General features: G+C 44.5%; 1 long non-coding RNA gene across 2 annotated transcripts; it reads right to left on the reverse strand.

The window, feature by feature from the left end:
- Positions 1-12,562: 12,562 nt before the first annotated feature.
- On the reverse strand, positions 12,563-52,401 carry LOC109280307 (uncharacterized). 2 transcript variants are annotated; one of them, XR_009461718.1, is made up of 3 exons: positions 52,323-52,401; positions 23,641-23,870; positions 12,563-12,930 (listed from the first exon to the last, which is right to left on the reverse strand). It is a non-coding gene; the product is annotated as an uncharacterized LOC109280307 (long non-coding RNA). The 2 variants fall into 2 exon arrangements; XR_002086587.2 differs by lacking the exon at positions 52,323-52,401 and adding an exon at positions 31,119-31,238.
- Between the last annotated feature and the right edge of the window lie 91,778 nt (positions 52,402-144,179).

A 144,179-nucleotide genomic window follows, 5' to 3' on the forward strand; every position in this document is an offset into this window, starting at 1 on the left:
CATTTTTTATCTCATAAGAAACAAAACACCAAGACACTTCATGATGATTGCATTTACTTTGAATAAATACCCTTTGTTCCTTCAGTCGGTGGCTAATTGCCAATTTGTTTCATGAATAAAACCTGACACTGGAAAATAGAATCCAGCTATTAAATATGGAAGCTTTCAAAAGAATCAGGATAGTATTAAGCTTAAGGCAGAGTTATTCTGCCAGCAAAATTCAATGTGCTAAGCAAAATCCCATCTTCTGTATCTTCTCATCTGAATTTAACTTTTTTTCCATTGGATTAACTCCCTAAAGAGCAAGTGTATTCCAAACATTTAAGGGCTCTAACAAAAAGCCATCACTGATCCCTGAGCTAGAATAATATCCCAAATGGACCCTTGTTGGTAACATGATAACAAAATCAGTTCTTCAGTCAAAGAGAAGAGTCTTTTTGCTTCTCTGTTCTTTTCCTTTTGTGGATTGACATGAAGATCAGAGTCATCAGCATGAATAAGATTTAAAATTCCGATGAAAACAATAAGAGATACTGAACACTTTCTGGCCCTCCCAAATTCGTATTCAGCCTTTCCTTTTGTTAGAGCTGTAATCACACTCCCATCAGTATTCAAGGGATTTGCACAAACAAGGTCTCTTCTGTCAAAAATCGCAGCAAGTTAATGCAGTCACAGACTGCTCAGATGTGTAGATTATTGCCTCGGAAAAAAGATGCAACCCAGTATTTTGATGTATGTCAGCTTTCTATAGAGATCAGACAGTCTTAAAGGATTTGAGGACTGGCTTGCCCACTGTAGGATAACATATTGTACCTGTACACAATTGAATCGGGAAAGCATAAAAAGTGAAACAAAAAGAAAGGATCTAGCTTGGAGCCACAGTTATAAAAAAAATGCAGAGATGAACCAAAAAAAAGACTTTAGCTTAAAGAGCAAATGCCATATTGGTTTAATACATCACAGGTCTCTCAGGAAACTATTTCCTGCATGTATGGGGATGGAGTTAAACAATCTAATAAAAACCTTGCATCTTTACTTTCCAGGTGTTTGTAGCCCACTTACCGTTCATGTCAGTTGCCCATCCTCTTTGGTGCCCATCCATAGAACATAAAAGTCTTATCAGAACTCCCAGCTATCTGAGCTAATTTGTTAGCTCAAGTGGTAAAGATGATGCTATCGCTTCTCATGATCTCTGCTTTAGACTCTAATTAGGCCCAAAAAGGCAACTCCCACATCATTACAGGCCAAATTCTGCTCAACATTTTCATTTAAAAATTGCATTGTTGGCTTCAGTGGGAAAAGTCAAGTAAAATGAACAGAATTTAGCCCTAAATCTAGCACTGCCTTGATATCTGTGGCTTTAGAAATCTAGTTGTTCCAGAGGGATACAAACATGCTGATAACTGGTCTTGCAGTTTAATTCTTTCACAAATACATTTCATGTCCATCATGAATCCCTTTCATACCAACTTTGGTAAACTTATATATGCTTGTGTTTGAATTTTCATACCCTATATATTAGACAAATTATTACTGACAGTCAGGAAATAAACAACTGAGTTTAACAAAATGTTTCTGAAAGACATGCCATGGAGAGAAATAACTGACCTGTTTCAGAACTCTTTGCGCATCCTCTCCAGCAGGGACGCTATGAAAATCAAACAATGGAATAAGGAGTTAGAATCAATACATCAGAATGGACTGATGGATTGACTATATTCTGCAGAATTTATACTGCTTTTGCCTTCTCCAAATTTGATTTCTAATAGGTGCAGCATATCTCCCAGGCACCTTACAAAGTTTAAATAATCCTTAACACTCCTTTGAGTCAGGGAAGTTTTAGTTAGATGTAGGTAAACAGTGAGAAAGAAAGCCTGCAAATGTGTGCTTGGCTTAACCACAGTCTCTGCTCTCTTTTGCTATTACTCTCCACAAATATGAATATATCATTAAGCTTTATTGTCACAAATGCTTGCACAGAGAGAATTCCCAAGCCATCTGAGCATCAAAACCAAAAACATTCACCCACGTGCACACACACACACACACACACACTGTATAAAATTACACAGGTCATGCCTCTACCACCTTGGAACAGAAATAATATCACCTCACTGAAACCCATCACAGCTTACCTACCCAAACAAAATAGCACACAAATACTGTGTTTACAATCTACCCATTAATAGAAGATATTTACTGAGTAACACATGTAGGAAATCAAGATTTGCCCATGGCAAATCTGTAAGCAGAAAAAGGCAGTTATTTGCTGGATAAATCATTGATTGTGCATTATTTGCTAAACTCTAGTATTATTATAGCCATTTGCAAATGAGGAAATTGAGGTATACATTGCGTAGAGTTAATATAAAGGATTCTGCCAAGTCAATTTAGGCTCAATATTTAATTTTATAAAGGAAGCTCTTATTCAATCTAACTTAACCAGGAAAGAATGAGATCCCCCTACAGGCAGTGTTTGCAATCCAAATATTTCAGCATTCTGTTAATACAGGAGAAACAGGAACATTAGAAATTGATTATAAATAAATTGAAATTGACTACCTCATTTCCTTACTCTAAACTGACTGAAATGTCAACAGATTTAGACTGCAAGCTCTTCAGTGCAGCGACCAACTTTGAGACATACATCTATAAAGTACCTAGCATGGTGAGGCTGCGTTACTTCATCAGGGCATCTGTGCCATAATGCAAATTTAAATAATGCTAATATAAAATACATCACAAATGAGAAAATAATAAATAAATGCTTCCAATTCTGTTAGTTGTAATAATTTATGTCTTGCTAACTAGTGAGACAGGTACAAAGAGCTGTATTTTAAAAAGTCATAAAAAATTAACCTGATTTTGTCCCTACAAAGAATTTCTTAAAAATTACAGTGTGACACCACATCCTGCAAAGATGTACATGCTTATATTTTTTGCATCAGTCAGTGATAAGGCTAATGGGACACAACCCAGGAGTCCTGGCTCACTGTCCCAATTGTAGACTAGACAACTCTAAGGACTTGGCCCTCTTCTGTAAATATGATTCCACGCTGGTCAAGTGTCTGAAAAACCATTAATGCAAAAGGTTGGTGGGTCCTTCTTCTCCTTTTCATCCTCTTTGCTCTAAGTCACTTAGTCTTAAAGCTAAGAGGAAAGCATGTTATAAAAGTAAGCACATTACTGGCTTTTCATGAACTCAAGCAGAGTTGAATAGGATCACATAGCTTAGGGGCTTCATATGTAGAACAGGATCTAACTCTATCTTTACTTCCTTCTACTAATCTAGAAGCCTGTATCCTCATCCTCACTGCCTTAGTTTAGCTACAAAACTTTTAGCAACTTTCAGTCTTAATTAGGGAAACAAAATAAGTGTCATTCGATGCACTTTCCATTTGGTTCATTTTCATGAATAAGACATTAGAAGTAGGTGATAGACTCTTTCAGAAAGCATCTCTGCTTTTTTCCCCCCCTTTCAAGTTCCTTGCTGGCATGCCCCACTATTAACCTCCTTCCACATTGAGAATTAGCTATTTATTCCCGCTCTTTGTTCCATTTCTCAAAGGGTTCTTCCTCTTACAATCTTTACTCAGGAATCCTCAGTTGCCTTTTGTAAATGAACATATCAAAAGCCTTTTGAAAGACAAAATAAATTATATTCACTGGCTGCAATACAGAAAAAGCTCCTGCTTTGACCATTAACAGAACTTTGCAAGTCTTCTTGTTGACTGGGGGCTTGTTGGTTCTTGCTGACTGAACATTTAATGTACTTTCCTGACTGAACCGTGGTGCAGGTTAGCAGCACTAGGCTAGGATCTGCATTAAGATGAAGGTATTTTGATTCAGAATTAGAGTCTGACTATGTCCTTTTCTTGGTACTTTCTGTCAAAAGACATGCTAGACAAAAAGAAGGCATGAAAAAACAACTTCTATAATTCATAATTTAATAGTATTAATACCATAGGAGGCACAAAAGTGAGTATTTTAATCTCTAAGAACTGAAAATACCGAGTTATACACAGCTCTAATGAACAGGCCTCCATTAAAAATATGTGGGGACCTCATGACTAAAACAGAAAGCAACCAAATTGAATTGTGGAGGGCAATTCCTCACTTAGCCATACAGGGTATGAGGAGGATGTAAAATAGAATGAAAATAGAGCATCCAAGGCAAAAATATTAACAATGAAGTAGAACTCTGCTATAGTGGGCAGTGAAATAGGAGTGGTTCAAAATCAGTAGTGGGTACAGGGGATGAGTGAGTTTAGACTCGTATCTTATTCACCAGTTTAAGGCATCACAAACCGACCAGATGGTTTACACACCTGTGATCAAGCATTCTAAGAATAGGAATATAACAAGTCAGAGTAATTTCAGTGGTTACTGAAGAAATTGCACATTGCCTACCTGCATCCAACTTGAACCACCAGTATCCTGGTCTATGAAATCTATCAGTAACATCAGGGTCTGACTCAGGAAAAAATGGACACAGAGGAAAATATATTCTGAGCAAATTCTAAATGTCTTAGAAGTATCAGACCTCACTGATAAAAAAGGATCACCACATGATTATTTGTACTGTTGGTTCTATACATGCTCACTGTGCTTTTCTGTCAAAAAGGCAACCAACTGCTTGCAATCTAGATAAATAGGTACAGGTACAGGTGATATCCCTTAGGAGTCATATCCCAGATATTAAAATGCAGCCACTTCTAGAGTAATATAGAAGTGAAGTTTTACAGAACACAGCAATCCTGCATGGCAATTTAGAACAAAAAATGGAAAATACTTTTCCAACTGAGGTTACAATAGAAATTTTGATGAGAGCCTAATAAAACAGACTGAGATGTGACAGAACAATGTGATAATACATCATTAACACCCTGCATTTGCAAAAAGCTTTCTGGAATTTGTTGATGATTAGATTAGGTCAGCACCTTAGCTTTCTGCCTCCTCTGGAAGATGAAAACCTGAAGTACTCCTAGCACTAGCAGACCAAGAGATTGGTTCAGGTTTGACTCAGTGGGAAAAGCGCTACCCACTGAATTGCCAAGACCGCTCTCTGCAGCACATAAATCTTCACAGAGGTCTCCCATCCAAATACTGACTCAACTGACTGCATTTAGTCTGTGAAATCAGATGAGATTGGAGTCCAAAGAGGTAGAATTGCTTTAATGTGCTTTAATAACCACCAGACTTACTGTGGCATAATGCAGCTTCATAGTAAAGTAATGGACTTGAACATAACTTTCAGATTTAATAATCAGACAAAAGCCCCATTGAAGATTTGTTATATTCATATGTATATTTATCCATTATCTTACACAGCTTGAACCTATAAAACTAGAAACATAAAGCTGTTTATATTAAAAAGTACTGCCATAATGTGATAACAAAGAAATACAAGAAAAAGTCACTTTCCGCTAACACTGAACGAGGAGTTTTCTTAGAAAAAGGGACCATCCCTAAAGTTTACCCAACTCCTGCTGCATATTCAAAGCTACAGTGCACCCATCTTCACAACTACCTCGGAAAGAAGGAAATATATTATGTTTCAGCAGTGAAACAAGAAAAATACTGGTGTCATATCCCCACAGTCAAACTAGTTCCAGGGAAAGTTGAGAAACTGCCCAGGTTCCCACCATACAAGTTAAATGACATCACACAGGTACAAACAATATCTGAGGAAAGGAATAAAAATGAATTTGATTCACATGGTAACAGTAGACTTGGCTTACAAAGAGGGCAGAGAGGAACATTTCAAAACAATGGGCGAGAGCTCTGGAGTTTCTTTTTTAACAACAAAAAGTATCCCACCCCCATAAAGTTTCCCTCAAGTAACAAGTATTATAAGCAAGATATGTTCTTCCTTTTTCATTCACCAGTTATCTCCACAGAAAAATATGTTGGAGTAATGTGAAATACAATGCAATTCAGGCAGCATTGCAAAATCCAGGTTAACAGAGACCTAAGCCTTTATTTTGTTGAAAAGCCTTTCAAATGGAATAATAAACAAACAAACATAATCACGGGGGAAAAAACAAAATTTGAGCATTGAATATATTTTTTCATCAAACCAGCATGAAGTATTTGATGCAGGGAGAATAGTATGAGTTTGAAAAATCAGACCTTCTGGCAAAATATCCCCTGACTGCATGGTCTCAATTTTTTGTTACCCTTTTGCAAAGGGAACAAAAGCACTCCATGACCAGTCTTTTGACCTAGTCGGAAGGAAACCAGATAGGACTCAGAAAGCAGAAAGAGCATAGATAAGCCATACACCAGTAGTAGACTGGACATTGGGAAAGTTACTTAGACAAGATGCAGAGTAGAGCACTGAAAAAACTGAGACTTGATATACATGCTAGCACCTTCCTCACCACAACCCAACTTGGAGGGGAGCAAGAGGAAGGGCAAGGGGAAGAGAAATTTAGAATCAGTCATCCCATATGGAAAGGAAAAAGGGACCCAAAGCAGGTGAGGACCAAAAGATGCATGACTATGCAGCTGAACTGACAGAAGACAAAGGGAAACTCAGGGATTTTTTTCTGCTCCACTGTGACAATCAGTAGCAAGGGCTGAAAGAGGCTAAAATGCACTCTGAGAGTTTAAAAACCTTTCACCCAAATGCAGTAAAGTAGCACTACTGCCCAAAGTCTACCCTGTGATGTCACAACTATCAGCACAAAACCCAGCGACATGGTATCACACAGGCACAAGCGGAGCTAAAGCCTGGCACCCCTTCCCAGAAGGCACTGGAGACTTGAGCACAACAGGGCAGAGCTCTCGGGTGAACCATCTAATGACTCAGATAAGTCCTGATAAGTAAATATCTTCATATGAGGAATGAATTGATGCATATATCTGCACAAACAATGAAGCATATATATCCTGAGTGGGATGAGACCAAAGTAGGGCAGATCAAAACTCTAGCTTAATGAAGAAAAGCTGTTCTGCCCAGTGTCCAGATTATATTGCTAGACTATGACTTAGACCTGGGTTCTCCCAACCATGCTGTTAGTTTGCCTGTTTGTCAAAGAAAATTGGATGCTCCTTGCTTTTTCTCCTGTAAACACAGAATTACAACCTGTATAAAACCCTATAAATCTGAATAAAGCCCACAAAGTCCTGCACTGGGACCCTGATTGTGGAGGCGTGGACCCCCAGAAAGTCCGGGTCCCCACCAGCCTTTGACAGAACAGCACAGAACATCCCGACTGTGAGAGGGGAATTAATGAGAACTGAAAATCCCAGAAGTGCATTCTTTTGAAACCGATTCTTAGTGGAACCAGTAACTACTGAGCTCACTGAATTCCCTCCCTTATTCTTTAAAGCCTAATACAGAAGCAATTACTAATAAACAGAATAGAGCAAGGTTGGATTTCTGTGGTGGTAAAATCCTGTTTTCCCATTGCCTACAAGAGGAGTAAATGGAAAATTCTCTCTGGAACTAGTTGCATAAATCTGACAGCAGGGTTCACCCATGTGGGGGCTGTACTATGTCTGCCAACAGGTGGGAGAGGGAGAGGTAGGGCACACTTCCAAATAGAGAAGAGACAGTAGTGTGCAATCACCCAAAAATCAAGCACACATAGGGAGTGGCTTTGATATATACAGTATGGATTCCCTATTTTTTTTACATCCTACAGTCACCCTATGGAACCAAATTTGCAGCTAGGTCTTCAGCTCTCAACTCTTCTCATCTTAATGATGGAGAAGGGGAGAGGAAGGGAGATACATTGCCCCCTGCATTGGCCAATCAACTCAATTTAGCTCTCACATTTGGGGATGCGTGTGTGTGAGGGCTAGAGGGTCAGACGGAGGCCATAAAAAAATTGTCCTATTCCTGTTCTTGTACACATTTATGTCAGACACTAAAACTATCAATTCAGGAGCATTAGGAATCACATTAGTTGACAATTAATTTAGAATGAGAGAGATCTTATTTGAAGGTATCAGCATAAGGGGGCAGGAGAAAAGTTGACCTTTCTTCCTGAACCCAGAGAGCAGGGGACTTACCACAGCTTCATTCTGCTGAGTAATAGAAGCTGATTGGTGACTGAAAAGTATCAAAGGCCTAGTGAGGACATTTTCAAATTCCAGGTCAAGCCTCTAGTCAATGGGTGGGAAGTGCCAGTATGATCAAGAAGGAGGATCCAGGAGTTCCAGGTTTGGTAGCCCTTCTAAACCTGGAGTGACAGAGGATGTGCAAGGGGGACGGATTGCCTTCCAATTCTGTGCAGACGGCACATGATAAAGGCACGTGTTCCCAGTCTCCAGGGGCCATTATTATTATTTCTTGGGTTTCACAGGTAGTTTTTAATGACTCCACTCTGGCATCAGGGACACTTGACCTTATTTGTAAGGTTTCACAGGACATGGAAAGACCTAAACTGGATTTTCCTACCTGAGGCAGGTGGCTGTATGTATCCAGGGACCATTAGGTTTCAAAAGAAATTTCATCTCCACCACATATTGCTCTCACTTGATGCTGACAAAATAGTTCTCTCTCTTGCTTCTGGGGTAGGGGAGGTTGGGTTGCCAATGCTACTGACTTGCCTCTCTGGACAGCAGCCACAATAAAACTAATTAGACAAAAGTCCACTGGCAACTTCACAGCACTGCACATGTCTGAAGTGAAGAAATGGGTTCACCCAGAATGAGTGACTAATGGAGGAATACTAATAAGAGAACCTGTAAAATAGGGCAGAAGCAGTAGCAGCACCAAACAGCAGAGAGGGGAATCATGGCAAAAGAGAGAGCTGGACAGAAAGGGAAAGGAGACATTCAGTGAAGCTGAATCAGAACACAGAAGGATTAGGAAATGCAACAGAAGTGTTTTCTCCTAATAGAGAAACAGTAAACAACACTTACCTCCTGACTAGCGCCTTGTCCCTTGGACCATTTCAGTCCTGTTGCAAGGTCCCATCCACCCCCACCCCAGTACATGAAGAGCCTTGCCAGACAATACACAAGCCTATGGAGGTGCATCTGAAAGGACTTTGGGGTTTAACAAAACTCATTTATTTATGGCCTATTGGACATGCTCGCTGACATTCACTTTATTGTGATTAATGAAGTTGCTAATATGTGACACACCATTTGAGGGGTTGCTCTTGGTTAAAAGCAATAAGCAAATAAAAGTGAAGCTTGGTTTACAAGACAGTCTTCAATTCACAACCCTACCAAACCAGAGCAAAGCAGCAGCTCAGTGGGCCAATGAGCATAGATGTTGCAGCAGAAGTAAACACACACACAAAACTAGTAAATAGCCAAAGTGCAAGCAAGGCATTCCCTGTAGTTAAAAGGAATCATAAAAGACTTCTCATAAAAGGCAATAATGAGGAACAGTACCCGAGTTTGGAGAAAAGAAACGATCATTTAGTAGCTTACTGCTGGACCAGGTATGTCAAACAGATGGGGACTCAACGCTTCACACGTGGCATGTAGATCTGTAATGGGCAGGTCCTATTAATCCCATGAGCACCATTCCCTTCTTACGCTTTGGCAACAGTCATGCAGCTTGTCCTGTCAACAAAGCAACAAATGAGCCTCTTCCTTCTCTGGCTCTTAAAACTGCCCTCTGACTCCAAGTCGCCCCAAAGCCTGGTGGGTGGTCAGAAAATTCCATTCTTCTGAGAAAGCTTTGTGAAATGAAACTACCATCGATACCCAGGCAAGAAGAAAAAGAAAAAGAAAAATCTTCTTTCAAAAAGTTAAAGCTTGAGCCCGAGGAAGATGGAATGAAAATATCTGCAGAGCCTGAACTAGTGTCAGGAGACTACAAAGAGAAGGTGGAAACAGACACAGGCTCTGAAAAAATAGAATCAAATAAAACTCTAATATAGACTTTTCCCTATAATAAATAAGAGAGATGGGCTGTTCCAAAATAACAAAGAAAGGGGCTAAAAGACTGCTGAGACCTGCTGCTACGTGCTTCATCAGTACGCTGCAAAGCCATGATGAAATATGAATACTGTCTAACCTAACGTCATCAGAACTTCTCTGATTATGCCAGGTGTTGGAAATGTGCATCTGTTCTTTGTGCAGCATTGATGGTGCACCCTTTAAAGGAAATTCTAGGAATCCACAGGACAGAAGCAGATTAGTATGGAGATCAGTGTTTGAATTTGTTAGTCCAGCGCTGCATATCTAATTCACACTGTCATCTTGGTTGCAATGTTCTTTAGCTCTATTGCTGTGAGCCTAGAAATTGAACATTCATTTAGTGCTAACAGCACCAACATTTCCAGCAAGTAGTTCCAAAGACAAATGTGCACTTTGCACTGAAATACTCACCTCTTAGAAGAAACATTCCTCCTTTTACCAGTTTATTCTTATTTGTATTTAATAGGAAAAAAAGCCAGATTTTAGTTGTAATCTTTCAAACAACTTGCACAGTGGATCATGGGCGACTGGTGCCTTCTTACTCAGGGAGGGGAGGGGGGAACATGCCCCCCACCACCCACCAGTCAGCAACCAGGGTCAGCAACCCACGACCGATCTCACTCACCAGCTTCCGGAAGTGGCCACGATGCTCCCACTCCCCAGCTGTCATGGGGGGCACTGGCACTCCCGCCAGCCCCCCCCCGCCCATCACCTAAGCAGGAGCACAGCCTGTCAGGGGGTGTACCAGCACTCTCAGGGGGTGCACACGCACCCCCGTGCACCCCCTACGCGTCATTACTGCAGTGGATGTATCTACATGTGTGCTTTACTGCAGAGTTGACTAATTAGCTCTGCAGTAAAGTATCACTAATTACATGTGCACTGGTATTAGGGTGCAGTAAATTAATTAACTCCACTGTAAGATAGTACTGTCAGGGACAGTACTATCTTGTGGCACAGTTACTATGCCAAAATATATGGGTAGATGGTGATGGGACATGAGGGTGCTAAAGTGCGGGGGGCTGTCTGCCACATGGCTCTGTACTTTAGCACTCTTGTGCCCCAGCTAGCCCATCCATTGCCCAATGCCACCACCTGGAGCCCAGGGCTGACCCCAAGCCCACTGGCAACCCAGGGCTGCTCCGCCCTGGCTCAAACTGCTGCTGTCCCAAACACCTGCAGATGCTGCTCCCAGCTGCAGTTGACTCGAGTGCAGGCAGCTCCAGTGTTTATCATGTCATATTAACTGCATATGTAGAGGCACCCTGAGAAAGGTAAATGCTTGGATATGTAATGGGATACTGATCAGTTTAATAAAAATGTACATTTCTATTACATTAATAGAGCATAAGTTTTACAATTTATAACACCAGAGGGTCATGTTAATACTACAAAATGTTAAATGTGGCTCATTTGAATAGACTGTCCATCTAGAAAGCTTTTATACAAAGACCACTTTTCAATTTATTCTTATATCTTAACTAGGCCCAACCCCCTGGTATAGGAACAATCTAAGAGTAGACATGTCATCAGAAGGGGTCTCAGCAGCGTTTGCTTTTACATCCAAGCTGAGGGGCTTGGGGATTTAGGGGAGGGGGGAGAGTTTTGCACTTTATCTTTAGTCGACATGTAATTCATATTTAATCAAACAGGATTTACCCATATTGTAGAAAGAGAGAATTTTGCCTTATGTTAATTGTACAGCCTCCTAAATGTAGCATCTCCTGAAGGTTTGAAGGACCTCCCCATCGTGCTATGATAACACCAACTACTGGTTTCCAGCATGATTTCCATGACTATTTTAAGGAATTTACTCTTGAGATCTGATTGAAAAATATTAACAATTTTGCAAACTTTACACAATACTGTCTTCCTCTGGTGTTGCTCAAATTTGGGGGAAAATATCATTCAAGTTTTGAATTTAAAAATCATTTTACTTGTTCTACCACCAAAAAAAAAGTGAATAATTTTTGCAAAAATGTTGCCTTTCTGGTCAAAATATAAATATTTAAGAAAGCATTGGTCAAAATTAGATCTCAAAATGCTTCCCCCAAGCTTTATATACATTTAAAAAGTTTTCATAAAAAGTTATAATTTCTGATCAGCTGCCTTTATATTCAACCAACTTATACAAAGGAAAATATAGCATTGCCCCTAGAATCCTGCGTATTACATGTGTATGTAGCACTGCAATCTAGGGAAGCTGTATAGGGGAAGATGAAATAGGCTTTCATGTAACATAGAATTCACCTCTGGAAGGTTTTTACCATAAAGCATCCCTAAGGCCAAAGCCTAGTAGGAAAAATATTAGGAGTAATTTTATATATATGGTTAGAAAAGAAATTTCACAGCTCTATTAGTGCTTCTCAATTTACCTTCAATTGCTCATCCTCTACATGGGCTGCTCAGGTAGCTCAATGGTGACAACTGCCTGACAGAGTAACTGCTGGAAATCTCCATTAAATAAATGATATGTGTCTCAATAGCTACAGTAAGACAAATTCATACTTAACCCAATCCAAAACCCATTAACATCACTGGAATTGACTTCATCATGCTTTGGATTAGGCTCCTAAGCAGCCTTTGTAACAAGTATGATTCACACTTTTATAGGGAAATTTCATTCTTGTTTAATATAAACTAGAGATGGCAAAAATAGCAACTGCATACATATACCAATGGATTTTTTTTAATGTTTGGCGTAATAAAGCTGTTTAGATAAGGATTAACTTTCTTTGCTCAGTGATATCTATTATAGATTCAACTCCCCTTGACATGGAAACTGCATATACTTGGATAAATAGTTTGAAAAGTCCCCTAGTCCTAATGTCACTCTGCCATCTTTTGAAGTGCTATTTTATAACTTTCTAAAGCAATACATCTGTATGAGTCACCACAGATATCCTCATTACCCCCAGAGGCAGAGTACAGTAAGGGCCTACTCTTTTTTAGAAGAAGCATTGCAGTAACAGTGTGACACATTTGCCCTGTTAAGCCTTCTCTCCGCAGGGATGCCAATCGAATGTGCTCCAAAGTGCACTGCAAAAAAAAATAAATAAAGTTAAAAAAAAAAATACTGTTCAGCTATACAAACTATAAGGGTAACAGAGACCAATGATTAAGGCTAAGGACAGACGTTACACATAAACTGGTTTAAGTGATCAAAAACGGATTTAAACCTGTAACAGAACAAATTCAGAGCACATAAACTGCTTTCAAAATGGCTGAAACTGGTTTAAGATAAACTGGACTGAATGTAGTATCAGACTTAACTGATTTAGGTCAAACCAGTTTACAGAATTTCTGTCCCAGACCCCTTCCTGGTTTAAGTTAATTGACAGTCCCCCAGCATCCCAGCATGCTCTGCAGCCCTGGGCTGGGCTGCCCAGGGGAGCAGGGTTGACCCCACCTCTCTCCTCCCTAGCCTCAGGGCTGGAGGGGCACAGCACTGGACCCTGCTGTGGGGCAGGGGGGAAAGCCGGCTCTTGGTAGGGGGGTTTCCCCCAGCAATACAGAGCCTCCCCGGTGGGTGTTCTCAGTTGTGTGTGCTGTGAGCAAACCCTCCACTCTAGATTGTGCTTGTACAGGACAGTCTGGCCAGGGCTCAGACAGGAACTGAACTAGACACTAGAGGACCTCTGGAAGTCCCTGCTAGCCCTGCTTCTCTGCAAGTCCCCCCTTCCTCCCCCACTTCACCTCAGACCTAGGGCCAAGGTCTGGCCATGCCCTCACCCTTTGGTTGCAGCAGGAGTCTGGCCCATGCTCCCCTCCAAAAGCCTGGCCAGGGCTGCTTCCCCCCTCCCCTTCCAGGCACATCCCACTGGGGTCCCTGCAGGCCAGGGTGGGGGTTTAAAGCCCTCCCCAGTCATACTCAGACCACATGCACCCCCCTCAGCTCAGCTCCCCTCTAGACTTCAGGCCACTGGAGAACGGAAGGGAGAGTTCTTTCTAGTGTCCCCTGACTTCTAGCCTGAGCCACTTCAGGCATGTGGCTGCATTTCTTGAATCAAAAGTAAATGTCTATTCACTTGCTTCTTAGTTCAATCTATACAGACTAGACCAGGGGCAGGCAATTATTTTGGGTGGAGGGCCGCATACTGAGTTTTGGCAAGCCATCGAGGGCAACATGACAGGCAGCCAGGGGCAGATAAATATTAATTTTCTAAATTTTTTAGGGGCCCTGCGGGCCAGATAGAATAGGCTGGTGGGCCATATCTGGCCTGAGGGCCGCATTTTGCCCACCCCTGGACTAAACTAACCTCCAAAGACTGAATTGAAAAATGTACAGACCTTTTTTGTCTGTACTTATCCTATGTTTCACACCTGAAGTTCACATTTGACTACATATAAAATTTACAAAAGATATATTGCTGTGGTACTTAACAAAGTCAATGAAACCTGTTTCCCCACTCTTTTAAGTTTTCCCACAAATACTATAAATGAATATAAAAAAATCAGTTTTACAGCAAGAGGTAAAAATGGTGAGAAACATGGTGTCCAAGTCAATATCCCCTTACTGTCCACACACCCTTGACTCCACTGTTCAACTGCAGTGAAACTGAAGCAGGCCCAGAAAGCAGAAGCTGACCCAAGGACTCTTAACCCCGTAAAGCTATTTTTAATTTCTAGCATTCTAAGAAACTGATGAATCTAGATTTACTATTGAAAATTAAGTGCAAAATGGAAACATTAAAAATTACTTTTCACTGTTCATGTTTTGTTTTGTTTTTTAACTTTTCTTTTATTTGCCTATGATAGTCATTTGTAGTGAGGTGTGAGCTGGCTGTGCCTTTTAACAATGTTTTTCTCTGGTTGCTTGTGTGCATCTTTTCTGCATCTCAGGAAAGCAACGTATCTACAGATAAATACTAACATACTATAAATTTAATCATTCATCGATTGTGCAGGATGAAATAAAATCTTCTAAGGAATACAAATAGGTGTGTATGTGCATGTGTTGTGAAAAAATGATAAAATTATCTGGGAAATTCAAAACTTACTTCCCCTTTGTAAGTCATTCAAGGGCCAATCCTATGTTCAGTCAGCATAGTAGTAATTTGCAATGATTGATATTAATATATTTCAACCTATAACATTGCTTTGACTCTTCCCTGCTGACTTTCAAGTGCCTTTGACCCTACATGTGACAGGGCAATTTGTGTTTCCTAAATTCATAGCCAACTTTTAGAACATGAAATTACCAAACAAGAAACAAGAGCAAATAATCAAGGACCAATTTTGCTCTCTAACTCTGTATCCAGACGTGCAGGCACGTGTGATTTGTGGTGCTGCAAACCTCTTTGCAGTGACACGAACTGCACGAGTTGCACATTAATCAGTGCATGATGCTGCTAATTAGAAGCGCCAGGACAACATTTCCTACAGGGATTTCCTAGCAGCAAAAAAAAAACATCCAGAAAAAAAGTGGTGCAACCCATACGAAAGTGGCAAGTGCTGGGACAAATGCAGAGACAAGGGAGCAGGCAGCCCAGGGCTCTCCAATCTCCACATGCTGTGAAGCCCCCATGCTGAGGCACCCTGGGCCCCAGCCAGGCTGCTCCCCTGTCTCTGCGTGTCTCAGCATGGGGGCTTCACTGTGGAGCCCCTGCACTGAGGCACCACAGAGCAGCTGGCTGGGGCCCAGGGTGCCTCAGTGCGGGGAGGTCCACCAACATGTGGAGATGGTGGAGCAGACAGCCCAGGTTCATGTTAGTTGTCTACGCCCTGATTTCCACATGCCACTTCCCAACTGGACAGGGCACAGGGTGCCTCAGTGCAGGGGATGACTAGCCCCACACTGAGGCACCCTGTGCTGCAGCCTCCCACCCCCTGCAGCATGTGGAGCAGCAGAACAATGTGTCCAGCTGCAAAGCACACAGGCAGGGGCGTGCACTGCAGCATAAAGTAGCAGCACAAATTTGTGCCGCTACTATTTGTGGGCATGATCCTGCTCGTGTGGACCCAGCCTAAGAGTTCAGAGGAATGAGTTTGAGCCTTGCTCTAGACTCATGTCAAAGGTTGTCATCCCAGTTGTAAATGAGTATCAGAAATTGGCAGGCCTAGACTGTGCTAGTCATGGCTGCTAGGTTTGGATAGACCTCTGATGCTGACCTTCCCTTTTTTTAAACCTCAGATAGAGTATTGATTTCATGCAAAAGTTCCAGAAGGTCTGGGTGGGAATAGCATGTAGACCAGTTCACCCAGCCATATGCATGGCATTCCCCACAAGGCACTAAGCATATTGACACTGATCCTGAAAAGCAGTTAACCTGGCTCCCACGTTTATAGGTTCTGAGCCAGCAAACTCAAGCCTCTAAATTAGGGAGACCACCATGAAATGCCCCTGCCCACAACCCCGTTTTTTCTTTGATATATGCATGTAATAGAAACATTTATACTAGAGCTGTGTTATAATGCTGATACTGACTTCTTTTGCTAGTCACAAGATTAACTGTCCCTTGAAAGATATATTGAACCTGGCATTGCTTTAGCCAATATTTACCTCACAGGTCAATAAATCTCAGTGTTGAACTCAATAGAATTCAATATCTGCTTAATATAGTTAGAATAAGAATTACTGAGCAGACACATGAATACGATGGTGGTGTCTGACAACACCAAAGTCTGTCAATGTTTCCATTATAAATTTATATTTACAGGGACTTAAAACTCACTGGCAAACCTTGTCCCAAGCTAAAAAAAAAGTTGCCATCCAAAGTCACAACCAGGGATTAAGACTATTTTAAAAAAACTAATTTTTGAAAACACAAAAAATATTCATTTAAATGTTAAGAAATAAATTAATTACATTTAGCAGGTTGGAAGCTTTATGGTATTTTATTACATTTTTACCCAAAAAATAAACAGACAACTTCTAATTAGAACTCCCACTGAATGGAAGAAAGATGAAACCATTAGTGCAAATGGCATACTACATCGCTAGTTGGAACAAACTCAGAGCTAACATTAAGGGAAACTCATTACCATCTGAAAGCTACTTGGCGATCTTCATGGAATGAATTGAGGATCTCATCCCAGGGTGAAGTATGGCATAGTGGAGAGAAACAAACTGGACCAAGTGCTTGCAAACCACAAAAACTCTATACGATGGTCCTCACTGATTGGCCTGGTGGATAAGGCTTCACTAGAATCTTTTGTTACAACATGGAGCTCACCACTCCCACCAGCAGGAGCCAGTGCAGGCAGCTCACCTCTGGTGAGTTGGGCTGGCAGAATAGTGGGACTCAACCTGCTAAACCACCCTGTGATCTCTGTGGCTCAGCCACTACCAGCAGGTACCCAGGCCATTGGTACCTGGGGGGTTGCAAGGCTTCTTTGGCCCACAGCTACAGGATCTTGGAGTACTGTGGGAGACAAAAGGGGACTCGGCATCCAAGCTGGTCCAAAGAGGTGGGCATTCAAGCACAAGTGGCACAAGTAGTCCACTTTAAGGGCCTGGAGCTGGCAGCTGCCAGGTGCCTGATGAGGGCAGCCATTTTGGATCTGGGGCTGCCCCTATCAAAAGGGCAGTTCTGCTGCTGGAGGCCAGGCAACAACATTGCCTGGCTGGAGGGCTGTTGGTATCATCTGGAGGTAAGGGAGGAGCTGTATGGGGATGGACAGGAGGCTCCTGGTTCTAGGTATGAGCTAAACCTGCCCCATGCAGGGAGTGGGTGCCCTGGTGGGTCTCACAGTGGCACAGGAGCCCCCAGGAACTGGCAGGCCAGTTACCACCCCGGTGAAAGGTGGGTCAGGGTGACTTAACCCCTAGCCCCCACAACCGGGTGGGTTACCCCTTGTTTGGAGGGCCTGGAGGGTGGACCCCTGGAGAGAGAGAAAAGGCCATAGACTCAGGCCTGTTTGAATTTCCCCTGACTGGCCCATGCTGGGGCCAGGACCAGCAGGGTCAAAGGGCCAGGGGCCCACTGCAAGGGACACCCAAAAGCTGCACGCCTGGGGTTCTGGCTGGCCTGGAGGTGGGCTAGGGCTAGTAGACCAAGGTCCTGGGGGGACCACACCCAAAGGGGAAGCGGTTCAGGGAGCTATGTTGCCCGGTATGAAGGTGGATGAGACCGCCTGAGGAGAGGAATCCAGACAGGGTTCAATTAGAAGGATTCTGGGGCCCGGAGTGGGGGCCAGTGATAATGAAAACATCTAGATGCCTTCTGCGAGGCTTGGGCTGCAGTGTAGGGGAGGAATGGAGCTGCAGATAGCGCCCCCTAGCAATCATTCTAGCAATGGGGCAGGAAATGGGCAGCTTCCTGCTTAATTACATCAGTGAACTAATTAATTAACAACAAGGCGTGGCGGGCAAGAAGGTGGGCGGTAAGCCCAGAAACAGGTGGGCGGGCCGCAGGGAAAGCGGCCCCAAGAAGGCCCCCTGTTACAGGTGGTCTTTCATCATCATCATTAGCAGCCATCAGTCTCAGGAGACCATGGGGATCGCACCTTTGGTAGGTTACTGGGCACCACCACAGTTTCTTAAGTTGCTGAGAAGTCCAATGCACATCAGGCAAATCCTCCGGAAAGTTGCACATACAAACTTGGTTGAGATTGCACTGGCATGCTGAGTACTGTTTTGTCTTGCATGCCTTTTCTCTAGCTCATCATTGACCCTCTCCATCTTGAAGCAATATAGACCCTGCTTCACAGTGGTTTTCCACTTGCAATGGTCTGAAGCAATTGATTCCCAGTGTTGGCCATCAATGTGCAGCTCACACAGGTTTTTCTTACAGACACCAACAAAAGAGTCTGGGCCATCCAAGTTGATGTTTGCCAGTGGCCGGATCACCATATAGTATGTCCTTGCAGATTTGCCCATCACTCATATGGTTTACATGACCTAAACAATGAAAGTGTCTCTGTCTCAGGAGCAAAAACATACTGGGTATATTGGCCTCTTCCATAACAGCAAAGTTAGAGATGTTATCATGTCATGTTATGCCCAAGATACAGTGAAGACATCAAAGTTGGAAACTGTTCAGTTTTCTTTCTTCCTTGGCATAACGAGTCCATGTTTCATTGCCATACAATAGAGAGCTAAATAAGCAAGTGCTGTAGATAGACACCTTTTTCGACAGAGCAGGTGCTCTGTTTTTCCAAACTCTTTTGAAGTTTAGCCATGGTGTTGCTTGCTTTTCCAATGTGAGCATTAATTTAAGCTTCCAAGCCAAGATTTTGCAAGATGGTGGAGCCCAGGTAAGTGAATTTTTCAACCACCTCCAGGTATCCAGTTTGAAAAAAACAGAGGGTTTTTCCATCTATTGACTCCTCTGTGAAATCCTATGAAATACGACCTTTCATTTCTACCCAGGAGAACTTTTACAATCTTTTCCCTGTTGCCTGATGAAGGGCGTTTGCGCCCAAAAGCTTGCGATTAAAGACATTTTTTTGCAAAAATTTTGTTGATCTAATAAAAGATATCACCTCTGTCCACAAGCCCTGATTGCTTCAACCACTTCCAGGCTTTCATAATTTATTCTAACTTTGGGAAGTCAGTCAACTTGTTGACCTATGACTACTGTCTTTAGGCTAATGGTCCGAATGAAATCCTCACAAGCACAAGAAAGTCTATCCATGAGACATTGCAGTCCTGCTTCTGAATGACTAACAATTGCTGCGTCATTGGCAAAAAGTATTTCATGGACAAGAACTTCTTGGGTTTTTGTTTTCACTTTGAGACTAACAAGGTTAAACAGTTTCCCATTGGATTTTGTCTGAATGTATACTCCTTCTGAACAGCCACTGAATGCATATTTGAGTAGGACAGTGAAGAAAATCCCAAAAAAGCATCAGAGCTAGGACACAGCCCTGTTTGACATCACTCTTGATTTCAAATTCTTCCAAATATGACCCACATTGCACCATTCCACACATACCGAACTGAAAAGACTTAATGATGCTCAGGAGCTTAGGAGGCCAGCCAGTCTTCTTCAGGATTCAAAACAAAACATCTCTGTTGACAAGATCAAAAGCGTTGGTGAGATCGATAAATGCTATGTACAAAGATTTCCTTTGTTCATGGCACTTTTCTTGTAGGTGTCTCAAGGAGAATATCATCTCCATTGTGGATCTACCACATCTGAAACCACACTGAGACTCAGGGCAGGCTCTGTCTACAAGGGTCTGCGGTCTTAGCAAGACGACTTTGATGAACAGCTTCTCCCAATGATGTAGAGTGGGAGAAGGATATACCCCGATAGTTATTGCAGTCGCTTGTATCACCTTTGTTTTTGTACAGTGACAATGCTTGCATCCTTCATGCCTTGAGGAACTTCACCTTGCTTCCAACACATACATATTAATTCATGCAGATGGAAGAGGAGGACACATTTCCTGCACTTAATAACTTCAGCCAGTATGCAATCCGAACCTGGGGCTTTACCACAAGCAAGCTGATCAATGGCTTATTCTACTTGGTCTATGGTAGGTTCATGGTAAAGCACTGTCAGGGTTGAGAGGTCTCTCCCCAAACACCCCATGCACCTGGGGGTTACACTAGACAATAAGCTGAATATAAAATCAACAGTGTGCCCTTATTGCCAGGCTAACAGCATATTGGGCTGCATTGGTAGGAATATTCCCAGCAGATGAAGGGAAGCAATTATTCCCCTCTATTCAACACTGGTAAGGACACACCTGGAATACCGTGTTCAGTTTTGGGCCTCCCACTACAGAATGGATGTGGACAAATTTGAGAGAGTCCAATGGAGAGCAATAAAAATGGTGAGTGGGCTGGGGGGCATGACTTCTGAGGAGAGGCTGAGTGAATTGGGCTTATTTAGTTTAGAGAAGAGAAGACTGAGAGGGGATTTAATAGCAGCCTTCAACTACCTGAAGGGGGTTCCAAAGAGGATGGAGCTGGACTGTTCTCAGTGGTGACAGATGACAGAACAAGGAACAATTGTCTCAAATTGCAGCATAGGAAGTTTAGGTTAGATATTAGGAAGAACCTTCTCACTAGGAGGGTAGTAAAGCAGTGGGACAGGTTATCCAGAGAGATTGCGGACTCTCCATCTTTGGAGGTTTTTAAGACCCAGCTAGACAACCCCTTGGCTGGGGTGATCTACTTGGGAATGGTCCTGCTTTGAGCAGGGGGTTGGACTAGCTAACCTCCTGAGTTCCCTTCTAAACCTCATTTTCTATGATTTTATGAGTCAGTTGGGTGACAATGTCCATGAAGGTGGCCTGGTGCATAAAGAATGTCTGGACCCACTGTTTTTTTTTTCCCCCCAGGTGTCCAGGAAGATCTGTTTTCACCACTCACTGCTAGCAGTGCAAGCCCAGAACCACTACTTGATGGTCTAGAAGGTGGAGCAACTTGGCATCCATGGAGTCCTGGGTAGCCTCATCCTCATCAGCTATGTGAAAGTCAGTGGTTCAGTCCAAGACACTTGGCAGGCACAGGGTATGGTGGGTAGCCCCATGTGGGATGTCTGTCTGCTGGCTTGGGGCACACACCACATGCCATGGTGACCAGTTGCCGCATCATGTCCAAATGGGTGCACATAATGTCTCAAAGCCCCCAGTGAGAATTATGCAGGGTGACAAGCAGGACATGCCACAGCTCCTGAATCTCCCTGTTTGGACACAGGTGGCTGGACACCATGGCAGGATACAGGCAGGCTCAGATGCAGAGGCATGTGCAATTCACATTGGAGGGTAGTTCCTCTGGGGCTTTTCTTGAAGTTTAGGGCTAGGCATAGGGGAAGGTCTATGGTGACATGTCAAGTGGGCAGGGCATATTTGCCCAAGCCTGGCAGCCAATCAGGGGTAGCCCATGTGCTCCACTGTGCTCAGCAGTCTCCTGCAGCGCAGGGAGCCCACAGGGCATGCTGGGAAGTGTGCAGGAGTAACCCCAACCTGCTGGCTTCAGCCAGGTCAGGTAGCCTGTGTGCTCCCCACACCCCCAAGGTTAGCTTGCTATTAATCTAACCTAGGCCTCTTACAGAAAAATCTCATTAGTTGGATTGATTTTTCCTTGGGCATTTTGACCATCTGTACTAAGCCTACGGTGGGTGCACAGGTTGAAGACTGGCTCAAGCCATAAAATACAAATCTCAAAAGCTAAAAAGGATGTTTTTGGTTTAATCTAAATAGGCGTTTGCAGATCTTGATCTCTGCTAGGAACACCCGCAAATTTCAGGCTTACACCATGAAGTTTATTTGGATCAGTTCGCAATGCTTTAGCAAGCCAACCCTTTTTCAGGGACTGTAATTTCTGTGCTCAGGGCAGTTTTCCTTTTTAACAGTTATGTGATCAAGAGTGTGACAAATAACTGCTGAGGTTCTTGGCTAGTGAGAACTGAACCATGCCTAACCGGTACTTGCCCAGACATGCAGCTGAATCCTATTGGCATAATTTTTTAACTGTTCATATTAAGTCCTCTTGCAGTAAGAAATTAATCGCAGAGGTCTCAGAGCAGTGGGTAATAGGTGAGTCTATATGATGTATGCATTATCTGCAAGTATTTTCATCTCATACATCAGGTACATTATAAAAATATTCTGGGAGTGGCATTTATCCTTTTGTCCACTAATAAGGTTCATAGCAGACTTGAGCTGTATTGTTTGGATCCATGCACAAGCTTCCAGAAAATAATTCAGGGTGCATAGCTCCACAGTTGTAGCCAGATCTAGTCACTGTTATTCAGCACAAACTTTAATAGAAAGTTCTGAAATTACCACTAGCTTTTCACTCTCTTGATATTAATAAACAAATGCTTATAACTATTGTAGAACTCCACTACCCTCACTGTGACACAGGAAAGACTTCATTTATGCAGACTTCCTGTCATGTCTTGGTTCATTTATATCATTCAGTTCTTTGCTCAACTCTTACTCAGAGCTCTACTACATATTCCACTACTGCTTCCCTCTCTGTCAACCACATGTAGAGTGATTTAGCTAGTAACCTGAAAATAAGGGACAAGTGGACAGTTAGTTTCCAGGAACAAGAGAAGTTTCAGTATGGGGCTATTATTTAGGTAGATATAAGGTGGTAAGAAAAAGTGAATTCTGGTTACCACTACATCTTCAGGGAAGACTGTCAGAGATAGACATAGGAGTCTGACAAAAGGCTGATGTTGTTTGTTAGAGGACTCTTTACATTTAGTATCCAGTCCGCTCTTCACTTTTTTTACCAGAAAGGGACATTTCTATGCTGTTTATTATGGTTAAACATAAAAACTCTGAATAGATTTTTCTAGTCAGTTAACCATATTCTTGAGGGAAAACATAAGGTGGAATAATTATTAAAGAGCATTCTCAGTAATACTCACATCTTTATTATGTCAGCCCTATGCCAAAAAAAGATTTATAGTAAAAGCCACTTACATTTTTTTCTTCACAGAACCAAGCCATCTGCCTCAAATACACGATCAGCCTCTCTGTTAGATGAATTCACATATATTTTAAAGCCCCGGAGTAACTATTTGAATGGAAATTGGACACTGCTTGTCGTTTGCAAAGCTTTCTTAACCAGAGAGGCTTCACATTTGTTCAATTAAATGTGTGTATGTGCAATACACTTTATGAAATTTATCCTGAAACAGTGAGGACTGGAATAATATTTGAGGCAGATGGTACAGCTGCCACACTGAGAGAGCCATCTTGGCAATATATGAAGGGATTGAGGGGACTGGGAAGCAGGAATCAAAATATCACACTATTAAGAATATCGTCTGTATAAATCAGCAATGAGCAAATGTTTCCAGTTTCCTTCCCCTATTCCACAAATATTGAACTCACTTAGGTTTATCCAAAGAGAATTTGTGAACTGAATCCAAGAAGCCTCGAATATATGCAGGATTTGCTGTTTTGGGGATTCTCTTCCCCCCTACTTTAAAAACCGAAAGGATCTGCAACATCTTTTTCACATCCTTGCTACAACAACTGCATGCAAAGGGAGCACAGGAAAGTGGTTCAGAGGCTGAGAGTACCGAAGAGAAGGGAAAGCTGCTCCATCTTTTGCATGCATCCTGCAAGACAAAATAGTCATGATGTGACACAGATATTGGCACCTTTACCAATCCTCAGGTTGCACCTTCAAGGCTTGCAATTAAATCCTGGCAAATGGATGGATATAGGAAATTAACAACCTTCCCACAAAACCTTCACCCGTTTCTGAGTCTTTTTGGAGTACAAAAGTATTCAAGTAAATAGATAATTGTTTTTTTCTGCCTTATTAGAATTGGAAATGCCAGATTATGAAAGGAAAGGACATTTGAGGCATTGTTGCCCATTAGAACTAGATAGGAATTCACCTGACCCTTTCCTGGAACAGCTGTCTGGGCAGCATCCAGCCTGGCATTACAGTATTTCAGATGAGCAATATGTCCTAAATTCACCAATAAATAGTGTCTCCCTGCTGTCCCCATTTAAAAATAGAGAACATATGGAAATGGACTGGAGTTCTGGTCAGCCTGCAAGTTAAAAATTCACTCCTGGCTCAATGCAGGTTGGATGGTAGGGAAGCTTTTTTTGTGAAAAAGAGCCCCTGGCAGATTAAGAATGAAGAACCTTACTGCATACAGTACTCTGGTCTCCTGTCTGAATATTGGCTGACCAGAAGCTGAGAGTAAATCCATGATCCCCCACTGAGATACTGATTAGGCTTCAACAGCCACAGAAGCTACAAGATTGGAAACAACTAAGCAAAAACACAGGATCCTGAGAATGCTTTGGAAAGGTCTTTAAAAACTGTATCAACTTGCCTCCACTCCTCTGCTTTTTTTCCCTTTCCTCTCCTTTGTCAGTGCCTCTGTCTCCCTTTTTCAACCTATTTTTTCCTTCCACACAAATACCTAAAAGAATTCTAAGGCAGTCATTACTGGCATGCGTCTTCGCTATCATCCAAGTGGCCATTTTGTCAGCCTCTACACACCCTTGTCACCCTTACGCACCCAGAGGAATTCTGTTCCTGGACAAATTGCCCTGTCCATTGTGTGCAATGTAGTTAGTCATGCAGAGTAAAAATATGTAGTAGCAGCCATGCACCTCCTGGGACATGCACCAGCCTTAAATACCTGCAAATGGAGTCAATCAAAATCCACGACTACTGGATTTGGACTGAGAAACAAAAAAGGGTTAGGTTGGTGTGTCCTTCTTCCCACTTTTCCCCCATAACTCCATGGCTAGGGTTCTCCTCGGGAAAACTGGAGGCCCTGGGCTGTAGGCCAGAGGGAGTTTGAGCCTGAATGTCCCTGACTTCCCAGAACAACACTAACCACCACACCTCAGGTCAGCCATTATCCAATGCCTTCTCTGATGCTCCTTTGGAAGCTGTCCTAATCACTCACTTATCTGGAGGAAAAGATGGGAAAGCATTCACTCACTCGGTTGCCAGGCTACATGATTATATAGTCATCTATGCACATGAGGCTACACTTCCAGAAACAGAATTACTTTGAATGCCTATGTGCCAAAAATGCCCTGAAGATAATCTGCATTTTCTTTAATGCTTTGCAAATTATGACTGTAAAATGCACTAAGTTGTGGGTTTAGTGGCACATTACTTATCGAAAAGGGTTTTTTTTCAGTCCTTGCTCTTTTAGCAAGTTCTTCACACACACACACACACACCCCCCAACCTCTCCTTTCCTGCTGGTAATACTATGTAAGATATGCCTCAGGGCACAAGTTTCTAATAATGTTCTACTCTTGCTTCCCAAGCATTTATAACAATTGCAGCAGCAATTTTCAAATAATAAAAAGTAAATTCATAGGACTCAACCTTTTCTTTATTTGCAGGGAACTTTGGCCATGCTGAAGTTATTGCAAACTATATCACTGCTAGGAAATGTCTTTAGTTTTTAACTATTGTCTTCTTATAACTCAGAAGTATGCACTGCCGTAAACACCACAATGCACTACAATGCTAGACAAGCTATGAAAAGTAAGCATCTTCCCTTACTCATTTATGTCCAGGCTTCATTTTATCTCCATTTTAAGGGCCAGTATCTGGCAGATAATCTCTAATAAAACCGAACGCATAAGTCAGCTAACTCTGCTTAGTTATTTTTCTACTATAGTAAATATGTTCACCTGCCCCAGCATGTAAATACTCATGATAAAAAGGCAAAAGGCTCAGAAAACTCAGAGAACAAACTCATAGAGTATCTAGAGCAAGGATGGCATGCCACGCCACAACTGGCACAGGCAACCTCTGGGTATGGCAGGCGGTAGAGCAACAGATAGGGCACAAAGCAGAAAACAGAACAGTAGATCAGGCAGGGGAAGAGGATCAGAGTGTCTCTTGGGGAGGGTGGCACTAATTTATGGAGCACCTACCAGAAAGGTTTGGCTGGCACTGCTGACTGCCTGATGTAAGAGGGGTTTGTTCCTCATGGAAGCATCCAGGGAATGAAACCTTGGAACTGGCCTCAGATTTGGGGGCCATCTGGGCATCAGCAAAAAGACCTGCCCCCTTGTACATTTACAAGACTTGTCCTCCTAACTCTCAGTCCATGGTAGCAGAGGTCCTGTTAGGTCCTCAGGCATACAAGCACTGTACTTTCTGTGGGACAGGAACAGGACATGATGAGAAGGAATAAACCTTATGTTTATCTAGGATGATATTCACCAGTTCACCAACAGAGCACTATACAAAGCAACCACAGTATGCTTCTGTCCTGGCAACCCCTCCTTGTCCTTCCCCTTCCCACCCGACAAATACCCCAGGTATATGCCAGCCACATCTATGGTTCTGCAAAATCTTTGTGGTGGAATTAATAGCCTCTCTTGTGGCCACACAGATCCCACCCTACCCATTACTATTCATTTCCACTTGGCACAGGCGGTGCTTTCTGACAGGGCAGGAAGCAGCAGATCAGGACAAGAGGTGGTACAGCTGGGGCAGGGCACCAGCCTCAAAGGGGCTCTGGCCATCCTCAAAGGAGACACAGTGAGGCAACCCCTGGGATTGTCCCAGGCTGGGATATAGGGACCCAGGAACAACAGAAAGCCCTTGAACCAGTGCAAGGATAGAACTGGTCTCTTGGCATAACTCCATTCCACATTTTCCTGGCTAGGATTCCTCTTTGCACTGCTTTATCCCTTGTCTGGGCAGACTTTCCTCTCTGATGCATGGCACAGAGGAATCATGAGTATTTGGGAATGAACTGCACATTCTTCTCCCTCCCTGCCACCAATTATCTTCAATCCATTCTGAGTTACCACAGTGACAAAATGCACCTTCCATCTATTATTTTTCCTGTCAAGAATTAATTAATGGAAATCAAGGTTCAGCTCCTTCAAATAGCACTGGAATGAGATTGTCACCACAGAATCATTGATATTACCGACAGGACGGGGACGAGGGAGGAAGGTGGCGGGGGAGGGAGCGGGGAATCTCAGATCCTCTCTCTTCTTCCTCCAGGAGCTCATACAGAATTGTTCCCTACTGCTGCTCAACAGTTTTTCTGAGCTATTGGGTGAATCCCCAGATCCCAGTCTATCACAACTGTCTATCACAGTTGCTCTGTCACTCACAACAAACAGGCTTAAAAAGACCCCCAAGGCTTCCTCCTGCATTGGCAACTGGTCCACTGGTACAGAAGCACCACAATGGGTCCTCTAAAGCCCCTTTCCCTACAGCCTATACTACAGATGACATGCCTACGACATCTCTATGCCTCAGTGATCACTAGGTGCAGCTCATGTGCCTCAGTTGCATGTGCATCCTAAACACAAAGGTTGAAGCCTGGATTTGGCCTTATATTTTGCTGAGAAATTAAGAAAAGTCTGTTCATGCCCAGTCTTTTTAGATCTCAGGTGTTGTGACTGCCAGTTCCTACTGCAACATGGTTTAAGTAAGTACATGCAGCAGGCACAGCCAGGTTAGCTTTACTCACTGTCCATCAGATGAATAGGCTAGCCAACAGAGGGAATAGGTATAAGGTTGCATTGATCCAAAGTTTATCAGAATTATCCATCTTTTATATACAGGATATATCATCAGCCCAGTCATTAGCTGACGAATATTTAGCTGCATAGATGCATTCCCTGATCACAAGATTAGTTAGTAAGCAGAATAGTGATCACATACCAAGCATAGCCCACTGATCATGTAGCCCACTGAGGTGGAACATTAGATGGGGGCCTCAAGATCTGGGTTCCATTCCTGGCTCTGTTACCCAGCCAGTAATCTACTTTGCTAGTTTACACCTCAACCATAAGATCTATGGATGATCATTCCAAAAAACTTCCATTATACTGCATTTGTTCTCAGTTCCACTCAAGCCTCTTAACTTGCAAGCAACAGAGGACCTGATGTGCTGCTATCCAGGGCCCCTTTTAATCAGGAAAGTGTACCTTAACTTGATTCAGATTCACTCCTTTTGAAGTTCTGCCTCCCCTGTACAGTATCAATGCTTTAAAATAAATTCCCCTGTTGAAGTATTCCTTCCATTTTCTCATTACATGAACAGACTTCTCTGATTAAAAGATTTCTTTTTACTAAAAATATGCTGAGTTTTTTAAATGAAGGACCTTCTAGGGTCAAATCTAGCCACTATGGGTGCATCCAGAATAGTGCAGATGTGTGGTATGTGATGCTGCAGACCCACCTGTAATGCCACATACCACACACGCTGTACATGTAGGTGTTCCCCGCACTGCTGCTTTGCAGTGCAGGGTGGGGGAGGTTGACCCCAGGAGATCCCAGGGTCAAAAAAACCCACACGTAAAAAATGTGGGCTGGCGCATGTGGCAGCAGCAGTGCCACCCAAAACCAGAGCCTGGCTGGACAGAGCCAAGCTCTGCCTGCTGGCCAAGCTCCCTGCTGCAGGAGTACAGCAGCTGCAATTCCCAGATGCCCCAAAGACCCCAGGTAAGACTTCTGAAGACAGCACAGTTGCTGGCCCCAGCCTCCCTCACCCCACCTGGGGTAACATGCCACACACCAAAACGTGCATGGCACAGGCGTTCTGTGGGGACACGTAGCAGCAGCACAAGCCACTACTACTTGTCCCTGGGGAAACGCATGATTCCACTCATGGGGATGCACCTTATGTGGGCTTATAAAAGTAGAAAGCAATCAGCAGCATCTAAATAGTAGACCTCTCCCCTGAATCACGGGAATAATGAGAGTCTGTAAACTGCTCACAGGTGTTGTGACTATCAGTTCCTACTGCAACATGGTTTGAGTAAGTACATGCAGAAGGCACAGCCAGGTTAGCTTTACTCACTGTCCATCAGGTGAATAGGCTAGCCAACAGAGGGAATAGGTATAAGGTTCCATAGATCCAAAGTTTATCAGAATTATCCTTCTTTTATATACAGAATATATCATCAGCCCAGTCATTAGCTGATGAATATTTAGCTGCATAGATGCATTCCCTGATCACAAGATTAGTTAGTAAGCAGAATAGTGATCACATACCAAGCATATTCCTATGATTAGGAAAAATCTGGCACCTACACTAGCTGTATTTTCAAAATCCTAGTATATTATAAATGTACCTTGTTGGTGTCGTTCTGCTAACCTGTCTGGTACTAAGAGACTAGATGGACATGGCTTATCATCACTACTCTCAGCCTCCCTAATTCTTCCCAGCTGTTTTTCAGGCCTTCCTAGTTAATTCTAACAGCTGCTTCTGCTTTACAGATGCAGCCACCATCAATCTCTCATACTGTCTCTTCAGGGGGGCTTTCCTCATTTAACCCTACTCTTCCAACAAGGCCTACAATACACTCCTTGAAGAACGTTCCTCATTCTATGAATAAGGTTTTCATTTTAGCAGGTCTGAGTTTAACCTAACTTGTTCTTTATCCATACAAAGAGTCTGCCAGAAGGCAATATAAGCCAAAGGTAGACAGTGAAGTGTGACAGCAAAGGGTAGCAGCTCAAATACTACCTTGAGCAAAGCTATAAAAGTGCACATACTCCATTACATCAAAATGCCCACAGTCAAACTTTCCAAGATGAATGCCAAAGTCCATCTTAGGCACCAGTCTGAAGTTTTCAGAGAGCTCAGTATATTCTTTTGGCCAAAATAGATATAAAGGCATGTTACAAAACTTATTACTTCGTTAAAATCTGACCATGTTCAAGAGTGACTCATAGTTTTTCAGTATACCGGAAACTTTGTTCTGACCAGCAGTAACAGGAGAGCAAAAGTGATGATGCTTGACCCCAAGAGGTTTGCATCTGACCCTCATTTCTCACCTCTTTTCTCACTAATCCTGATTTTAATTATCTACAAATTTGTACTTACTCAAAGGCTAACATTCAATTTATCTATGGAAATTCAAATTGCCCCATGTAAAAAACAGGTTTGTCAAACCTTAATGAGATCATTATTATTCATGCTAAATATGGTTGGAAATGCATTAATAGCAAAATGCTTCCCTTCATTTCCACAGAACTGGGGACAGAGGTGAAACCCTCACTGTCTATGGGTAATAGCTTTGCAGTTTGTGCCTGGGTTGTCACACAAACAAAAGGCCCCACTTCAGAATCCTACTGCTTAAGAGTACAATGCATACAACATAACCTGGCTAGTTACCTAGAAGAAACAGGCTATGTAACAGTAAAACAAAACCTTTACCAGTCTCAATCTTTGCTTCAGACCCTTCACGAGCTGAAAACACTGTAAAGACAGCACTCTTAGCCCCAAAGGAAGAAAAAATTTAAATGTTCCTCACATCTCCCTCTTCTGAAGTGGGGTGGCTTAGAGCCAGACCATCTTAACCTCATCATTAAAAGGTTGGGGTTGAGCAAAGATTGGATATATTTAATATAAATGGTAGGAATTTTTTTTAAAGCATCTATTTTTTCCCCCTGGAAGATTCCCGAGTACCAAACAGCTGCATTAATGAAGGCACTTGGGGCCCCAAAGATACAGATTTACACTTAGTGGGACTTTCACAAGCAGCTAGGGTAGGCACCCATCCCCATTTAAAACAACAGAACTCCAATCACTCCGAATCTTTAGAAAATTTCATCCCATATCTTCTATCATTGACAGCACTGAGCACTTAACTTGGATATACAAGGATGATCAGTGCTTTGGGAAATTCTGTTTGATTCAGTGGGCAGAACCTCTCTTTCTTCAAGTCAGTACCAAACCAACATGGAGGTGGCATCTTATAAATCAGGCATAAAATAGAGGTCACGACTACTTGAGACTATTAAGAATCTCAATGCGACCTCCAGAAGAAACTAGGCGTTACCTCTGGTGTACTGGCCACATTCCATCATAGCTCATTGCATTTTGACTACCTACCTTTTCTCTGCATTTTCAGCTATAGACGGCACTCTGATTCACTTCCTATCCTCTCAGGCTACCGGACAGTGTCAGTGCTACCGGCAGCAGCCCCCATGTTCCGCTCCTGAGCCAGCTGCATTGCACTGAAGGAATGAGCTTGATGAAACAATTCCTGCCTCTATGTACATTCCTTTGTGAAGAATACAGAAGCTTAGTTAAGCTGTTTGCAAACTACTATGTTGAAAGTTGAGCTTGGGAAGTACTGATTATTACTACTGTGTGAGCAGAACTGAAGGATAGAGGAGAGGCCACTACAAGAACAGTAGTGTAACAGGGTGGGGGAGCAGGGCACCTGCCCCAGGTGCCAACTTAGAGGGGAAGCCAGTATGGCCCCTTCCCCTCAAGAGTCTTTACCATGTCAGGGGCAGCCCTGTGCCACCTGGCTGTAGGAGCCTGGCAGGCACAGCCCCATGTCCAGTAGTGTATCTGAAGGGGGAGAGGAGTGGAATGACACCCCTGCCAAGAGGCACAATGCTGTACCGGGGGGGGGATGACACAAATAGGGCATTAGAAGTGGACCCAGGGAGCTCATGCTTACCACCTGTCCTTCAACAGCACCAGGCCAAACCCATACTGCTACAGTGTGAGGAGAGCCGGGCAGGTAAGACTCCTCTCCCCTCCCTGCCCCCAGCCACTCTCAACTAGTTAGCATGAGTCCCCTTCCTCCCCACCTCCACCTCTACCCTGAGCACTGAAACAGCTCAGCTGTGCCTCAGGCCAAGAACGTTGACAAGAAATAAGGCCTTTGATGGTGTTATTTGGGCAGCTTGGTCAGGGTGGACAGACATGATGAGAGACACTCAGGCTCCATTGTTTGGTGCAGAAGAGAAAAATTATCTTATGGAGGTCCTGCTGCAAAATGACGGCCAACACATTTGCCTTCAGGGAGAATTTGAACTGCTGGGGACTTGTGATAAAATCTATAGAGTCTACAGTTTGAGCTAAATATCCAGGTTATTTTAGGTAGGGGCCATAACAGTCTTCTTATCTGCAGACTGGGTACAAAGAAGTAACAAGTAACCCACCTTGATCAGTGGGTGTCTGCCTGTCAGCAATAGATCTCATGGCAATTTAAAATGGGCAATAAAGTAATTTCGCTGGTCAGAGCTCTGAATACAGCAAATAAAGCACCTGGATGCTGTGATGATGGCTATATTAACAAAGGATACAACCCTACAAGAAAGAGTACTGATGACACTGGAATCCAAAATGCCAGCCTTTCCCCCTAAGGAAAATCTGCAGATTGAATCAATCTTTGTCACAAGTGCAACTGTATCCACACTCTAACTTCATTTCTCCGAAGTACCCCTGGAAAGCAGTGTTTTTCAGAGGCACAACTGCAGCATCAGAAAATGCTAACTGACCTATAATTCTTGGATGCTGTTTTCAAGGACTCACAGGGGATCTGGAGACATGCACAGAAACCCAGTTACCTGGCATTAGCTCTGTCATCTTGAGTGATGAAAACCCATTGATTTGGGGTTTTAGAAAAAATCTGACACATTCAGGAAGTTTGACACTTCTGAAATCATCCTGATGAGTTTTGATGGCACCTGTCATGAAAACCTGCAGTGCCAGGCTTTCCCATTTCTGGGAGCACACTGCCACCTACTGACGTGTCATCCTTAAAAAATAAATAAATAAATAAATAAATAAATAAATAATCAGTGCCTCTGAAATCAATGCTGCCTATTTGCTCTGCATCTACGGCAGGCAATTCCATGAGTATTTTGTATCATGGCCAATTTCTAAGTTGTTTATTCCATTCATTTTCCTTCTTAATTGTTTTACCAGTCACCTACCTTTACACCAAAATGCTAACAAGTCTCCCATTTGTTTCAGTTTCTAAATTGTATTCCATTTAGCAAATGGAGCCCTAAATGGATACAGAACACATTAATTATACTGTAGATGCTAATACAGTGCAAGAGAATACATAACCATCTGCAGTACCGATTTGTTTATGGATTCATTCCAAATAACGTGTCAAATCTTAAACTCCTTACTCAGTTCTCACATGTTTCCTAACAAATCTGGGACTATTCAACAACAACAAAAAAAAAAATAATAATAATATTCATGATGACTTATACCAGATAAAACCTGGGCACTTACCTTGCTGGTGTACATAACTTCCATTGATGTCAAAGGACGTACTCTTGAAAAAGGGCCAGCTCCAGCTGATATTGGCAAACAAGGATTTATTCCCAAGAACATTTATGGAAATGCCAAATGATGCTAATGCAAATAAATCCTGGTAAGAGGATTCAGAACATTCAACTGTTCCAACTGAGTAAGATTTAGCAAGTGGTATAAGACTAACGCACATGAACCTCCTTGTTGTTGCCAGGCAAAGATGGATCTTGCCAATATGGAGCTGCACTCATAAATGAAAATAAATCGTTTAAGACAACTCTGGATAGGGGAGTAAAAAGAAGGGATCTATATACAGTCTCCAAGCTAACAACAATCAAGCCAACTAGCATAAGCAGCAGAAAAGCAGGACTAAATGGCATTCATTCCCACTCTGGTAGCTTTTAATATCTACATTTGACAGAAGATTTATCCCTCTGTCATGTGACAACAGTAAAAATACAGGGATAGTCACTCCCTTCCAACAATGCACAAGGAGCTGTACTACAATAAGATAGCTGTGTTGTTCCTAATGCTCCTGCTTCTCTCATCCCGATTTCCTGGAGGGTTTTGCTTACAATCTTCCTCCTGATTCTTTTCTGTCTGGATTTTTGTGGCAAGTTTAAAGCAGCAATAATCACAACCTCCACTGCTCCACCAAATTCACAGAATCACAAAACAGTATACAAATGAAATACAGCAATCACCAAGTCTTCATTAGTACTTGCACTTTGAGAAGAAAGTTTAATCAGCCCCATAACACTACTCAAAAAGGACCGTGAAGAACTGACTTCTCAGTTCCATGACAGAAGCATTTTTTTTTTTTAAAAAATTAAGGTTTTCACTCCCATTAAAACAAAACATTCCGTTCCAGCTAAAAGAAGACATTCCATTTTTGGACATTTTCAGTAAAAGCAAAGGGCTAGGGTCACAAGGGACCTTGTGGACAAGAAAGCAGGTATGGCAGCAGGGCCCAGGCTGGTTGTGGCAGCTGGACCGGCAGTAGCAGTGACTGCCATTCATGTACCACCTCTTAAATGCACATATGGGGCTGGTGTTCCAGTTTCTCACCATTCATTACACTCTTGGGTGGAGGTATTGGTCTTCCCCATCCCAGATAAATACTGAAATGTTGAATTGTCAGGAAAGCAAGCAACATTTATTCCTCCCCCAGAGGGCACTTCAGCCCTCTTGTGAATCCACAGCCATATGTTAAAACCATTTGTTTCAGAGCCATTAAACAAACGTGCTAACATTTGCCTTCATTTTTCACTTGGCTGCAGGCATATTGCCAAATGAGACCTTGCCTTGTGAATAGTTTCAGGTCAATCAAAATCAGAGGTGTAAATGGGCACTTCTGTGCCCTGAGCAGTGGCAGTGCATGTAGCAGTGACAGTAGCTGCTCAGCAGCTACTATTTTTCATCCTTTCCCCTTCTCCCCTGCAACTCAGCACCCAGGGCTATACTCACCCCCTGCCCTCCACCCCCACCCCTATTACAGTATTGCTTGAAACCACATTTTTTCATAAAGAAACAAAAATTAAAAAAGAACAAATAATTTGCCCACCCCTATCCCTTCTACACAAGTGATCAGCAAGACAGTTGGTGAGAATAAAGAGAAGTGTCCTACCTGCAACCCTTCCATTAATGGTCACTAATTGCTTTGTTTAGTAGCCATTAATGGTCACTAACTGTTTCCCTTCCATCTTTATAACTGGTAGAGCCATGGCTTACAGGTAAATATGGCAAAGATCAAAAAAAAAGGTATGCACTTATTCTATATGCTGAACAAAAACTACAGTATACAAAGGATTATCTTCCTGCTCAATATTTTAGGATGAATGTGGAAAACCTGTCTCCATACATAAAACTGGTACCTTGGCATCTTTTCTTTAAAAAAAAAAAAAAAAAAAGAGCAAGTTTACAGTGTTCGGTTGCACATATTCAAGAGATTATGTACTACCACCTGTGGGTGTATTAAAAAGGCATAATAAAAAAAAAATCATGCTGGAGAACAGTCACTTTGCATGGGCAATAGCCCTGACTCATACCAGTTTTATTTTGATTTATATCAGCTCACCAAACCATTGCTGTGAGTGCTGATTTTGCTAAAGGTAAAATACACAAACAAATAAAATCACCACTTACTATAGACAATAAACAGCCTCTGCAACCTGAAATAATGATTGCATTCGACCACCACCATAAACAACCATGATAGAATGCCTCAGTCAGATACCAGCATCTGAACTAGGTCTGTCTGTCACAGATATGATGAGGCAAATGAATCCTACAGCTGGCCTTAGCTGTTGTCTTAGAACTAGCCCAGAGTAAGCTGAATCTTCCCAAAGTGATGTGGAACCAAAGGCCATTGGAGGCCCCAGGCCTCCCACCTTAAAACAGGAGTGGTTCTTTGGCAATACTACAGTTCCTGCACTAATCCCTTTATCCTCCACTAGAGCTGTGAAACAATGGGGTAAGTCCCCTTTTTGTCCATTAGCTCAGTGACTGGAGGCACTCATCCAACATGAGTAAGATAATGGTTCAAGTTTCATAAGGATATGAATCCTTATATTATATCACGCAATAAAATACCCCTACCAGTAGGATAGGCCTCTGTTCTTCCTGGGATGCTTTTCCTCATTGTATAGGGCCTTCAATCTTCAATAAGCCAAAATAAGGATGACTGTCCCCCAACCCATCCACATGTTGCAATGAGGTCTGACACTGTAGACCCCTCAGAGACAAGCATCCTGAAGAATTTCATCTCACCTCACTTAAAGCAAAGGGAGAGTACCCAACACATTTCTGTTGATCACAACTGCAGAAATAGGACAGAAAAGCTGACAAGTCCCAGATCATCAAGGTTTTACTATTACTAACAGTTGCAAGAGTTAAAAAAACAAAAAACCATAAGTCAGACTTTACGCATCACAATATCATATTTGGGGTACTCTCCACCTACCCTCTAGTTTCTAAGCCTTTCATATCATGTTCTGAAGCTTTGTCTCCACAACCAAGGGAGCTAGGAAGCCACCTTTTAAATGGAAGGTGCGAAGGCCACCTAATCATGTGCATCCAGGGGCTTCAGTTTCATAAGAACAACATCAAGAAGTGTGAGAGAAATTCATGAGAGCTGATACACTGCTTTACCCTTACTTCCACCTGGAACTACAAGGCTGCCCATGCAGATCTTGGATCATTGGTGGCACATGTACTAAGCAAGATGGTCCAACTGCTAAGCAGAGATCTACACTGATCTTCCAGCTATGCTCCCCACAAGAAGCACAAGAGATCCCCAGCATAGTCAAAGACACATCCAGATGGAAGACTTGCAAACACTGAGCCACATCATTGTTTAAGACAATTCATTTATTTTTATGTGGCTTTTGAATCACTCAGGAAATCAAAAGAAGCCCCAGCCTAATTAAGCTATTGAATTAGATTGGAGACTGCTTTGAATTAGATTGAAGACTGCTTTTGAGTATCATCATGGTGTAAAGTGACCAAGGAGCTGTGATCAACCTCCCTGGGCATTGTCTCTTTTGATCTTTGCACATCATAAATATGAAGGAAACACAGGCACAAATGGGTCCCAATAAACCCCATTGACTAAATACAGATAAGTAAGCAAATCCTAACTACATAAGAACTGCTGCTCTCTGTTTCTTCTGGTGACTTATAAAGCATAGAGCATAATGAACACCAGCAGCAGACTCATAAACTATTTAACAGAATACTGCCCTATTGCTGGATACCACATTGAGCAAATAAATTATATATCACAGTCTATTTTCTGTATTTTTAAGAGGGATTTTTGTCACGTGGCATTTGACACTTAAGCACATTTGATTACCAATTTTATCCTCATGAATATTTAAAATGTCCGGATCAATTCTTCTTCTTCAACCTAACAGAAAAATTGAGAGAGCTTAAGTGCAAATGCTTTCTCCCTGACGGATTACAAAGGAGAAAACTCTGAAGCCTGCGGTAAGGCTGACAAAATTTTAATCCTGTTTGCAACATGTGCCATTCAGTGCCAATTCACCAATTTAATACTACTCTGCTGCCATCTAGGGGATATGTATCTGACTGTGCATTTTTCATAGAACTGTAGAAAATGAGGGCTGGAAGGGACCTCAGGAGGTCATCTAATCCAACCCCCTGCTCAAAGCAGGACCAGCCCCAACTAGTTCATCCCAGCCAAGGCTTTCTCTAGCTGGGTCTTAAAAACCTGCAAGGATAAAGATTCCACAACCTCCTGGGTGACCTGCTCCAGTGCTTTACTAACCTCCTTGTGAAAATGTTTTTTCCTAATATCCAACTTAAACTTCCTTTCCCAAAACTTGAGATCATTGCTCCTTGTTCTGTCATCTGCCGCTGCTGAGAACAGTCCAGGCTCCGTCCTCTTTCGAACCCCTGTTCAGGTAGTTGAAGGCTGCTATTAAATTCCCTTTCAGTCTTCTCTTCTTTAGGCTAAATAAGCCCAGTTCCCTCAGCCTCTCGTCAGAAGTCATGTCCCCCAGCCCCCTAACCATTTTCCTTCCACTGGACTCTCTCCAATTTTTCTACATCCTTTCTTAAGTGCGGGGAGGAAAGCCAAAACTGAACACAGTACTCCAGATTTGGCCTCACTAGTGCCAAAGAGAGGGGAAGAATCACTTCTCTTGGTATTCTGGCAATGCTCCTACTAATGCAGCCCAGTATACTATTAGCCTTCTTTGCAACAAGGGCACACTGTTGGTTCATATTCAGCTTATAGCCCCCAGGTCCTTTTCTGCAGAGCTGCTGCTGAGCCAGTTGGTCCCCGGCCTGTACTAGTGCGTGGGATTGTTCTGTCATAAGAGCAGGACCTCACACATGTCCTCACTGAACCTTGTGAGGTTTCTTTTGGTCCAATACTCCAATTTGTCAAGGTCTCCCCAAATCCTAACCCTACCCTCCAGCATACCTACTACTCCCCACAGTTTGGTGTCACCTGCAGACTTATTCAGGGTGAACTCCATCCTATCTTCCAGGTCATTGATGAAGATAGTTAACAAAACCGGCCCCAGGACTGACCCCTGGGGTACTCCACTCACTATCAGCTGCCAACTAGACACTGAGCCTTTATCACTACCCATTGAGCCTGACAATACAGCCAGCTTTCTATCCACCTTACAGTCCATTCATCCAACCTGTACTTGCTTGCAAGAATGTTGTGGGAGACTATATCAAAATATTTGCTGCAGTGAACGTCTATCATATTCACTGTTCTCCCCACATCCACAGAGCCAGTCATCTCATCCTAGAAGGCAATCAGGTTGGTCAGGCATGACTTGCCCCTGGTGAATCCATGCTGACTGCTCCTGATCACCTTCTCTTCTAAGTGCTTAGAAACAGATTCTTTGAGGAATGCTCCATGATTGTTCCAGGGACTGAGGTGGGGCTGACCAGTCTGTAGGTCCCTAGATCCTCCTTCCTCCTTTTATTAAAGATGGGAACTATGTTACCTTTTTCCAATCATTAGGGACCTTTCCCAGTATCCATGAATTTTCAAAAGATAATGACCAACAGCTCTGCAGTCACATTGGCCAGCTCCCTCAGGTGCATTGTATCTGGCCCCATGGACTTGTACATGTCCAGCTTTTCCAACTAATTCCTAACCTGTTCTTCTGCCACTCTTGTCTGCTTACCTCCTCCCCAAACTGTGCTGCCAGGTGCAGTAGTCTGGGAGCCAACTTTGCTTGTGAAGACTGAGATGAAAAAGGTATTGAGTACTTCAGCCTTTTCAGCATCATCTGCTACTAGATTGCCTCCACCATTCACTAAGGGACCCACAGTTTCCCTGAACTTCCTCTTGTTGCTGACACACTTGTAGAAACCCTTCTTATTACCTTCATGTCCCTTGCTAGTGAAACTCCAACTGCACTTCACACTTCCTGATTTTACTCTTATACTCCTCCCTAATGGTTTGTCCAAATTTCCACTTCCAGTAACATGACATTCTATTCATGGTTGCCATAATCCAACAGATTCTGTATCACTGAAATGCTTTCCTGAATCTTCTGCTTATGCTACTGTCTGTGGATAGGCATCTGACCCATTTCTGACCTGCCCACAAAACTTTGGATCTCTTTGACTGACAGGCAGTTAAAAATAAAACAAAACCATGAGCCGGCAAACAATCTCAGTCCATGCAGCATAACCAAAATGCTCACAGTTTCACATTGATTCAGACAATGATTCCAGTCCCATTACACAACTGCAGAAGGAAACTCACTAAAAATGATGAAGAGCCAATCTAGAAGCAACAATTGCTACTTTGCACACAATGCAACCAACCTATCAGTTCCTGCCTCAGAAAATTGAGCGACTGACAACACCTAGTTTTTAGAAGAACCGGTTATTACTGAAAACAAAATTCATGCTTCCAGTTACAATAAGTATGAAAATAATATAACGATAATCAAATTTCAGGCTTCACTAAACATAGTGATCACCCACTTGAAATATGAAATGCCCTTCTCATGCACAGGTCTATAAGGCATACTGGCTGCATCTACATGAGACATTTACTGCACAGTAGACTAATTAGTCTACACTAGTAGACTACACATGCACCCCTATTAGGCTGGGGTAAACTAACTGACTCCACAGCAGGATAGTACTTGTAAATACTTGTAGAAACCCTTCTTGTTACCTTTCACATCCCTCGCTAGCTGCAACTCCAACTAAATACAAATACTATCCTGCTGCAGAGTAAAAAAACTCCACAGCAGCATAGGTGTAGACACTGCCCCAGCTGGCTGGGGCACAAGGGTGCTTCAGTGCAAGGGGCTGCCTGCCAGGGAGCCCTGCACCAGAGTACCCTCATGCCCCAGCCAGCCCCTCAGCAACAATATAAGCCCAACTGAAGCAGCCCCAGGCTGGCAAGCTGACTCCCCAGGCCCCCTGCCAACCAGGGCAGCTCTGCCCCGGCTCAGTGTGCTGAGATCCCGGGCACACATACAGACACACATCCAGGAGAAATAAACTCAAATGTGATAAGAACTGGAGCTTATTGCTGCACATTAAAAGGCACATGTAGATGCGCCCACTATGTTTTAAGATATTTCTTTTGGTTCTTTGCTTGAACGTAAGTCTGATCCACTGTAGAAAGTCCCATGTGTTTTTACAGGTTCTCTACTCAGTGAAAGAAACAGGGGGGGGAATCCCTACTCTCTTAATTTTGAATAAATTGGATATTGATCTTATGCCTAAAATCAAAAACAGACATACTGGGAAAACAGTCACTCATAAGTACCAACTTCCTTACCTTGCATCTTTTTACTTCAGCCTTTTTTCCCCTTAAAAAAAATCATTTTTCCTAGTCAGTAAAGCAGTGAGCACTTTGAGATCTAGACAAATACAGCTGACTCCATCTTGATCTTTTTACTCCCAGATCACCATTAAATCTGCTCCAGCACAGAGTCTATTTCCCCCTAAAAGCAGCTACCAAGAGCTTTGCCCTGAAGGAATACAGCAAGGTCATGCCATTTTCACAGTCTTGCTAATGCTATCCATTTTTAGTTTGCCTTTCAAGTATCTCTTTTGCTCCAAGTGCTATTCCTTCTTATGCTGATGAAAAATTTCTGTCCCTTTCCAAAAGGAAATCAGATATCTTTCATTCTGTAGATGAGAATTGGGGGAGGGACTTACTAAATCAGCGGTAAAGTAATTGTGTTGAAATCACCCTTAACCAACCAGTACCATACAGGGTCCCTCACATACTTGTCTCCACCCTACTTACAATGGTACATAATAGTTTGCACATCAGCTTTCATGCATCTTCATCTGTACTGTAGGCACAACAACATAAAGCATAAAGAAGCTGCATCAATTTGAGGGAAGAAAAAGGGAAAACATAATCTAATGAGAAAATTTGCTCCAAGTCTTTCCTGTGCCCTCAGAACAGCTAGGAAAGAAACAACATGATAGTTGTGTCCTTTTATCTGTCATGTTACCTAGAAAAATGCCCTATCAACATTTTCATTTGAGATCTCCCATGGTGTGTCTCAACCCAGCACAAAGAGGAAGAGAAAGAGGTAATCAAAATCAAAAAAGGTAAGAGTTTACAACACACACAATCATGTTAAAGTTATTAACTGACCTTTAAAAAAAAAAAGGAGAAATTTGGACTAATACATATTTATAAGGCAATTTTTAGCAGCTTAGACAATGCAACTGGTGAGACCTGTGTTATTATCTCCCTAAAGCACTTCTTAAAAATCTCCCTCTAAACTCTCAGCCTTACCAAACTCAGGTCCAATACAGCCCTGGGAGGCAGGTATGATGCTATGCCTATATTGCAAAGGGCAAAGTGAGGCAAGAAGAATAGGAAAGTTGGCCAAATCTAAAAGGGAAATAGTCACCACAGTGAAGATTAAAATTTAGGAGGTGCTGATCTCCAATTCTGTGCTTTATTCCTAAGCTACAGCTGTCTCCCTCAACATAAATGATCCATATTTCATTTTGCTAAAATACTGAAATGACAACTACCAGATCACACCTAGATCAGACCACAGAGCTATCGATAAATGAATATTTTAAAATAGTATTTTTAGCTATAGTAGCAACTTTTATCCAGAAAGCAACTCCCCTGTGAAGCAGGAAAATATGTGCTGAATGTGCTGAGAAGAGAGAGGGAACTGTCTATAATAGTTTTATAAATATTTACACTACATCAGTACTATATTTACCTCAGATTACCTCTTGGATATTTTCCTGCCTGATTTCATGCAGTTGAATCAAAAGAGGATGCAAAGAGAAAACCACCTTTAGGTCTGTGCCAATTGCTTGTAAAATGCTAATGAATTAGAGCTGTAGTATTTTATCTCATGCAGCACAGATGTAAATGATTGCACAAAGGGAAATGCTGCAAGAAGTTAGAACTCCTCTATCTAGAACATCTACGGACAGAAGTTACATGTAAACCAGTATAAGTGATTGGACACTTAAACCTGTAATAGAACAGAAGTTCAGGCACATAAACTGCTTTCAGAATGACAACCTGGTTTAAGATAAACTTGGATGGATGTAGTATCAGACTTATCTGACTTAGGTTAAACTAGGCTATGGAACATCTGTCCCAGATCCCCTCCAGCTCAGGTTATGTCCCAGTCCCCCAGCATCCTTGGAAGCACTGGGACCTCCCCCACCTCACAGGGCCCACAGGCTAGCCTCTGCCTTGCTGCCTGCTCCAGCTGGGCTGGGGCCAGCCCTGCCCCACTGCTGTCAGAGCTGAGGCACCAATGCATCTGCTCCCCAGCCCAGTCTTGCCTGTCCTTTCAGCCCTGCAGAGCAGTTGGGGGTGGGGGGAGGGACAGGGGCATTTGGGGGAACAGAGACCTCCCAGGTCAGGCCCCAAGCCCTAGTTTGCAAGGTCCCTCCCCCACCAGGACAGGCTGGCACAAGTCACTGACCCACTGAGGGGAGGGGGAAAGGAGTCCCCCCTCCTGGAGCTGGCCCAGAGCTGGGCATCTTCCCATGTGGTGGGAGCCCCAGCCTCTGGGATATTTCCCTCAGCTAGCCTGGGATCCCTCCAGACCTGGTCTTCTCAGCTGCAGAAAGGACGATTCCCCCAGAAGTAGCTGGGCTGGTGCAAGTCACTAACATGCAGGGGGGAGGAGGGCAATGAAGCCCACCACCCTGGTCTCAGCCCCCAAAGCTGGGGTCTTCCCAGTGGGGGGGGGGAGCACCCTAGGTGGGTTTACCCTGTCCCCGCCCACCTGCACTTCACAGTTTCATAGTAGTTTGGGGTCAGAAGGGACCTAAATAGACCATCTAGTCTGACCCCCAGCCACTGGCCAGAGCACACGCTGAGATCACATGACCCCAGACAGGTGTTCATCCAACCTCTTTTTGAATTTACCCAAGGTAGGAGCGAGGACCACTTCCCTAGGAAGTTGTTTCCAGATCCTGGCTACCCTGACAGTGAAATAGTGCCTCCTAATCTCTAACCTGAACCTATTCTCCAGCAGCTTCTGGCCACTGTTCCTCATCACCCCAGGTGCTGCTGGGGGGAATAGGGCCCTTCCTATTTGCTGCTGATCTCCCCTAACATGTTTGTAGGCAGCCACCAAATCTCCCCTCAGCCTCTGCTTGCTGAGGCTGAACAGGTTCAGGTCCCTCAGCCTCTCCTCGTAGGGCCTGTCCTGTTGCCCTCCAACCAAGCAGGTGGCCCTCCTCTGAACCCTCTCAAGGCAGGCCACATTCTTCTTAAAGTGTGGTGCCCAGAACTGGACGCAGTACTCCAGTTGAGGCCGGACCAATGTCGCATAGAGGGGGAGTATCACCTCTCTGGACCGGCTTGACATGCATCATGGGATGCATGACAAGGTGCTGTTGGCTTTGCTGGCTGCGGTCTGGCATTAGCAGCTCATGTTCATCTTGGAGTCAATAATGACTCCGAGATCCCTTTCCGCCTCTGTGCTCTCAAGGGGGGAGCTTGTATGTATGCTGTGGATTCCTTCTCCCAAGGTGCAGCACCCTGCACTTATCCACATTGAAGCCCATCCTATTACCATCTGCCCACTTTTGTAGTCTGTCTAAATCTAATTGCAGCCTCTCTCTCCATCATCCAGGGATTTAGTTACCTGGTCATAAAAGGCCATCAGGTTGGTCTGGCAGGACCTGCCCTTGATGAACCCATGTTTATTTCCCCTGGGCATGATCTCCCCTGCTGGCCCCTCACAGATGTGATCCTTGATAATTTTTTCAAGGATCTTCCCCAAGACCAAAGTGAGGCTTATGGGCCTATATAGTTTCCTGGGTCCTCCTTTCTCCCTTTCTTATAAATGGGGACCACATCAGCTAGTTTCCAATCTCCGGGCACCTGGCCCGTGGACCACAATTGCTCGTACAGCCAGGCCAAGGGCACAGCAATGACCCCCACCAGCTCTCTCAACACCCGTGGGTGGAGGGCATCAGGGCCTGCAGATTTAAAAACATCCAGCTTTTCCAGAAGATCCCTAACTACTTTTGCGCAGACTCGAGGCCTGGCAGTGCTATCCCCAAGATTGCCCCTACCTGTGGTGGTAGAGCTGTCCTGGTCCCTGTCCAAGAAAACAGAGGCAAAGAATTTGTTAAAAATTTCAGCTTTCACATCTGGCATAGCCACAAGCCACCACTAGCTGCATAGAAAGAAGGATCGGGCCCTGTTGCCTGGCACAAGCCTCCAGAGTTGCCCAGTACATCTTGCCAGCTGCTGCTGGTACCAGGTTCCAGTGGGACACACCAGGCAGCACAAGGGACTTGCTCTGGGCAGCAGGAACAGAATCACTCCATAGAGGACAGAATCAGGCCCCGTCACCCAGCGCAAGTCCCCCAGGCCTCCCGGCATGTCCCCTGTAGTCCAGCACCAGCAGCAGCCGGCAAGATGAGCCATGAAGCCCCAGGACAGCAGCGGTCTGATCCTTCTTTCTACAGAGCTGGCCCAGCCGGGCAGGGGCAGGGATAGGGGAAATCCCCTTGGGGTCAAGACCTGACCCCTGGGAAGACTCCAACCCTGGAGTCCGAAACTGGGGTGTGGGGCTTTGTTCCCCCTCTCTGCTGCAGGTCAGTGAATGGCTCTGGCCTGGCCCATGGTGGAGGAATCACCCCCTTGCAGCTGGGTAGACCAGGGCTCTAGGGGATCCCCAGAATGGGGCTCCTCCCATATGGGCAGACGTCAGGCGCAGGGGCCAGCCCCTGGAAGAGGGAACGGCTTTCCCCATCTTCGGGGGAAAGCGACTTGTGTGGCCCAGTCCGGGGGGTAAAGGAATTACCCTCAGCTCCCCCCACCCTGCAGCTAGGAAGACCAGAGCTCAGGGGATCCCAAGCAGGAGAGGCATGGGGCTCCCCCGATAGCCAGGCATCCGGCTCAGGGAGCCACCCCTGGGAGGGGGGCTCTTCCCCCCTCCTCCCCACCAGGGGACAGCAGGGGATGGAGGCATATGCTAGGCAGCTATTTTTAAAAAAATGGCCTCTGCTTAGTTGGGCTGGGCAACAGCCGACAGGCTGAGAGGTGGGCTCTGGCATCCCCCACCTTCTGGTCTGGGTCAGTGCAGGGCTCCACCTGCCTTTCTCAAGTGAAAATTGAATGAGAGTTCAGTTCTTTATCAATTCAATCTGAGAAGATTGAATCAATTCCACCTCAGGCTTCTGGACTGCCTGTACTTAGCCCTGATGTCTGTTCACAGTTTACTAGTTACGAGAGCAGCTACTGCAGAGGAGGTTCAGAAACCTGAACTCTGGTCTGGGCAGATAAATTTGCCAATGTCTTATTAAAACTGAACTACTTGTAATTAGTAAAGACTCCAGTGAACTGGTTACTCTAATGTGCCTCACTGACTTCTGCTGCAGTAAAGCAGAATTCCCAGCTGGATATCACAAGCCATATACTGCAAATGCCCAGGGGAGATTCTGCCTTAGCTCAAGTGATTAGGTTTACATTTTGAAAGCAGGAGCATCTGAGTTCTGAACTGGCAATTGGTGTGAACTTCCACAGGACTGTGGAATGCAGCACAGTGACAAACATGAATCTGAGGTTAACTGGGTTATTATTCATTTTAAAATCTACTATACATCCAAGCTTCCATTTTAGGTAGTTTTGAACATGGGGGAAGGGACCTCACAGGTCATCTGGTCCACTCACCTCCTGCTGGCTACAAAAGCCCAACTCTCGGGATCATCCTAAATTCTAGTTTATTGGATGGGATGTGAAGCTACCAATAAAATCATAAATGAAAACTTTGAGTTATGAGGGGTACTGGTCACCTTAACACATACACATGCACTCACTCATTCAAACCCATGTTATTTAAACCCATGTAGTATAGTATATAGTATCTGCTGCAGTGATTGTGAGAACACCGGTGTCAGTATATCTACCTGTCCAAGGCCCTGGAGTCTGCTGTCGATGGTTAACTTGCTTCAAGGAGATGTCTTCTTCAGAAGCGAATCACCTGCTTGTCCTTCTCTCTCAGTAGGTTGGGTGCGGGATGAGAGGGCACCACTGAGGGTCACGCTTCACTGCCTTTTATCCCTTTCTGACAGATCTGTGCGATTACCCCAGCATTATCTTGGCTGCCCAATCTGGAGGTCGCTGTCCCACATGGGTCTTGAGTAGCACATGACAGCTATTAGTCACAGTCACTGGGGGTTTTGCCCAATGGTGCAGTTTCAGGAGTCCACCCTTGATTTAATTGATTCAATGGCTGCAGGTTGCAGGTGGCTTGCTTAGCTTAAAATGGCTTGTAGAGTTTTGTAATGGTAAGTTCCTCCGGCTAAGCTACTGTCAATTAACAGTCAGAAGTTCTTGCTTTGTCATTTAATTACCTACTGATCATCATATACACTCACATTCACTCAAGGGACCAGCCCAGTATAGCATATTTTATCACTTTACAATTACAATTTCAATGCAGTTTTTAACAATGGTCCAGGATGTAACTTCATTCTACAGGGAGTACATTCCTTCAGGGTTTTCTTTAGTGACACTGAGTTTAATTGATGCGTAGATGCAGTTTTTAGGTTTCTCCTATAGGAAGCCACTTCAGCTTTCTCGCTTGTTCTGAGCCTTGCCATACCCATGCAATTAGTGTGCTAGGTCTCTGCCAATACTCAGAAGGAAAAAGAAATGTACTAAATGGGGGGTACTGGCAAGAAGGGGCTTCTTGTTACACTGCTGATGACCCAGAAGATCCACCCCCTCCGGCCCTTCATACATGCCACACACAGACATCTGAACTTCTCTCATGTGCAACAGAGATTAAAGGTCTTGTATCAACATGCAGGATTTTGCTAATTACACAATAAGTAAGTTGTACTAAGTAGACAAAACATTATCAAAACAAAGTTCCTGCATGCCAAATTAAACTTTGTTCTTTTGTTAAACAAACCTAACTTACAGCTAGTTACACATTATGAACTTGTCACAGTTTACCAATAAGTGTTCTGTTAGAAGTTTAATAGAATTAACACTTTAGTAATGAGACTTGACTATAGCAGTCTCCTTAAGAAAGTCATAACAGAGATTTCATTCCCACAATGCTATTCACTTCTTTTGAAGGACAAACTGATTGGTGTGTATTAATCAAACTTCTTTGGTGTTCATTTATTTATCTTTTACAGATGTGCAACTCACCTTTAATAAAGAGAATCAAGCTTTCTGAAAGATGAGTCACTTTAAAAGCAACTCACAGAGCAAGCACTGACTCACAATGGGATATATAATAAAATGTACCACTAGAGGTCATGCTTAGCCTGTTTGCTGTTCTCTCACAAGGTTTAAGACATGTAGAAGTCTAATAGAGACAGAAAAGATCCATTTGCCAATGCCAGATACAGTATACTTCCACAGAGAGGCTGCCCCACATATGACACAGATGATGCACTTAACCTGGATCAAAAAACCACAGTCTCAAACTAATGAATGGAAAAAAAAAATTTAGTGGCACACAAGTCTCCATCTCAGGTCTAAACATTCCTACAAATGCCAAATGAAAAGGACCTAAAGCTCCCCTGAAAATGAATGACTAACTCTTCTAGTTGGCTTTGAAGATATCAACTGTGATTTTGTTTCCCTGACATCGTACATTCATAACAACTGTTATGAGTTTTTAATTTCTTACTGAACTAGAAACTAGTTTACCACTGATCTTAAAACAGTGATATTCTTCTATAGACGGAGTGCTAGAACAAATTAAGTGCCTGACCCTGAATCTGTAGGGCTAGAATCTGAGCAGGGGTGGATTTAGAGGAGATGCAATGGCACAGCTGCACCCCCTTTTTCAATTGCACTGCACCGTGGAAGCCTCCAGGGACTTCTCAAAGTCCCTAAAGCATGTAAAAATCCTTATCCCTTTCCCCCTTCTTGCTCAAAGGCACACCTCTTCTCTACCCCTTCCCCGCTTCCCTGCCTGATCTTCCTCACTCTCCTAGGGATGGGGAAGCACTAGTGCCATTCCTGCCCACTAGCCCAAAAATGCTGAGGATGGGGCAACAGCAGCAGGGATGAACAAAGAGTTCCCCTTCTCTATGTTGCTCCAGGCTGGGGTGGGGAATTAGGGTGCAGCCACACTGTTGCCACTGTCCCTCCCCAGCTGAGTCCACCCCTACTCAGCCCTGGTGGTTCTGGAGCTTCCCCACCAACAAGCAGTGGAGAAAGCAGCAGTGGCAAGCAGAGGAGTTGGGTGGAGGGGCAGGAGGAAGCAGAGGAAGAGGAAGGAAGGTGCTGTGCCTCTGAGAACAAAGGGGAAGGGAGGGGGATTTTCACCTGCTTTAGGGATTTAAAGTCTGCCCACAGTGGTGGGAGCAGGCGATGTAGTCACTCTTGCAGCGCAAGTTGCTGCTCACACACTGGCTTTGGGAAATTCTGGATCTGCCCCTGAATCTGAGCATAGTACATATATCCAACTTGGGCTGTAGCCTGTGTGGCATATAGAGCACTCTTAATTTCCATAATTTTGGCACAAAGTAGACACATGTAGAAAGCATCCATAAAACTAACACCTACTTAAATGGCAAAACCAGAAACAAACTGAGCTGGCACATGGCATGAGTTAGGCTGCACTTCCCGAGGGTTGAATTGGGCAAAACAGAAATCAGTCAGTCCAGGACTGTACGCAAGCTGCACTACCTTTAGAGATGTATGTTCCCTTCCTTTGCACCTGTAAGCGGTGGCAGGAAACCTCTGCCAGCCCTTTCTGACAAGTAGCAATATTAGTGACTTTAGGAAACGTTAAGGTCTGCAAATCCATGGGCCCCATGTAAAAAGGTGCAACTAGAAGTGCTCTTTAAATGCTCATCCCCACTCTTCACAGATGCAGAGCTGAGATGCAGTCTGAGTTTAAATTACAGCAAGTGGAAGAAATGCAATACAAACGTTGTCACATTTGCTTGAAAACATACGGGACTGTTGCCAAATGCTGTTTCCTTCTCATGTCGGGGTTCTCCCTGACTGCAGAACGTAAAAGCCTAGGCCATGTTGGGTGGGTATTTAGCATTAACTGATACAAAACGTAGACAGGACAGCTGTAGATTATTTAATTAACAAAGTGCTCATGGATTCTCTCTGTTAAGTATATCTTTTGTTGAGTGTATATATATATATATATATATATATATATATATATATATATATATATATATATATAGTTTTGTAACAGCTTGCACTATAAATTGCTGAACTTTGTGGTGACTGTGCTTTTATAAGTTGTTAGACATCACACATGCAGTTCCTCACCATGTTTAGCATTTTCTGCAATGCTATTTGAAGAGAACCTTGTTCATTTTAAATCTACCTGATGGAGAATCGTGTACTTTAGTTTGTTTACTGCTGCTCTTTATAGGATTTTAGTTTCTTTCCAGCAGTCAAACCATATGCTTAAAAAATGCTAGAGTATTCCACAATAATAGTTCAAAATCCTTTATTTTACAATAACAATTTAAAAACTACAGTTTTCACCTAACAAAATAACAACTATTGCACTGTTGCAGCTATTATTATTGGGGGGGAAAAGGCACGTTATCCATAAAGTATTGCACCAGTACTGAGGCTGTTTCCTCTATTATTATATACGGAATTGAAATATTATAAAAAGAGGAATTCTGAAGGAAAAAAAAGGGAGTCAGGGTTCTGTTTCTTTAAGATGTGGAAAGAGAGTATGTTCCTTTAGTTAGGCCTATTGCTCTGAAAAGGAACATGAAAATGTAGACTGAAAAGTCTGTGACCATCTCTGGGTAAACATTGAAACGTATACAGACAGGGGTAAAACAAAAGAATTGAAAAAGGACAATGTATATAAAAGAGTTGCTGTCAAATATACAATAGTCCTTGTATATGGTACAGTAATGACTGCCCCAGACAGAGTATTTGCCTGGTCTGACAAGATAAGAATCAGAGACATTATCAGGAGGAACTCCATAAAGTGGCAGAGATTTGAACAGATAGCAGAGGGACTGATTGAACAGACAAACAACTCCAAGCAAACCTCCCTGACCAAGCTACCTTTATAAAGCACTTGCTGGAGCAGCTTTTTTTATATTGTGGGGCTGATACCATAGGCAGGATCTTAAACCAGCCCCTAGATTTTGCTGCAATGGCTACCAAATGGCATACCAGTAAGGATTCAACCCCCAATCATCTACATAGAATTTTGCATACCTTCATTCAATATCATTGGAAATATAATGGCGTATTTGACTAAAATTTGTTCCCCAATTACCTAAGGGAAGCTTTCAGAAACCATTTCTCTTGCTCTTCAGTTGTTGAACAAACACCACAACAAGGCTCTAGGCAGCTGGAGGTGCTGTCTTCCAAATGAGATGTAGAGTCAAAGTCCCAACAAGAGTGGTTAATTTTCCCACGACCCAAAGGCATTTTTAGCCCCTATTTGTACCTCGACCACTATATCATAGAATTGCATTCTGTTGATGTAGTGTCTAGCCAATGCCCTGGAAACAGTAAAATCTTTTCTATAGACTTTAACAGGTTTAGGATCCCGTTTTTAGACTCCCATTGAGGTTTTAATTGGATACAATATAAGTAAAAGGTATCTGAGAGAGTAATTGAGAAGCCACCCCCCTCATTGCATTCACCCTTTAATACCCTGGTCAGAAATCAAAATGTAATCAGCTAGGAAGAGCTCTCCATAAAGCTGGATTTTGCAGCATCTTCTCTTAAAAGTGGCTATGTATAGTCAGTAGGATACAAATTTCGGAGCCCTAGCTTACAGCACATGTAAATGCTTACCTTTCTTTTTGAAGCCTGGTTTCTCCTGACGTATGTCATTTTTAGGTGGGAGAAAATTCTGGAAACTGTATAGCATTGCCTTTGTGGCAAGTTCCATGATAATGAGCTGTTATGCATTAAAATACTGACCATTTTGAGGATATTTTGACTGCATCAACTTCCTTTCTCAGCCAAGATAAATTTTGGTCATAGTGTGTTCAAAGTGCTGAGTTACAGAATCTCTAAGACTTCAAAGCAAAACCCCACATCTAAACAGGTCCTGGCTATACTGAACAAGACTTCTAGAGAAGAAGAGAAGATGCTAAATAACATCTTGGAGTCCATCAGTGCCTTGGAACATAATGCAGAGAGATTACTCTAGGGTCCCTTCTGCACATGCAGGTAAAGGTGCACTGGGATCTAATGCACTTCACATAGTCATGCCCCTGCTATGCCACACACCCATTAGATCCCATTGCACCTTACTGCTGGTATGGGGGGGATCCCAGCAACACCCCACAGGTGAATCCCCAGCTGTTGTTGGACTCACAGCCCTAGCTGGGCAAGGTGTACCCCTGTAGCTGGAAACCCTCAGCCGACGGGGCTCCCAGCTGCAGGGGAGAACCTGCTACAGTGAAAATTAAAGTGGAATAGCAACCAGCTATGAAGTTAGTACACTTTTCAAGGTCTAACTTTATAGCTGGTTGGAGCTTTGTATCATGGCATTTGTGCTTTGCACATGTAGCTGGTCTCAAGCTAACTGCGCAATTAATTAGTTAATTGTTAGGTCTGTGTGAAGCTTCAGGTGGTGATTCAATTCGGAGGGCATCCGGCCCGATTAAGTGGCTGAATCTCTGAATCCAAATCAAATCAGGGGACCAATTTAAAGGCCCAAATCAATTCAAAGCTCTCCGAATCTTCAGAAGAGATTTAGAGAGTTTTGATGATTCATACAGTCCCCAGTGGCTGCAGCAGGAAGCTGCAGCAGGACTTGGAGCTGGTAAGTACTAGGGGCAGTTGAGGGGCGCTGGGGAAGGAGGGCAGGGACCATGGGGGGACCCCTGCCCACTCCCCCAGCCCCCCTCCACCCCAGCTCCCAGCCCTTTGGAGAAAAGCCCTGGTGCTCACCGGTGATCCCTGCTGCCCCCCCACTGTCCCATGCTGCATGGGGAGCTGTGCCACGAGCCCCCGCAATGCCCCCCTCACTCTCCCAGCCCCCCCATGGGTGCCCTACCTGGACCAGCTCTGGCCCTTTAAAGGGGGGGGAAAAAAAGGAGAAAAGCCCCAGGACTCACCACTCCTGTAGTGACCTCAGGGCTTTGGAGGGGCTCATGCAGAGCCCACCACGTGGTGCGGGGCAGTGGAGATTGCACCCCCACTGGCAAAAATGGTGAGTGCAGGGGTTTTTCTTGGGTTTTTCTTCTTAAAGGGCCAGAGTTGTGGCAGGTGGGGCAGCCAGGGTGGGGCTGGGGGGTCAGGGGGCTCATGCAGAGCCCCCCACACAGTGTGGGGCAGTAGGGATCACCTCCCCCACCCCCACCAGCAGCACCCAGTGAACCGGGGCTTTTTTTTTCCAAAGAGCTGGGAGCTGGGGTGGGCAAGGCAGCCATTGCCCTGCTGCGGGGGGATGGGCCTGGCCGATTCAGAGATTCAGCAGCAGCCGAATCTCCAAATCAGATTTGGCCGAATTGATTCGGAACAGTGATTCGAATCACCGAATCGAATCATTGTCGTCCAAATTGGCCAAATCCAAATCTGAAGCAAATACTAGCTGCTTCGTACAGGCATATTAATTGCACAATACCTGTAATGTGTAGAGGGGCTTAACTAGGAGATTCCTTTTTTTTATATTGATATTCTCACTGGGTGCATCTATATGAGATGCTTACTGCAGAGTTGCCAAAATAGCTCCGCAGTAAAATGTCACCGTCTACACAAATGATGCTATTAGGCTGCAGTAAACTAATCAACTCCACTGTAGGATAGTACGGCCCAACACAGGTACTATTCTACGGCAGAGTTATTTACTTCACAGCAACACACATTTAGATGGTGAGCAGGGCGTGAGGCTGCTACAGTGCGGGGCTGCCTGCCAGCTGATCCCGCACTGGAACACATTCATGCCCCAGCTTGCCCCTCTGCAGCAGGTTGAGTCAGGCTGGAGCAGCCCCATACTGGCAAGTTGACCCCTGGGCCTGCTGCCAGCTGGGACTTCACTGCCCCGACTCAACATGCTGTGGTCCCAGGCATGTAGAGGTTGAGCCCGTAAGCAATAAACTGGGGTGAATTGTGCCAGAGTTTATTGTGTCTAATTAATTTCACATGTATAGACATGCCCACTGTGTTATATATTAATACAACCATACCTTCCCATGTTTTCTGGAATTTTTCTGTCACCAAAACAAAGAGAGAACAGGAAAGAGCAGAAATAGGGAAGGAAAAAGGATAAGGGATAAGAGATGAGGGAAGAGCTGACAGGCAGAAGCCAAGATTCACATTTCAGCTGTTAGTACTTAACTGAAGCCACCAGTGATGGTTCCTCCACCTTGGCTCAGTCTGGTCAGCTCATGTCTCTGGATGAAGATGTAAGAGTTTGTGTTTTGTTCCTTCATATCTGTATTGGTTTTCCATTTTAAGAGCCTGTTCTACTTTTGATGATTGACGTTGTATAAATGTCTATGATTTGTCATCATTAAATCTTTTGAACAGCAACAAAGATTCCACAATGGATTTGGAGCAAGCAGAACTTATTTTTCTTCATGTCTACCCTCTCTGCCCAATTTACTTCTCTAGATACATACAAAGGTATAAAAAATGTTCTCTCCCCGCTAGAGTGGTTCTTCTTCTAAGCAACTTCTTACAGATGAAAGTTGATAAGCCATTATGGTCATTTTGTAAAGGTGAAGAAACCTAACCTCCATGTTCATTTTAGCCTTAAGGAACTTCCTGCAATAATCTCCTACAGTTTTACCCATGTACCTGGCTGTTTGTATATTTTTTATACATCTGTGAACCAGTCTCAGTCATTTTTTCTCCAGATTAAATCTTAGTTTTTCCAACCATTTCTTACAAGTCCAACTGACCATTTTCAATTAAGGACTGGTACTGCACTAATAAAAGCATGCAGGGGAAGATGGTGTAGACTTGTTTTAGGTGAGAAAAATAAAGTGACCACATGATGCCAGTATTGGCTGGAAAATGAGAGCTGTTCTGCCTCATGTCCCATACAAAGACCTGGTATCTACTGATTCAGTTCACAAACTGTTACAAAATACATGAAGAGCCCAATTCTAATTTGCCTTACAGTGCCTACACTAGGAGAAATAGTTAAAGATGCAAAGAATGACTCTTTGTACAGCAAGAACTGAGGCTATTTAACCCACCTTCAAGTTGAGCTTGAACAAATGGCATTTAGGAAAGCCTCAAATGACCTTGGAAATCCATACCTGGGTCTCCATTTGCTTATGTAAAAGAATGTGGGGAGGGGATAAAGCAGCTGATTTCATGGCACTGTTGAGCCCCAGCTCAAGTCTGGGATCGTGTCCGGTATGCAAAGGCCAATAAAGATACCAGGGGTGAAAGTACAAAGAAAGTTTATTGCTAGCAATAAAAGGTGCGAGCGGAATAATTTCACGTAACAAGCACACTAGATTACTATTTCTAAGCATCTTTTATACAGGAGTTTTTGAACCTCCATAAGCATCCTTGTTTGCTGATTGGTTATAAAGGAGTGACGCAAGAAGTTCTTTACTGAGCATGTCTCTATACCTGTGTTTTAGCCATGTATCTCATTTACATACATGTGTGTTTCATTAGCATACTTTTTCCCCACCTAGGGGCGTGATTTTTAGTATTTTAATGAACCCTATAACCCAGTACTCTATTTCTTATTTTGTTTTCAAGCCTCCTTTATCTAAGACTGTCTCCTCCTTATCATTGCAGATGGGCATTTGTCACATAACATTCTCTTCTGCTTCGTCTTTGCATAGTGGTTTCTAGGTCACTCCTTACAGCACCAGCACTCATGTCCCTAACTCTGGAGTTTGTGAGGAGGCTGCCAATGAACAATGTGTCTCATAATCATCTTCTGGAGAAACCTGAGAAGCTGCTGCAGTGTAGTTAGCTTGCAGAGCTTCTGTGCAGATCATCTCAAGGCACAGGAAAAACCCTACCTCAGGGAGGCTTTGTATACTATTAGCTGATCTCACAGCAGGAATCTGCAGGCCAGGTAAACTGAGCCTCTGTTTTGTCACGTGAGGTTAGAAAATATCCTGGAAGGGAGTGAGCATAGCAGGCAGTAGAGTTATAGGAGATCAGCCCCTCAAATATAAATATACATATACACATATACATACATACATATATACACACATACACTGTATGGTGTAGATTTTTTTTTAAGCTATTAATTGCTTTACGTATTTCAAACTAATTCCTCTGCAAGTGCAGTGCAAGTATCAGGTTGCATTGGCTGCACCATCCACATCACATACGAGGAATAATCTCTCCAGAGATTGGGTTATTCAGAACTCTAAACAGGACAATGTTTTCACTCGCAGCCTTAAGTCTTTGGTGTTTCATCAAAAATAAATGAAAAGACAAGCATAGCACTAGGATAAAAACCTCTCTTAAGTACTTGGGGAGGCTGGTGTGACATGCTGAGGCTAAGGTGTTCAATGAGTTGACATTCTTTCTTCAGTTCAATTCATGCTACTACCAGCCTCTTCAGAAAAGGATAGTTCCTGGCTTGCACCAATAGCCAGAGTAAATAGCTTTTGTGTCGGGCAAGGGAATCCCCAGCTCTGGGCGACTATACCACAGGCCTTCAGTCTACCCCCACACATTCACCTGGTATGAAGTCCCCTATTCACTTGCTCTTCAGATAGTTCTGCTTACCACACAGTGAACCCCCTGTAGTTCCTTTCTGTGACCCCAACATGCCTGGGAAAATCCCCCACCCTCCTCATAGATGCTTCTCAAAGATTTATGTAAGAAACATCAACAGGTGCCTGGAACCCCTACCAACACTGCCAACCAACTTCTTTAGCTTGCTAACGACATCCAACCTAGTAAACTTTCAACAGCATATTTGGCTTGCTGTTATGAACCCTTCTATTCCCTGGGAGTCTGTATCTATAGGAGGATAATTCCACCCAGGACAAAATTGGGCTATGAAATCTGGCACTGAATCAATCTTTGCATGAGCATGTCTCAGATGGGTTTCATTCCTATGCCCTCACCCAGAATTGTTCTTGTCAGTCGTGAGAAATGGTGGCAGTTCTCCATTCTGAAGTTTTGTGGGGTTATTGGGGAAAGAAAAGTTTTGAGATGTAAATCTGAAGAACAGTCCCCTTTCTGCCAGAATTGCTCAGGAAAAACTAAAAGTTTTGTATACTGCAGCACTGATTTAATTTATTAAGAGTCAGGGGATTTATGTTTTGTTTGTTTTTAAACTAATCGGTGTGAAGTTAAGTTGGCTAGGTTAGTAGTGTAGCTGGGGGAGTGGAGGGAGGAGAAGGGAGACAGCACTAGGAACCAACTTAGCAGGGGTGTTAGTATGGCCCTCTCCCCCTAGGAGTCTTTCCCATTATAGGTGCATCTCTGCACCTGCCCAACAATAGGAGCCGGGCAGGCAGAGGCCCTGCACTCAGCAGTATATCCGAGAACCCGGAGGGGGTGGGTTTGATGCAACGATGCCCTCTCTCCCTGGAAGTCTTTGCCATGTGAAGCACAGCCCTGCACCAGGCAAGGAGTTGCGAGGGGAGAACAGGGCTCCAGGAGGAGCCTCAAGGAGCCTGCACCTTTGGGAGCAGCTCAAGCCTGCACTGCTACAGGAACAGCTAGAGCAATAGCAGCTACCCCCAGAGAAGAGCACTGTCACATAAGACTCCACTTCTCTCTCCTTCTCCCCTGCTCCCAAGATCCTTTCAGGGGTGCCATGGGAAACATGATTCACAAGATAAACCCAGAGAGTTCAAATAGGAATCCATAGCGTGAAAAACATTCAGACCTGCTGTGATGTTTCTGAGTTCTTTGCAACAAAGGAATTGCTCTATTATTTTTCTGTAGTTAAAAATCAAGTGAAAGCTAAGAGCTGACATTTTCACAGGGATGCCTCAAGTTTAAAAAGGTTGAAGAATACCCATGTCTTTCAAATACAAATGTTCTTACATAGAGAGCCATTAATCTTCCTCTCTCACACAGGCAGCAATCAATTTGCTTGTCATAAGCATAGAAAACCCATTCCATTATCTCTACTATACAGCATCTCCCACACACACGCTAGCCAGATCACAAGTTCAATGCCTGCTGCTAGCGATACCTCCTCTTCCCCCAGAAAGTGTTTTACCTTGTGTGAAAGACTACCATGGTCTTTAAAAAACAAAAAGATTGTTTTACTGTGAAAGTAAAGTAGGAGGTTCTCACCGATCAGCAAGAAATCTTCCTTAATATGGACCTACACAGAAACCATGTGTAGGTGTAGACCACCATCTGTAAATGTCTCATCTTGAAACTGGTTTGTATTTTTGCATAATATGCTCAAAACGTGTTACAGCTAGTAAGTTATCTGCACCTCTGACCTTTCCCTGGTCTCATCAGGCAGAACCTCCCTCTCAGTATCAAACTTCTAACTGTTGCCTGAACTCATAATCGCATGATTCTCCCACTCTCAAACAGGCCCTGGGTTGCAATCTGCTGATATTAACCACAAGCTACTTCAGGCTCTGAAATTCTGTTCCAGCTGTAATCAGTGAACAAACAGCCTCCATAAAAGCAAAGCACTCTTTATCTACTGCAAAATCATTTTAAAGTAAATAATCTTAAAGATAGCAACGCACACTATACAAATGGCTGGCATCCCTGTCAGAGCTCGGTATTTTTTGGAGAGCACCTGGTAATGCACCCTCCCTGCAAAGGGATCAAAACATTCAGCTGTTGACAGCCCTTTTGATACCTAGAGTGTCTCAGCCTGTGTCACTTAAACCCAGAGCCTGTTGTTCTAACGTTGGCTTCAAATGTTCCTATATGAGAAGCTGTTAAGCACCGTCTCATGCATACCCGATAATGATTTTAAGCATTATGGGTGTTTTTACACGTGCTTCAGGGTGGGGAGGTGATTGTTTTTAAGTAGAGCGACTCTCAGGAGCCACTCTAATTAAAAGGCCCACAGCGTCTAATGTATTCAGTGTCCCGCATTTCAAAATGGCCACGGGGGCACTTTAACTAAAGCTCGATTAACGATCTTTAGTTAAAGCAACCCCACTACTGTTTTGAAATGTGGGGATGCTGAATACATGAGATGCTGCAGTGCAGCATGCCAGAGCGTTCTAATTAGAACACTCCAGCAGACTCGATTAATCAAGCCTTCTCCTACGTATTCTAATCAGAACGTGTCGGAGCATATGTATAGGTGCCCTATAGCCATATAATAAGACATTGCATTACCCCAATAATTTTCCTTCACAGACCAGGTCACAAACAGGATTCATAAACTACTGCACTGCCTTAAAGGCAAGGGCTTTTTGCAACATCTTTTCTGCTATATTAGTTTAGAAAGAAGTGAAACTGGCTTTCACCAACACTCTAACCCTACTACTTAGCATTATTCATAACATAAAAAGGAGCTTCCTTTAGAAGTTTTTGCTAATGATTGTATGTTATAGGTATACAGTTATGTGTACAATTAGACAGTCATGTAGACTGCACCACGGCAAGCTGAATAGGAAAAATCATTGTCATCCCTTGACAAGTTCCATGTCTAGATAGTTGTAGATAGTCTAGATCCATGACCGCTTGTACATGTGACGTGGGTTTAGTTTGGTTTAGTTGTCCCTAAATTGAAATGGTGGACCGAGCAGTCCCTGAGCTGCGTGGGGCCCGGTGCTTCCCTCTGCGGTGGCAGTGTCTCCTAGACCCACCCAGACCGGGTCAGGGCAAGCAGGTGCCGCCTGCGGGGGTGCCACTGCCGTGAAGGGAAGGACCGGTGTCTCCCACAACTCAGGGACCACTTGGCCTGCTAGCAGCTTGCCCTGCCCCCCCTTCTCTATTATGGGAGAGGCAGGTAAGCTCTAGCACCCCAAGCACCATCCCTGCCTTCCTGCCTCCTGGGACTGCCTGGGAACGGCTGGCTTGCTCCTGGGGAAGAGAGGCAAGGTGGCAGGGAGGTAGTTAAGTCCACTGGTAATGGGAGAAGGTAGTGGGAATGGTGCACGGGGTACTGGAAGCCTGCCAAGCCCAAGTTTACCTGACCACATTGGCTTCCAGCACCTTGCACTGTGTTAGGTAGCAAACTAAAATACCTCAAATGGGTTTTACCTTGCTATGTAACATCATTTAAAGTAAAATACACTGCCAAGCGTGTAAATAGCAACACCATTAAAGTGGTGGAAAGGGGCAATTAAGCCGCTTTAGAAGCCGGTTTTGTTGCATGTACAACATGGCTCCAAATCTCCTTAGCTCTTTTTCATCTCTTATGTAATGCTAATTTTTCTTGCAACCCACAGTATAAATAAATAACCTCACCAAATCAAATTTTATACATTGGCAAACTACCCATAGACCAAAAAATAGTCATTTCTATAAAAAGGGATAACTTGGTAATTTCTAAAAACACCAGTAACAGTCATTTACCAGATCTTGTAAGCAACTGAAATGGTGGATCATATCCTTTTACTGGCCTATCACAAAACCAATATAATTAGAATTGGTCAGAATTTCCAAACATTTTAATGTCATAAAGTGGTTTGTTTGGGGGGTTTTTTAATAAAATTAAGCACTTGGTATAACATTTTTGTTGACTGTTTATGTTTTCATTTCCTCCTCATTTCTCTTCCTGCCCTCTCACCTCCCCACTCCAGTTGACTAGGAATGGGGACAAAAGGAGGAAAAAGAGAAGGTACATTTACATAGGCTTTTCTTTTTTTGAAGAAAAAGTTTTCATACTTTTACCAAAATGAACATTTTTACCACCTTCTTAAAACTATTTAAAAATCCCCCACAGTGAAGTTACTTGATAGAAAAGACTTATGAGCCAATCCAATTATACATTTTCTAACATCTTTTCCAGTCTACTTTTAAAAACCTCTCATTGGGGAATGAGTGACTGGTGCCTCCTGAATCTGGGGGGCGCCTGCAGGAGCCACCAACCCTGCCAGGGGGGCACCAGCCCTACCAACAGCATCAGTGTCAGTCATCGGGGGGGAGGGCACTGGCCCCTTCAAGAGGGGCATGTGAACCCCCGTGCACCCCTTACCAGTCACCTATGCATTTGGGGCTATGACAAGCAAAGGAGACAAAGGACTCAAACATGCAGTGATTCTGAATCAGCTGTGACTGAATGTGGCTTATAAAAATATGCAGCTACCTGCCCAGCTGGCCTCTAGTTGCCCTGAATTGTGTTTGTTGAACAAAGTCACATAAATATTGCATAATGCTCCTAGGACTGTTTTCTTTTTCAGAGTAGCCTGCTACATTTATGGGTTAAATACAGTATTTCCCTGCAGAATTTAATACCCACTCACAATCAGTCGTGTAAGCTACATATTCTTAGAGAATTTCCAAGAGAATGTTTTAAACCTCTTGTTCTTCTTTTCTGGGATTGGCAGGCCATGCCCATCAACATGAGGGCCAGTATGTGAAAAGTGGAAAATTCCAGGTTTTAGATCCATTTTGCAAGCAGAGTAAGAAGGTTCAAGAAGGTAGGAAGGTACCAAGAGCCAGTTGATTCCAGTGTCCTTGAGACTGAATACCCACTTTCTGGGAATTGAGCATGGCACAAACACAGAGGCCAGCTGAGCAGTGGTACAGTACAGAGTGGACTGCACTGCTAATTTCCCCTCACTTGGAGGTAGCTCCCTTCCACAGCAGCTCTACCAGGCACAGGATATCCCATGCAGATGGGGTGATGGTACATGACATCACTGCTGTCTACAGAATCAGCCCCAGGAAGATGGGCGATACATAGTAAGTCTCTCCCTGGCAGGTCTTACCAATTCACAACCAACTTATGTCAAGTCCCAGCTAGGAGAGGATCATACAACAAGGCTCAGGAGCTGTTCCACAAGGTTCTTTGGGCATAGAGGGGGAGGATTGACCAGGAAGTGCTCCAGAAGAACAAACCTTCCAGATGACCTCTAGAGATCCACAGTTTCCAAGAGCCCACTTCTGGAGAAGAAGCAATCCCTACCACCCACTTCCACCACCACTATGCTAGCTAGTCATGAAAGGAAGACTAAAGGCAGAGATTTTTGTTGGTGTAAACCTACTGAAGATGTGAGAGTTATACCAGTAGAGAAAATTTGTCTTTACAGAGTTTAAAACTTCCCTAGCCATTGCATCAGAATACCCTATTTATGAAGACTCTCGTCCTAGAATAGCAATTCTCCTGGCCACTCCATCAAGAAAGCTCAGTGCTCATTGGCTTATTACTTATGATTCTTCTACACAGCATTAGTTCTATTAGCTTTTCCTTCCTAACCATTACTTAAAAATAAACAGTGTACTGTACTGGACTTAAAAAACTATGAGCAGGGCCTGCCTCCAAGGCATATTGATATGTGAATCAGAGGTTTTCTGGGAGCCACTGGAGACATCAATTTGTTCAGTCTCTAAAAATTCAGCAGGATATTATTCTGCTCACTACAGCACATAAAACATTTTGGCACTTGATTTACAATGTTGTTCGTGTTGGCTTTTATAGTATTACTAGCAAATTGCCCGTCAAGTATGACAGGGCAGGGGGAGAGGGGGCTGCATGCAGTGCTCCACATCTGGCCATGTGCCACCCCACCCTGCACCTCCTCACCGCAAGGTAGTGGGTGGCCCCTGCTCCCCCCCCCCCAGCTGTCTATCTGTGCAGAGCAGTCTGATTGGTTGTTTCAGTAAGCATTGTGATTGGCTGCCAAACCAATCCAATCAGAGTGCTCCAAGAGTGTTATACAGACTAAGCCTGAGAGAGAACAAACAATTCACACTCATCCACACACGCACACACCCTCATGATTTCTTTATCCAAAGAGAAAAGAACATGCTCTGAATTAGGCTTAATTCCATGTTTTTCGCTGAGGTTTCTAACAAGTACAAAATCTCCATGCAAGGGATTATGTACAATTTATTACTCCTTCCTTAATGTTTAACACCTGAATTGAAGCACTGCACAATGGAAGCTGCCTCTGAAGTAGGGAAAGGAGTGACCGCCACATTTGAAAGGGCAGTGAGGCAAGAAGGGGGAATGATTGTAACACACGCACACACAACACGCCAGATTGCTACTTTCTGCTTTTTATCCAACCCCTTGCAAGATAAGAACATGCAAATTACCTTTAAAATAAAATCTGCCCCTCCTCCACCCCCCTTTCCACTGCCATTCTCCCACTACAGACTTACCAGTGAAACCCAACTGCTCTCCACAGTGTTGGGCTGTGCTCCTGGCCACCTGCATGCTGTGCTGCGGTTGCGTACATGCATGTGGCATTTAATCGGCCACATCAGACTAAAAAAACCGATTGCTGATACACTCAATTTTCCCTCGTATCAGTGCCAACCTGATATTGGACCAATGTATCCATGCACCTCTATTTTGTGTGTAAATTTCAGTTCCTAGCCTAGGTGACACCTGTTTTCACCCTAAGTGACTTAAGAAATTAAATATGGTATATATGCTCACCTGTGTGCCTTAGAAAAATTTTCCTTTGTCAAGCTGAATGACTACGGCAAAATAATCACTTACACTGGAATAGAACTCATCTTTTCTGTGCAGTATCTATAATGGTAGATACATGGCAGAAACTCTGAGGTGCTACCATAGGACAAGCAGCAAATAAGCAGTACTAATAGGCAAAATCCATCATGTAGTAAAGGGCTCCTTTTACAGATGAGGAACTAGCAAAGCCATGCAGCAAGTCTGTAGCAGAACCAGGAATTGACCCACACTATATTTGGTACTGATCCAGTGCCTTTGTACATAGCAGCCTACACTGATCCAAAGCATGGTGGCATGGCAGTCTGGGCAGATCACAGCAGGGTATGATTGGTCAAGCCAATTGAGCTCACCAGTTTTACCTTTGCTGCTGACTTTGGCCATGGGCCATTGTCTCTGCTGCAACCAGGCTACCAGATAATACCCAGAAGCCACTCAGGCTTGTTAGTAGTGGAAGACAAACTAATAAATTAGCATTTATCTGTCTTCCAGTGGTTCTTCCAGGCTTCACCTTCTGATTGCCGCTTATCTTTCAGAGGCTTTGCAAAGCCTGCAGGCTTGTGCAACAAAGCAAATGATCAAGCAAGCAAACAAACAGAGAAAAGAACCTGGCTCCAGGCTCTCCTGGTGGCTGCTTAACCCCTGGTAACTCCAGGCTCCAGGCAGCCTGCTCCGTGACCAGGTACAGCCCCTTGAGGCTGTTTTCAGGGTCTTTTATCCTTTCCACTCTGGGCTCACGTGGCTAGCCCTCTCTCACTCCACATGTGTGTCAACTCCCTTGCTGAGGGACTCACTATGTCCCATGACCTGGTTCCCCAGCCTCCGGTGAGTTCTCCCAGGTCTGGGATGGGTGTGCAGAGTTGCTTCTGCAGTGTGGGGCTGTTCAGACTCCCCCAAACCTCTAGTAACAGTGCAGGGCCCTGTTACAGTCAGTTTTAAAATAGTTTGCAAAAAAGGGGGAAAATGCTAAATTTGTAGCATGTTTTATTTGTGGTTGACTCATGGGAAGTTCCCTGTGCAATCCCTGAATGCTAAAGGAAATTATAACTTCTTAAAAGTTAGGTTTACATCATCCATAGCCTAGAAATTCCCAAAATTTTACTTTTTAGTCAGATTATTCTAGGCCATTCAGGGGTTCTGCAACCAAATTGCATCTACAAACAAGACGGATATAAAACAGCCCATGTTTATAGGTGACCATAGGAGTCAGTATGTACAGATGCATGACATGCATGACATGCTTGCTATGGAGAAATGTACTAATTTGCTATGGAGAAGGATGTTAATCTGTAGTAAATTTGTTTTATAGAAAGAAGTGGATGTTCCAGCGGCTGTCCTTAACCAGCTCTAGGCAATAGGCATTATTACAATGTGTGGCCACTAGATGGCAGAGAAGTCAGTTTGCACTGAGCAAAAGATTACAGTCTGGGAGTGAAAAAGAACAAAACCCTGCCTGACAAACCTCTGAAGAGTTTTTGTGTTCCTTTGAGAATAAAACCTTTTATTCCTCTTATCAGCCAAATAATCAGTTTTTTCCTAAACGAATATTCCCCAAAAGGTCATTGAGCTGCTATAAAGAATGTGCACATACATCTGCCTGTGTTTACCCTGTTCAGGACAACGTCTTAATGAAGCAGCTTTCATTACTGCTAGTGGGAAGCACTCCTGGGAGAAGTCCAGCCATGTTAACCTTCATAATATTTAGATGTGACCCAGTGACTGTGTCTATGCAGTAGTTTTTTCCACAATGCATCAGTGTAGAAAGCACATTTGTGCCACCAGTACACCCTCACTGTCAATGGATACCAGTGTGCCCTGAGCAGCTACCCCAAAATGCCTCAGCAGGGAACAGAGTGGCCAGAGAATATGCACCACAGCATCATGAAAGACGGTTTACTCCAGGTTTGTCACAAGAAAATACCTATATGACAGTCACAGCCATTCAGGCATGATCATTATATAGATGCAAACCATTTTTATGGTGGCTGGCCATGTGATCCACAGAGGAGAATGAAGATGAATTAGGCAGGAAGATCTTCAGTGAGACAGGTCCAGTCCTGTGCTAAGTGAAGACATGATGAGTACTTCTGTATCCTAATCTGACAGTTAAGGACATGGTCATAACAAGCCTTCTCTGCCTATTGGCACGAGAAACCTTCATACCATTAGTAACTAATCTTTCTAAAATGCTAATAGTTAGTGCCTGTTGGAACATGAGCTCCCCAAGGAGTAGCTTTTCTACTAGAAATGGGACACTCCTCCCTGGCTGAAAACAGACACATTTCCAGACCATTTTGCCAGGCTATAAGAGGAGCCCATTCCAGATGGTGCAAAGCCAAGGAATTAAGCAGGGATGCACCCTGTGAGATGAAGGCCAAGTCAGTCCTCATCCTGTTTGCAATCCCACCCCAGCTTCACCAATTTTCGGACAGTGGGAGATGGAGTATGAGACTGGTCAAAACTGAAATCCCCATGTAGAGGACTGAAGCTAGATGCTCTGTACAGATGAACAAGTCTCAAAATCTGATGGATCACATTAAATCCTGCCACTGCATCTTCTATATACAGTAATGCTGGACACTCGCTTCAAAGGATATGCTTTTCCCAAGGTAAAGACCCTAGAGCTTCTACAACTGCTCCATTTGTGTTTACAAAATACAACTTGCCTGAGTCAATAAACAAGTAAGCTGAACTACAGCCCTTCGGGTAACTTGTACATTGAAGTTACTTGGACTAATGGACAAAAGGCTGAGGACTCAGCACTGCTTGCCTGATAGCATCAGGAATTTTGTATCCCTCTGTTTAGAATGACCATTTCATTCCTGATCTGCTCTTGAGTCTGGGCTTACTATTACCAGTGACAACCGGTGAATAAACCTCTCCAGCCAGCGAGTGGAGCTCTTTGTATTTAATTAAAAGTTGTATCTAGAAGCAATAAGTTATATTAATTTATAAAAGACACTGTAAGTTTACAATGCGAACTGCCACCTCTGGGATCTTGTTATTTATACAGTCACATGAAAAGGATAAGGAACTTTGCAAATCCTTTTTTGTATAACCAAAAGAAATCTCATGAGGTTCAATAAGAAGTCCAAAGTCCTGCACTTAAGACAGAACAATCCCATGCACTGGGAACCAACTGGCTAAGTAGCAGCTGTGCAGAAAAGGACCTGAGGGGTTACAGTGGACAGTAAGCTGAATATGAGCCAGCAGTGTGCCCTTGTTGCAAGGAAGGCTAACAGCATACTGGGCTGCATTAGTTGGAGCGTTGACAGCAGATCAAGGAAAGTGGTTCTTCCCCTCTGTTTGGCACTGGTGATGCCACATCTGGAGTACTGTGTCCAGTTTTGAGCCCCCCACTACAGAAAGGATGTGGACAAATTGGAGAGAGCCCAATGGAGGGAAATGAAAATGGTGAGGGGGCTGGGGGACATGACTTCTGAGGAGAGGCTGAGGGAACTGGGCTTATTTACCCAGGAGAAGACCAAGAAGGGATTTAATAGCAGCCTGAAGGGGGAGTCCAAAGAGGATGGAACGAGACTGTTTTCAGTGGTGGCAGATGACAGAACAAGGGGCAATGGTCTCAAGTTGCAGCAAGGGAAGTTAAGGTTTGATATTAGGAAGAACTCTCTCACTAGGAGGGTAGTAAAACACTGGAACAGGTCACCCAGAGAGGTTGTGGAATCTCCATCCTTGGAGACTTATGACCCAAGTGAACAAAGCCTTGGCTGACATGATGTAGTTGGGGATGGTCCTGATTTGAGTCAGGGTTTGGATTGGATAGCCTCCTGAGTTCCCTTCCAACCTTCATTTTCTGTGATTCTATAAAAAGTGCTAAGTGTTTGCAGTGTGACAAAAGATGGCAATGCAGATTGTTTCTTCTCCTCATCACAGCAATTTGAATAAAAATGACTGATTAGTCACCTTAGCACAGCCTGCACAAAGTTGATATAAACTTTGAAAGAGTGAAAAAAAATTACATTTGGGAACATACCGGCTGACATAAAATTCGTTACTGTCAAAGTAACTATTAATATTTCCATCAAGATGACCGTTTTGCTGATGCCTGTGAAGTTTTGGCTTAAAATTTGAGTAAAGCAGTCCTAAATTCCACTTTTTAAAAGTGAATGAAACATTCAGGAGTTCAAGTCTCATTGAAAGTCAAAAGGACATAGGCTTCTAAATGAGTTAAAGCAAACAGTTTCAAGAGCATTTAAGTTCAATATTTTCAGAAGTGGTCATTAAATCACATACCCAACTCCAGATGCCTCAAAAGTACTGATTATCTATTGCTCCCACTCCTTGATTAACTCTCCTGGAAAACAAGCCTTGAAGCATTTGAATTTAGGCAATCCAGAGCAGCAGCTACTTAATGATTTATATAATAAACCTATTTGGTTTCCTGACCCACTTAATTGTCAATTGTTTCTCCAGAAGGTTAGCAGTAGGCCTGTGCAAAGCAGCAAGTATTCAATTAGGATTTGGATTTGGCCAATTCGGAGGGACAGTGATTTGATTCGGTGATTCGAATCACTGTCCTGATTCAATTCGAATCACCGAATCAAATCACTGTCCCTCCGAATTGGCCAAATCCAAATCCTAATTGAATCCGAAGATTTGGCGCTGCTTCAGAGATTCAGCCATAGACTAAACAGGCAGCAGTTCTCGACACTGGACACAGCTGCCTCCAGTTGGTAAGACTGGAGCAATCTGGAGCAAAGCCCTGGCCAGGGAGGAGGTTGTGTGGCTCACGCTAGCATGCGCTGCTAGTCCAGGAGCTGCTCATGTGTCGGCTTGTCCGGTGGCTCTCGCTGATGCTCCTGCCACTAGTCCAGGAGGGAATGGGGTGGGAGCATGTGTCCCAGGATCTGTGCGGGGCAGGCAGGGACGGGACTGTACCAGGCAAGAGGTGGGAGCTGCTGTGAGCGGGGACTATGCCCCCACATCGCTAGCCCAGCCAGCATGGTGCTGGCGTAAGACTGAGCCCCTGTGCCGCCGCCAGACAAGCGATGCGAAGCGGTGGTAGCTGGCCCTGCCTCCCCACGCTTCATGGACAAGCAGGAGCTTCACCCTGGCTGGGCAAATGGCAGTAGGGCATTGGGGGGGAGCCATGTGCCACCCAAAAAACTCGCTGCAGCCTCCCATAGCCCCCACTCTGCCTCCTGTTCTAATCTGATCTGGAGGCACACACTCTCCCCGCTCCCTGCCCCACCACATGTTCTGCCACTGCTCGCCCAGCCAGGGCAAGGCTGCTGCTCGTCTGAGAGGTGCAGGGAAGCCTGAACGGCTCCCACCACTGCGTGCCACTTGTCTGGAGGCAGTGCAGTGGCTCAGTCTTGCACTGGCCCCACATCAGCTGGGCAAGCAGCGGTGGGGGCATAGCCCCCTTTCCCAGCACTTTCTGCCTTCCACCCAGCCCCAGCCCTGCCTGCCCTGCACAGATCCTGGGCCACACACCCCCACCCCATGCCCTTCCAGACCAGGGGCGGGAGCTGCTGACAAGCTGCCACACAAGCAGCTCCCAGGCAGATGGTGTGCAGCAGCATGAGCCACCCCACCCCCTTCCTAGGCAGCACTTGCCCCAGCGCAGATCCCTGCCCCCATCCCAATTCCTCCCTCACTGTGGGGCCATTGATCTGCCCTTCCCCCCTGGCTGGACAGCTTGTCCCAGCCCCAGACCCAATCCCTCCCTAGCTGTGGGAGTGTTAATATGCCCCCCACACCCCTTCCCCCCCCACTCAGCCCACCACAACAGACTTACCAGCTGGAGGCAGCTGTGTCCAGCATCCTCGAGGACTGCTGCCTGTTTAGTCTATGGCCAAATCTCCGAATCGGTGCTAAATTGATTCAGAGGTTTCTAATTCAACGCTTTTAATTGGTCTCCTGATTCAGAGATTAGGCCACCAAATCGGGACAAATCTCCTCCAAATCAAAGCAGCTACCAAAACTTCATGCAGCCCTAGTTAGTAGGTTTTCCATACATACACACAGACAGCCTGAACTTTCCCTTATTAGGAAGAGGTTGTGGAGAATCCACACAGTTATTTCTACATTATATGCAGACTAGAAACAGAAAGTCTAAAGCATCACTAAGGCAGAAGTTAAACATTTCTCATCTTATGAAGAGCTGAAAGCTGAAATGGTAAGAAAGACTACTCCTAACTCTGCAGCATTTCCTCCTAGCACCATTGTTCCATTTTTACACATGCATGTCCAATTCATGATATCTATGTCATGTGTGATAAGTTACAAGACAGATATGGAGGGTTCCAAATCAGTGGTTCTTTCCTATCTCTCCCTTCCAGTTTTGTTTTGTTGTTTTTTTATAATCTGGGTGCTTTTCTGCAAATCCAAGTAAACTCCAAAGGGCTGTATGATATCACCTCAGAAATCCAGATACGCACTGCAGAGAATGCATTTAAATCAAATTTCAAGTAATCAAAAGAGACGATGATATTAACTAAAGAGTTAGAACCTCTGTACTATCAACTCCCAACTTTTGAAGGGACTTATTGTAAGACTTTAGGAGCATGATATAAACTTTTGACCCCTCTCTCAAAAGGATATTTATGAGACTTAGCTAATCGACATCTGTCAATGTGCTTTGATACCCACTGTGGAAGTTAATACACAAGTGATTTATTATTAATGAACTAATCATGTCATACTCTTCCACACTTCCTGTTCATCAGGTCCTGGACAGTAGAGGTCAGTAGAGGAGATATTTCCAACCCTTCTCAGGAGAGTTTTTAAGTTCTTCTTGGGTGACAGAAGTATTTCTGCAGAAATGACAATTTTGGCCTTATCTGGCCACAGAAAGCAGTGTATAGCCATGACCAAACACAAGTGCACAGCTGCAAACTACTTCAGAAGTGGCTGATTGGGTGAAAATCTGAACCCTCATTGCACAAGGGGTCAGATGAAGACATTTCAAAACAAATCGTATTCTGTATCTTCTGTCTGTGCTGTCTCCCAGCTTTGAGCTGTTTTCAGAGGTGGGGGGGAAAGGGAACAGGGAGTTCAGTCAGGGGGGTTTTCAGGCTGGAGCACCAGCTGGGGAACCCCTAGAATAAGCTCTCTCTCCTCACTTTTCCCCCTCCCGTTCTGAAACAGGGACAGGTTGGGAAAGAGAAGGGGCCATTGCTAGGGGAAACTGTCTGCATCTCTCATTATTCTCTTTGGCACCAGAAATTTTTCCCAAGGTTTTAATGAGAACACAAGTGGACAATGTAAGACTGAAAGGAACCTCCTGGGTCCTCTGCAGTCACTGCTAAACAAAACCAAAAGAAAAATGAAAAAGGCTGTGGGGACTTGTGCAGTCACATGATCCTCCTTGCTACAAATGCTGAAGGAAACAAAACCCCCAATTAATATGAAGTTGAGAAAATAGTGCCTTTTAAGATTTCTTCTCTGGCCACAACTGGATAATGTAGCAGAAGCAAGAAAAATATCCAAGACATTTCTCATGAAATCTGACGGGTCAAGCCCACAGCTTCAATATGACCTCACAACAAGCAGTGTCATCAGTAGGGACCTAGTGAAATTACAGTTTTGCATTTTTTCCATAAACTGTGATTTCAGCCAGACTCTGAATGTTTGGTGGGCTCCCTGAAGCAAAAAAAAAGAAACTTGCCAAAAAATAAAATGCTGGCTCCCCTGGGGACCTAGCAATCCTCATCGCCACTGCAGCCTGGCTATGGCTACACATCCTGCTGGGGGAGGAAGTGAGGGAGGATGGTTGCTGGCACGGCAAGATGGCTGCCACTCCCACCCCTCACTGATGGTTACCTGTCTGTCATACAGCCCCACCCCTCTCCACCCATTGGACAGCCCTTGAAGTCAATCAATGGCAAGGAACAGGGCCACTGGGGCCTCTTGGCCAATCAGAGGCATGTGGGGGATCTCACTCCACCCACAATAATGGCTGCCAGGCCCATGATCTGCACACAAAATCAGCTGGCAGCCACTTTGAGTTCAGCAGACACAGTCATCCACCACCAGTCATCGTTCCTGAGGTCAGACAAGCAGCGGCTGTGACCATCTGCAGCTGATTTTGTACCGTTATCCTGAGAGCAGCTCCTTCAGCTGTTGGGGCTGGCTCACCAATATTTTGACAAAAAGCAAAGACATGAAACATTACATGACAGAACAAGACAATTCAGGAACATTAGGCAGTGAAGAAACAAAACCACAGCCTTCTTCACAGGTCAACTAAAAAGGCAGAAACTAATATGGAAAAGCTTTTGACTAGAGAAATCAGGAAAGATGCCATGCCCCTACCCCAGTGACAGTGCAAGTTCCTTTGTCGTATAAACAGAGAAAAACTGTCAACTGTGACCTTAGGTTGGCAATTAGACCTGTACAGATTGAGAGCTTGGGGCACATAAAAACGTCACACTTACACTCATCATGAAGGGAGAGGTCTCGTTTTAAAAGCATTTTTACAATCACTTTGCACAAAATTAGGTCAGGGGGAACTAGTCTCACATTCTTGAGAGCTAAAAAACAGCAACGCAGAAACATGCACCCACTCAGAATAAGAGTTACATATAAGCTACCACCGTCTTGCACCCTCTGCTGAGCTATGTAAGATAATTCTAGGCCACTGCTGAGGATCAGGGACAAGACGTCCCATGTGTACCACTGAAATGATCCCACAGGCGTCATAGTATCATAGTACTTAGGGTCGGAAGGGACCTAAACAGATCATCAGGTCCGACCCCCTGCCCCAGGCAGGAACAGGTACTGGGATCATATCACCCCAGCCAAATATCTGTCCAGTCTCCTCTTGAAGACCCCCAAGGTAGGAGAGAGTACCACCTCACTCGGGAGCCCATCCCAGAGCCTGGCAGCCCTAACTGTAAAGTAATGTCTCCTGATGTCCAGCCTGAACCTTCTCTCTAACAATTTGTGGCCATTATTCCTAGTAACCCCGGGTGGTGCCTGGGGGAACAGAGCCTCTCCTAATTCCTGCTGGCCCCCCCTGGTGAGTTTCTAAACAGCCACCAGATCCCCTCTCAGCCTTCTCTTGTGGAGGCTGAATAGGTTCAGGCCTTTTAGCCTCTTCTCGTAGGGCCTGCCCCATTGCCCCTTGACCATGCGAATGGCCCTCCTCTGGACCCTCTCAATGCTAGCCACATCGTTCTTGAAGTGCAACACCCAGAACTGGACGCAGTACTCCAACTGTGGCCTGACCAATGCTGCATAGAGGGAAAGGATCACCTCCCTGGACCTGCTTGCGATGCATCTGTAGATGCTTGACAGGGTGCAGTTAGCCTTACTGATAGCTTCCTTGCATTGGCGGCTCATGTTCATCCTGGAGTCAGCAATGACTCCAAGATCCCTTTCTGCCACCGTGTTGACAAGAGGGGTGTTCCCCAGCCTATAGGTGTGCTGCTGGGTCCTTCTCCCTAGATGCAGCACCTTGCGCTTGTCTGCGTTGAATTCCGTCCTATTCTCACCTGCCCACCTCTGCAACCTGTCTCGATCTAGCTGGATTCTGTCCCTCCCCTCCAGCATGCCCACCTCACCCCACTTCATGTCATCCGCGAATTTGGACAGCATGCATTCCACACCCACATCCAGATCGCTGATAAAGATGTTGAATAGTACAGGCCCCAGGACCAAGCCCTGGGGGACTCCACTGCCCACACCCCTCCAGGTCAAAAACAACCTGTCCACCACCACTCTTTGGGTGCAACCGTCTAGCCAATTTGTGACCCATCTGACTGTGTAGGCATCAATACCACAGTCACCTAGTTTTTTAAGAGAATGTGGTGGGAAACCGTGTCAAAGGCCTTCTTAAAGTCCAGGAAAACGACATCCACCCCAACACCCTCATTGAGGGACTTTGTGACCTGATCATAAAAAGAAAACAGGTTAGTCAGACAGGACCTGCCCTCAATGAACCCATGTTGGTTGTCTCTGAGCATTACCTCCCCTGCTGGGCCCTTGCAGATGTGCTCCTTGATAATTTTCTCAAAGGTATTCCCAAGGACCGAGGTAAGACTGACTGGCCTATAATTGTCAAGGTCATCCTTTCTCCCCTATTTGTAAATGGGGACCACATTGGCCCCTTTTCCAATCCTCTGGTACCTAGCCAGTGCCCCATGAGCGCTCATAGAGCCATGCCAGGTGCCCCGCTATGACCCCTGCCAATTTCCTCAATTGCCCTTCATTAGCCCCTGCCAATTCCCTTCATTAGCCTCCTACAGTTTACTTAGAGTTCAAAGTTCTTTTGAGTTTCAGAAAATGAAAGATCTTATCCGGTTTGTTAAGGGAACTCTTAAATTGGTTTTCCACTGTGTATTTCACATTGGGGTCACTCCACCAACTTCAATGGGGTCACAACAGAAAAAAAAAATGAAGCAGGACACCCATGATCTTTATAACAGGCTCCTTAACTGTTCCTAGTTAGATTTGTTCAGTATAATTTCCCCTGGTGCAGGATTAATCCGAGGCCACTGAAATCCTCCTAGCGAGGCTGTGAAAGCTGTGATACCACTGCTACTTCTGCAGGACCTAAGGGCACAGATCACATCTGCATTTCTTCTATCCTCTTCCTGTGCATGCTGAATTAGTCAAGCTCCAGAGTGCATTGAATCAAGCTCTTGTAACTTCCCACTACCTGTTATTTGGAGATGTAAAAATATTACCCAATTAATTGAGTTTCCTTGGCAAATGCACACACACATTATTGCGTGACAGCCAGCATTCAAGTTAGTAGATTATTAGCACTGACTATATCTTGGCATTCAAAGTATGTCACCTGATTAGTAGTTACTGTAAAGTTACTGGCAGCAATTATGGGCAGCAGTTACTGGAATGCCTACGAAGTGATTACATAACCCTTGCCACTTGCCACGCTTGTTGGGCTTGTTCTACAATATATTGAATCTCCATAAAAAGCTAAATCCAGCTCTCCTTCACAAAGCCTACAATGTATTATGCTTCAAAAACAAATCAGCAAGATTGCATCTTTATCACTGTTTCTGGTGGTTCTGATCCATTCATCAACAATGGGGAAAATGAAGTGCATTATAAAAAACAGCATTTTAGGAAAGCCTGCATTTGGAGTAACTGACAACTGGGATTATAACCCAGCATGGATTGGAATTACATTAGTACTGTAAAATGGGGATAATACTTCCCTACCTCACAGGCATGTTGGGAGGTTAAAATCCACTAGTGACTGTGAGGTGCTGTGGTGTCAGAAACCATAATCAGAGGAGAAAGACTAGCTACGGAACTTTAAATGAAGGGCTTCTTCTGCAAATGAGATCAGACCTCCCACAAGTATTAGCTGCTGGTTAATCAGATATTGGGGACTGCCAAGATATCTAGTTTCTGTGAAAGAACAGCCTTATCCAAGCACTTTTGATCTAAGCATTGCCTGCCGAATTCCCTTCCTCTTCTCACTCTCACGCACCTTCCTCCACTCTTGCCAGCTCTTTGCCTCACCTCCCCATTCTCTGTTTCTCCCCCGGTCTGGTTCCACCTTCCCCCAGCCCTGGTTCCACCTACAAGGTCTTGCCCTTTCACATCAGGAAGAGTTTCTACTGTGTTAGGGATAGAAGGGAAAAATAGAAAAGAAGTAGTTAAATACAGAGAGAGAGAGAGACTTAGAGACAAGGCCACATGTGCCTCCCACCTCCTACGTAATCTGTAAACCAGGTTTTTAAGCCCTTGGCACCCGCAGCTAGTGCCTAATGATCCTACATGCTCAGCTTTCCTTAAGTTCCCTCCAAAAATGGCCAATTTCTAGAAGCATTCAGCAGCTCCTACTACACTACCTATTGCTAGATTTTTTTAAAGAGCTGAGCATCTATCACATCCATACTGTGCACTAAGGCTGGACGCACAGCTAGGACACTAGCTTAAGACTTGACAGACTCTGATTCATTTCCTAAATAACAATGGGCAAGCCATCAGTAAATGGTGGCCGAAGTAACGATAAATATAACAAAAATAGTGATGTGTTCCTATCCTACAGGGATGGAGCAGGATAAGTACATAAAACAGACAGATGTGTTGGGCTGTTAGGAAAAAATACTGGCCAATTATTTAAATCTGTAAATTGATATTTTATGAAAATCTGACCTCACAGCTAGTGTTCAGGACTTAAAAACTGAGCCACTTTCATCTCAAGAATTGCTTAGAATACCCCACCTCTGTTCTCATTAGGCACTGGGAAGGACAACAGGGTACCAGGCCAAACATTCATCACTATCCATGCCCACAGATACAGACAGCAATTGGAAGCGGGGTGGGAATGAACAGTCTATCTAGTGAGCCACCATCAGGGAGGGCCTGTCACATGCAAGTGGCCTCCAGGGCAGCAAGCACACCTACAGGAGGGCAACTTTCACTTCAGCCAAGGGGCATGAGGCAAAGTGAACAGAGTGCAGGCCCAGCCAGCTGGGCAGAGCTTTTGCCAAGATCCAGGCAGATTCGGCTGAGTTGACGAGGCAGATCAGCTCAAGGGTGTATAACCAAACCTAAGAAGGGATGAGGCTTCTGTAAGTAAAGCTCAATGCCCCTGCTGCTAGGCCAGGTTATGGACCAAGAGCTCCTGCAGCAGCTTTGGAAATGGGAGCTGCCTGCGCTGGGGTCTCAGGCATCAGAAGGGGTTCCACCCAGCCTAGCCAAGGTTGCAGTAGAAGGGCAGATGGGTGTCCCAGCTGAGACAATCACAATCCATGAAAAAAAGTTCCTGATCAAGGTTGAAGTTCCCCACCTGATTCAGGAAAGCAAAGGTCAGCCATTGTGACATTCACCAGCAAAAAGCAGGTGCTGAAAGGCTTGCAGGCAGAAAACAACTGACCCTCCTTCATTGGTGGGCAGCTAAAAGACTGCCCACTGGAGCCAGTGGTGCTTGTTCCAGAAGTCCACAAGTTGCTTCTAGAGCTTTTCAAGCAGGGTCATTGGTGGGTCCCATATGGCACATCTGTTCCACAGAGTAGCAGCTGCCATGTGTTTCATGACCACACCCAGCCATGGTAGGAGAGGCTGGGCAGGTGCTGGTGCCAATGCCACCACTGTAGTTGTGCCTCAGCCTCCTTGAAAAAGCCTTCCCAGTTCTTTGCTAGTAAGGCTGGAGGGCCTAGGAAAATGCACAGGACTTCAAAGTCAGTGCAGCACCAGGATAGACCTGGGGACTGAGCATTGGTTCAGGTGTCCAGCAGAAACATCACCTTGGAAAAGGAGAGGCAAGAGGTTCCTATGTTGTTATGCTCTATCAAAAAAGAATTTCATCCTGAATTGCTGAGCACTGGGAATGGCATTTTGGGCTATTTCTGCTCAGCTGCAGGCTACGACTAGGAAGCTTCTGGCTGCCAATTACTGCTGGGCAGTCACCTCCCTATATGTGTAATGGCTAGGGCTGGGTCCATCTAGGGATCAGGCTTGAAAGCAAGCAAATAGCTGCACCCACACAGGAGATCCACAAAAACAAATGACATATAAGTTTCACAACAGGACTCCAATTTATCATCATCTTGGCAGGAGAACATGATGCCAAAACAGTGGGAGACTAAGAGCAATTGTAAGATTAGATCCCTAACCTGTAAACAGAAATGAATACAAACAAACAAGAAGAACCAACCCATAAGATTTTGGAATCCCAAGTGCAATGTGGTTTGCGTTACTTCTACATTTAGTTTGTGTTACTGAACCTCCCTTTCTCAGCGCAGACAAAAAACACAAACACTTGACAGACACTCATGCCATTACTTGGAGCTGCAATGCAGATTTCTCTCGTTTACATCCATCTTATACCAGTGTAACTTGGTAAATTTCATCCAAAAAAGGCTGTTATAACCTTTGAAAATAAATTTGGCTTGAGGATTGTTGGGGTTCCCCCTCCTCCCCCATATGTGTCACTTTCGCTATTATTATAATTTGTTATTTATATTTTCCATAGTAGCTGGAGCCCTCATCAAGAACCATGATGTCAGGACATGGCTAGTCCTTCCTCTTCCCTTCCTTGCAAATTAAGAATATAGGCCGAGATGGGAGATTGGCTAGCCATTTTGGGTGTGCAACTAGACAACTTAATAGGGTCTGCTTTTCAAAAGTACTGTCCATGCACCCTCTGAAAAATCACAGCTCTCAAAAAGGTCTCCAACTGATCATCCAAAAATTACTAGTTGTTCTTGAAAATCCTTGAGTGTTGCAAAGTCAAATTATGGCCTGGAATGTTGCATTTCATGTCTAGGTTTGCTTATTTAACCTAACAAAGAAAAGTGAAAATTTGAGTGAAGGACCAAGTAGTAATTATTGTGCCACATTCCCACAAAATTAGTCAGCAAGTTTCTGCCCTGACAACACAAAAGGGGAAAGATGTTGCAACAATCCAAATGTTGGAACACTTTGAGCTCATGTCATGTGTAATGCCTTCTACATGCGTAAGCCACCACCGCAAGCAGTTTGCAAGCATCCGTTAGAATACCTGATGCAACAATTGAGAATAGGGCTGTCCAGCTTTAAGCTTTAAGGGCTGAATGCCCTGCAAGTCCTCCGGCAGGGGCCACATACTCACAAGCCACATCAGGGCAAATTGTGGGCTCCCCAGGCTGCACACTACATAGGAGGCGTTTCTCCACCCCTACCCACTGCACAGGGGCCCTCCCCCCCTCCCACCACTACACCATCTGCTAGGCAAACCCTCCCACCCCCCCACACTGCACCATACACCTGTACCCCCTCCAACCCGCACTGTGTACCCACACTATCACTCCCCAAAAGACACCTCACTGTGTCGGTGATGTCCCAAACTCACTCTCCGCTAATCTCCCCCAGTCACACGCCTGAGGCTGGGCCAGGTAATGAAAGCCAAAGGAGGTAGGGGGAGCCTGGAGACTTAAGCTGTGAAGGGAGCAATGGCTGGACAGGAGCCCTGGGGCTAGAACATAACCCTTCACAAGCTGCATGCAATAGGTGTCCATTTAGACAGCCTAGAATTTTTTTGCTCAGTTTCTGCTAAACTACAGGGACAAGATAGAGAACTAGTAAGGCCAGCCACCCACAAGTAAAACAACAGCATCAATTCAGCCAGCCCTCCATTAACCATTATTCAGTTGACTGATTGGGGTAGAAAGAGAAGAGGGTGAATCTACACTCCCCTATTAGTGGAAGTACTGGACCTTATTAAATATTTGATATAGCAACTATATGCAGATGCACTGAAGTAGTAATGCCAATAGCACTTGCTGTGAGCATGAACTAACCCAATGCAAGGAAGAGAAAGAAATAAACCTGCTCCACAGCTAGTGGCACTGCAACAGTTTCCTCAACCAAGAACAACCTTGTTTTTCCTGGCTGCTCACTAGCAAACAACAACCACATATGCCAAAAATTGGCAATGGCCATACACATACACCTGCTTTCAGATATATTTGCAAATTGGTTTTAACTTTTCAGTGTTTCCAGCATGATGTCATAGTTTCTGGTCAAGCAAGAAAGTGATAAAGTAGAAATGTGTTTCAGGAAGGAGAGCATAAGTGGAAACCCCATTTTACCATTTCAGGCACCAAAATTCTTCTTATCCCATAACAAACATTGCATACCAGAATCATAGAAGCTTAGAGAGAGAAGGGTTAATACAGACTATGCAATCTACTATTTTCCATTTGCAATTAAACAAAACCTAAACAAACTTCCTAATAACTGCAGCCAAGGGTTACTTGACAAATTTATTTTAAACAGAAAAAATCTGTTAGAAAAGTTGATGCCGAGTCCTAAAAACATATAGTAGCTGAAATCTGCAAGGCTAAGGAATTTAGATGCCCAATTCCTATTAATTTCAATGACTTCTCAATAGCTAAATCTTTTACCTACCTTTGAAACGTCAGCCAGCATACTAATGTATTGATCACATAGCACAGTCTTCAATACAAGTGATCTGAAACACAGACCTTTTGGCCTGATTTCACATTGCTTTGCACCTTATGAATCACTTGTCCCAAAAGGCTGTATAATGCTATATATTTCATGTCCAGTAGTTTTATATCCACTTTGCACAGTATATACATGGCTACAAAAAGCATAAGATGAAGAATTCCTTGAGACTTCACTGTAAAGTTAACTTGACTTTAACACAAGTATTGGCCCTATCTCAAGTCCAGTCCATAAATAAATGCCCTTTGTCCAAGTGTAATGGTGCTTTTTACCTAAAGAAGTCCGTCTTTAGGTACATAAGGAACAGGAGGAAGATAAATGGGAGTGGGGGGCCATTCCTCAACAACTCAGGACAGCTGGTTCCAAGCACTCAGGAGAAAACTGAACTCCTTAACAGCTACTTCGCCATGGTATTTCACTGGGCCAAGGGGAAAGTCATGCCTGGTAGGGTGCAGAATGAGCAGGGTAGGAATGACTGCCTTCCTACTATTGCTGTAGAATTGGTATGTAATCAATTTTAAAAAAATTAGACATATATAAGTCAGCAGGACCAGATGAGCTTCATCTGAGAGTGCTGAAGGAGCTGGCCAAAGTCATTACGGAGTCCCTGGCAAAACACTTCCAAAACTCATGGCGCTCTGGAGAAATCCCTGAGGACTGGAAGAGGGCCAATGTTGTGCCCATCCACAAGAAGGGCAGGAGGGAGGACTCGGGTAACTATAGGCCAATTAGCCTAATTTCCATCCCAGGGAAAATCCTGGAAAATTTAATCAAAGAGTCTATCTGCATTAAGCTTACAAAAGGTAGGATCCTGAATGACAGCCAGCATGGCTTTGTCACGGGCAGGTCTTGCCTTACCAATCTCATCTCCTTTTATGACCAGGTAACTCACCACCTGGACAGGAGAGAGGAGGTCAACATTGTATACTTTGACTTCCAAAAAGTCTTTGATCTGGTATCCCACGATGTCCTCGCAAGAAAATTGGAGGATTGTGGGCTTGACTCCATGACAATCAGGTGGGTGGGAAACTGGCTGCAGGATAGGACCCAGAGAGTCCTAATAAATGGATCTGAATCATCTGGGTGAGAAATGGCCAGCAGTGTCCCACAGGGGTCAGTGTTTGGTCCCGTACTTTTCAACATCTTTGTTAATGATTTGGATATAGGGGTGAAGAGGAGTTCACTGGCCAAGTTCACGGATGACACCAAGTTATGAGGGAGTATGGTCACACTTGAAGATAGGTATGGAAACACCTGTGCCTATCCCATGACGTGCATCTCAATTTTTCCATGGGATCTCTTACAGTCTCAGTTATCTTATGAGCAGACAGCATGCTCCTAGCTTTGTATAACTGGGACCAGGGTAAGGGCAAACACTCTTACCAGCCATGAGCTGTTCTTCTATATAACTTGGGAAGGAGATCTTAAATTACTGTGTGTGTTGTCCTTAATCCAGCCCTGGTGCTGTCTTCTGGGGCTCCACCTCCCCTATACCCCACCTTATGCCAACTTTTGAGATCTTAAATAGATGTTCAATGGCATGCAGACTGTGCTTTTCTATAGTGCATAGATAAAGCTAAACAAATACAAACCTCAAAAGATCACTCCGGGGCTTAGTCCCTTCTTACAGTCCTCTGGCCTGGAGTGTCACAGGGCACTAAGGTGCCTGTTCCTTTAAGGGTGGAAACTGCTAGGGAGAGAGCCCTAGCAGTCAGTCAGGAACCCCTCAGCTGCTGGTTACCAGAGCAGCAGGAATGAGAGCATTAGCCCACACCTGCAGGTGGTCAGCTGACCGGAAGAGGCAACTAACTTGGCTGCTAGTTCTCTGCCAGCAGCCAAGTGGGGGAAGGAGTTCTCCTAGAGCAAGCTAAGGGATGAGGCTTGATGGCCCATCTCCTGCTGCTGGTAAGGTTAAGGGATTTCAGGAGCTCACCAGATCCTGGCCTACAAGGCATGTTGTGTCAGGAGAAGGGTGATTCATTTAAAGGGACAAAGCACACCCTGAGCTGCTTGCATTATGTTATAGCCCAAGGGCTTGTATTTTGATTTCTGATGATAAACCAGAGGATTGGGTTGAGGCTATTGGGGAAGGAGGAGGCCTCATTGGGGGTCCCACTACAGTCCCAGTTGTGGGCGCAGTATCCGGGGTGCACAGACCCCAGCACCAGTTATGGGCACAGTATCCGGGGTGCACAGACCCCAGGACCACTGTGGGCACAGAGAGAAAGGGCTGCAGAGATCCCAGTGCTGAGGGGCGCAGAGAGAGAGAGCCGGGGCTGCAGAGAGCCCAGTAACAACCAGAGGCCAAGTGAAACTAAGGCTTCAGAGGGACACTGTGAATGCCATCTGCAAGGTTTAGGGCATGGTAAAGGGATGGTTTAGAGCCACGCATCTAGCCCATAATGCTGAGGGTGTCCCGAAACATCCATTTTGGAGCGGGACCCAAAAGGGGTTCTAGAACCCACAGGGTTCAGTGGGGTCCATCAGGACCGTGTCCAAACGGACTTGAGGGCAGCCTCCCTATTCATAATTAGTACCAACAAGACATGGCAGGAAAGACAAGGTGCCCATTGGGCCGAATTGGCACAATCAAGGGGCCCTAGGGGTCTCGTGGCCATCCCTGGGAATCCCAGATGTGACACAGAGTTAGACAACCCATGTCTTGTCTTGCTAGACCCTTCTGACTTTGGTTCACAGGGGACCATGGGATGGCTCCTGGCAGCATTTGTGCAGCATTTAGGGCAGGTCCAAATACAATACAGAAGAGAATGGGTAAGAGGCATGCAGTACCAGGGTCAACCTCTTACCCAGAAGTTTAACAGTTTCCAGTGGTGAGCTGGACTATCTTGGAAGTCAAGCAAAGGTGGGTACAGATTAACATAAGAGTAAGAGTAGGGTACGGACAATCATAACACTGAGTAATGTTCAGTATACACACAGCCTCTATGTAAACTATAGTCTAACACATTAAACAGTGATAGTCCATGAATGCCTTTCCACAACTCCCCTTGCATGCACACGACGTACAGACAAATTCTCTCAAAATTTGCTTAGAAAGAACTCACAGAGCAGCTCAACACTAAGAATAATAGGACTATAACCTCAAAGTGCTCCACAAAAGTAAGTGCTGTGCCAGACCTTTCCAAAGGTTATTACAACTGTGGTTACTCTCAAGTTAAGCTAACACAAGGAGTAACTTGCATGCAGATAACTCAAATTAGCTATGCAGTGAGGCTGTTCTTGAAGGGTAAAACTTTTACATGGGACTTTTTTTTTAAAGACACTTCATTCCCACCTGCTGCATTACAAATGTCAAAATCACTTTTTGAGGTGGTGTATCTTTTGCATCCCATAGCTAAATCACCACCAACAAGAAAAGAGTACCAGTTTCAGATAAGAAACTAACATCTTTAGGAGAAAAGATGTTTCCCTTCTCCCCTCCTCTGCACATTTTCCTTTCAGTTTGGTGTGGAATTTTAACAAGGCATTGACATGCAAATCCTGACACATCATTGTCTGGTCTACCTTCCCACTCGAACATCTACTATAGACCTAATGCAACATGCTTTACTGGAATGGAAGTCAGGAGACCTTGGATGTAATCCAGGCTCTGCTACTGGCATGCTATGTAACATAAGATGGGTAACTTCACCTCTCTTTTCCTTCCAATCATTTGTCTACAAGAGGGGCAGGCAAATATTTTGGGCAGAGGGCTGCTTACTGAGTTTCGGCAAGTCATTGAGGGCCGCATGACAGGCAGCCCAGGGCAGATAAATGTTAATTTTCCAAATTTTTTAGGGGTCCCACAGCCCGTATGGAATGGCCTGGTGGGCTGCATCTGGCCCCCAGGCTGCATTTTGCCCACCCGGGTCTACAACATCTACCTACTAGCTTTCAGATGTCAGTAACAGTTTCTCACTGGTCTTGTTTTCCTTATGACAAAAGCTACAGTCTTAACCCGGGCTAATGTAAGGTGCTTCTTTGATTAGAAAGACAAAGATTTTGTAGAAATGAACACATAAGTTGTTATGTGGCCAGACTCCTTCATCAGTGTGAGCTCAACCTACTAACTCATGTGACAAATACAAGCTATTTTACCATGCATTTGTTAATTTAAATTAACTAGCAACAACAAAGCGTGCAAATCTAAATAGTCTTTTTTTCAGGAGGAAAAAGAAAAAAGATTTTGTCAATAATAATAATTGACAAAAAAAAGAATAATTGCTAGTAGTAATACTTATCTCTATTACTGCCACCCTTTACAGGTAAACAATAGTGGCTCTTCAAATTAATTAACACACACACCTTATATAATTGTACTGAAATAACCAATTATCTTTCCAACTATAGTTTGGAGAAACAAGGAAATTAAAGAAACTGCAGTCACATTGGCTTGTGCAACTCACAAAGCAGGAGAAAAATTACACAAAAGCAACTTATTATGATTGCTGGTGTCTGTCAAAGAGGAAGAGTTGATTTTACTGGTGTGGGAATTTTAAGATGCAAGTACTATTGGCCTAATTCTGCACTCTTGAAGTTAAGGGGACTGTCAGCATGCAAGCTCCTTTGTGACTGGTGCTAGATGCCAAAACCATGCACAAGTAACATCTCCATTTCTTTCCTCTCATCAGCACCTTCAGATAAGAGAGTCTGGAGCAAGGAAAATTTTAGCACCAGCTCAAAAGAAACAAAAAGGCTATCTTCTCCAGCTCAGGAAGGTGCAAACAAAACCCTCCAATGCTTACAACTCTTCAGAGACTTTTTGACCAGATCCCAACAAGCTGATCTCTCCAGAAGTTCCTGCACAAAGCCAGCTGTTTCTTCCATTTATTAGCCCCAGGTGCACCCTCACCTTCCTAAACAAGTCCAGCTGGGACGCACAAGCTCCATCAAAGGGGAGCTCTCCTCTCTGAGTTCAGCCACAGAAGGGGCAATCTTCTGACAGAGAACTTCTCTGTTATTTACTAATAAGCAGTATACCAGTGTGACAGGGGGCAAATTCAAGGCCAGATCCCAAAGCCACCCACCCACCTGCCTAGGGCAGTCTGCCCTGACTTTCCTGCCACAGCTTGATTGTTAACTTGATTTATCAAGTGGGAGGCTGCCCATTCCTTGCCCCGATGCCAGGGAGCACTATCTGCAGCTCCAGACCTCCCTTACACTGCAGCCCGTGCCTCACAGATGGCATCCTGATTATGATTGCTCCCCAGTCTCAGACCAGAGCAAACTCAGTCCATAGTGGGGCTCCATTCATTCTCACATTCATTCTGTGCCCCCTCTCACAGGAGGCCTCTTGCGTTCTGTCCCCCTCTCACAGGGGCCTCTGGCATACCTCCCATTACTGGGCCACACTCCACCATCCTTGTTCCTCTTGAGCAGCCCCTCTTGGGCCATCAGACTTTGCTACCTGCATACTGGCCCTACTATGCAGTCCTTCAGTTCCCGTGAGTTCCCCTACTCTACGTGGTTTTGCCTTGTCCCCAGCCCTGGGCTGATTCTGCCCCAAGCCCCTCACTGGGCACCTGCTCTCATGCTCACACTTCTGGGGCTGGCCCATGTACTTCAAGCCACTTTCACAGCCCTACTTAGTACACCCCTGGTGCAGTCCTTCAAATCACTCTTGCAGTCCTACTCTGCACCCCAACACACCCAGTCTTTCAGGCATACCTTATTGCATCCTACTCTGAGCAGGTCTTCACCCTATGCTCCACAAGCTACCCACTCTGGGGCCTCTGGGATCTTGCATCCCTGCTGGGCTCAGATTTCTCACTACCAATGCACCTGGCACCCCTTGCTCCCCCTGCTCGCACTATTACCCACCAAATGGTAGGGGCCAGGGTTAATGCGCCTCTACCCGCCTTCCACCAAGGAGGTTCACAGTCCTGGCACTTCTTGGGGGCTCCCCCACCACCAAGAGCCCCACCAGGACTCCGTACCCTGGCAGGGTGCAGTTTTGTCATGCCCAGGACCAGGAGCCTCCAAGCCATCCCCCTAGCTCCTACCCTTACCTCCAGGATGTTGCATGCCACAAGGGAGCTGGATGGTGCTGCTCCCTCGGCTGCAAGCAGCTAACTCCTGGCCCTGCCTGGCTGGCCTGTATTTGAAAATGGCCACCCTCGTCAGGCACCTGCCAGCTGCCTGCGTCAGCTGAGCACTCTTGAAAAACAATGTCCCACGCTTCAAGGTTATGATCTCACTTCATATAAGTTACTTAATGTCTTTTCCTTGACTTCAGACAGCATTGGATCCAACCCTCCAGCTTGGATACTGAACCACAGAAGCCAGTGGGAGCTTTGTAATTAAGTTCAATAGACACAGAATCTGGTCCTAAGATAAAGTATTGCTACTATTAAATCATAGAATCATAGAAAATTAGGATTAGAAGGGACCTCAGGAGGTCATCTAGTCTAACCCCCTACTCAAAGCAGGGCCATCCCCAGCAAGATCATCCCAGCCAAAGCTTTTTGTAACCAGGTCTTAAAGATCTCCAAGGATGGAGATTCCACAATCTCTTTGGGTAACCTGAGAAGTACTATTATGCATCATATCAGCCATGAGTGAAAACAAACTTATCAGTGACTCAGGTTCTACAAGTGTCTACTAACAAGAAATAATTCAATGTTATCCACACCTAGAAAACAATGGAATGTAAAATAAGGAGAGCACCCTTCTGACCCCAAACTCTGGAGTACTGTTGACAATTCTCATAATTTTCTCAAGAGTCTAATGACACATGCTTTTCTTCAAGTTTCTGCAAACATGATTATGTGAGTCCCTTAACTTCCACTGAAAGTTTCTAGGCCTCAGAGAAATGCTTAAAAAATGTGAACCTATGACTCTAAAAATCAAAGGGTTACTATAAAAGAAACACTTTTTCAAAAAGACACAAGAAGAAACAATTGCCTCTCTCCCCAAAATGATGAGCCACTCTTGAGTTTTATTATGGCTTGACTCATGATTTTTCAGTGCTTGAGGTTGACCCTACCAGGAATGGAAATAATAGGTTTGAAAGGTAACTCCTCCTCTCCTTTTATTCCCATTCATCAGTGACTATGAGGCCAAATGAAGTCTTTCTACCCAGTCTGTTTTTATGGTCTAGTAGTCACCAGCTGTTCAACCACAACCCCTTGGCTTATGTCTAGGGAACCCAGGATTCCACGCCTCACCTAGCACTGGTTAGTTTTCAATTCCATATGCATTCAGTGCATTATAGCCACTTGGAGGATATGCACTTGGCACTGGAAAATCCTGGGCAACTGGGACATGGGCAACTGGGAATATCCTTTGGGCAACTGGGACATGAAAATAAAGAGGCATTTAAGTACCTGTTGCAGTGCCTGGAATACGCACTTAGTTGCTGTATAGTAACTGCAGTGAGCTTCCCCAGCCTCTTCAGGACACTGAAGGCACAGGAGACTCTCCCAGGCTATCCCACAGGGGTATGACCACTACTGCTTGCATCAGTGTCCAGTGTTGGAGCATTTCAGGTATAGGTGGAGTCAGGCAGGGAAAGAAACAAGCCGGAGTACATTGTGATACAGACCTTCTAGAGCAGCGAAGCAGCCAGCCAAGAAGCACACTATATTGTCATTTAGATCAGCCATTGAGCTGCAGGATTGGGCTCTATGATGGGTTCTAGGTCTCTTGGGTCCATTATTAGTTATTATTAGGCTTGGCAGAATTCAATTTGTTTTATTAATTTTGACGGCTAAAGTTGATGGGGCTTTTTAAGCATTTATTACAATTTTTATCAATTTAAATTTTCAGGATTGCACAAAATTAGGGGTGTGAGAGGCAGACAATTTAGTAATGATGGTATACTCTTAAAAGCTTTATAAAAATCACACATCAAAATAGAAAAAGTAAATATCCATAAATCAATAAAGCATACCTGCTTTAGATCATTCTGTTCATTTGTTAATACATTTGTACCAGGCTAGAGCCTTCACTCTCACAGAGCAGAGTGCAAGGACCTGGCTACGGGCTGCAGGCTGGGGCTGTCAGTGGTGCTCACTGTAAGATAGGCCCTCAAGGGGTCTCCTGGCTGTCAAATGCTGCTGAATTCCCTGAGCCCCACACTGCCGCAGGAGGTAGAAGCCTTCCAGCCCAGGGCAGGAAGCAGCTCCCCACTCCCCATGCTCCCTTAGGAGCAAGCCCCGCCTGGCGGACATCAGCATAAGGACAGCTCACACCCCTCCAGGCATGTGGAGGCAATGGCTGGGCCCTGGGGACACCCCCACATGCCCTGCCGCAAGCACATAGGGACTAGGCCAGGCTTAGCAGGAGTTTGATGCCCTGCCACTAGCATCCAAGGGCCAGGTCAGGCCAGATTAGGCTTGATAGGAGTTTGGCGCCTAGTCCCCAACTGGCACCAGGCTCCTGGCTGCCAACAGTCCTGCCCCTTGGTGGCTGGACCTCACAGCAGTGTCCCCATCTCTGACTCCCAGCACAACTGTCCCAGCACAACCTCCAGCTCTTGTAGCAGCTGCCCAAGCTGCTGCCAGAGAAGCAGTGTGCAAGCCCCAACCCTGCCTGAAGTGGCTGGTGTGTGCGTCTGTGGGTGCGTGCGCATGTGCATATGACTGCACAACACCCCTATCCCAGATTTCCATACCCCTGTCCTGGATTTTTTTTTCTTCTGTCCCTTTCTATACATTTAGATTATTACTAATGGAAATATTTTTCTGCCGATCTGTGAATGTGATGTGAACTCAACATTTATCGATTTTTAGCAATAAAAAAATTGAATCCTGCCAAGCCTAGTTGTGATCCATGCTCAGACCAGTAAGTAATATCCCTATTCCTAATTCTAACTACTGAATAAGCTATAAAAAAACCAAGTAAACCTCATCTTTCAAACCTCATCCATTCCATTAGGGAGCTGAGGGGGGGGAGGGAGTGTCCCTTCCTTCCAAGTGAGTGAACCATCTGTTGTGTGAAAAATAAAATACTCCAAAATGGCTCGGCCATACGCTGAAAAAGATAGTGATACACCTGACCTGCAACAACCTTCTAAGATGTCATTGGATGCAGGTGTCGCCGTGGATGTAGTCTTTCTGGACTTCAGCAAGGCCTTTGACACTGTCTCCCACCCCATCCTCATTAAAAAACTAGGTGACTGTGGCATCGATGCCTACACGGTCAGATGGACTGCGAATTGGCTGAAGGGTCATACTCAGAGGGTGGTGGTGGATGGGTCATATTCGACCTGGGGGGAAGTGAGCAGCGGAGTCCCCCAGGGCTCGGTCCTTGGGCCCGCACTGTTCAATTTCTTTATCAGCGATTTGGACGACGGGGTGAAAATCAACCTGTTCAAATTTGCTGATGATACCAAAATATGGGGAGAGGTGGGCACATTAGCAGGGAGGGAAAGACTGCAGAAAGACCTGGAAAGGTTGCAGGGGTGGGCTAACAAAAACAGGATGCGTTTCAATACTGACAAGTGCAGGGTGCTGCACTTGGGCAGTAGTAACCAGCAGCACACTTATAAGATGGGAAACTCCCCTCTTGAGAGCACAGAGGCAGAAAGAGATCTTGGAGTCATTATTGACTCTGTCGCAGGGCACCTCGGTACCCCTGCTCCTAGAAAGGAGAAACTGCCAGGGAGAGAGCCCTGGCAGAGTTAATGGAGCACAGCTGTGGGTTGCCGGAGCAACTAAGCGGAGCCAGCTGCCTGTAGGGGGCAGGGCCTGGCCCTTATAAAGCTCAGGGCTGAGGCCAGGCTGGCAGTTCTCTGCCAGCAGCTGGAGGCAGGAGCTCCCTCGGCCGAGATATGGGAAGGAGCCTAAGTTGCAAGTACAGCTCATGATAGCCCTGGAGGCTTGAGCTAAGATGAGGAGTTATGGCCAGGCGGCTTGCATTTGTGTTACAGCCTAGGGGTTTGTGGTTTTGCTTTGAGTTTGTATTATTACACCCAGAGGCTTGGGTGAGGCGGTAGGGGTTGGAGGAGGCCTCAATTACTCGCACGCCACTGCGCGAGCAGCTGGCGGCGAGGAGCGCGGCCAGTGGGTCGCGGGCGCAACCCGTAGGTTGCAGGCGGGGACCTAGACCCCGGATTGCGTGTGGGGGAACATAGACCCCGAAGGCGCAGCTCGCACGCCACTGCACGAGCAGCTGGCGGCGAGGAGCGCGGCCAGTGGGTCGCGGGCGCAGCCCGTAAGTTGCGGACGGGGACCGAGACCCCGGATTGCGTGTGGGGGAACATAGCCCCCCGGCCCCAGGAAAGGGGCGGTATTACTGAGGAGCCCAGTGTGGGCGCGGCGAGCCCCAGAGAGGAGGAACGCCCTTGTACGTTATTGAGTAGCCCAGTGTGGGCGCGGCGAGCCCCAGAGAGGGGGAACGCCCTTGTACGTTATTGAGTAGCCCAGTGTGGGCGCATGGGCATAGCGAGCCCGGCCGCAGGCTAGTGCGGCAATCCCCCTCAGACCAAGGCCCAGAGTGGGCCAGGCAAGAGTCCCAGCAAGAGGCTGGGCATGAGAGGGAGCCCAGAGTGGGCCACATTAAAGAGGAGGCCCGGGAAGCGGGCGTATAGACCGGACAACGTCTATTACATCTGCGAGGCTTGGGGCGTGGTATTAGGGGCTGGTAGGAGCCATGCATAGCCCATAAGGCTGGGGCGCTTAGGTAGCGCCATTGTACGGGGAGACCCATGAGGGGTCCAGGAGCTGACAGGCCCGAGGAAACACAAGGCAGCCTCCCTATTATGTATTTCATCAAGACGTGGCGGGCGAGAATGGAGGGTGCCCTCGGGCCGGAGTAGCACGGTGAGAGGGCCTCAAGGAGATCACGGCCCTCCGCGAGGACCCCGCCGTGACAGACTCCAAGATGAACATGGGCCGACAATGCAAGGTCACGGTCGGCAGGGCTAACCGGACCTTATCGTGCATCCACAGGTGCATCCCAAGTAGGTCCAAGGAGGTGATCCTCCCCCTCTACACGACACTGGTCAGGCCACAGCTGGAGTACTGTATCCAGTTCTGGGCACCCCACTTCAAGAGGGATGTGGACAACACTGAGAGGGTCCAGAGGAGGGCCACCCACATGATCCAGGGACAGCAGGGCAGACCCTACAATGAGAGGTTACAGGACCTGAACCTGTTCAGCCTTCACAAGAGAAGGCTGAGGGGGGACCTTGTGACCGTCTATAAACTCACTAGGGGGGACCAGAAGGGTTTGGGGGAGACCTTGTTTCCCCTAGCGCCCCCCGGGATAACAAGGAATAACGGCCACAAGTTGTTGGAGAGTCGGTTTAGATTAGACATCCATAAGAACTATTTCACAGTTAGGGCGGCTAGGATCTGGAACCAACTTCCAAGGGAAGTGGTGCTGGCTCCTACCCAGGGGGTCTTTAAGAAGCTGCTTGATGCCTACCTGGCTGGGGTCATTTGAGCCCAGTTTTCTTCCTGCCCAGGCAGGGAGTCGGACCTGAAGATCTGCAAGGTCCCTTCCAACCCTACTTCTATGATTCTATGTCCATCGGTCCTCAAGTAACCTATATGGAGGTTCTGAAGGTTTCTACAATAGCCCCATTAAGAGTTCTGAAAGAGAGCTGTGCACACAACAGAATACTGTTTGCTCCATAGGGGATGTCCAAGTATGGGGAAATGCCAGAAATATACACGCAAGGGGGTACTGATAAAAGACCAAAGGTTTGTTCTTTGGTTTCACTTTGAGTATGAATTCCTGCCTCACAGACATGCAAGCTAGACATAAAAAATTCTTATTAGATCATCCAGACTGGTTTCCTGTGGGTCAATTTATTTTACTTTAAACTTATTAGTGGGGGAAAATATGACTGTAGGAGAGCAGTAAACATTTGGGCATGCACTCAATCATATAACAGCATACTAAACTACACCAAACAGCCCTATGAACTAAACTGTAAGCAAGAAAAAAATAACCAATGCAGAAAGTAAAGGTTGGGCCTATCTAATGTTTTATCCAGTGGAAGGTATTCCCTGGTGATGAGCAGATGAAATACACATCAGACCTGCTTTTACATTTTTCTTTTCAAAATATTTCCATACTTATACCTCTCCTCCAATCTAGTGGTCTAGTGGGCTCAGGAATCCAAGATTCCTGTATCTCCCTTGATTTTAAATTGCTAGATAATGTATAAAACAAACCACATACTATATTTACTCAAATATAAGATGACCTTATTATAAAATGACCACCCAGGAATTAGATTCTATATATGGAAAATGTATACTTTTGATATAAATTTTCCAGATATAGAATCTAATTATCGGAGGTTTGTCTTGAATTTTTCCCCCTCCCACTGTTACGGCAGGGAAAATAAATCTAGAGGGTCAGGTAGCCCCTTTGCTCTCTGCCTCCACTGCCCACAACTTCTTCCCCCTAGCCCCTTCCCTCTCTCCTTACTCCTCAGACCCTGCTCTCCCTAAACACATAGCAGTGAGGAGCAAATTTAAAAACACTAACCTGGAAAAAAGCATAGCTATAGTAATTTGCATATAATACCCATAAACTTAGTTCAGGGGTGGGCAATTATTTGGGCAGAAGGACCACTTAGAGAGTTTTGATGAGATATCATGGGCCAGGTCAGCACTCCTTCCCTGCCCACCCCACACCTGCAGTGGCTCATCAAAACCCTCTAAGTGGCTCTGCCCCATGCTCAGCCAGTCTCCCCTATGTTTATTTGGAGGGATAAGCCTTATCTTGTATTTGAGTAAATACTGTAGTTAGTACATAGTACATACTCCACCTCCACACATTTTGTCCAGGAATGTCATTGTGCTTTAGTTTATTTAAATGCAATTCCTACACATTAGTGAAAAACCAGAAAGAATCCCATTACACAGCTAAGTCATGCTGAATCATGATGTTGTTTTCCAAGTGCCTGGATTATTCACAGCCAAAATAATGGCATGTTTCACAGCAAAAGCTCAAGTAAAGTCAGTGTTTTGTATCGACAAGAGACAGACAAGAAGTGGTTGTCTGCGTTGGAGTGAAAAGCTTCAGCTTGGGGTGACCATCCATCTCTAATTGGGTGGGACAGTCCCCCAATGGGAACCTCAAATCCCAGTCCTGGGCTGCACAACTCCAGGATAGCATTTGTCCCAGATTCGCAGCCTTGCACAGGGATCCACAGGAAACAGCAGGTTTCCCCTTACAGGCTGGCAGCATTCCAGCCTGCAAGGGGCTGCTGGGAGCAGGACACAGGGGGTGCCACATACACGTGCACATGGCTGGGAACACAGCCGGGCAGCAACAGAAAGTAGCTCCCTGAGGTAAGTATATGGGGGAAGGAGGCATGGGGGTGCAAACTGAGGCCCCCATGGTGAGGGAGGGAGTGGGGCAGGGGCTGGGTGCACTGCCCATCCAAGGCAGTGCATGGGGCTAAGGCAGGGAGCACAATGGAGCCAAGGGTAGCTCATCCAGGGGGTGGGAGAAATGGGGGACACATGCCCCCCAGATTTGTGCATGGGGTGGGGGTGGATGCAGGCTGCCCGCCGTGGACTCGGGGCTCCCTGCCCTGCTGCCCTTCCCCTGGGAGCCCCATACTAGCCATTCATCCATGGCAAGGCATCCCCCGTCTACCCAGTAGCAATGGGGACAGCAGTGTGGATTTGTGCCCCCTGCTGCTGCTTGGTGGACAGGAGGTGTGCACCTGGCACAGGGCTCCCAAGAGAAAGGCCGCAGACCTGGAAGCCCCAAGCCCACAGTGGGTGGCCCGCATCCACCCCCTCCACACCCGCCCCTGGCCCCGTCCAGCTCGGCTCTGGTCCAGCAATGCTGGGTGGGAGAGGGAGAAGGTACATGTCCCCCCTTCCCCTTTTGAAAAGGTAGTCACCCTACTTCAGCTATAGGGCAGCACTAGCTACCACTGTCTATGCTGATGGGGGCCAATCTTTTTGGTAGGCATGCCACAAATTAGTCCTGCAGCCTCCCCAAGTGCCACTCTTATTCCCTTTCCCTGCCCAATCTGCTGCTCTGCTTCCTATACCATCTGCTGCTGCGCTGCCTGTCCCCTCTCCAGTCTGCCATGCACTGCAGAGGGAGGCTGCCCCTGCCACTTGTGGCACCCCTGCCCCAGGTTGGCCACCCCTGGCTCTAAGCCCTTTCTCCCTCTTCTCTGAAGTAGAGGCTGATGAAAAAAGTGGCACTTCCTGTGCAACTGAACACTTATTTTGCTTGTTGTGCCCCATTATTAGCTCCTTCAGTGTTCTCCTCTTTCATGAGGGTTGCCTAAATGACACTGCCATCATTCAGCAATCAAAAAGCCTGGGTTAATTTTCCATGGGAGCCAAAGATGCCAAAAGACAGTTTAGAGTGAGCACTGTGAAATCTATGCAAAGCCATGCCATAGGAGAGCACCCGGAAGTGCCATTTGAACATGCACCCAGGACCACAGCACATTGAACCAGGTCAGAGCAGCCCCAGCTGGCAGGGGGCCCCAGGAGTCAGCCTGCCAACCCAGGGCTGCTTCCCCCCAGCTCAATGTGCTTCAGTAGGACTGGCAGGGGCACGAGGGTATTCCAGTGTAGGCCTAGCTGGCAGGCAGCCCCCTCACTGAAGCACCCCCATGCCCCAGCCAGCCCCAGTCAGTGTCTACACGTGTTGCTGTGAAGTTCTTTACTTTGCAGCAGAATAGTACTTGTATTTACTAGTACTATCCTGCTGTGGAGTAAATTAGTTTACTCCAACCTAATAGGGGTGCATGTGTGGACGCGCAACATTTACTGAAGAGATAATTACCACCATTAGTCTGCTAATTAGTCTATTGGACAGTAAATATCTACTCGGCAGTAAACATCTTGTGTAGATGTGCCCAGTGTGAATATAAAAATGCTATTCATTCTGCTTAGGCTTGAAACAGGTTGTACTCTGAATCAGTTTCAATGATTACACACAAACAGTGAGGAATCAAATCTATCACCCATTATGGACTTTCAAAATGGAAATTCTGGGTCTCTTGAAGTTAACCAGGATTTGAGTGATGAATCAAGATCATCTTGGATATGTAATGCAGCACTCCTCCAGTGAGTTAGATAAATACACATTTCCTTGAAGGATTGCAGTTGGTGAATTCATCTGAATTAATCAGGTGAATAATCACACCTGTATTTCCAGATCCAGCATCTCCATTGATCCTCAATTATTACATTATTTGAAAAAGCAGAGGGTCACTTTAGTACATTTTACCAGAACTACTATAATTACTTAAAGAGTTTGCTCTCTCCAAAAGAAAGCCAAAACAAGAAATAAATCAGTGAAGCATTGAGTAGCGTTACATAAGACACAGAATCCAACTAAAACATAGCAACTGAACACACCCAAACTTTAAGGAAATTGTGACCTAGCCTGAAATTTTATGACTCAGGCCCATGTACACCAATCCTCCCTTCCCACAACTCCAAAAAAGTTTCATTTAAACACAGCTACAGTTCCTAAGTCAAATTAATGTAGTCACTTAACATACACGAAGCACCACCCACGTATGCTATATTGAAGTCCCAGTTTGTTTATAAATGTGGAAAGATTAATAAGTGACCAGTATATGTTTTAATGAATAATTAATCAATAGTCTAGATTGTTGACTTTTCTGTGGAACAGGCCTACAATCCCTCACAGTCCTTATTCATAAGGTAAGAATTAAACTGGATCGAGGAAATACCTTAGTTCCATCACTTAATAGCAATGCGCAGTATAAATCATAAGATAAGCAGACAGTGTACTCCACTTGAGACTTCAATAATACAGAATAGAGTGAAAGAAGCATTCACTTCTCAAGTTGAACACAACACAGATGTTAATACATCCCAGTGTGCTACTAGCCTTTTTTTTCCCCAAAGTTACTACACTGCTGACTCACCTTCAGCTTGAGGTCCTCTAGAAACCCCATATCTTTTTCTGCAGTACTACAATTGACCCAATCATTCACCATTATAAATTTGTTCATTCCACTGTTCCATCTTCAGTGTAGTACTCTGAACTGACAAAATTTCATCTATTATATGAACCCAAATCCAAGATGAGTTTGAATTTAAGACAACCCCCTCCCCAGTAATTATATTATATTGGTGGAAAATTATAAATATAATTTATCATTTGTATAATCTAATTATTGGAGGGTTGTCTTCAATTCACACATGCACACGCCCACTGCTGTGGAAGGGAAAGTAGCAGCAGGGGGTGAGGGGCCAAACCCTTGCCATTACCACCCTGGCCCTTACCCTTCTTGCCTGTCCCCTGCTGCCACTTGTCTTCTGCTCAGTACCTGCCCACCTACTGCTTCCTCCCCACCAGCTGCACCCCCCTGCTGCCTGCCTTTTCTACATCCCCCTCCCCCACATGTTGCTTGCTGGGACCCGAAGCCAGAGTTGACCCATCACCTGCTTCAGGCTGGTACTTGATTCTAAGACAAGGCTTTTTTCCCCCACTCCCATGGTGAGATTGAGGAAAAAAACCCTCATCTTGGACTTGAAGAAATACAGTAATTTATTTCAGAACACTTTTCTAATTTATCATTTTGAAGCCAAATCCTACCCTCCAAAAGTGCCTGCTATTTCACTCAGCTTGCAGCCATCTACAGATTTACTAAGGGTGCACTCAGTTCCATTCTCTGAGTTATTGATGAAAATACTGGACCGAGGATAAACTTCTGGAGGACCCTACTGGATATCTCCACCAAGCTCGACATTAAGTCATTGACAACTAGTCTTAAGCATGATTGTCCAACCAATTACTATATTTTCCACATCCCCCCAAATAAGAAGCACTTGGTTCTGGAAAGCAGAATGTAGAGGTGGGGGGGAAAAAGACTTTTTCCAGTCATGGCCTAGAGATGGCTTTTTCATGAAGAGACTGTGTTGCAAAATGGTTGCCAGCTTCTCCCTCAGCCAGCAAGCTAAGAGTGGCTGTGAAAGAGTTAACACTGGACTCTGCCTTGCTGGCTAAGCTGGCAGTCAACTGCAACACAGAGCCTTCTTGTTTCTATTCTGGCAAGAAAATTAGCCATCCCACTTAAGACACGCCCCACAATTTTGAACGGCTGAGTTTTGGGGAACGTAAGTGTGGTATACACCCACCTTGTAATAGTTTCATCAAGACCATATTTCTTTAGCTAACTTATGAGTGCCATGGGAGACAGAATCAAAAGCTGTATCAAGATATATCACACCCACTACTCTCACCCCACCCAGAAAGCTCGTCATCACCTTGTCATAGAAGGAAGTCAGGTTGGTTAAATCTCTTGACTCTGCCCTCTATAAATAGGGTTACCATAATAACTTAAGGAAATCCAGGATGAGGGGGTGCTGGGGGTCAACAGCACGTTTGACCATCCAGATACACACACATGCACAGCCCCAACCCCACAGCTCCCAGCAGCAAGACTGGGTGGGACAGCATGGCACCTGCGCATGCACATCCACACATCTACCCACTCACTCACCCACCCACTCCATGGCTCCCAGGAAGGAGGCCAGGCAAGACAGTGCAGCATAAGTGCAAACACACGCACATACCCAGCAACTCCGCTCACAGCCCAGCAGAGTCCAGACCAGGGAACAACCCATTGGCTGAGATCCCTGGAGAGAATTGAAACAGAAGTCCTTGACTGGCAAAAACCCACCTGCATGTGCCCGCCTCTTAACTCAGGAGCCACACATACAGGCAGTTGCCCACCAATCCTGGACTTTTGCTTCAATTTTCTCTAACGGCCAGGACACTGAGACAGACTCCAAGTTCCGGGACTGTCCCAGCCAATCTGGGACATATGGTCACCCTATCTATAAAGGACTTGATAAGGTGCTCCCAATAAAAAATAATATACCAGATATTAAAATAAACTACACTTAATTCTAGTGAGATGGCAAAGAAAAAAATATGTATATAATCTCCATAAGCTGTAAATCTACATTGTAGATAATACTTTGAATGGCTATACCTACTATTATTTACACTAGATATGAGGGGAAATTAGATAATATAACAGCAATTACTGAAATGAGTGGATATGGACCCCTGTCATAGGACTAGGGTATTAACTCCTTGTAATCACAGCCATATCAGATATGCAAAGCCAGGCATTAAAGATTAATATCTTATCATGGCTTCTCCATGTTCATCTTTATTATCACTGGCTCATGAGGCAAATAGCATTATCCTCATTTTACAAATATTAGACCTGTAAAAGAAAATTAATGTCCTTCCCAGGGTCCTGGTATGATCAACCTGTGTCACACATGGCACAGGTAGCCTCTGCGAGTGGCACATGGCAGATTGGCCAGGCAGCACATGATAGATGAGGAAGGGAACAGAAAGCACAGCAGCAGAGAGTACAGCAGCAGGTTGGGCAGCAGAAGTGAATTGGAGTAGCAATTGGGGGAGCATTGGATTTAATCTGTGCACACCAGCCAAAAAGAATTGGCCCCCACTACATGAGAACATGCTCTTCCGGATCCTCCTAATACACCCAGAGTTTGAACCCTGTAAGAATTACCCACCATCTGTATTAAAGAGTTTTCAGGTAAAGGGAATTGTGGTAGTAGCCATGTTGATCTAAGGAGATAGGCAGACAAGGTTCTTTGGGGAGATGTGATATCTTTTATTAGACCAACTGAGTAGGTGGAAAAAAGTTCTTTGTAAGTTTTCAGGTGCAATCATGACTTCCTATTCCCAAAGAAGGGTGATTGCGCTCAAAAGCTTGCAAAGAACTTTTTTCCAACTACTCAGCTGGTCTAACAAAAGATATCACATCTACCCAAAAACCTTGCCTGCCAGGTAAAGAGGAAGGATTATCCACGAACATGTTGAATAATGATACATTTAGGAAGGCATTTGTCTTCCCCAGGATACAGTTAGCTGTAGTTTAGCATAGAAGCCACATAACTAGATTACACAGTGGTTTGTTCTACTTGCATATCTGCACCTAACCCCTTCCCGGACCCTGCCCTACTACCACTTTCAAGTATTTTCCTTACCAACATGGCCTCAGAAGGAAAAATAGGATATTAGAAAGCTTAAGCCAAGCAGTTTTGTCATATTGCCTAACAATGCTAAGTATTGCCACATGGCCACAAAACTGTTACAAAAGACTTAAAGATTTTTTTTCCTGATGCAGTTTTACAATGAAAGCAAAGTCTAAGCCCAGAAGGGTATCAAAGGACTGTGGCAAACGGAGGTAGCAAACCAGGGCAGTTTGCTCGGAAAAAGAGGAGGAAGGGAAAGAGGAGCCAGAAGCCAGACACCAGATTGTCCTCAAAAAGATAAGCAATCCAGAGCTGTCTGTTTGGTGGGCTGTGTGTTCAGACATGTGCTCTGAGGAGCAGCTGAGAGAGCTGCTAGCTGGGTGATTACTGGCTGATTGCTGCCTGTATCTGACAGGAGCCCTAGTAAGGGTTGGAGACAGACCAGGAGGGTATAAGGGGAAACTCCCTAAGTTAACAGGGAGTGAGGGACCAGAGGCATCAAACAGGGCACTTTACAGATCAGTTTGCAGACCCCTCTTTGAAGGGGGGTCTTTAAGGTAAGCTCTTTCTTTAATTAACAGTAACTAACCTACATATATTTAGCGTAATTAGCTAAAACTCAGCAGTTAGACCAATATTTAACTAGAGTCCAGAGCAAGGGGGACTTTGCTAGTGAGTCTGCCTGGAAACACTCTCTCACCTTTCACTGTACGCTTGGTACACAGGTTAGGAGGAAAAAAGGGAACCTTTCAGGATCATGCAGCAGCCAACAGGCCAGCTAACATGGGAATTTGCTAGGAAAGCTCTGCTTGGAAGGAGGGCAGAAAGAGAGGCAGCAGATGAAGAGACCCAAAGAAAAGGCTGGAGGACATTGCAATGCAAAAGCCTCTGTCACTGCCAGATCGTCCTCTGCTTGCAAGCAAAAATCTTCATCACGGCCTGCAGTGGTTTGCCTGGAGAACCGATATGGAGCCCTAGTGACAGAGGAGGAGCATGTTTCAATGATGGAAGAGGCCAGGCTAGACATCCCCAAGATTGGTAGGATTAAGACCACTGCCACCAAGAGGAAGTGCTCTTGGAGGCTCCCTTCTGTGGGGGACGGATGCATCCATCTGCCAGCTTGACCTGTTGTCTCGGGAGGTTTTCTGCTTGCCCAAAGTTCAGGTCCAAGATGTCACAGAACGATTGCACCTAGGGCGTAAAAATATCCAGCACACCTACTGGCTGGGGAATGACCCTCTCAGCAGCATAGAAGCGGAAAGGGATCTCGGAGTCATAGTGGACTCCAAGATGAACATGAGTCGTCAGTGTGATGAAATCATCAGCAAAGTTAACCACACTTTATCATGCATCAGCAGATGCATGACAAATAGAACCAAAGAAGTGATACTTCCCCTCTATCGGGCACTGGTCAGACCACAGTTGGAGTACTGCGTCCAGTTCTGGGCACTGTACTTTAAGAAGGATATGGATAACCTCGAGAGGGTCCAGAGGAGGACCACTCATACGGGTAAGGGTTTACAGACCAAGCCCTATGAGGAGAGACTAAGGGACCTGGACCTCTTCAGGGGGGCTTCCAAGGGAGGTGGTGCTCTCCCCTACCTTGGGGGTCTTCAAGAGAAGGCTGGATAGGCATCTGGCTGGGGTCATGTGACCCTGGCACTCTTTCCTGCCCAGGGCAGGGGGTCAGACTTGATGATCTGTTGAGGTCCCTTCCAGCCCTATCATCTATGAATCGATTACTGAGGCTTATCTCATCTGAGCTTCTGACTACTATGCCATGCTGCTCATCCATATGGGTACCAGTGATACAGCTGGAGTGACCCTGAGCAAATTAAAAGTGACTACAAGGCTGTGGGTGCAAGGCTAAAAGAGACAGGGGCTCAGGTGGTACTCTCCTTGATCTTTCCAGTCATGGCAAAAGGGCCCAGGTAGGAGCAGACACATTCTTCAGATCAATGTATGGCTGTGCAGATAGTGTCACCAGCAGGACTTTGGTTTCTTTGACCATAGGATGTTGTTCCAAAAAGGATTGCTAGGAAGAGACGGTATCCACCTGACAAACAGAGAGAAGAGCATCTTGCTAACCTAGTGAGGAGGGCTTTAAACTAGGGGGATGGAGGGAAAGGCTGAATTAGTAGGACTGCTGCCAACAGAGTGAGGGAAGTGATTATTCCCCTCTATTCAGCACTGGTGATACCACATCTGGAGTACTGTGTCCAGTTTTGGGTCTCCCATTACAGAAAGGTTGTGGACAAATTGGAGTGAGTCCAGTGGAGGGCAACAAAATGGTTAGAGGCCTGAGGAGAGGCTGAGGGAACTGAACCTAGTCTGGGGAAGAAAAGACTGAGAGGGGATTTAATAGCAGCCTTCAACTACCTGAAGGGGGTTCAAAAGAGGATGGAGCTGGACTGTTCTTAGTGGTGGCACATGACAGAATAAGGAGCAATGGTCTCAAGTTACAGCAAGGGAAGTTTAGGTTAGAAGTTAGGAAAAACTGTCTCATGGGGAGAGAAGTAAAGCACTGAAACAGGTTCCCCAGAGAGGTTATGGAAACTCCTATCCTTGGAGGTTTCTAAGACCCGGCTAGACAAAGCCTTGGCTAGGATAATGTAGCTGGGGATCATGGGTGTCTGGTGCCTCTTGAGTCAGGGGGGCCACGGCCACTTCCAGAAGCGGTGAGGCCAGGCCGCTTTTGCTGGTGGCCCTGCTCTCCAGCTGGCAATCGCAGGGGGAACACTGGTGCCCCCACCTGCCGCCCCTGCCCATTACCTAAACAGGGAGCATGGCCTGACAGGGGATGCATCGGCTCTCTCAAGGGGTGTATGTGCACCCCCGTGCACCCCCTACGCATTGCCCCTGCTGGGGATGGTCCTGCTTTGAGCAGGGCTTGGACTAGATGACTGCCTGTGATCCCTTCCAAACCTAATTTTCTATTATTCTGTGGAAGTGTTGAATGAAAAATCTAAGGAAGAGTTCTCCATAATGAGATTATTGATAAGATTCTGATGTTATTTGCCCCTTACACTCAGTAGAAGTTGCTAATGTAGAGAATAACCCAAAATTGGATTCTGGCCATGCTAGGCTGTATCTGTGGAAACTATCCTGTGGGGAAAGGGGGAAGGGAGAGGTAAAAGAAAGATAATTTCTTTTTTTCCTTTTATGGCAGAATTTCCACAGACTGATTATGGCTTCTGGGGGGGGAGGGGGGGATGGGGGGGAAGGGGCAGAGGGGGGACTTTGAAGATCTCAATGACAAAATCCAGATGCTCTCTCTCCCCGCTACCTCTGTCGGTACAAACCAAGTGGGGGGTTAGAGTTTGGGTAGGAAGTCTGATCACCAAGCATCATGCAAATGGCATTCTTAAGTAACTTCTCAACATTATTCCTTTTTCATGCAGCAGAAACTTTAGCCACTTATATTAGTTGGTAGGTCAAACTGAGGGGCCAGTTCTGTCACTTAGACTTCCCCTCCTTTCAATAATATGCTTATGTAGTCCCCAGGCTAATAAAAATAACTGCACATACTTTGAGAGAACACCCCCTCCGCTGGTCTGGAACGCTACCGCTGTTATCCATTCAGCCCTGGTTGATATTCCACTTTAACCAGTTACCTCTTCTCCTTACATCATCTGTACCACTGACAGGCAGATAGCTGGCTGCTGGAGACACACACACTCTTAGAAAAATAGGGCTGAAAGATCTTAAGAGTCCAACCCTCTTCCTTGATAACATTTTGCCAGCCACTTCTTGCCTTTCTTCTCAAAGATGAGCAGGAATGTCTGTACTGCAGGCACTTCATGGCCTAGCATCCCACCCCTAGCCTCCAGCTAGGGGCAATGCAGCAAAAATACCCCATGCATGATATTGGGCATGCCTACATGAGATGCTAAAAGTGCATTAGCAAAAGCCGTGCTAATATGCTAATGCAAAGTAGAATTAGTCAACTGCACATTAGCATCATGTAAAAAATGTATGCTGGCAGTAGTACTGTGCAGTAGTACTGATTACGGTACATTAAGTTAGTATCTGTTATTACAGGTACTACCTGTCATTACAGGTACTAAACTTAATGCATCATAATTATGACACATTTGTGTACGTGTAGACATGCCCACTGTGTCCAAAAACTAAAAAGAAACACAACTTTCTTCTAAAAACTGGGCTAGTGGGATGCACAGGATGAAGGAGAAAGAGCACAGCTAGCACAGAAGAAGAAGCAGGAACTCTAGCACTGCCTATTCAGAATGGTACTGAGCAGGAGAACACATCCAGAGACCACAGACCTGACAGTCTCTGAAGACCCATGGTTAGCAGCAGCTGGGTAGGGGCTGCACAGGGCCAGGCTGTCTTTCATGGAGCCTGTGAAAGACCAGGCCCTCAAGGAAATCTCCACAGAGACCTATGTGCACCATCCTTTTCTGCCACACCAGTGACAGTGCAGCAAGTTATGAGTAAGACATCTTTAGTCTTTATTACAGAGCACAGCAGGAGGTGGAACTAATGATCCCCTGCAGGACTCAAACCTGCTGAACATGGAGAATAAGATCAAGCAATCCCCTTTCACTCCACACCTGTACTGCACTACATTGTCTCAGTAAGAGGAGGCAGGACAGGAAAAGAACTAGGCTAGAAAATGTAGGCAGTACCAATGCTACCACTTAATGCTACTTGAATTTTCTCCCTGTATTTTAGATACCACATAGTGGACACTTTAGTTTAATTAGTGTCTGGTTTGGTTTATTTAGTTTACTTGTCACACTGGTTTTGTTTGGCCTCTGATGTGCATATTGATCTACAGATTTACATTATACTTTATATTATTCTTGGTCAGCACATCCGACCGCATTCTTAGCTATTCATTTTGAAGTTTCATAAAGTTCTTTGCCTACGGAAAGTGTTATAGCTTCCTGTGATCATGAAACAGGGTGCTGTGGCTCTGGCCATGCTAAACCACTACCAGCCGAAGTGCTAACTTGCCAACCAAACTGGTTAGCCATAATCCTTCAGCAGTCCGAAGTAACCTGTTTCCAAATATTGATAGCAGTTCTACAGGCTTCGGTCATGTGCTTTGATGCTGAAAGATGGGGGAAAGCTCCTCTCACAGGTCCACAAAGATCAGATTCCTCACGTGGAGGTTCTGGCACTGGTATTGATTGCTTCACATCTAATCACACCACTTTGCTCCAGAAACACTGCCATACACTTGGGGTTAAGAGAGCAATGACACCACGGATCACATTCTCCAAATCTGCTATGCATGCTCCCAAGATATTAACTCCCAAAAGACCCTTCTCTACCAGGTGGCCCAATGAGAGCAGCAGTAGCAATGCAATCATGAAGAGTCCACCTATCCATCCCTGGTTGTTTCACACTGCTATGAACACACCTAAGGATAGGCACACTGGACCAAAAAAACCTGCAGGCTATAATAGGCTGTCACGATTTCTACTCTTAGGGCCACTAAGGAAAAATAAACTTTCCCACAGTAGACTACAGAGCAATTCCTAGAAAGGTTATTTATGTGTTTATTTATTAGATTTATTGCTACGCACCCAGAAAGGGCTCAAGGCAGCTTATAATAAAAATAAGATAAATTATAAAAAAAAAAAGATATTAAAATAGAATAGCATGTACTTCATTTCTCAAAAGAGTGCTTAGTCACAAAACAAGGAGGGTGAAAGTTCCACCCCAATGGGTATTCCTGTATCCCTGCTTCTCAATCATTTGTCTTCCCATTCCCCCCAGCAAACCTATTATATGCATTAAAAGAATTATACCCATAAGTCTTAAGCCAACATTTCTGTCACTGCTGAAGGTCAGCATCAAAAGCTGACCACATATGGAAGCCTGCAGGCTTTGTAAGGCCTGCAGTCTGGCTGGGCCCTTCAGTTCCAGTATACAGATGTCCACAGTGGTGCCTAAGCTGGGCCCTGGCCCTGGCCCTCCATCTCTGTTGCTGGCAATCTAGATGGGGATACAAGGATGGTGCCAGCCCCAACAGGTTCTACTCTGTATGGTTCAAGAGACTCTAGAATAGATCACAGGACCACATACAGATAAAGAGAAGCATAATGTGTATGGGTCTGTTAGGCACTGTAAGAACTAAATGTGGATCAGGAAAAGGAGTCACAATTTAGGCTGAGAAGCTGAGCCACAGAGCATGTGGATCTGTCAGTGCTGATATATCATTTGTCTCTCTGTACTATGCAGGATCTCTAAATCTCTTTATGCTAGAGAGACCACACCAACCAAACAAGGAAGCCAATTTCCAATATCCTGTTTTTGATTCAGGATTAGATCCATAGGAAGAGCTCCTACCTACCCACCATGAACCATCTCAAATGACACATTCCTTTAACATATACAGGTTTAGGAAAGTAACTATGAATCTAGTGTAAGTAGATAACACACCCATGTACTTTAAATTATTGAACTGGTAGTGGCTACATTAGCTATCCCATGACTTACTGAAATATAAAATGAGTTCAGTTTCGTACCACCTTTGCCACAAAAGGCATACACAGTGTCAACAATGCTCAGATACAAAATGCTCAACCTTTGAGCCTAGATCTGAGGGAATATGCAGATATCTAATAAATCATGTGATTTATGAAATAGCATATATCTTGTCATGTGATTGGATACCATATAAAATAGCTACTAGATACACTGTGGAAGAAATGGAAGGATTCAGATTTTGATGAGATCATATACAGGACAGCTTGCTCACTGAGAAACAGCTAATTTACCAATATTATTTTATGGGCTTTAATCAAACATAGATCTAGAGACATGAAAGCAGCTATGACTTTAATCATCAACATCTGGTCTATATGCCAAAGAAGGGAGGGGGAAACTATACAAAGCCTTTGCCACCTAAATTTATGTAAGCACAGTTATATTTAAAAACTTACTTCACTTTGTTAAAGACAGAAAGTGTGCAGGGAAAACTGCATTTTGAATGATTTATTGGGGTGGTAGTATACTTTCTAAAACTAGAAGGTTAAATAAACAACTTAGCAGAATAATTTAGCCCCAACAAAAATAGATTTTGAATTGATTCTCCTCTGTGATTGCCTTGAATGGTTGTTCTCCTTTGTTCTTTTTCACTCATTAGTCATTATATAAATTAAACTTTCCATCATCCTTAGGAAAGGGAGGCATCATCCATCCACTATACAGGACTCATCTTCACTAAGGCTTTTAATTTTGGTCATTAACACTTCTGTAAAAGCTAGGCTGGACACTGCTTACACATTTGTTCCAGACTGCAGACCTTTACAATTTGCCCTTGGCTTATTCCAATCCATTAAATTAAGGTTAATCCCCTAACAAACCGGAGGTGAGGTAATACCTGGTGTAAATATACCTCCTGATTATCATACCTACTTTCTAACTCAGGCTGGCAGCAGCTCCCTTTTTCTTCAATTATTTAATTGCTGTTGATTTAATCTGTAGGTTTTCAATGTGGCAGTTGCACCTAGGTATCAAGGGAAATGTAACAGCCCTGCCCATCCAAAAATGCTAAATGGAAACAGAATTTCTGTGTGGAAAAGACTGAGAAATACTATTCATTTATTAGACCCTTAAGGCCCTATACATTCTCAGTTAAACTGACTGACTTTTGATAGTTGTTGATGGATGAATTTTGGGTTTCAGTCCAATTCCTGGAATCTACAATGTAATCACCCCCAAAGCCAACATTATTTTTTGCCCTCTGTGGCTCTTTCAAAAGCATTAAATGAATTCCTAATTCACCACTTCAGAGATGTTCCCTATCTCAGGCCAGAATGGAGTCAAATTTGCCAGACAGTGAAATAAGTCTACCTGGCTGCTCCCGATGCAATATCTGTTCTCTGGACTTGTAACTTCACTTCACAGGGTGAATTGCACTACACGTGCAATTAATGTGCCTGAATTTTCTGCACAGAAAATTCAGGTGCAATAAACTGCACTCAGGCATGCATTTGAACATGCGTCCAATAGGAGCGATTCAGTCCAGGGGTGCTCCTGCCTTACTCTGCCCCCTCGCAGCAGACAAGGGTAGCTCCAGGCTCCCCTGAGTGCTAGCCCTGGGCAGGGGGCATGGGAGCCAGCACCAGTCTCCTTTGGGTGGGGGGGGAGCTGTCCCAGCTCTGGGTGCTGCTGCCTCCCAGCCACATCGAGATCAGGGCCAGTCCCAGGACAACTCCTTCCATCCTAGGGAGATCGGGGCTTAGCCAGGCAGCAGTTGTGCCCCTCTGTTGCCTGGGCTGACCAGGAGCAATTTGGTCCCAGTCAGGGTCTACACATTTACTTCAGAGAATTAGTTAAAGCATCGTTTCTTTAGTGTGACAGGGGAAAGCTTTCATTCCCTGTGCAAGCACCGGCCTGCTTCCTGTCTATCGGCCAGCTGCCCACCTCACTCATCTGCCACACCTTGACGTACTAGTACTGATGTGTTTAGGCGGGAGGCTGCCCATTTTGCTCCCTGATATTTAGGGGGTTATCCGCAGCCCCATTCCACCCCTACACTGCGGCCCAATTCTCGCAGATGGAATCCCAGGCAGCTAAACTCAGATGTTCCCTTCCCCCATTAGCTGTGGTCCCCTCTCTGGGACCTTCTGCTCCCCCTTAGCCCCTGGCCCCATCTCAGGCCAGTCAGGACCCTGAGCTTCTTTGCTCTGTTGGCATCCCTTGCAGTGGGTCCCTGGCCTTTTTGACCCTTCTCTGGGTCCTAGTCCCAACATGGACCAGTCGGGTACCTTGGGTTGGGTCTAAGCTACGTGCCTGGCTTTCAGGAATGGCGGGGGTCCCCCATTCCTGGCTCAGGTGCTTCACAAAGTGTGCCTGGCCCCACAGGATCACTCACCCCAGCAGGCTCAGGCACTTCAAGAAGTTTACCTGGCCTTCCCTGCGTTATCTAATCCACCAGAAGGTGGGGCTGAGTTTAAGGTGCCCCAACCCGCTTTACACCAGGGAAGTGCTCACTCCTGCCATTTACATAGGGACTGCCATGCCATCAGCAGCCCCACCAAGCTTTCCTGCCCTGGCAGGGTGCAGTTTTAGGTCAGGCCCAGGACCAACGAGGCCTCCAAGCCATCCCCATAGCCTCACCCTTACCTCTCAGGAGTTCCAGGCAGAGCTCAGCAGAGAAATGTTTCTCCTCTGATAGCTGGTCATGAACTGCCCTCAGCTCAGCAAGCTGGGCCTTAAAATGGCCACCGCCATCAGGCACCTGCCTCTCCCTGGCCCGGTGCTTAAAGTTCCCTGCCACATGTAGTACCTGTAACTATATGTATTGGTACTAGCTAATGGTGCATTAAACTAATTTAATGCACTGTAATTGCCGTGCACATGTAGACAGTGGTACTTTACATCACATTAGATTAGTCTAATGCACTGTAAAGCATATTGTGGAGACACACTCACAGGAATATCTATTTGGTACCTGTTACCAGTTCTACATGCACTTAAATTTTAAAAGTTGTCATTACTGAATACAGAAGTGATAACTGCTCCCAAGACATTCATTGCCCTATCAAATGTAGACAACATCCTGGCATTGTAATTGTTATTTCCAAAACAGTATATTAAAATAATCCTGGAGTTCTTCTCTTTAGCTCACTATTTTCAACATATAGCTATGCTACCTAATCCACAGGTGCTGTTTAAGCCACCCTCTCATTTTCCATTCCCTGCCCTGAGGGCTTAAGGAAAACTGGTTCTGACACACCTTAATTACTACACAATTGACAGGTTGCCTGATAGCATCGGGAACAAAGAACTCAATTTGACTTTATTACAGCTTGAAGTAAAAAGCTTAGATAATCCTGTAAGAGATGGGGGTTAGGTCTGTGTCAAAACAAGAGTCCATTTTGTTTTGTGAATGCCATTTTGTGGTTGATACCTTCACAGAGCCCTTCATTTTGCACTGTAACCTCCATACTGGATTACAACACAAGGGTGGGTGTGTAAACCAGTCTAGTCATGACAAGATCAATCTACTCTGTACCTTGTATGCTTCTACTAGGGTGTGAGACTCCCAAGAGAGAACCAATAACTCTGATGGTCTCATAACTGCCAGCCCATCAACACACTACCAGAAGGCTGACTGGGAAAAGGAACTGCAGTTCCTAGAACTGAACTACATGGGCAAGAAAGATAAAGAGTAGGTTAATGTGAGGAAGCAAATTAATTTGCGATTTCTTTAATGCACACTGAGAGATAGGAGGAGATAATAAGCAGCTATCAGTACCACCAGTAAATGAGAGTCTATGGCACACCATTCAGGAATTGCTTCAATTTAGGGACCCCATTTCATCTACACACGTCCTGAGTTAAGATCTGTGGATTCTAAGCACATGGCCCTAGTGCTTAGAATCCACAGATCCTAAAGATGCTTTCTGTGGGAAGCACTGCTAACACCTTTTCCTCATACACAGACTGGCTTCCTTCGTGTTCTTCCATAAAATCAACATAAAGTATTGGTTTCACCCTCAACCTCTATGAGCTGTTATTGCAGCTATTGAGGTGAAGTGATGTACTCAAGCTACCACCCCTCATGATTTAAACTGGTCAGTGGTGAAAACAGAGTATTTTCCATGAAGCATTCTTGACTGTGAAATGTATTTCCTCCTGGTTCTGATAGATAGCATGAATGTCCATCCTTTCAAGGTAGATTGAATAGCTGGTCCACTTCCACATGCTTTTCCACCTGGGATAAAAGAGTGGTGGGCTGTCTGACTCAGAGTGAATGGCCAAAGCAATGCTTTGGTTTAGATGAAGTGACAACTTTTCATTGCAGTCAGCAGTCCAATTTGTGTGTGTGATTTTGCTAACAAAATCAGAAATCACCACCATGATCAGAGCTCACTGATCTAGCAGGGAGCTAGTCAAAGGCCTATAGCAATGTTGACATCCTTTTTAAATCCTCAGCTCTTCCAAGACATTCACCTACCGAGCAATAGGCATGCTTAAAAACCAATCTCAATTAAAAACATCTATTTAGTTCTGTCAAAATATTCTTCCACCCAAAAAAAGAAATACGCATTTCATGGGGTGCAAATCATAGCAGTAACATAACCATTGTTCAGTGAACAAGAGAGATTTGGGTGTAGAGTTACAATATTTACAAGCCTGATATTGGGAGCTTTATGGTTGGACAGTTGTTTTATTGACTTCAAGACCCAAGTTTTAGACTAAGGTGTGGTAGTTAAGAGTAATGCTGGAGTTAAGAGTAATTTTTTTTCAGTCTAACAGGTCTGACCTGACAGTTAAGTTTTGAAACTTCCCTTTTTTATTTGTCGTTTCTATATTGGGCCAACAATTAAGATCACCCAAAAGGTTTTAAAAACAATTTGCAAATTGCTTCATCATAATCCAGGTTAAGTATGGTTCAGATGGTGAGAATACAGTTGTAATTCAGAGAAATTTCAGTATCTTTTTTCTCTGAGGAAATGACTAACACCAACACTTTTTGGAATGATTGCCCTCAAAACATGGGGTGTTTAAGGTAGTTTATTCCTTCTTATTGTCCCAATCATAATTTATGCAAAACAAAAGACAAAAACAAAAAGATACCAGGTAAGAATAGAAATATAAATTTAGAAATTGAACATCTACAATTGAGTGGAACCTGAAAGCTTGCAGAAAAAGATATTTTTTTTGCAATTTCTCAGTTGGTCTACTAAAAGGTATCCTTTTGGACCCAAGAATTCTAGATTTTTGCATTTCAGGGATACTTTTAAATTCTTTTCTTCCATGTCGGCTTCAAATTGTACTCACTGTATTGTACAATCAATATATTACCAGTCTGCATATTTTCTAGAAAAAAAGAATAAGTATTTCTAACAAATCCACTTAAGATATGTTTTCTTACAAGCGGTATTGCCTTCTGTTTTTGTTTCAGAAAATACTTCTGTAAGTGAGAAAATGAAACAGACTCCCCTTGCACCTTTCTTCTTCCCTTCTCTCTGGAAGTGAACTGAATGCATATTGCATACAGAGATACCCTCAGCTACACAAGTTTCATTGTAATAACAATTTGGAAGGACATCATTACATCTTTCAACTTTCAGTTGCACACCTTGTTCCCCGATACAGCAACAGTGTTGTTACCTTCATTTGAGGTCAACCATGCTCTCACTTAAGTCAAAGCCTCATTGATTTCAAAAGAGAAACCCATTAAACTCATGGCCAATAAAAGCTAAAATAATGGCTTGAAGAAGTTAATTCCTCTCATCTTAATTAAGGGCTTGTCTAAATAGAGAAAATGACCAGAACAGCTTTACTGGAATAAGTTATTCTTTCTTCTGTTTTATTATGCTCCCTCAGGTGCATAGGGTCTTCCCCATTGTCCATCATATATTCCAGTTTTGTGTTGGCCTGTTCAGGCTTTTAAGTGTTAAAGGCTCTTGTTATTGTTCTACAAAATGTTTCTGTAATGCCATTGTCGCACAATACACTTAGGACATAATGGGCACTTGTACACATGACAAAAATTGCACTTTTGTGTGGCTTAATGACATCACACTTTACATGGATGCTAGTTTTGGGGAATGTTACAAGTTTGCACTGTCATAAATGAATCCCTATCCCAATGTAGTTTAGTTTGTGATGATGCAACTTGGAATGGTGCAGCCATTAATCTGTCATGGGTAATTCACTGAATGACGTGTGGTGAGTCTCTTTGTCCATTGGATGTCACTACAATTTTTGTGTAATAAGCCCCCTTGCCCACCAAGTGTCACTACAATTTGCAGGTATTTGTGTATAATGAATGTTTTTGGACACCAGGGGGAGCCACTAACTAGCGCCAAAATTTGCAACATGTGCAGAATATAGCTCTTGCATGCCCAGCAAAATTCCCCATACTTTGCCTGTCAACAGCCATGAGGAAGCCATGCACCCCTCCACCCTGCATGTCTAAAACTTGCCTTTTTGGCTGGCTGCGGTGTAATTGTCCCCCTAACATCATTAATTTGTTCACCAGTTTTGTGTAATCTGACAAATGGAGTTCTGTGAGCCTGCACGAGCAAAAAGCACACCCACTTTTTGAATAGCGGATGAGTTCTGTCATCATTCATTCCCTCACCAGCTATGTCTGAAATGCTCAGCAGTTCAGACCATGTCCTGCTGGGAGTGGTGCCTTGACACACGGGTCACTGGCTAGCCTGCTCCTGTACCATGCCCCAACAGCATAGCTACAGCCACAGCATACACAGGGGTAACAGACCTAGCAGGGTTAAAAGATGTCCAGAACAAGTATGCCTACAAGATACGAAGTTGCCACTGGTGCAGACAGCCTAGTGCCAGCATGTCTTATGGCCAAACTTTGCGCAGCAACAACAGGGTGGGAGGGAGTCTTGTAACCTCAAGACTTACAAATTCAGCACACCGCTCCCTGAGATACCCCTTATTGATCTGAGATGCCTGATGTCTGGGGAAGAATGGAGTGGACCAGGAAGCATAGGTCTAGGTCCAATTGGACCTTCATCAAAACAAAGAGCCTGGTGCAGATACTGGGGGACCCTGAGGTCATGCGCCAGTTTGTCTGCAGCATGTGGACCAACTGGCACATCTACCTTGATGTTGCTAGAAGAATGGATGAACAGGAGCACAACAGGGTGGCAGTCCAATGCCATGTCAAGGCAAAGATGCTATGGGCTGTTTTCCACAGGGATGTCACCAGAGCATAGCAGCAGGGCACCCCACTGCATGATGTGGCCCATTACAGATACCTCCAGCCACTAATGGACATCCTGGATGGCTGCAAATGCACAGGGACAGAGGCCTTCAGGGTGTTCTCGCCTGCTGCTGAGATATCGCCAAACACCACTGTGATTCATGGGACTCCAGTGGAGAAGATAGTGGCAGGGTCCCAGTCATGTCACCTGCTACTTCCTCTGAGGGGGATAGACCATAGAGCTTGACCTTCACATCTGGTATAAGAAGCCCTAGGGACACTTTAAGTCACTTGTCACCTAAACTGACAGCTGCAATTAGGCTGTGTTGTGAGGTGAATGTGGGAGCAGGACAGCATAGAACAGTGATGTAAAGATAAAGACCCCAGGAGTTAGTGGGCAGTGCAGGGAGGTACAGGGCAATGTACAGTAGGATGGCACATCAGTGGCCAAAGTAAATGGGCACTTGTTTGCAGCCACTCAGGGCCTGCTACCACCCACAGCCAGACATCCCTTCTCAGTCATTTTGGGCCAACCACTTCTTATCCACTCTCAGGATTTGCTGAGTGTATCTTTTTAGAGCACCAGGTGTCCTTAATTCGCTCTATTTCCTACATCTCTTCATTTTCAGCTCCACTTGCAACGCTGCCACTGAGGACCTGCAGTTTACCGAGGCAGGCTGCCACTGATGGATGCACGGACAGGATTGTAACCATCTGGCTATGGGCAGATTCATGGCCATGCAGCACAACACGAATCACTTGGAGTCCAGAAGGCATTCCCAAACCCGGGAAGAACAGCAAATAATGGCCAGGCTCCTTGCAACAATTCTGTGCTGCTGGCCATTGACTCCTGCCTGGGAGTGGGACAGGCCAGTTTGAATCTGTGCTCTGCCATCCACCAGTTCGCAGTCAAGCTTGGAAAGTTGACCTTAAAGCCAAAGTCTTTCAGTTAGAAATGATTATTGCTTAGATTGATTTTTTTCACAAATCATGCATCATTACAGTAGTAAAAAGACATTCCTCTGTTATGGTAATTAAGCATCATTATTTTATAGAAGCTGTTCTGATTCATTAATTGTGGTTAATATTAGGTTTGTAAATAAAGGATTCTATTTTCTTTGTTTGATTCTTTACTTCATGTTCCCTCTGTGTAAGAGCAGAAGTGCAGAAAGATGGGGTGAGAGGGTTTGATGGCTTGTAGGGTAAGGGGCTTGCACAAGCTGGTTATGGGCATGCCTGTCTTTTATTGGTGGCAATTAGCAGTTAGTCAAGACTGCTTGCCTGATTTTGAATTTGCTTTGTTCTCCTCCACTGCCAGTCACCAGCTGAACTCCTGAACCCTGAGAAGCTGCACTCAGAGGGAATACTATGTGTACTGTGCAGCACCCACCCAATTATTGCTCCCCACATTAACAAAACTCTGGGCCAACCCACCACCCCCTGGCCTTGGTTTGACTACCATGTCTTTCTGGTCACAATAATAATACCCCATGGTACACACATTCCGGGCAAACACTCTTCCTTCCCTCTGTCCAGAGGTGGACATGTCCTCTTTCATTAGTACAATGTGTCTGAAACAAGCCTGGTTTTCTTTGGTTTGGCTTCCCCCGACCCCTCCCCCACACCTCTACAACCCCTCCTATTACAGCAGACAGACATGGATGAAAATTCATTATAATTTCACCAAAGCATTTATTTTATTATCCATAACCAAAGCAGAATTGAAATAATGCAGGAACACAGTGCCAACTCCCTGATTTCCTACAGAAGCAACAGCACTGACAACTAAAAACCCAACACCCATCATAGGCTCTTCTTCCCCCTGCCCCAGTGCCCCCTTCTGTCTCACCCTTCCCTTCATCTATAAAGCATAGTGGTGCTCTCCTTGGTCTTCTAGGATAGGGGCACCCCTCATTTGCAGGCACAGTGGCTGTTGCTGAGGTTGTCACTATGGGGGGCTGATCACAGACAGGGGTCTCTATGGAGGTCAGCTTACGGATAGGGGCACGCTCAGTGGATGTCACATGGGTGGTCCCGGGGGGGGGGAGCAGTTCATGAATGGGGGCTCCTCTCTAAACATACCCTCCATTCGCTTGTTCTCTGCATTGTCTAGCCAGGTCAAGGAATTCCCTCATGCTGGCCATGTTGTCCCAGTGAGCTGCTGCCTCTCACTCTTCAACCTTTCCATACACCTCTCAGAATTCATCCCGCCATTCATCCGCAGACTGTACTCATGATTCTAATGCTGCCACCAAAGTCTCCATCATGCTTTCTCTTGACCATCACTGCCTGCGGCAGTGTTCATGAATTCAATCAGCTCCAGTCCATACTGATGTCCATGCTTCAGGTGCACGTCTCTGCCTCCCAGTGGATGCAGTAGCTGATAACAGGAATGGGGGAAAAAAAACTGTTCATGGTCGAAGATCTTGTCCCCACACCCTGTAGCGGATGGACTATTGGCAATCACCAAGCAGCATCCCTGCCACTTTAATCAGAAAATTGGGTATTTTTTTATCAGAGAAAACCGGGATCCCTGCTCATGACCCAGACAGCCCGGGTCACCATCTACACATGGATTGAGGCGGAGTAAATAACTCTGCCATGGAATTGAACTTTTGTCAGGCAGGACTATCCTATGGTGGAAGTAATTAGTTTACTCCAGCTTGACAGCAGCACTCATGTAGACAGTGACAGTTTACTGTGGAGCTAATTAGGCAGGACAGAGCTAAGTGTCTCATGTATGTTACAGGATTGACCCAGTACGTCACAGGACTGAGCCCTTGTCAGGGTAGACAAATGGCCTCTGGGGATTTTTATTCTCAAGGGACCTATATAAATAATGGTCTGAATATGGTGGCACTCAAACTGTCCCATCACCTAGAAGGGAAAAGGCAGAAGAAACAAAGGAGAGTAATAATAGCAAAAACATTTTTTTTGTAGAAACAAAACTAATATGATATGGCTAGATGATCCTTGACAATGAAGTGGTGTATACACTATTCTGGAAGATGCTGTCATCAAAGAAGAGACATTATTCACTCTCGATTCCCTTCTTCTTCTAGGTGGGTCACAACATATCCTGACTTTGTACCAAAGTTACAACACTCCCTCAGCATGCTCAAAAGCACAGGCTAGCACAGCAAGGGAATCAATCACAATTCCACCTATTCCCTACATATAAATATACAGGATAATATAAGGTTCATATGCTGTGCTTATAGCTCGTACCTTGAAACTGAATTTTGAACAATGAGGAAGTCTGGGTAGTAGCCCCTATATAAACTCGCTCCAACTTCAACTTTAAATTTTGTCTTGGATCCATCCCTTTCACACTGTACTTTCCAAATTAAGTTTACAAAATGTTCCAATCATCCTCTTGGAATTTTTGTTTAGTCAGAGCACAAGCAGTACTTTTGGTTTACTGTCTGGACACTTAAGAGAGAAATTAAAAACGAGGTTTCACAGTACTTTCTAACTAGCTTTTCCAAAAGAGTCTGGTGTTACCAGTTTTGCAGAAAGCCATAAGGGGTTGACAGTTCTTGGGACTGTCATGCTAAGAACTCCATCTGGTACTCCTCATTTTTACAAATGCCCACTGATATGAATGAAGGACTTTTTTTCCTTTCAGGAAGAAAGAAAAGAATGAGTACTCATCTAAGAAAGAATATTTTGGTTTCAACTAAAGAATAATTCTAATGAGGGACTTTCCAGATTCATTCATTTTCCTGTGTAATATCCACAAATTTTTTCCCTTCAACTCACCAGCCAAATGTGAAGTAATTTCCATAAAAGGAAAAAAAAATGAACTCACATTGTATCTGTAAAACAAAGCAGATGCTATACAGACATGCAATACAATGTGGACATCCCAACACAATTACACAAATACAAAGCAAAGTCATAAAAATGGGAAATATGCTAAATGGAAATATGTAGTACTGTTCCACCCAGTAGAACTTCTAGTACTCAGTCCTCCACTGGTCTAGATCAGCATTGCCTCATTGACGTCAGTGGACATGAATGAATGAATCACATCTGAGGGCTGGCTGCCAGTTTTCCTATGTTATGAGGCATATTCACTTTTTTCTAGTTTATCCTAATGCAAACAAGCAACCAGAGGAAGCAACATGTAGCAGCAAATCATGTATTTTCTCCCAGGTTTTATGTCCTCAATTGTAATTATAGTCTTACTGTTTTAAATTGTAAAACATAAAGGCTAGGGACAGACATTACACATAAACCAGTTTAAGTGGTCAGAAACTGGTTTAAAACTGTAACAGAACAGACATTCAGTGCACAGAAACTGGTTTGAGAATGGCTGAAACCTGTTTCAGATAAACCTGGTTAAATGTAGTATCAGACTTAACTGATATGGGCCAAACTGGTTTATGCAATGTCTGTCCCTCGCTGGTTTAAGATAAATCAGACTCCCACAGCATCCTGGCATGCTCTCTGGGCTGGTTGGGACTCTCTGCTCCACAGCAGGGCTGGCCCCTCTCCTCTGCTTCCTGGCTGCAGCTCCAGCAGGGACTACCACCAGGGACTGCAGGCTGCTTCTCCCCTCCTCCTCACCACTCCCTGATAAGCAGGAATTCCCCCCTCCTCTCTGCCTTGCTGAGAGGTGTCTGTGTAGCAGACCATATGCTGGCTAAGGTCTGTGCTGAGTCAACAGGTAGAATCAACAGATAGTTGGTAATGTCCATTTGTTGTTTTCTTAATGGGATGATAAACACTGAATTAAAGGTGATAAACACTGTTATCAATCCTCTCCTGAGCTAATCAGAGCATCCTGCTAGAGCCTGGCCATGCCCCACCCTCAGCTCAGTTCTGTGCAAGGGAAGGGAGGGCTGCTCTAGCGCCCCCTAGCTTGTAGCCTGAGCCACTGCAGGCATGTGCCAGCATTTCTGTGATGTCTGTCTGGTTACAAAACTGATTTAGCCTAGCCAGATTAGACTAAACTGCAAAGATTGTCTGTCCCTTGCCAAATTGATCTTTACATGAAATATACATGATTGGTAGCTAGTTCAACATATTGGGTAGGTGGCTTGGATTAGACAAGGGAAAAGAGCGTGCAAAAACACTTTGCTCTCATATAAATCTTCCCATCAGTAAATTCCAAAGTAATTTACAAGTATTGATATGTAACCACAGAATTCATAAAAGAAGTACCTCCCCAGTTCAGAGGGAAAACTGAAGCAACAACAGAGGCTTCAAGTGTCTTGCCAGAAATGTTCAAGTTATTAAGCAACAAATATCAAAGGAGGTCTGGTCTTGCAAATATACAGTGTCACTTCTCTGTCCACCCAAAGTATAGCCCTACTGAGTCCAATAGGGAGCACGCTGATTTTTGTAGGTTTATGCAGCACCCAGAACAGAATCAGACATTGCATGCCAGCACCAAAAGCTAAGTAACTGTCATTTAGACATGTCAAGTAAAATAGGATTCTGCCCCTCATGTGCACATGGTTAGATTACTAGCTGCAGCATCTCTGTAAACAGTCCTCTGAGAAAAGAGCCAGGGTCACTTTTCCAGATAGAGTCCTTTCGCATTATTACCCAGCAGCACGCAGTCAAGGGTGGATTTGGGGGATGCACTGGTGCACTTGTACCCCCTTTTGATTCCTAGTTCACCCAAAGCTTAAAACCAACTTCCTCGTAGCAGCATTTCTAGGCAGGCAGTGCTAAGGAAGTCAACTGACTTCATGGTTCACTGTAATCTGCCCAATCCCTTCTAAAAACTCTTCATTCCACAAGTGTTAACAACCCTCTCCATTTTAATGCACTTAATGTTCTGCCAATCAAACTATCCTTTGTACTGCAATTCTAGTATCTTTTAGCTACTCTTGATAATGAAGCTCCTGTTTCACAGCCCTGCAAATTATTTTTAACTCATTCCAATTAAGGTACTTTTTTTTTTTGCTTCAATCTTGAACTGAATAATACTGCCTGGGGTCCCTAGCATATTAGTAAAGCTTCTATTTTATTTTTAACTACAAAAAAATATATGTTGTTTTTATGTGTGATGATGCACATCACCATGTGCACCTCCCTTTTCAAAATTCTAGATCCTCCCATGCACGTAGTCAATGAATTATGGTGGCATGCAGGCAGTCCAATGAGACCTACAGCTAGAAAGAGACTGTTAAGTAACCCATTTGAGCATATGGCTCCACTTGAGCAAAGCAGTTACACATGTGCTTAACTTTAAGCATGTGAATGGTCCCAGTCGATATGCTAAATCCAGGAGAGAGCAGCAAGTACTTTTCCATTAGAAAGCACCACTCTTCTCCCATGGAAATTTCTCCCTTTGCATTGCCAGGAAGGTTCTGAGTCACAAAAGTAAAAGTTGTTGTTGATCTTTTTGCACTGTGGTCAAAAACAAGGAAGTCAAGGTGCAAATGACTGGTATAGGTTTTTACTGGAAATTCTACACTGAGATAGTTCCCCCTCCAGTAGCAAACAGTCTTTGGGATCAAATGGTGCAAATTGGACCCAGACATGTGAAGATCATGATACAAAGCCACATCATGTCTTTAGGACTTTAAGAGCATCACTGGCAGTTTCACAGTCATGACAGCCTTCGCTTCATTCACTTCGTCATACTTAGGAGTGCTGTCAGTGTTCCCAGACCTACACCTGTGATTTGATATAGCCGTATACAATTGGAAAGACAGAGTGGGTGAAATCAGATTTTTGCAGGAATTTGATTTTCCTCTACTGCAAAATTTTGGTTTAGGATTACAAGATTGCTTCGGTTCTGCATAAGGAATTAACAATACCTTTAGAGGATGTGTCATATGAAACCTGAGAGAGAAAGAAAATACAATTCAGAGCAGGAACTCAGGCCTGGGCCCCCTACATCTCAGTTAATAACCTCAAACCCCTCAACTATCTGTTGCCTTGGGGTGCTCGTCATTCTCTTGCTCCCCATCTAGCCACTGCAGAAATCTGGACCCTATTATTTGCTAATGAAAGTTTCATCAAAATTGGTATCTTCCCTAACCAAGCTTGGGTACAGTAAAGCTGCATTTTCCAATCAGGTCCAGTGTATACAAGGACCAATACTAATGCAACCAACCTTCAGGGGGCAAATTACAGGACACAGTCCTTGAAGTCCCACAGACCTCCAGAACCAGAAGTAGTTGATTTCATCCCTGCATCCAGTTAGTGGATGTATCTTAGTGCAATGCTGCATCAAGGGAAATGAGCTCTGCTCCATGTGCATGAAACTACAATGCTTCACACTTGGGAGGTAACCTGCAGTGAGCTCCTGAACCAGAAGCAGTGTAGGCATCCTTACACAGCATTGCACCCAAGCTCATCAGCTATGCTTCTCAGCTGCTCTATTTAGTATAGCTGTGGCTGCTGTGCTCAGACAGAAATGGCAATATGCAGAGGCAGATACAGAGGGTATGCAGAGGTGCTGTCACACCTTCTTTCCACAGTGTAGCTCGGCAGTTTCCATTCCCCATAGCTTCAGATGCCTGGGTCCCATGTAGTCTCCAGATGATGCCACAGAAGCAGCACCTGGGGACTTTTTTAGTCTCTGAAGCAGATAAGAACACCTCTCTCAGCATCCCCTCCCTTCCCCTCTTTTCAGTGGCACTCCTCCCCTTCCTTCCATTTCCCTTCTCCACCTGTCTACTAAAAGCTCTAGGTGCAGGAATAGGACACCCACCCACTGCTGCTGCTGTCTCTGGCTGACCCAGGGGGAAATGGATCCTCAGAGCCACTCCAACTAAGACTGCAGGGAGTGATTGGGCAGGGATCTAGGCTGAGCTAAGGACAGCAACAGTGGTGGCACTGGGCAGGTTCCTCCTCCCTCCCTGGTCCCCTTAGGTGTTCTCTGCCAGCCTGGGAGCAGGCAAGGGATGAAGAACCTGTCCACATTGGCTGCCATACCTGGCTGAGCCTAGATCCCCAAACAGCTGCTCCCTGCAGCCCCAGCCGGAGCAAGGCAGAAGCAACCAGGACAACAGCAGTGGCAAGCGAACCTCCCCTTCCTGCATCCAGAAGCATAAATAGAGAGGATGACGGGGATAATGGGAGAGGAGGTGTCACTGAGCACAGAGTGGAAGGGAGGAGGTGCCAAGCAGGTGGAGGAAAAGTCTTACCTGATTTGGGGACTTTTTTTTAACTACCTGGCTGCTGCTGTCATAGCATGATCTTCCTGCCCCAGTGAAATGGGAGCTGGGAAATGCAGCCATCCCTGCAGCATTAGTTACTGCTCCCACATCCTCTTTTTCAAAAACCTGGATCTGCCTACAGCTCCATGGAAACATTCAAGGCCACTGTCTGGAGCTATAGAAACATTCAGGGAATATGTGGGGGAAAAGACCTTCCTATCCAGGACCAATTTTTTAATGTTTGGTATAAAAGGCCTATTTAAGGGATTTTTCAGAGAAACACCCCTGAATTTCTGTCCCAGAAAATCCAGGACAGAGGGTTGTTCTACCCATTTTACCACTTTGGTGCCCCTTAAGCTCTCAAAATAGCACTTCAAGGCTGCTTAGGGCTTGTGCTGGATGAAGTGCATCCAGAAAAAATGCACCACCATAAGGGGTACATTGCTATACTGACACACTCCATAATTCATATTTTCACTGGCAACATCATTGTTGTATATTAAATTATACTAATATAATAGTCTTATTCAGTGCGACTTTGACTCTTAAGGCACCTTACAAAAAGGGAGTTGGATCTGATGCCCACACAATTTTGGTTCCAGCTTAGTTGTTTCTATTTAGCAGGGGTATTTTATTGGAATAGTTCAGCTCTGCGACCCCTATCATGGATGCCACTTTGGTGTCATGTACATTCATACCAGTATTACTGCAGCCATGCTAAAGGGTGGTACCACTTTAGTTAAACCATAGGGAACACAGTAAGATTTTTGGGTTTAGACAAGCTGTTACACTCCTAGGCTAGGGACATACATTCAAAAAGCCTGAGCCTGAAATGATTCAATATGTGCAGGTTAGTCTAACCTGTCTAGGCTGAATCAATTCATAACTGTACCGACATCCCCTCTGGACTGAAAAAATACAGGCAAATGCCTGCACTGGCTCAGGATAGAAGCCGGAGAGTGCTAGAGCAGCCCTCCCTTTCTTTCCACAGTGCTGAGCTGAGGTGGGGCATGGCCAGGCCCCAGCAGGACAGTCTGATTAGGGAGCCCCCGCCCCTCACTGGTCAGCAAGAGAGCCAGACTGGATTTACACAGGTTTTAGTTACAAAGCAGGGAGCATTTATCACCCCATCAGGAAAACAAAAGGATCTCTCATCAGTTCAAGGTCTTCTTAAACAACTTGTTCCAAAGAAGGAATGGAGGGACATTACCAACTACCTGTTGATTAGCTCCAAAGAGCCCTAAGTGGCACAGTCCTGTCTGCCTTTGTCCCATCTGCCACAGCATGGACTGTAGCTAGAATGTGGTATATTAGCTAATGCTGAGAGGTGTCTATGTAAGGCAGAGGGGAGGGGGGAATCCCTGCTTAGCAGAGAGTGGTGAGGGGACGAGATGGCAGGGAGCAGGGGGAAGCCAGGCACATGCCTGTAGTCTCTGCCGGAACTGCAGCCAGGGAGTAGAGGGGAGGGTCCAGCTCTGCTGTGGAACAGAACACCCCAAATAGCCCAGAGAACATGCCGGGATGCTGGGGGATTCTGGTTTAACTTAAACTAGGAAGGGGTCTGGGACAGACACTACATAAACCAGTTTGACCTGAATCAGTTAAGTCTGATACTACGTTCAACCAGGTTTATCTCAACCAGTTTCAGCCATTTTCAAACCAGTTTATGTGCACTTACCATCTGTTTTATTAAAGTTTAAACCAGTTTCTGATCATTTAAAGCAGTTTGTGTGTAATGTCTGTGCCTAGCCCTAAGGTCTTGTCTATATTGCAGTTGCCACTGGTCCCAGAATGGGTCTTAGCACATCCATTCATCTGAGTACACTAACCACACTCCAGAGTTGGAAAGTCATCGGTGATGTTGCTCTGGACTCATCCCCAGAGGCAGCTCTCAGGCTTCCTGAAGAGTGGGGGACTGAGCAGGAGATGTGGATGAGCCCAGAGCAACCTCATGAGAGAACTTCTGGGTCTGGAGTGCCTCCCTGGATTCTAATGAGTGGGGAGTACTCAGCCCCCTGGTTTCCAGGACATGCTGTTACTATTGTATAGAGAATCCCTTATTACTTACATCCCAAATCCAAAGAGATAGTTAGGTCTCTAATAAATGCATTATCTGAGAGGAGAACCAGTTTCTGAATGATTTGTAAAGCTAAAAGGAAAAAAAGTGAATGGGTCTATTGAAATCTGTGGGGATTAGGCTCCTTACAAAAAGCTCGGCATAGATATCTATGTGGAGCTAAGCCTGGGGCCCTTTTGAAAAATGTTACATTTAGATTTTTTTTCCTTTAGATTTGCAAATCACTCAGAAACTAGTCCTGCTGTCTGAGAATGCATTTGTTACTCATCACTCTCTGTCAGATCATTTTAATGAAAATATTTAGCCTACAGTGTGGTTATTTAATTCAGCTCATCACCGGTTCTTACTCATGCTCTTTGTTTAAGTCATACAGTATCAGTTCTGCTCTTTGATGTACCAATAGTAACATTTTAAACTTTTTTAAAATGATATATTACTCTCTACTTATCATGTACTTATCACTACAGGAAAGAAATGAAGAGTGAAGGATAAGTGGTAAGTCATACATAATGAATAAATAACAAATTCTCTTTTTCACATACAAATAATATTCTCAAAAATTTCAATAGTACAATTTCACACTAAGAAAAATTCCCCAAAAGTCCACACAAATGGCTATTGAAGAACGAATGTTCACAATTAATGAGCCACTTAAATGACTACTGGACAGTGGTCAGCTTGAACAGCTGTTCAACATTTGGACTAATGATCACAAATATTACATTATAGCATTGAATCAGCTGCAGCCTTTCTAGTGACAAGATTATGGAACCTTATAAAATGTGGAAGCTGGAAGTCTGTGGTAGAAGAGTCTCATATGAGTTTTAATGTAGTATTACCAAGCACCATATAAGGAGTAAAGATAACCTGTAGGTAATCTTTCATGACATTTGCAATGGGTAATTACAACCCTTTCATAATACAGAACATCATAACAGACCTAAGCAAAAATTGTGGTATCTGACTTTTCAGCATGATGTACTCATCATTATGAACAATGGTATCTGGTGCCTCTCCATCTGAATATTTTTGTCAGAATCAGGAATCAGCTGTTACCTAAGCACGGTGATATGTCTAAACAGGCATCTTTAATTACACCTTTAATTTAAAAAGGCAGCTTTAATTACACATGCATGCTATACCTTTTAAACATGTTTTAGCCACTTACAACCAGGGCTGGTGCTAAACTTAGTTTGTACCCACAGTCACCATTAATACTTGATTAGTAACCATGGCAGCTAATATTCTTTTCTGTGACAGTTAAGCTGGCACATGGTTGCCAGTCTATTGTTTTGCAGCTAAGGTGAGAACCCACTGCCAGAACTGAAGGTTTGTCAGTTTTCCCTTCTGTGACTCATAAAATTCATTGTCTTGAGTACTAGTTTTGCTGGTCTGGAGGCATGCCCTCCAAACGCTGCAACATCCCATTAAGAAAGTATTGCTTACCTGTCTAGAATCTCTGCGAACACAATAATGCAAGCAAGGTTGTACGCCACAATATGGGAATATGTATAAACATGGTTGACACATGCCTGTGTAGACACAATTAGACAATGTTTGCAGTAACTGGGTTAGAGGAGAATATCATTACAAAACACAAACCATGGCTGGTACTTCTAAACTGCACAGGGCCAGCATAGGGAAGGCTCTTATTGAATGCTGTTAGGATTGTAAGACCATTCCAATAAATACTATTTTTATTTCAAAGCCATGTGTTTGTATTTCCAATTAACCAAACACCACAGGTGGATGTCACAGGGCAAGTTTTGTATCAAAGCACCTTTTTGTGCTGTGTGAAAACCCAACATCTTACCAAAAGAAAAGAAAACTTGGGAGAAACTATAGAGGAGTAAAAAGACAGCAAAAGGAAAAGCAACTACAAAATGGCCATTTTAAATTTACCAGAAGCAAACAGCTACCTCTTTAACAAGCTAGTCCAAATAAAAAGTATGCTGGGAAAGATTCCTATCAAATCCTATCTGGCATAGGCAAACTAGGCCAGAGGAGAATATTAAAAGATAATGTGGTTGGTACAAACTCAGGTGACTTTATAATAAATATTGTATAACACAATGTGCTAGTTATAGGATCCAGCCATATGAAGTACTGAGTGCAATAGAGATTCTACATAATAATGTTATGAATATTGTACATGAGTACTTACTATGTAGTATATTGGGTTACTAAACTTTCCATTATGAATGTATTGGTCTAATTTAATAGGCAATTGTCGAGGAGGGAGGGGGACAGGAAAGCGATACAGTGGTTCTGGATAAAAACCTTTCCAACAAAACCTCAAGGAGCAATTGCAAGACAATGGTTAAGTAACCTGCGATGAAAACACCACTTCCAGACTTGGGACCAAAGTTACGCAGATCTTCTGACAAAACTGAAAGCTAAGAACCAAAAGGCATACAACACTGCTACAAGGCCTTCAGAAATGCTGAAGGACTTCTCAGTGATGTGTTCCTGGTCAAAGCAGATAAAGGAGGATCAGATCCTGAAAGAGTATGTGAAGAGTAATTTGAAGCAACTGGGGCCTTTCCTGGCTTGCCGGGAATGGTAAGCCATAGGGCATGGAATATGGATGGTTTATTATTGTAAGATCTGTCTGAGCAGTTAAACAAACAATTCTTTGTGTTAAGAAAGCTAACTAGTACTGACTGGACACCTCTTATCAAAACTCCCTCAGAGAATACAAGTCCTAACACTACGCTTGCTGAGAGATCCCAGTTAGTACCTGGGGCTGCAGACCCTGAACATTTGTTCTTTTTTTCATTGTTTTTTATTTTGTTGCTGCAAATGCACACACACCTATACCTTTACCAATCTGTCTCGTGACCACCATGGCTGTCTTAACAGTCCAAAATAGTGGTTCCAACCTTTTTCACACTGGGATCCATTAGCATAATTACTAGCCTGCTGCGACCTGCAACCTGCAACCCCCTGTCCCCAACCCACAAAGTCTCTGTCTCTTCATAGATGGTAGAAGGCTGGGGCTAATGGGGCTTAGTGCCTACAAATGCAGGAAGTCCAGGCGTAGGCCCTGGGTGGCTGCAGCAGAGTGGAAGGATGCACACAGATAGAGACAAGAAGCCTGCAGGAAGCTGGGAACTCAGCCCAGCTCAGCCATGTGTGGAGCAGTGCCGAGCAAGTACATGTAAGGATGGGAACAGGCGTGGGGGAGAGAAGGTGCATGGGCAGGCAGATCGAGGCCCCCATGCGGGGTGGGGGTGAATGTGGCCCTGGGGCAAGTCATGGGATGCTCGCTGCCCAGGTGGCTTACGTGGAGTGGTGGACTCCCACTGCTGCCTCCACCCCTGGGGCAGGCACAGGGAGTACGTGCACCCTGATCTGTGCTGTGCTACTGGATTCAGGGTCTCAGGGTGTCAAATAGCCTCAGTCAACTTCCCACCCCTAAGGCTGAGGCAACCTCTCCGTAGAGCGCCTTCTTGTTGTTTCCCCACACACTGGAGTACATACAGTCTAACTATTTACACAGTTTATTATTTACAAAACAGTCAACATATGAGTGAGGTTAATAGCAAAAAAGTATATCAATATCTAATTGTCAAAGCCAGGTATCAAGGAACTAAAAACACTTTATGCCAATTAAATCAAAAACACTCTCAGTACAACTCCCCAGCTTAAACCTTGCGATTCATGTGAATTTCAGCAGAAGCACACAGGGTTAACAAAAAACATCAGCTCTCCTTTACATTAGCGACAAGGTAACATTGGTTGGTGGGCTCCACTTGCAGTGCTCTCTGTTAGAGCCTGCATGGGGAAGAGAAGCTTTCCTCTTGTCCGGCTGTCTGTTGTATCTGCAAAAGAAATACACAATGTTCCCCCTCCCCAAAAACGCCTCTCTCTAGACAGACACAGCCCCTTGTGCTGACAACTGAAACAACCCTGGGTTTATCACCCACCTGACCCCAAGCTGTTTTCTCAGCTAACTCTCCCCAGAGCCTTCCCAGATTGACACCCTGCCTTCCTAGGCAAATCTCCCTTATGACCCTTTTCCTCTCCACCAGTGGCAATGTGTGGGGGCCACACGGGGGTGCATATGCACCCCCTGAGAGCACTGGTGCACCCCCTGACAGCTAGCATTCCTGGGAAGGGGGAGCAGGCAAGAGCACTGGTGCCCCCCTTGAGAGTACCAGCCAGGGAGTGGGGCACCAGGAGAAGCAATCTCTGTGGTCCCTGCTCACGCTCTCCCAGAAGTGCCAAATGGCGCACTGCTCTGCCAGTTGCAGGCCGCCAGGGTCAGCAGCAGGGGGACCCACCCCCCTCCGGTCACTGACTGGCCACTGGGGGGGCAAGTGCCCCCCCTAACTCAGGAGGCACAAGTCGCCCATGCTCTCCATGGGTCCCTCTGCCTCAGAAGAAGAAAGGATACCAAAAAGGTCTTGTCCCCATCACTGATCACAGCTTCTATTCATAGCCCAGCAACGGCAGGCTTGACATGATCCCTGCCCCGGGTCCTGGGGTCCCCTGTCTTCAGACCCCTCTCCCCTCTCTGACCCTGGCTCTGTCCAGGGACTGAGTTCCCTCCCCTTGCCTGCCTCAGGAGCCAATCAAAAACATGCATATGCTTTTACGAACAACTGTGGCTGCAAACTTTCCCACTCTGCCTTGGCAGGGATCTTTGCAGGGATTTGGTACAATCTCCATAAAGCCATTGCAATGAAAATTGAGGTACTGGTGTGGAGAATTATACTCAACGGGCACCTCAGATAAGTGACTTTTGCTGACCTGGTGTAAGTCTGTTTCAGCTGAGGCATGCTTTCCATTACTTTTCACATCACAGCAAATGTTTACAGTTTCCATTTCTAAAGGATGTAGACAGGCTGTAGATTTCCATCTCTGACCCTAGCAACTGCTTCAGCGGTTTGTTATTTTCCAATTCCTTCCTATTTGCTCAAAAAAGAAAGACAACCCAGCTCTAGTTAACTGTTACAGGATATGCAAAATATAAGATATAAGCATTTCATGCCTGCAGTCACACCATTACCCACTTCCCTATCCCTAGAGAAAAAAATGTCATGTGAAACAAGCAGAAATTGACCTGATCTGGAACCAAATCCATACTTCCAAGTTTTCTGGCCTTTGGACTTGATGTTCTCACCGAGGTAAGGGTAAGATGTGTCCAGAACTACACACAATGGAGTTTAATCTCAGCCTGGAATTCCCCCAAGGTTTCTGTAACTTCACTTCCAGTATTTATTATCACTGGGAATCACATAAACAGGCGTCTTCTAAAGACAAAACATTACTGAGTGCTTTATTCTCAGCAGTACAGGGCACTGCCTTCTTTGTTTGTAAGGTTCAAACAAAGATACACACATGGAAGCTAAGAAAACAAAAGAGCAAAGTGGGTACACCAGACTAGTTTAAACCTGAGTTTCACTGAGCCTCTTTAAATAATCATTCACTGGTCTTTTGAAATTAGAAATTTGTGTATTTTTTAAACACACAAATACCCGTTCCATGTCCCTTCTTCACCCATCCTCCACCATGGGCAGTACAATTAATTTGTCATCAGTGCCAACACTGATGTACTAATCTGATGACCTGTGGGTTTGCCATGACACAGACTGTTAGTCATTAACTGGTAATGCAATTACAAAACTCAAGCAGAATGTTCATGAAAAGCCTGATAAAGAACAAGGATTAAAAAAACATGTATTTCAGTTCAGTGGCACCAATTCTCCCCTAAGCTACACCCCAGGGAAAGCAACTTGGGAGAGTGTTTATATTCACTTTGCACTGATTTAAATGACTGCATATAAAAAAGAAATGGGGCTCCACATGTGTTCTTGGAAACTCTTTTGCTAGCTTTGATTTGCTAAAGCTTGTCACCATGTGAACTGAACTTTGGTGTTTCTAGTCAGCTAGTTGAAACTAAAAGCATGATTCATCTAAAGCTGCCAGATTTCAATTTCCACACCTTCCCTTCCCTCTCCATCATTTCTCCCAACCAGCAAAATCATATCTCTGTCCAGTTCAGGAACTCTTATGAAATTCAATGTTTTTTTTTCTTAAGCAAAAACCCAATACATTTATCTGTTTTGCCCACTTGTCAGATACTCTCTTTCACCTTAGGAAAGAGTTCCTAGGAACCACTACAATATAAATGATGATCACTATTTTTGAGGGTTTGGAGAAGTTAAGCAGTCTCATGATGACAATTTTGCATAGCATCAAAAAACCTACTAGTCCGAGGCAAATCTGAACTGCTGCTCCCAGGGACTTAAACAACAATAGAGAACTTTGACTAAGCCTCTAGGTGACACTGAATAAAATGATCAGATACAGCCTCTGCCATTTGGCATCAAACCAGTAGGATTTAAAGAGAAAGAACAGTCAATATTTTACTTCTCCAGGTAAAGGCAAACCTTAGAAGGCCATCTGACTGATAACTGTCCAAAAAAGTTATCTACTCTCTACTGCCAAGACAAAGAATTCATTCTTTAATCAAGTAACATTTGGTTTGAGCATATACCAAAATAAGTTCAAATTAAACTTATCAATTCATCTCTGTTTCTTAGTGTACATACAGCTATTACATTTAGACTGGCCTAACTAAGGTTAGGTAAAATCTAAATGCCCATCTGTACAGATGTTCAGAGGGGTTAAATTGGGCAAAAAAACCCAGTGGGCTCGATCTAAGTTTGCCTGAAGAAGTGAACTAATTTAAATCGGGAATGAGTTAACCTGATCTATCAAATGTCAGGACACATTTGGAGCATACACCCAGGCTTGGGAAAGCCCAGACACTCACCCCAGCTCTGGCTGTACTCTCCCTACTCCCCAAAACCTGACCAGGCTATTTTTAGCCCTCAACACCCCACTAGACAACACCCGCACCCTGTCGCCCAAGTTACTTACAGCAGGTTCCCAGCATGCCTCAGCTCCTGGCACCAGCAAACAGCTGCACATGCTGCTCCTGGTTTACATTCATACAGCTTGACGTAAACCATGTGAACATTGACCCGCTGTGGCAAAAAGCTGTATGTCCCCTTAGGTGTCTGTTGAAAAAATGGAAAAGAAAGCAAATAGGTATTGCCTCTTCCTCCTGCTCTTTTAGTAACCACTAGGTGTTTTACAAACACAGTCTCCCTAAGTTCAAAGTAAAACTTTTATACACTTTATTTTTTTTAAAAAGCAGCTATGCCTACACACCAGGCAGTTTTTTCTAGGCTACATGCATTGAAAAAAATGTATTTTAATGCTGATGGGATAGAGAATTCTCAGACATCTTTCTAGAGTGATTGTAGTAATGGCAGCAGTAAGATACTTGGTCGATTGCCTCATGGTTTAGCAGATGAACAAAGTTCTTGGAGGAATAATACAAAGGAAGATCTATTGGTAAGACACTGGACTCAAGAGGCCCGCATTCAATTTCTTGTTCTGCCACTGACATCTCACATGATAAGTTAATTCATCTCTGCATCAGTTTGTCATCTGGAAAACGTGAATAGGGGTAAATAGCTGATTGATACAGGGCGCATCTATATGTGCGCTTTAATGAGCAGTGACCTATTTTACTGTGCATTAAAGCATCACGTAAATAGCCACGCTATTATGCTAATGTGCAATAAAATAGGCTACTGCACATTAAGCATCACAAAAACCATGTGTATTAATTACTGAGCATTAATGCAGTCTAACGCACATTTGTTTAGTGCCTCACACTGGAGGTACTAAATTTAATGTGCTTTACGAAAAGTGCCTTAATGCACATGTAGACACATCCACCAAGCACCAATTCTATTCCACCTATTGGGCATCTAAGTGAGTTAGGCACTTAAGTGCAATTCTATTCTACCCAGTTCAAGTCTCCGTAAGTCCATTAATGCATTTACTTTTGTGAGAAACTTATGACTTAAAAATGATTTACAAAAAAGAAGTTAGGATAAGGGTGACCTATCCACTTTTTGTATTAACAGGTTTTCAGGGATTTAAGCAGGGTGGAATAAGAATGCCTAACAGGCTGAATGAATCTTTGGATGACATTCTGTTCTCTTTCTAGTAGTCTTAGCATCTAAATTTGGTTGTCTACATGGCGTTTTTGATGGCCTACATGCCAGAAATTCCGCTAGCATACAATTTGGAATTCTACATAGAGGCACGTAGCCCCGCACACATGGACAACTATGAAAAGCTATATGGTCATGCAGATTGAGCATGTTCAGTAGCAGCCAGGGCCCACACACACATCCCTTGTGAACACACAGCAGCCTTTGACACATCAAAATGGAGTCTACCAAAGCCTATGACTACCAGGTTTAGACTCAGGACCAGGAAAGGGCTGGGTTGATAGGTCTCTTTTGTCCTCATAGGTCAGTGACCAGAAGCTGATCCACTAACATAGTTACTGGAAAGAATGGATGTAGGGCAGTGCCAGGCAGGGAAATTTTTGCCTTACTGGGAACAAGGGCCCCTGCTAGAAACCAGAGTCCCCTCTCTTGCCAGACCACAACCACCTCACTGAACCCACAGATCCTCTGGTTTATCCCCTTCTCCTGGACCCACATATATCTCCCACAACCCCCTCTTTCAGGGCTCTCTATAAGACCAACTTCAGAATCACAGACTTGTGGCCTAGTGCTTGGAATGCTGCACTAGGAAATCACAGTATGCAAGGTTCAAACATCCTCTGGGCAAGAGAGCCCAGAACCAAGGATTCTAGTCTTGTAGGTTAGTGCCCAAGCCACTTCCTTATTTAAGGAGAAAATGGGAGCTCTCTCACTCTGCCATTTTATTGCTAGAGCATATGTCCAGTCTGGGGGCATCCATACCCACAGGCCTATGCATCCAGGAACAGAATTCCAACCTATGTATAAGCAGCATTTTTGGCATTTGGACAGTGAAATCCAGACACTTAGACAACCAGTACAGAATAAAATGTCACCCCTTGCATCTTAGTAGAGAGTGCATGTGCATTTTCTATATCAGGACAGATAAGCAGGGTCGGCACTTTGCCCTTGCATTTGTGGTCGACCTCACTCATCTTGCAGTGAGTCTAAAGATATCCACTAGGAATTCATATCTTTATTTTCCCAGCTTCTGGTTTTGAAATCCATTTCAGTTCACAAAGTCATACCAGGCCTGTGGATCTGGATTAGCTTCTACCTCTATCAGTGGGAGGACGTGGAATGACATCAGCCTTTTAAAAGGTGGCAGAGCTGTGTGTGAGATTTCCCAAAGAGGAGAAAAATGTCAAGATCGAGCAGATGATTAGACCTTATTACGCAGCAAGGAAATTTCTCTGCTTTTTACTCACTGGCAACTTCCTAGGGAGAATGCTGTTACAAAAGGCACTGGTGTGCCTTCCCTCTGTATGTGGAAGTGCACTCTCTAGAGGAGTTTCCCTTAGGGGCAGTTGTGTAAGTGAGGTTTAAATAAAAAAGTAACCTTACAATTCTTCCAACTGTTTTAAAGAATGGCTTACCTGATTCTTTTGTTCTTGAGACCTCAAGGTTATTAAAAAGAAAGGGGGAAGGACAAACCAAAAAAAGTCAGTGGTAGTCAGGAAATGAAGAGAACCATCAAGGCACATGGTAGGGTGTGTAAATATGTTTGTGTTCCTGTTTCTTCTACAGAGAAGTGTGTAGCTTCTACTTCTGTGCAGAATGAGTACATGGTCTGGAACACAGGCTGCGGAGGAAAAACAAAAATACCCCCAATATCACAAAGTGGTTCAACATGCTAAATAAACCTTCCAACTGTCTGGTGGTTTTTGAGTACAGCAGGGGCACCAGGATGGAATACATTCCCCTGAGTGTTTATGCCATTAATATAATATCAGGAATAAATCATTCCTTTATCTGGTAAAAGGACAGAGCAGAATTTAGAAGAGCAACAGAGTTGCCAGTGTCTGTCATATTTGAGAAGTTTCTTAAAACTCCATTCTTAGGAGACATGGTGATATATCCGTATCCTCAGGATTCATTTCTAAGTAGTGATGGTTACAGAGAGAGAGCTGGAAAACAAGAAACCTGAAGTTGAAAAAGCGAGATGACAAGCAAAAATTTCCAGTATTACTTGTAAAAACTCAGGTGACTTTGGCAGCTGACTAATGAGGTTTTTTGTAATATTTATAGTTAGTAATACTTGTCATCTAATGTGCATCCAATACCCTCCTCCTGCCCCTGCACCCACAGCAAGGGAGCATAAGGCTGGAGACTACTTCAGCAATTGTATGGAAGCAGGCCCTGTTTTGGCCTCTGAGTTAACTCAATAGTCTGAAGGAAGGGTTCTTTCTTACATTATGAATGTGCCCAGCACCCATGTTAGCTATTCAGGTTGGAAAATAGCCCAAGGATTTAGCCTGTGAAAAGCACACCAACAGACTAAGACATATTTGGGTATTTCTCTTTAAACAGAGTCAGGTGTAGAAATGATATGTAAGACTGCCCATTGTCTATGCTGTAGTGGTGTCCTCAGAGGGAAGCCATAAAGCCTTGTAATTACTACTGGACTCAGTCACCTTCCATTTGATTCATTAGATGCAGGCAAAACTCAGCCACAGTTTGAGCAGTTCAAGAATTCCTGAAAACTGAGCTCATCTGATCTTGTCTGCATCTCCCACAAAACTCCCTAAGACAATTAGCTATATTCTAAAACCTGTCCCTGAGATGGTGCCATACAATATCCATGTGCCAATGCATCAAGCAATGGAAAAATAGATTTACTTTCATTGGTATCATGCTCAAATGCTGTTTTCAATGACCTTTCTAATTAGAAGGATGTAAACTCCTGATGACTCATCCGCCTACTAACTCCATACCTGCATATATAAAAGGGTGCAAAATAGGGCTTATTAGGAGCCTCATAAGTATGGAATGGTAGGTGATGCTGCTCTGTAATATTTAAATTAAAAAATAGAAGGATTTTTGAAGCAGAGATGTGGGAACTTAGTCAGTTTCAGTTCTCACTGGTAGTTCTGAACTTTTTTTCCATTCAGTTCATGCTAGTTCACCCCTTATGGCTTTCCTTTAAGACTGAAGGTCTGAGCAAACCCAAAATCTCAAAATCAAAATGTCAAGTTGACACAAAACTATAAATCATACTCAGATTTGCATGAGACTAGATTTGGATTTGCTTCAAAGATTCCTGAAGCTCAGTAATGCTTTTGAAGAGTCCAATCTGAGTTTTGAGGTTTTAATATGCCCTGAAATCAAAGAGTGAACAGAAGCACTCCTTTTGAGTAGTCAGGAAGAAAAGATAAAGGAGAAGAATTAAGATCTATGAGAAGTAGAACCACAGAAAAATTCTAAGTGCAGATGTTCAAGTTCTGAGTATCTACTAGCTTTTCAAAAGTACTAGTTCCCATGTAGGCAATTCAGTAAGACTCAGATTTTCAAGAGAGCTCAGCATACAACACACCAAACTCTTTTGAAGACCTGTTCCTGATGGTGAATACAGTAATCTGAGGAAATTCCAGCCACATCAATCCCTACGCATCTTCCTGGGAGGAGGTTGTATAATTTTCACCAGTACTTTGCTATGGGATGTTGCAAATCTCAGAAGGATTTTTTTTCCATACATTTTTTTCGTAAGATACCTGTACCAGGCAAGCAGACCTGGTCATGATTTTTCTGCTACATCAGAATCAGTCTTTATGAGCTTGTATTTAGGATCCACGTGTTAAAACTGATTTACCACACCCAGTGGTAAGTCAGTTTTACCACCCAGTGGTAAGCCACCTTATTTTACCCAGTTTGCAGTAAAATAAGATTGGTATTTAAATCTTTAAAATTCTGTCTTTGATCTATCTTTCCTTATTCATGATTTCCAATGCATGTTTTCTATTTATTCCTTCAGGTACTTATATCAGTGTTTTAAATTAAATAATCATATTAGATAAACTACAAGTAAAATAACTAGCATGCTTGAAAAAATGACACAAGAAAACAACAAATCTGGTTGCATAGTTATATACGACAATATCCTTTTTACAATATGTAAGATTTAAGTCATTTCCAGCCTGTAGGTCAATTCTTAGTTCCACTCCTGGCATTAGCTGACCATTCTAAAAAGTATAATAAAATATAGTTGATACTGTGCCAGTAAAAATGTTGATGAATAAATTATCCAAACAGCTGAAATTCACAAGCATTTTTTAAGTAAAATCCCTCTGTGGTCTGTTTACTCATGAACACAGCTTGTTATGACTAGACAATCTCTCTTTTTGTGTATAATCTGCGAAAACAATAGATTTTTCTAAATAAAATATTTCAAAATGTTGCTGAAAGACTTAGATTTTTTTTTTAACTGGGAACATTTAAACAAAATTATTTATTTAAAAAGTCAATTAGTCTCAATTTTTTTTTAAGTCAGTTCAACTCACATGACTGTATACCATGCGATGGACTACTCATTCTGCTCCAGAAAATTTCACATCAATAGAACATTAACCTATATTCAGCTAAAACTGCCACAGTGTTACTTGGTAGGCATATGGTTATGGTGCATCATGGGATATCTAGTCCAAGAAGAGGGAGAGACAGCAGACAAAAAGACAATTTTCTGGCCCATGAAAGTGCTCTGCAGCTGTAACCTATGTGCACAGCTGCAGAGCACTTTAAAAGGGCCCAATCCTGCAACAATGAGAGTTCAGATGTAGGCATTCCAAAGTGGAGCACCTTTATTAACTTGTGTCTGCGGACACCAGGAGCCTTGTTCTTGGCACTGTTTTCAGAAAGGGAGTGGGTGAAGGGAGCAGAGGGAGCTCATTCTAGGGGTTGCCCAGATGGCGCTGGAGGGTGGGATGGGTGGACTGGAGCCCTCCCAAGGTGGAGGGCTCCCATCCACCCAGCCCCTCACTTCAGCACAAACTGGAGAAACCTCAGACTGGACCTCTGTCCCCTGCCTTCCCCCCCCCCCCCCTTCCATCCAGAGACAGCACCAAAACTGGGATAGGGGGCAGCACTAGGGGAAGAGGCTGCAGAGATACAGACTCTCTCCCTGGATTGGTTCCAAACTGAAGCTTGATCCCCCACCTTCCTGACTCAACAGCTAATATATGTTGGGTTGGGAGGATCAGTCTAACTCATAGCACTTTACGTGAAGTGCTATGAGTTAGACTGGGGAGCTGTACTTCTGTCTGTGCCCCAAGAGATACAAAGCTTCCGAAGTATGACTCCCAGGATACCCAGAGCATACAGCTATATGTAATATAAGTATTGAAATGAGCTAAATCCAAAGAGTCAAATATTCCAAATCCCTACTGAAGTGAATCTCAAAATGGTCAGAACCTTTAGTTTCTGGAGAAAAAAATTCAGTCTCTCAACTTCCTGCCCCAATTTAGAGTAATAATAAATTTTGTCATGTTGACATTTCCCAAAGGACAAAAACTAACATTTTCATCCGTCTCTACTCGTGGATAAAAATCACCCCCAGGAATCCAATGGATCATATTTGATATGCTTTCTGACAATTGATTCCTTCCTTTATACCAATTCAGTACATTCATTTTGTATTGTCACTATCTCACTTCCTTACCTGGCCATTTCTGTTTATGTAGTATGCTAGGACCATTTTGTATTTAAATTGAATGCTGTTATCTCCATTTCCCCAACTCCTTTTACAATCCAAAAGACTGTTGTGCCTGATTCAATACACTCTGTCCCACAGGCCATCACCGTCACAAGGGTTTCCACCTCAAGTGCTGGCAGATAGTGAAACTGTCTTGGCTACTTTGTTGCATCACAGAGGAAGGATGGTCCTGTGGTTAACACTAGCCCAGTAGTTGATGTTCAGTTCATTACTGCACCACAAACTTCCTCTGTGTGACCTAAACAAGAGCAAGTCCCCTAGGACCAGATCCATAAAAGCACTTGGGCACCTAAAGTGTGATTTAGGGAAGGGATCTATCCACTGCATCTACTTTCCACCCATCAAGTTGCTTAGGTGCCTAAGTTCTGCTTCTTTGAATCTCCAAACTTGCCACCATTTTTGCCAACTGAGCATCATCTTGGTATCTGTCTCTCCCCAAGCTATTTGGGATTCACAAGCTAGGTGCCCCTGCACCCAAGTCCCCGGGGGGGCTGAATTCAGTAGGTACACACAAACCCCATCGGAACACATCTTGACAGCAGTAAATTCAGCACAGAACACAGCATTCATGGCCACTTTCATTCAAAAGAAGGGCTGAGGGAAGAGGAAGTGGTGCTCACCATTTACATAGTAGCTTTGTGGGTAAGAGTACTTACTCAGGACATAGGAGATTTGGGTTCAATTTGCCCTCCACTCAAAGGCTTTCCCACCACTAGCCTACACTACTCCAGCTGAAACTGGCTCCATAAATCTTGCATTCTTGAATGAAATCAAGCATAAGAAAACATAGCTGTAGCCAAGGGTTGAACTCACTAACCTGCGGTGGGAGAATCCTGAGTTCTAATCACAGATCCCAGCACTATTTGTGTGTTTCATACAATGGTTTTTAAGTGCAGAAAACAGTACCTTGGGTCAGGGATCAGAACTCAGGACTTCCCTCTCCCAGCTTGGTGCCCTCCTCTGAGCTAGAGTCTTTTTAATTTGTTCTTGCTCTAGTTCTTGTCTTGGAATTAGGATCATATGCTTTGAATGATGCCCCTGCTACTCAACTCCTTGCAAGGTCTTGGGTGGGGAAAAAAGTGAAAACAAAGCCCTTAACTTCATAGAAAGGGAACAGCATACTTTACATGGTTTTGTTTAGTCTCTGTGGTTTTTCTTGGTATCGGTGCAATGAGGAAAGAATACAGTTTCACTTATAAAAAAGAAACAGACTGCCCAGAAGAAAAGGCCCAGTACACCATAAGCTAGATTCTGCCTAACCTTATGTGGAGCATAGGAGACAGTTCAAGGAGGCTTCCCACATTTCTAACATTGGTGTTACCTAGGTTAATTATGTGAGAAGTAATTTTTCTTTCCTGATATCTTTTATTGCACTAACTGCATGACTGGGGAGGGAGGTTAAACAAGTGTTTGGGCACAAAGTGCCCTTCATCAGATCACAATGCAGTTGGACTGACAAAAGATGCCACCAAAAAACCCTTGCTTCTCACATATTTCCTAGTCACAGCTGCAATTGCATTCTAATCCTGCCTGAGTTAATTAGAATAAAACGGGTTTAATTGCAGTTGGGCTTCAGAGAATGCTGGGACTGCTCTGTCCTTTGGCAGCTCATGATACTGCTTTAAAAAAAAAGAGAGAGGTAGGGACAGGAAAACCTGTGTGGGTCCATAATGATGGAGATGACTCAACAGCTAAGTGAAGTATCCTAAATACCATACAAGCACATAGTGAGTATGTGTCCTCCCCTTGCCCCTGCCCCCAGCCCTGAGCAAGAGCTGTCAAGAAAGCAGCACCAGATCGGTTAGACTGCCCTGAGGCATGACTGTATAACATGTGATGGACTATCCACAAAGGGTCAACACTCAGAATTAGGTTTTCCTAGAAATGGATGCATTTTCAAAAGACACTAGTGAATGTCATTTTCAAAGACATCAGTACATCAGTGAATACCAAGCTCTTTGGAAAATCTGATTTACAGGGTTAAAACATGCATCAAAAGTCAACACCCTGTCTATTATATCATTTATTTTTAATACTTTAGTGCCTAGAAGAGACAGTCATGGACCAGGACCTCATATAATTTTAGGCACTGTACACACACACACACTCCTCTTCCCCTCAAAAAAAGCAAACAAGACAGTTAGTCAGTTTGCTCCCAACACTGATAAGACCAGTAGAGCCAAACGGATGCTAGCAACTGTAGAAAACAGATCAAATCAATCTTAAAATTGGTAATGGGTTGTCCTATTTCCTTTATTTTTATTCCACTTTGAAACCAAAGTACCAATCTACTGTGCAGGTTTCCCTCACTTTATGCAGGTTCTGTATGCGTGAATTCGCTCTTATGAGATGCATATAACGAATTTTTTATATAAAATGGGTCAAGGTAAACTCACTCTGATGCGATTGGTGTGGTGGAAGCCTGCAGTCAGCTGCTTTGTGCAGTGCATTGTGGGAGTAATACACCCCAAAATATAGTCTCCTGTGTGGACCTGTGCTCCTTGCTTGTAGTCTGCGACATGTGTTTCTATAGTCACCATCAGCGTTATGGTCACATTCACCACCACCCTGTGCTTGCGTGTACTGTCTACTGTTGGTGAGTACCAAAATTGTCTTGGAAAAGTGGTAGAAATGGGTCTGGGGGTCAGTACAATTGAGGTCTTGAGACATATCCCTATTTGTTACATTGTAAAGGGGGTTCCCTTTATGCAAATTAAAGTTATGCGCTGTTTTCCAGGAACACGAGTACAGCATAAAGTGAGGGAAACCTGTAAATCTAATAGCTGACGTGGCAAAGATTCAGACTCTCTCTCTCTCTTTCTCTCTAATTTCAGCACAATTAGACATGTGATGTGAAGTCAGTATAAACAACAGGTATTTTAGAATTTGAGAAAGCTGAAGTATTTAATGCCTTTTTTACTTCAGCCTAGCAAATAGGGGCAGGTACCAGATGACCAAGTGAATTTGGCAGCAAAGATGGGGAAGGAAACAAACAACCCAGAGCAATAAAAAAGAGATTAAGGATTCCTAGATGTTTTCATCCCCGTCTTTGAGAACTCATGGAGTTTGGGTGAGGTCCCGGATGACTGAAAAAGCACAAGTATAGTGCCCATCTTTAAGAAAGAGAAGCAGGAAGATTTAGGGAATTACAAACCAGTCATTTTGATCTCAATACCTGGAAAGATAATGGAGCATGTCATCAGGAGTCTATTTCTAAGGATATGGAGGAGAACAAGGTTATCAGGAAGCCAACAAAAATCAAGAGCAAGTCATGCCTGACAACTTGATTTCTTTCTATGACAAGGTAACAGCTTCTGTGGTTGGGGGGGAGAGCAGTGAATATGATGTACCTGGACTTTAGCAAGGCTTTTGACACTGTCTCCCATAACGTTCTGATGAATAAGCTAAGGACATTCAGTCTAGATAAAACTACTGTAAGGTGTATACATACCTGGTAGAATGATCACACTCAAAGAATAGTCATCTATAGCAGTGTTTCTCAACCCATGGGTCATGAACCAGAAGTAGGTCACAAGAATATTTGAAAGGGTTGCAAGCAAGTCCCAGAAAAATGTGGGAAACCATGGGTTTCCCCTTGCAAGCTGGCAGCATTCCAGCCTGAAAGATGCTGCTTGGGGCAATTGGAGGCAGTGGGCTCACATGCATCTGCATACTCACACACATGTGGCTGGCATGCAGACAGGCAGGGTGGTGGGAGCAACCCCAGCAACTGGATGCAGGTAAATGTATGGAGAGTAGGGGTTGGAGGGACAGGGCTTGGGGACTGTCTGGGGGGGCGGGGGATATGGGCATGGAGGGAATGGGTGTGTGAAGTGGGGTGGGTGCCTGCTGGCACTGGGGGAAGGTGGCTGGGCACCAAGGCAGGGGGGACGAGGGGAGAAGGCATCTGCCCCTCCACAGGGGAAATGGGGCAGTGGCACTAGGGCTGATGCCCATACTTGCAGGGGCAGGGCAGCCAGGAGACACTGCCTGGGGGCAGGTGGGGCCATTACCAGGCTGCCTGGTGTGATGCAGGAGCCCTAGCCCAGGGCAGAGAGGGTGCCACAGGCCTCTCCTCCTCCTCTCTCCAGCCCGTGCCAGGACCAGACTCACTTCACTGCCACTTGCATGAGCTGGAGCCTCTGCATCCACTGTGCTCTGGCAGGGCTGGGAGACAGGGGGCTGCAGGTTGGGAGTTAGGGGCACCAGCATGGCTCTGGGAGGGCAGGGGACTGTGGGTCAGGAGTGCAGGCACTGGCAGGGCCCAGGGTCTGTGGGTTGAGAGCGAGAGGCACAAGCAGGCTCAGAAGGCTGTGGGTGGGGGCACCAGCAGATCCAGGAGTCTGTGGCTTAGGAGTGAGGGGCACTGGTAGGCCCAGTGTGGGTCATGGTGGGTCAGGACCGAGGGGCACTGGCAGGGCCAGAGGGTTCTGGGCCAGGACTGGCCAATGTTTACAAATGGGCTGTGGCACAGAAAAGGAGAAAGTATTAAGTGGGTTGCCCCAGTTGTCAGTACTGTTAATATCTTTGATAATTATTTGGAGGATGGGATTGAGTCTTAGAAAAATCATGGTTAGGACTCATAGGAAATTTGCAGATACCACCAGTTGGGTAGAGTTGCAGACACTCTGGAGAGTAGAATTTGATCCAGAATGACCTAAATTAACTGGCAAAATGGTCCAAAAAAGTGAATCAGAGGAACTTTAATAAGGACAAGTACAAAGCCCTGCATTTGGGATGAAACAAATCAAATCACATGCACAAATACAAATTGGGGAACGGATGGTTGGGCTGCAGTACTCCAGAAAAGGAACTGAGAGTTATAGTGAACTGTAAGCTGAATATGAACGAACCATGTTCTTGTTGCTAAAAGCTTTAAAAAGCTCATCTAAGTCTATCCCAGTCATGCATTTGGTCCAATAAAGGTATCACCCACAAAAAAAATCCTTGTTTCTCACATAATTCCTGGACCATTCAGCATCACTTAGTCCCTAAAAATTACTACATCAACTTTCTAAAATGTGCCCAGAAGTTCTTCAAACTGGGGCAAACAGAAATTAGAATCATCAAAAATGAGGGTTGGAAGGGACCTTCAGAGGTCATCTAATCCAACCCCCTGCTCAGAGCAGGCTAGTCCCATCCCCAACCATATCCCAGCCAAGGGTCCCATTTTCATTGTCTTGAGTGTCCATTAGTTTTGTTTCACCAGTGGCTAAGGGCCTGATTTTTTGGCGGTACTGGGAGAAAATCTACACTGCCTACATGGAGGTCTTTGAAAGTTAAGCCTGGCCCTCTCTACATGCTCCAAGCTCGTAACTGAGGTGTTAAGGAGACTGAGGATATTCCCGTTCACCACTCTCCAGATCTGTAACGCTGTTGTGTTCAAGATGGGAAGGCAGATAATCTTCACCGCCTCAGTCGGGGGTTTAGAACAGCACAGGAGCAGCTGGGTGGGTTTTAGTGTTCAGTGGCAGCCAGGAGGGCACTGCAGAGATGGTGTAGACATACCCTTAGTCACCCAGATAGTTGGAAAAGAGAGGCATTTGTCTGCAGCAATTTCCTGTGAGTCACCATCAGTTCTTGCACTGATTTACGCAGGAGCCGGTTCTGCTACCTTTGCTGAAACTGAGTGACTTTATGGATCAGTGGAAGCCTGGCCTGATTTTGGACTGCCGACACAGATCCGCTAATAAGCAAGCAGAGTACTGATGTCACAGGTAAGAGGGACACACGTTATGCTTAAGGGACAACCACTGTCTTCATGTGTGGCAAATGTAAATGCAGGTTTCCATCTCCTTCCTCCTGAAGGAGGCCTAATGTCAGGAGTCAGGGCAGTAAGCAGGCTAAATTGCCTCCTGCTGACCCTGGATAACAAGTGAGCCTGTCTGCTGGTGGCCTAACTAATCCCCGCTGGCCCTAGTTGCCTTCACAGGCATGTTTACCTGCAACAGCTTTTTCAGAGCCCAGAACAGAAGGCTTTCTGTCTAGTCTTCAGTCTTTGTTCTTAGTTTCCTGGTTCCCACCTTTGATTCCTAGTTTTCCAGTCCCTGGGTCCTGTCAGTTTGTTCTTAGCATCCTAGCCCCTGCTTGCTTATTCTTGGTTTCCTTTTCCCTGGGTCCTTTTTGTTCACTTCCTGGCTTCATCCTTGCTCTTGGCTTCTGTCCACCAGTTCCAGGTTCCACTCAATGATCCCTAGTGTTTCCAGACTGTTTTGCTGGCTCCCTGACCCCTTGTGGTTCCAGACTCCAGTCCAGACCCTTGTTCTCCAAGAACCAGCTCCTGACTCATGACTTGGATGTGTGCGATCATCAAGCTCTGTCCCATACAGCTATAGCTGCCTGCTCTTGATCCCATGACTCTAGTTGGGATCCTTGCTTCCCTTTGTTCCTGATTCCTAGGGTTGCGAGTTTCTAGGGTTGAGCCCCAAACACTTAAGTCCTGATCATACCCCTGATATATAAGGTCTCATTGCCAAACTTCTCATGAAGTAGGCCAAAACCTCACTGCCTGCTACTTTGCCCCAGTTAGTACCAAGTCTCCTCCAGCATGCAATATAGCCATATATGATCACTGCCAGTCTTTGTCCCCTCTTTTCTGCAATAAAGACCAGACAGTAAATCTCTTGGATCCATCTCCAACTCCTCCTACCCATTGAAGTGTAGGAACCAAGTAAAGTATAATTCATTAGAACTCAATCAATACTATTTTGCATATTTAGAATGGGGAAGATATTTGATTTTTTGTTTGTTTGTTTTTGCCATTTTCACTATGAAGTTCTCCACACTGAAAAGTTTGGAAGCATTTTATCTTCCTTGGGACATAGTTCTATTAATATTGAAAAAGAAGAGAGATATTCACAGGCTCACAAAGATTAGGGTAGAAGTCATTTTCTCGTCTATATGATATCATGCCCAAAAGGGCATTTCAAAAGTTCTGCACGGAACAAAATGTTCTTACACAGCAGTTAATCTGGACATTTCAAAAGATGCATCAGGAAATGAGATCAGGCAGTCTAAAGAGAGAAAGAAGGAAGAATGGTCTACTAGATAGTGCAGGCTTCAAAGATTTGGGTTTCAGTTCCTTTTCCTACCACAGGCCTTTCACGTGACCTTAGTCATCTCAGACATGATTTGCAAAGTGCCCAGCACTTTCGTGTCCCATGATGTCCACTGGAGTTGCAAGTATTTCGTATTTCCAAAAATTCAGGCCCTCTCTTTCACTGCATCTCAGCTCCTTCTTTCTACGTATATTGAGATAACACTTTCCCGTCCTGCAGGGATATATTGTAGTAGCATAGTATTGATACACAGAATATTTGTGGTGTTCTTATATCTGATGGTAATGGAGCCATACACGTACAACTTTTGTTCATATCACTTTAACCAAACACAAATATGCTGTGTTGTAGAATTTGCTATGCTTTTGCCATGAGCCAGATTATGGCTGCCTATAAAAAGGACAAGCAGCCTTTTTCCAGAAACCAAACACGTTTATAGTCTGCCTGCTCCCAGAGTCAAAAACCAGGGAGACTAGCGCTGGTACTACAGGGCACATAGGGACAGGGGAGGATCCCAGTAGGGATATGGTGCCAGTCTCACCCCACTTTCAGGCCATGCTGCAGTAGCAGCAGCAGCAGCAAGGGACTTATTTTAAAGACCCTGAAGCAGTTATCCTTCCTCCCCCCCCCCACCCCACAACCTCAGGATCCCCGTCTCTTCTCAGTGCTCAGCAGCACCTCCCTTCGCTCTACTCACCCACCACTGCCAGTGCACCCAGCTGACCTGGGCTGCTCCAGAGTCACTCTTGCCCTGCTCCAGCACAGCTGTACAGGGAGCCAGGCTCAGCCCATCCCCTTCCCCATCCCCACCCCCCATCCAGCGTCTCCTGCCAGCCACAGACCAGGCGTAGGCAAAGAGAACCTGACTGCAGCCACTGCTGTCCCCAGCCACACCCAGATCCAGCACCCTGGAACAAAGTAAAAGTGGTTGTCACAGTGGTGGCTGCAGACAGATCTAGAGGTATAAAAGTTGTTTGGAGTGGGTGTGGAGTGGGAGGGGAGATTCTTACCTGATTCATGGACTTAAAAAAAAGGATCCAGGCTGCTTCTCCCACAACGTGGTCTGTCCACTCCAGTGAGAGATGGGAGAAGCTGTGAGTTGGGGAGTACAGCCACCCCTGCAGAGCCAGTTATGGCTCCTGTACATCTCTCCTCCCACCATTTAAAATCCTAGATCCCCTATAAACAGGGACTTTCAAGCTTTCCCACCCCATGTCCTTTACACATCAGCTAGCAAAGGTGATCTGAAGTGAGAAAAACCACAGGCCCCTAGTTATAGGGCAACAACCAGTGTTGTACTAAAACACCTCCTTGTGCTTAGGTCACAAAGTTTACAGGCCAAAAAAGTTAAGGAACAGATTGTGAGCTGGTACAAATCAACTTAGCTTCACCTCCTTCACTGGGTATGAGGAGTTGTTCCCAAGGCTGTATTGTAGACATTGACCTATGGTACCTTGTTTGAAAGCAGCTAGACACACATCAGCAGCAGTGAGCCTGCACTTATTTGTAAGTACAGAAAAGGAGACTGCCTAGATAGCCTATTTCAAAGATCCAGATCCTTAGCATAGATGAAACATAAATTTAGCATTTACCAGATCCTTAGCATAGATGACACATTTTTGCAGTGAGGGGGCAGAACTTCATACCATCACCACCCTCACTGCTGCTGGGTGCTGGCTCCAGCTGGGCTGCAGCACCATGCCCCACCATCCGCACAGAAATCATGCCACTGCCCCCACTGCTGCTGGGTGCTGGCTCTGAGCAGGCTGCAGCCCCGCACCCCATAGCCCACCATTGGCACATAAAGCTAGGGGATGGGGGCAGGTGCCCCTCATGCCTCCCTCACACGTTGCCTATGGGCCTTAGAAATGGCCACAAGTATTAAACACCAAGTCCCAAACTTACCAGGTGGGACTCTCTCATTGCATATTGCACCCCTTAGGGATGGCAGCTCCTTTTCAAATAATCAAATAACCAATTTTCATATAAGACTCTTCAATGCACTCCAAGCCTGGTGGCATGCAATGCCAAGGCTCCCAGACTCTGCTGGGTACGAGCTCTCTGCCCATGAAATTCGGTTCAGTTTTCATGTTTATCATCATGCATCACATGTTAAAAAGTGT

This window comes from Alligator mississippiensis, chromosome 1 (genome assembly GCF_030867095.1).
Source record: "Alligator mississippiensis isolate rAllMis1 chromosome 1, rAllMis1, whole genome shotgun sequence".
Classification (NCBI taxonomy): Eukaryota; Metazoa; Chordata; order Crocodylia; family Alligatoridae; genus Alligator; species Alligator mississippiensis.